Source organism: Pelobates fuscus, chromosome 13 (genome assembly GCF_036172605.1).
Source record: "Pelobates fuscus isolate aPelFus1 chromosome 13, aPelFus1.pri, whole genome shotgun sequence".
Lineage (NCBI taxonomy): Eukaryota > Metazoa > Chordata > Amphibia > Anura > Pelobatidae > Pelobates > Pelobates fuscus.
The window spans coordinates 14,523,084-14,667,262 of record NC_086329.1 but is presented as its reverse complement, the minus strand read 5'-3'; the positions used below and the strand labels follow the sequence as shown (position 1 = coordinate 14,667,262).

The following is a 144,179-nucleotide window of genomic DNA, read 5'->3' as shown; positions in this document are numbered from 1 at the left end:
TTTCAATGTTTTATGTTTTCTAGGCTGCTAACTTGTACAGATTATTGGTAGCTGCTAGTCAATGTGCGACAGACACTGATGAAGTCCTTTTTTTCACATTTTATTGAAGAAAAAAAAAAAAGATTTAAAAAAATAAATCAGCTTTTAATATCTTGGATAGAAAGGCCAACAGTTTAGTGATGCTACAACCATCAGCCTGTCGCTTTAGAAAGGCCCTATCGGTTTGGGTTTGGGTCGTGTCGAAGGCACAGAATTATATTGTTAGGAGTTAGTGTATATTAGACCATAATTAATCTCCAAGTCTATACTTTTCAAAACTTCTTTTACATGTTGTACAGTGAGAGTTTTTTGTAAACCTCATATTTGTAAAAGCACTTTTGGAGAGCTACGCCCTATTGTTATTCTGATTTTATCATTTAGATTGCTCACTGTATTGCCAAAGCACAGCAATTGTGTTGGTGATAAGATTTTTAATGATTTTTGTTTTAGTTTAAAATCTTCTTCGACTCCAGACTCTGGCCACAGTGAAGGTTCCCTGAGTTAATTTATCTGAAATGAAAACCCTGTATGTTGTTATTTTTCCACATTGTTTCTAACTTTGAATCCAGGAGCACAGTAATATCTAGGACCCTAGTGATCAGTAATACGTGAGTGATATTTCTAAGGACATTTTCTGAAGGAACGTTTCAGGATGGAAATCGCCCTCTTACACTTTTGTAAAGTTATGAGGAAAATGCAATAAAAATGTCTACGATTTGACATCGAAAACTTGTAGCATGGGTCTGTAGAAACATGTAATATTCGAAAACAAAGTGTCAGTGCTATATACGAAAGCCTTACATTTGGGCAATCTATAAAGGTGTGGAAAATCAACTACTTTTCTCTGTGGGTAAATGGTGTATATATATATATATATATAAAAAACACCTATATAGCACAATAAGTTGGATCATACACACAAGAGGTATTAAGACTTGCACAAGAGTCCAAAAGTTCTGAGTGGAAATCTTTGGAGGGTTAATCTTATGTTGCAGTAGAAAATGTAGCATCCATGGATACACTGAAGTTCTATGTAGATTGTACCTTAAAAGGATACAGAAAAGCTTTGCATAGTGTAAAACTGCTTTTAATAGTAAAAAAGATTCCCTTCCCCCAAATCTAAACTCTTACATTAGCAAGTGGTGATACTTGTCTCCAAGATATCACAAACAAATTTTTCAGAATCCGAGGCTGAGCAGCCGTTTACCGTCCACTGGTTTTAGTAGTTCAAAACTCCCGCCTGATCTCAGCGCTGATGGGGTGGAGTATAGCATACAAGCTGAACGTGTCTGTGTGTGGTCGGTCGGTTCAAAGCAGGCTGCCGTCATCAATCCTCTGCGTCCTGCTTGAAACATGTAATAGCAGAGTGTTTTTTCAGCTGAATTGAGTAATTTCCTACATTAAAATAAAGCCCCTCTGTGTGTCTTTGTCCCCCCAGCCCCATCTGTGTTTCTTTGTCCCCCCAGCCCCTCTGTGTTTCTTTGTCCCCCCAGCCCCTCTGTGTGTCTTTGTCCCCCCATCCCCTCTGTGTCTTTGTCCCCCCAGCCCCTCTGTGTGTCTTTGTCCCCCCAGCCCCTCTGTGTGTCTTTGTCCCCCCAGCCCCTCTGTGTGTCTTTGTCCCCCCCCAGCCCTTCTGTGTGTCTTTGTCCCCCCCAGCCCTTCTGTGTGTCTTTGTCCCCCCAGCGCCTCTTTGTGTCTTTGTCCCCCAGCCCCTCTGTGTGTCTCTTTGTCCCCTTAGCCCCTCTGTGCCTTTGTCCCCAGCCCCTCTGCATGTCTCTTTGTACCCCACAGCTGTTTTGTGCACATCTTTGCCCCCTCAGCCTTCTGAATGCCTCTTTGTCCCCCAGCCCTTCTGTGCACCTCTTTGCAGTTCAATGCAGTCAAAAGGCCTACTAAGACAAAGTAGGGACTATGTATTTTCTTTATTACTGACAAAAAAGAAAAGGTACTGCCATCAGGTTTTGTTATTTCCCATTGCCGTCACTAGTGATGGCTATGGGGAAAAATTGCATTGTCTAAAGAGCCATCCGCAGTCTTGAGGGATCCTCCATAGACAATAGTGTTGTACTCTCACGCATGCTTAAGTGTACAGCACTGGCTTGGGATTCTAGAAGATGAAGTATTAGGAGCTGAAGAGGGTCCCACGAATAGAGATGGCAGCTGCGAGAGACAGTTTCAGGTAAGTTAAACTTGTCTTCCCCTGCTAGTGGCAAAGCACTATCTGGCATCTTTTCAAAATATGCAAAGACCCCATAAGATGACAGAGCCACTTTAGGGGCGATCCATATGAACAACCAATGAAGAGGCACTTTTCAGCCTCCCATTGTTTGATTGATTGATTTATTTTAAAATTGTATTTAAAATTTTCACTTAAAGTCACCAAACTGAAAGAGGAATGAGCCTATGCAAAATTGTAGTTCCATATAGGATGTATTTACGAAATTATAGTGGTACAAAGTTTGTAATATCAACATTTATTTATTTATTTATTTATTTGATTAAGACATCTTGTTAAATTTAACACTCCATAATTGGGTAACCAGGGCATCTATAGAAGTGATTGAGGTGTCGTTGGAAAAGTCTCGAAGACCTCTTTCACTGTTTCACAAAAAGGCCATGGAGTTATAGGATATATATGATATCCTTCTTGCACAGACTAGGTCGACCACTGGTAGAGTTTTGAATACGTATGACAGAATAAACCCTCGCACAGCCCAGAACCACCAGCACTGTCTGTAACGTGTAGAAACGTTGTATGATAAATAGCCTATCATACTTTCATTAAACTATATAAACTTGCTGATTGTCTAGGAGGTAATTAAGGCATGACTGCATAATGCGATCTTCACTCTTTTAGTCTTTCACGAGTTAATGTTAAAACTACCCGCAAAGTGTGCCGATCTGTTTACCAATAAAGTACATATTTGTTTAGATGAGTATCCGTGGGATTTGTTCAAGTAACTCCTGTGTACACAGTACGTTCAACTTAATTTCTGCTGGGTTTCTATTGTAAGATAGTGAAAAAGAAACACAAATCCGGTGCCAAGGGAGTGATACCCGTGATATAGAATTCATCAGAGGGACTGTTCCTACGGCAAACGCTGTAAACAAACTAACACTGCACATGCCTCTCTTTCTGTGCAGCTGTGATAGTAGTTAAAAGCCCAGGCATATCAGGAACCTTGAATGCTTGAAGACTGTTTCTGAACTATAAATATCTCTGATGCCAGTGACAAGTGGATTAAATGGATCTTCTACTAGTGGCTGTAGTAGAGCATAATTTTATGATGAAATTCAGGTACATAGTTGTCCCATCAGTTCACTGTAGTATGCCTTAATTATACTGGAATGATTTATCCCTAGTCTGCCAAATTAAGACCTTGATTTCATATTTTTGGATAGGCTTTTTTATTTTATTTTATTTTATTTAATAATAATTTAGTATTTTGACAGTTTTGGGATATATTGATATTTTTTTAGATTCTATTTTTTTTTTTTTTTTTTTAATTCTTTATTTTTGTTGTGCATAAGCTTTTAACAATCGGTTGTGAGGTACCCCAACGGCATTCCTCCAATGCATAGTAGACAGTTTAACAGAGAGGTACATGCAATATCTAGCACAAATTTTGTGTTTAAAGGTAGTTGAGTTTGAACATGGTAGGAGGCAAGCTTAGTTAACATTAAACTTTGTGTCGCTATTGTGTTCAGGCATCTGAGTGCATATCTGTGGAGTGTATGAGTAAAGTGAGGTGAGATGCTATGCTGGGATGCACAATGTGTAATTATGCTAGGTCTAGGCGATTTTCTTTAACCCCTTAAGGACACATGACATGTGTGACATGTCATGATTCCCTTTTATTCCAGAAGTTTGATCCTTAAGGGGTTAAGAGTGATTAGATTTAAAAACAACAAAAAACAACTAAGGGTCATCCGGCTAGGTGTCGCTCGGTACAGTGAGTAGGCTCACTGTGCCACTGCCTGAGCTATACATGAGCAGTAGCCTTTCCCTTTCTTTTTTCCCCTTTCAAGAGATTAAACATTTATCGCAATAAAGTAACCTATCAATTAGTATGTGCGGTCGGATGCTGAGTAATACAAAGGTATAATCATGCGAGGCAAACTTCTCAGAACAATATATGCTGGCCATCAGCGATACTGTCTATACATGAGGAGGATTAAGTGTACATATGTAAAGCACAGTGCATATAAAAACAGAAAGAAAAAAGACTAAACAAAAATAGTGTATATGCATCAGGAGTAACTATAACTGAGAATGGCCCCTCGGAGGTCCCTAAGATCCTTCATTTGTGAGTTCAACTCATGCAAGACAAAAAAGAAAAAAAAAAAAAGGACAGAATGCTTCTGGGTCTGTTGCGGGTGCCTTTGGAACAACTTGCCAGGAGTGGGACAGTCCTCAGCTCATCTTTGGGGCTAGCCAATTCCCTGTTGGAGCCAGGCTAAGTATTGCCATGAGAGTCCCGGTGTCAGGCCCAGCAGCTCACAGGAGTGGAAGCAGGTAAGCTCAGAGTAGCATTCAGGCAAGGTGTTCGACATCTGTCTGATATTTGCTAGTGGCAGCCGTGACTTACTTGGTTTGTGGTGCAGCGCAGTCGTGCTGCGCCTTGATGGGTCACCAACCCTTCGCTCAACCTTGGGTCTCCTCCTGCATTGTTGTGCCACTCTAGCTTGATGGGCAACATCTGTAGCTTGGAAAGCTTCTCTGCACTGTTGTCCCGCAGCCGTCAATCTGCTTGGTGCAACGGGTCTCATACGCGCTTGTAACTGCGTCCCCCTCAATGGCTCCTTCTTCCGTGCTGCCTCGCACCGATGCTTAGATGGGGGATGCCACGCGCCTCTCCGCCATTTTGGGGCCTGCTCCACCGTATTTGACTGTCTTGGTATTCCTTCTAGGGGCTCTCTGCCCAGGTGGGCTTGTAGCGTGTGGGTGATTCGTTTGTGGTGTCCGGTGGAAAGAAGACCTGGGTGGCCTCTGGGTTTGTTTCCGCACTGCCCCGCACGTGGATGGGGTTTGCCCCCGAGTGCCCCTGCTGCTTGTGGGGTTACGGGCTTTGGCAGGAAGCGATGTGTTTGTGGCGGTGCCAATGGTCGGAGCCTGTATTCAAGTTGCTGCCAGAAATTATAGAAGTGCCTGTCCAGCCGGGTGAGTATGTCACTGGGGTCGCTGTTTGCAGATGGGAGCCATGCTTCCTCCGCCATCTTGAGTGGGTCGTGTGTCGGTAGGCCCGAGTTTGTGGTTTGTCCACCTTAGCGTGTGCAAATCAGCTCACCGGTGGGGACCGGGATAACCCCCTCCGGTCCTATGGGGGGGGGGGGAGTTGCGGTAAGGTTTCTTGCCAGGTGTGCTCTCCGGATTGGGAGATCGGCCTTCTCCCCCACTTGCCGGGCACGCTAGGCCGCAGGTTTCTGTCGAGGTTAGTGCGTGTCAGACTGTTACGCTCCGGGCCCAGAACGGTACCAGGGGTGAGAGTGTCGGTCTGCAGCTGCAATAAGATTATTTCTGCGTTGCTTTTAGGCTATTTAGCACAGATTTCAGGCCTGAAGGGCCGGAGCTATTTGAAAGTGCGTCCAGCCATGGTAAGTGTCAGGACCCGCCCCCTAGATTCTATTTTAATATTAAAATTATAATTTTTGAAAAATGTCAAATATTATATATTTATTTAGTGCTGTGCTTACTTTCTTACTGGCTTAGCCACACATTTCTCCCACGATCCCTTTGTTAAGTGTTCTACGTTTAGTCCTTGGTGCATTTAATTATGTATCTAATCTCCCTGAGGTCTGTAAAGTGACATGGGGGAAGCAACCCATGAGGATGGATATTATTGACCCCAGGCATGCATGCTGTCTTTATAGAGAAGAACAAAGACATATGCCATCATACCTAATATTCCCATGAGACACCCAACATGACATTTAATCAGCAAAATGGACTTACAATCCAGAGGGTCACAAGTCGTTCTCATTGCTAAATCAGTCTGACTTAAGATATGGGAATATGCTTGGGTCAAGTCACCATGAATTTAAGAAAGACTGCAACGGACTGTCAGTCTACGTGGTCATTCTCCTACCTCGAAAAGTAACTCTATACATACAGTGAATAAAGTGTGTGATTGTGTTTCATAGTTGTCCAGCTCAGCCATAAATTATTGACATTCACTTCGTTTCCGGTGTTAAAAAAATCATTCATATAAGAATAAAATGCTAATGATGGATTTGAGACACACTAGCGCTGTCCTGAATAAATTCAAAATAACATATCGGGACACAGATGTTGCCTCTACAGACGAGCAATGAATTTTGCCTTTAACCCCTTAAGGACCAAACTTCTGGAATAAAATGGAATAATGACGTGTCACACACGTCATGTGTCCTTAAGGGGTTAAGCAACAAATTCATAAACATTCCGTTATCTGCCACATCAGACCGCTGGTAAGTTATACGCAGAGTTCCGTTATAAAATAAATGATGTCCAGGATATATATGTTCCAATAAAGCCTCTTCCCTTATTGAATAATGCACAGGAAAACACAATGTAGTGACACATGATGGGGGAGGGGATGGCCGGCTAGCATGCGTTTGGCTTGGATTGCACTTTCTCACAAGCTGGTATTTTCCCAAGTCTTTGTAAGACACTACAGTCACCTTGTCTTATTGTTTCCTCATTTTTGTAACTGTTTTTTGGTTGTATGTTTCATACTTTCTGATTTCATGAAAGTGTATTGTTTTTAAATATATAATTTTTTAAAAAGGTCTTCTTCTCTAGGAATAGCAGGCTTAGCAAATAGATAATATATTGTGTTTATTACAGGGGCTGGGGCACAGACATTGGACCTCAAATACAGACAAACATCTACTTTTCTCTTCTTGATATATCGGCCAGGTTTGACACATAGACAGGAGTTCCACTTAATACCAGCAGCCCATATGGAGTTATTTCTGAGTCTGGATCACAATCCCGCAGGAAGTAGATAGTTGGGACAAGCATTCCAATGCAGGTTGACCAACATTTTGATGACTTTTCTTTGTTTCTTAGATGGAAACATGGCAGAGAAGTTTATTCAGAAAGGTCAGTGTTTTTGTATTTGTATTTACTTTGTATCACACAGCCTGGTTACAATGCTGCTACCCATCCCATGTGTTCCCTATTAAGGGTTAATAAGTAAAGGGGTGTATATAAAAAATACCCCTTTCTGTCTCATTAGAGATATCTTTGCCAGAAGCTCAAGGAAGCAGGCTGAAGGGTCAGTGTTAGGACCCGCTTAGGGGGTCTGCCTTGACGTTGGCAGGCGGGCATTCCCTCCAATGGCCATTGGAGCAACTAAATGACCTCCATTTGTCTAAATATACATAGGGATTAAGGAAAAAGCGCAAGTAACATTTTCTTTTCTTTGGTTTTTACTATATATTGGGGCTGATGTGTGTTGTAGTCCTTGCTGCTTAAGCGCAGGACTTCTCTTTTTGTATTTGTATTTATCATGCACATTGTGTTGGCAAACTTATGTAGCATTAATTACAGCCTTTCTCTTCAAACTTCTTTTTAAATAAATATCTTGGATGTGAGTTTGTTTTGTGGACAGTCTAGAGCGGGAATTCGTCCCATGAACAGATGGATATCCTTTTAAAAATATATATTTTCAGAGTTCTTTGTTGTTGTTTTTTTGCCTCCTGTCTGATTATTTTGTTAGTTAGTGACAAAAGTGCCCCAAAACAAAAATTGCTAACTCGGTGTGTGTCTTTTTTCCCCAACTCCTTTGTGTGTCTCTTTTTTCCCAACCCCTTTGTGTGTCTCATTTTCCCCCAACCCTTTTGTGTGTCTCATTTTTCCACCAACCCCTTTGTGTGTCTCATTTTCCCCCCAACCCCTTTGTGTGTCTTTTCCCCCAGCCCCTTTGTGTGTCTTTTCCCCCCAAACTCCTTTGTGTGTCTTTTTCCTCCAAACTCCTTTGTGTGCCTTTTTCTCCCAACTCCCTTGTGTGTCTCTTTTTTTCCCCCCTAACTCCTTTGTGTGTCTCTCTTACCCTTCGCCGGCCTCTCAGTGTGTCTCTTCTCTCCCATCCTTTGTGGGTCTCTTGCCCCTAGATGTGTCTTTCTTCTCCTCCATGCTCCTCTATGTGTGTCTCTTCTCCAATCTCCTCTCTCAGTCTCTCTTCTCCTCCAAGCTCCTCTGTGTGTGTCTTTGTCCCCCCAGTATTTCTGTGTGTCTTTGTCCCCCAGTACCTCTGTGTGTCTTTGTCCCCCAGTACCATCTCTTTGTCTTTGTCCCCCCCAGTACCATCTCTGTGTCTTTGTCCCCCCCAGTACCTCTGTGTGTCTCTTTGACCCCTCAGTACCTCCTGTGTGTCTTTGTTCCCTCACTACCTCTGTGTGTATCATGTACTCTCAGTACCTTTGTGTTGTCTCTTTGTCCCCCAACCACTTTTTGTCTTTTTGTTCCCCTTCCCTAGCCCCTCTGCGTATCTCTTTCCTTCAGCATCTTTGTGGGTCTCTTTCTACCCCCCCAGCCAGTTTGTGCATCTTTGTCCCCCTAAACCCCTTTGTGCGTCTTTGTCCCCCTAAGCCCTTCTGTACGTCTCTTTGACCCCGCAGCCTTCTGTGTGCCTCTTCTCCTTCCCCCAGTCCTATGTGTGCCTCTTCCCCTCTACTGTGTCTCTCCACCCTCCAGACCTCTGTGTGCTTCTTTCCTCCCCTCAGCCCTCTGTGTGCTTCCCCCCTCAGCCCTATGTGTACCTCTTACGCCCCCGCCCTATGTGTACCTCGTACCCCCATCTGCCCTATGTGTACCTCTTATTACCCCCGCCTTCTGTTTGCGTCTCCCCCCGCCCTCTGTTTGCATCTCCCCCGCCCTCTGTTTGCATCTCCCCCGCCCTCTGTTTGCATCTCCCCCCTGCCCTCTGTTTGTGTCTACCTCCCCGCCCTCTGTTTGTGTCTACCCCCCCACCTCCTGTGTTTGCATCTCCCCCCGCCCTCTTTGTGCCTCTTTCTCCCTCTTTCTCCCCAGCATACCTCTGTTTTCTTCTCCCCCTGCCCTTTGTGTGTGTCCCCCCCCCCCCCCACCTAGGCAGTTGCGTAGTTTGCCTAGCGGTCGTGCCGCCCTTGCCTCACTTCAATATATCTAAGAAGGAAACCACTGGACCCCAGAGATCATGAATTAAATACAAGTCAAATGAGTGTGTGTGTGTGTGAATGTGAGTGTGTGGATATGAACGTGAGTTTGTGAATGTGTGTGTGTTTGTATTTTCCATAACAAAGCGTGTTAGGAGCAGCGCATGTTTGCCTGGGTGCTAGTCATGGTACATCTCTGACAAGTACCACCCTAATGAAGAACTTGAGCTTAATTACATTTTTTCTCTATTTTGTTCAGTTTCTTTTATGTTATTACCATTATAGAAATATCGTGTTGCATAACTCCTATAAAGTAAAGGTGTCCGTAGCAAGGTCTGTATGTAAAGAGAGGTTTATTTGTCTAATCGGTTTGCTTGAGGGAAATGTTACATGTAATCAGAACAGAGATTTCTAAAACGTCGATTGTTCAACATCATTTTCCTCGCCCCTCCAAATGGTTTTATAGCACACACCCAGATTTCAAACATCTTAATGGAATGAGAGGCATGTTCTAACCAAAACATAACATTGAATTCTGTTGTGCGATAACTTGTTTTATTAAGCAGGAATCTTCTATGTCACAAAGAAAAACATCTGTGTATTAATTTTAAGGAAAACCTGACATTTATGACAAATTTTAACATTTGGACTGTTTCTTTGCTTGCTGTGATTCATGCAAAATCTATGACAAGCCTAATCTCTGTTGTAACCAAAAGGATTCACATTGCTTTGCTTTGAAAGAAAAATGTTACAATAACGAATAAATGATGGATGATATTCTACATTTGTTTGACAAATAGCTATTGCTGAAAATACATAGAAAAATTTCTTTTTTTTTGTTGTTGTTTTATTCTCTTATTTGTAAGCTCTTATGAATGCAAGAAAAATCTATCGTTTATCAATGAACTTTGTCAGGAATAACGTGCTGCTTTGTATTGCAACATAACTTTTGGGCCCCTGTGAATATCACAAATGAGAGTTTGTACAGATGATTCCTGCTCAGAAACACTTAATTTAAAGTAATTGCTTGTCATCTGATGAGTATTCTAGGATACCATGATATCACACACAAACTATTTTTAATACAACGTATCAAGCAATGTAATAGCATGTATAAAACGTAATTTTCTTATAAACGTACTTATGCATACCTTTTTCATGCATATATATTGCCTTTATGGGACCACTTCAGACACGTAAAGCACTGTAGCTTACTGACGTTATTTATGTGTATAGTGTCTCTTCTTTTTTTTCACTTTGCAAAAAGTACAAATTTTAAGCAAAATTGACATATATATATATTTTTTTATATAACTTAATCTTGTTACACCCCACTGGCTGTCAATCAGACAACCGGTGCTGTTACTTCCTGGTAGTTTAGCTCAGAGATTATCATTTATAGTTATTTTATAGTTTAGGAGTGTCCCTTTAATACACAAACATAAAGCATAGGTCAATATATATATATTGAAATTAACATCTAGAAATGGATATTGCAACCTATGTAATTCCCAAATAGAATCTGCAGTTGATATGATATACAGGGTCACAGAGAATTGTGTACAAAACACAAGGGAACTGAAAATGTTAGCAAAAATATCCAGCTTGGATACATCCCCCAACTCTGCTAGGTTTCCAGTTTAGCTGATTTTATCTAAACCTTTAAATTCTCTTGTCCCATTCTCCAGTATAACCTGTATAGTGAATGAACCTCAACGGTTTTTTTTTTTACAATCAGGCTAAACACTCTAAAACCACAGATATACGTTTTAAAACCGTGTCATTGTTAGGATATGTACCGAGCACTGTATTTTATTAACTCCACAATGTATTCTCTGAATTAGTGCTGATAATAAGATCTCTGAATGTTCTATGAACAGAGTGGAACAGGAACAGGATTGATTGGTTCTAAGTTTGGGATTAAGAGCTGTCATGCTTTGTAATTTTTCCCTTCTGCTCTGCCTCCATTGACCATCTGGGACTTATGCAGTGATTTTTCGAGGTAAGGTCTTGCCCTCTGTAAATTAGACTGGCATCATCTACTAAGTCAAATCCCATCTCACAGCAGGTGTCGTACTTTTTGACAAAGTATTCCCCATCACCATCTTTACGAAAACACTTATTTGGCACTCACAGGCCTAAGCGATTCCACTCTCTGCCAACAGGTCCACAGGCTCTGTCGCAATGTTCTGTGAATAATTGAGACATTGCCCTGTTTCAGAGGGCAAACATACACACAATGCTTTATTCAATACAGGCAGTAATCTTTAACAATTGTATTTTCGCATTGCAGTGGCACAGCTAAAACGAAACAAAAAAAGTGAGGGCACAGGATGTATCCCACATCAAAACATCACAACATGGTTTGTGCCTAAGGTAGTCAGAAAATTAGCCTACAGTCCTTATACTTCAGTTTTCAGCAGGGGTCAAGTCCTGGGTAATAAAGTATGGGAACTCACCCAAGATTCCCCCCCCTCCCCACCCCAAAAAATAATAATAATATAAACTTGTGTGTGTGTATATATATATATATATATATATATATATATATATATATATAGATATATACGCGTGCACACACACACTGACACAGACACACACACATATATATACGCATGCACACACACACACACACACACTGACACAGACACACACACATTTATATACAGCTGCAGGCTGTAACGTGTAAATTTATGAAAGGTTGCATGAAAAAGCCGTTTGAACGTGTTCAGCTGAACGAACGTACGAAAGAACAGACAAACGTAGGGTAAGTGTGCATGTACGGTACATAGAATTAAACGAAAGTAAATGAAAGCGTGTGTATTCCGCGTTCGGCTGTTAGCCGCGCAAACGCGGAAGTACACGAACAGCGTAATAGCACGAATAGGTAAGTAATGAAGGGAGCCTATCCCCGCGTTTTTAGGCCCGAACGTGGGAAATAGCCGGACACTATTTATGCTTATGTGGATGTGCCGGTCTCGTGACCGGAAGCCGGGTAGCGAGTAGGGAAGCCGGGTAGAAGCCGGTGGACAGGCACAGAAGACTGAGGTAGGAGCTGCTGGCGACAGACTGTTTGCTGGAGACTGACTTTGGCAGGAACAACGGACCGGAAGTGCTGGTTGCTATGGACAAACAGCTTGCACAACAAAGGTAAGTAGGGGGGTAGGGGTTTATTTAGGATCATAACTCCTCCCACTAATTCAGGCCAAATGGCCTTCCAACATACGCCTGCACATACACACTGACACAGACACACACACACATATATATACGCATGCACACACACACATAGACACACACATTTATATACGCATGCACACACACACTGACACACATACTCAGACACACACACACCTATACGCACGCACACACAAACACACACACATACATTCACAGAAACTCACAGACACATACACACATTTACAGACACACACTCAGACACACACACTCACAGACAGACACACACACACACAGACTCACAGACACACACACATAAACTCACAAATAATTTTTTTTAATTAAAAAATGTCCACCCAGCCTCCCTACCTGGAGAGCTGGCGCGGACCTGTCCCTGGGGTCCAGTGGGGCGGGCGCCTGCCTCCATATCAGACGCGGCGAGGGAGCGGTGCTCTCTCTGCTCCCTCTCACAGCGCGGGCAGTCTACTGATGCTGGGAGCCGGAATACGATGTCATATTCCGGCTCCCAGCATCAGCGCGCGTTTGATATGGAGGCAGCCGCCCGCCCCACTGGACCCCAGGGACAGGTCCACGCCAGCTCTCCGGTAGGGAGACCCGGCAGGGGGAACACAGGGGGCATTCAGGGGCAGCATTTTTTGCCGCCCCCTGAGTGCCTGCAGGAACAGCGGGAACGGCGTTCCTGCTGTAAAAAAAGTGCAGGAACGCCGTTCCCACGCGTTCCTGCAGGACTCAAGTCCTGGTTTTCAGACACAAGTCCACTCACCTGCATTTTTCTTCCTTGAAGCCAAGATGGAGTACCCAGGGATAGACCTTGCATTACTCCATCACCGCTGGTTAGGGGGCCAAAATCACCATCTCTGAGGACCCAATTCTGCCATGACGAATAGGTGCTGACTGCACCATTGCATGGTGCTTCATTCTGAACAGCCTCCCAAGCCCTCTCGTTCCCTTTGGGGAGACAATCCTGAGCCATGATCATTGCCATACATTATGGTTTGTGATGGTAATTCCAGGTCTTTCAGCAAAGCCTAAAGTAAGGTGTCTTAATTTGTATCCCATAAGGATCTTGGCAAGCAAGGCATTTACCATGTCCACTTTCACTTATCTGCTGCCTGTGCCTTATCAAGGTGGACTTTATCTGTGGACCATTTGTGGACAGTTCCCCTGCCTCCTGTAAAACCATTGTGCTCCCTGTCGATTGTAGGGGCTGGACTCACCATCATTTAATCAGTGAGATTGTCCATGGCACTTTTGGTTGCCCTTTTGGGCAGCTTATACAGGATTTATCATATGTAAGGTGGACCCAACCACCTCTCTGGGAGGCAGTAACAGATTAACATCTGTAAACAGGACTGAGGCAGATTTGTAATCTGATCTATTTCTGGTGTGAGACTTTCTATGTGGTGGGACTCTTGCTTATTTTGGGGCAGTCTGTAGCCAGTGGGTGCTTGTTTTGCATGATAGACAGTTACTCTGAATGGGCCCCAGTTGACAGGCATAACAGCACACTCCTACTCTGCAGGCTGACCAAGAAGCAACCTTGACAGGCTAATGTTTCAATGCCAGTAGTAGAAGGTAAATACATTTGCTGAGGCTGTACAGGAGCAAACTGCTTGACTAGCCTGGTGTCTGTGCATTCATCGGCCAGCCGGCCAGCATCCTTTGTAGTATTTAAACTCTGGTGTGATACATTGATAGAATTGCTCCAGCAGGCCCAACTGCAGTGGGCACTTGCCTCCAATTAGAGGCATCACAGTTGATCAGCCCATTCCAAATATGAGTCCTGTTACTTTCTCTGCAAATCTCTAAACTGTGCACACACACACTGACACAGACACACACACATATATATACGCATACACACACACACCCCTGTTGGACACTGCGGTGATGTCATATTCAGTTAATAAAGATGTTAAAAGTATTGTAACCCATGCAGAGATTGTCTAGTATGGTGAAGCCATGTGCTTCCACTTTCTGACCAGACAATGTTTTGGCTACAATGGCAACCAAGTCCTTTTTTCAGTCTATTTTGTTGTCTTTTAAAATCTTGGAGGTATCTTTCAATGTCCCCTTCAGTCAATCATTCCATGATAACTTTATTGTGTTCCTTTAAGCTTTCGTATTTCTTATTCATATTGGCCCAAGAATAATTTAAACTGCATGAGTGTCTAAATACGTCTGATGCAGAAAGCACCTGTGTCCTTTGTAAATAATATAGTTTAGAAGGGTAATCTCACATTAAGAAGGACAGTTAAAATTGGCCAAAACATTGAATGGATCATAGATATGGAAAAATAACAAAAAACATTGACTCACAAAATGTAAGAAAAAAATGAAGTGCAATATGTTTTCAATGCGAGCACGCTGTGTAGATCTTTTCTGGTAAAGCAGCCATCCATGATGTAGGTATCCTTGGCCCATCTTCGAAAATGACAGAGTATCATGAAGTCACTGGAAAAAATGGTATTCTAACAATATAAAAGCATCTTAAAAGAAACGCCATGGCTCATACTGCGATTTATACTAAAAGTGTTACATTCTGTAGGGTAGGGACACGAGTTTGGAGATTCGAAGTAAAACTGAGTATTTAAATATTCTAAAAAAAAAAAAAAAAATACTCAGCCCACGGTTACGAAAACTGAATGAAGACTGCAGTGTTTTGTTTCTAGAAGTAATTAAAGCATTTAAAGCCTGACATTATTAACTGTTGAGCATTCTAAAGGTTACTGTCCTCTGGCTAAAGGAACACGTTTCCCACCTATATAGTTAGTCTAAAAGTGCTCAAGGTGAAGCACTAAACCAGAAAGTTAAAGGTCATGTCATTATAAACTTGAAGGTGTTAAATTATGGTCATGCAACACTAAATCAGCGGTGTAAGGCAATTTGTCCTTACAGCTTTGCTAAAGGGCCTCTCTAATTACCATAACCACTACAGTTCATTATGCTACGGCCCAAGGTGCCTTTTGGTGCTGTGCCCTTGTTTTCAGATATTAAGCTGTTTGACACAAATAGCTTGATATCAGTCCCCAATACCACCCCCTCACCTACTGCGCAATTAATGAAGAAGTTTCACTTTTGCATCATCCATCTCAGTTTGATGATAATGATGGGCTCGCCTGCAGTGGACCGGTTCGGTCAGAGCTCAAATAAAATAGTTTTCATCAAAGGTTGAATGGTTTGAGTTGATAGTGAAAAAGTTAATTTTATGCATTGTCCAAGCCGGGTGCTGAGCTATGGGTCCTAGTAGAGCCCTGTTTGTTTTAATATTTTGTGTTTTGTGGGACCACTCAAATGGTTTGATAGAAAACCGGGAGATGACATCTTTATACTTCCTGCACCTTTACTACTCCTTGTATGTATTTATGGAATAATTGAACAAATATTTAAAAAGTGTTAGGTACACTTCAAAGTACGTTGTTCGTATTACATTCCCAGGACTTGTTGCATCTGCAGAAACTGGCTGAGAGTTTGCTGCCAATCCTGGTGCAGTAATCCATTTCAGTGGAAGAGTGGAAGAGTTGGGCATGTCCCATACAACTCTGAACAACAGTAGACACCAACAGCAATTTGCTCGTACATAAGGATTCGCACTTGCCTTCTTAGAGAGTATAATACAAGTGGAACTAACAAACTTGTTTGTTTTCTTTCATTAATAAAAAAAAAAAAAAAAAAAAAATAGTAGCATTGAAATATAAGCCAGTGTCTGGTTTTTGTTCTCATTCATTTTTTCCCCATGAATAGAGATCTGCATCCCAGTCTATGTGCCCCACTGGTTTTATATTCTGTCTCTCTTTTAAAATAATTGACTAGTGTGAGCATGTATTTTCTATAAGTGTCTGACACCGATGTATTTGATTAACTTTCATTTTTATTTTTTGTGTAGATCTTGACTTCTGTTAAACACAATAGACACTAATACTTAGTTTACTGTAAATCGACATAAAGAGACTGAAGCCTTTCCTTGTATCATATCAGAAATATCTTTAAACCTTTGCACAGATGCATTCCAATCGTATTAAAGATCAATCATGTTTATTATTCATGGTGTATACATCGTTTTCAAGTAATCTGTATGGCGAGGCACACTGTAGCAGCGCTACATTCCATTGCAAGTAAGGACTTAGCCGCTGTTTAATTGTGTATTCAACCCTGTAATTAATAAGCAAATAGAAGGGATGCGTGCATCAGGAGCACAGAAAATCAAGGTAAATTGGCAAAGCTTGTGGCCAAGTTCTCAACAATTTAAATGTCCTATACAAGATGAAATTTGAATCCTGTAACAATGTACCTTTAAATAGGAAGAATAAAAATGTTTAACAAACCACAAGATTTTTTTTTTTTTTTTTCTTTTCACTCACACGTTTTCGAAAGTGATTATTTTCTCCTCTCTATCAATCCGCTGCCGAATAGATCCATATTCAGTTTCCCAATTTTTTTTTTCTCCATTTTTCCAATTTTTTATTTTTTTTTATCTACGTTACACGTTAATGGATTGAAATACGGCACTTGTGATAAATTGATAAAATGGATTAATGCTATTTAACCCTTTAGGGATTAATTATACCCTGGCCGCTAAAGTCCTTATTTCAACATAGATTGCCCTGCGGGTCTTGTATAGGCAGCTCTATTGTAGACTTACTTGTATTGTATTGAATTCTCAATCAGATCATTCAGCTATAATGATGGCATAGACCCCGACTCGTGCTTTAATGGGTTAAACTTCTTATTATTTAGCCATATTGCGACTTGTTAATAATGTCTGTTAATAATTGTCTGTAAACAATGGAAAGTTTGCAACAGTAACATAGCGTGAATCTGAATAAAAAAAGAAAGTCTTATCAACGTCAAGCTGAATAATTTAATACAGTAGATCAAGTTTGAACATATATGTACATTCCATCATGGGGCTTCTGAGAGGCTTCAAACAGAAAATAACACAGTTGACGTAGAATAGGACAGGGATGGGCATCGACAGGGGGCATGATTTTACATGCGCGTCTCCATCAGTGAAAAGGGGACATGTGCTTTACTTTGAAAGATCTGTGATAGAAGCACATTGCTTATGTTGTAGTATCAATAAATAGCTTAATTTATGCTACATTGCTTTAGCACAGAGCATGACAGTAAAGACAACCATTGTATTTGTTTGAATGAGGGCTTTCAGTTCCTTGCCACACACCATCTGTAGATCCCTAAGGTTTTGGCAATGAAACACTCGTGGCATGACGGTTCATTGTTAACGTTAAAGAATGCATATCTGTTAATTTATCATTTTCAGAGGCGGACATACTTAGAAAGGGAACTAGAAAATAGTTTTGATTGATAGCTGGATAAATAGTAACATTTCCTTAAAGGTACATTCCATCGTTATGAATAAATATATTTATTAATAATGTTTGCGTTACTTTTTACTATTCGATTATGCGAGTGCCACTTTGAACACTCGCTTTTAATCCAGGGTCGTCTTGGTCTCGTTGTGGTAGTCGCTCTGTCCGCTGTGAGATCATCACTTGTGTTGTGCATGCGATGGAACCGCCAAGCCAATCAGATCCTGGGTGTGATTTCATTACAATGAAGAGCATGCAGTGGCTGTCAGTTTCTAAGACACTAGGTTAAGGTTAGGCAACCTTCGGTAAACCAGATCTTGTGAACCACTTGAAGCTTTGCCAGCGTTGTGGCTGTAAGAGTATTATAGGAGATGCAGTCCACAATATCTGGAGTGCGAAAGATGCCTATCCATGCACCCCTAGCTGACAAATGTATTCAGTGCACAGAGCTACTGGCAACAGAAGAGGAGGTGACAGGTGCCATGCAGATTCCAGACAAGTTGTTAAACCCACGCACACCTAGAACCATATCCACTAAAGCAGGCTGCAGTTGTTATGGTGCTTGGAGAGTTCCTTTAAGGAAATGTTAACGTCAATTTATCCTGAATAGAGCTAGATCTTGGTCATGAACTTTAAAAAAAAAAAAATGTATTGTACATTTATTGCAAAGGATCCTCAAGACATCCAGGTCCTATATTTTCCTGTACAACTTTACTGGTTGTTTTTCCGCACCATTGACCATTGAGGGTGTTTCACTAAACCAACAATTGGCAAATATGTTGAAACATTTAGCAGAAAAATAGCTGAGTTTTAGAAATTTTTTAATCCCCAGCAATGTTCAATTTAATGAATAAATCAGTTTACCTAATTTATTGCATTATTTGTTTGTGGTAGTTAATTTCCATGTACAGTGAACAGTCACAACATTTTATATGTCTTATATGACACGGATCACTACATGTGCCTGAAACTCCCAATTTTTCGTGCATGTGCGTAAACTTGAAGCATACCAAACCTTTGCCTTATTGAAGGTATATTTCTCCCATCCTTTATTATTGTATAGCGTGATCCCTATACTTAAACCGACACTGTAATCACCCAGACCACTTCATCTCAGGTGTCCCTGTCCCACTTAGTCCTGCAATGTAAATCATTGTGTTTTTTTTTTCAAGAAACTGCAATAATTAAATTGTAGGACTAAGATTGCCTCTAGCGGATGTCAATCAAACAGCCACTAGAAGCACTTCCTGGTTGCTATTCGACTTTTGATGCTGGATGTTGTCACGCTCTGCATTATGACATTAAGTGTCAATGAAATCCCAATAGGAAAGCATTTAAGTAATGCGCTCACAGCGCATGCACATTACCCACCCTCGTTGGATGAAATTGGATGAGGCAGAACGCTGAGTGAAACTGGCGCTGGAATCGGGTAAGTGACTAAAGGGCTTTTCAACCATTAAGCTGCCAATGGGGGGAGAGGAAGAGGGCAGAGGGCTCTATAGTATTAGGAATACAAATTTATATTCCTAGCCCAATAGAATCCCTGTACATTTCCCTAAATTACTTATCCTTGCTCTAGTAAATAACCCTGTCAGGTAATGCACTGTTATTTTATGACAAAACAAAAATCAAATCTTCATAGAGTCCAGTGAAAGCCGATAAAGTAAAAAAAATGCAAAAAATACTGTTATTGGTAGTGTATTACTGACCTTCACTGCAGATTCAATACACACATGCTTCTAAATCGAGCGGCAACCTTGGATTTGCAACAGATCTCCAGCTGCTCTTTTCAACTCCGAGCTCTTGTAGTAAAAAATTATGAAAAGGGTATTGTACATCTCGAAATAACCCCTCTGAGCTCTGAATACAAGCACAGTTTTTTTTTTTTACGCTGAAAGATATGTTATAAAATCCATATGTTTTCATGGGCACATTTTTTTTTTCTTTTTCTTTTTTTGATTTTTTTATTTAACGTTCGTGCAGGGTCAAAATGAGAATCTGTTGCTGAAAAATCTGTTGAGAATGATACTTATCTATATAGTGAACTAGTAAAACCGGGAGCAGTGCTATTCTTTAACCTGCACCCTCTGTGACATTTTTCTAGAATGGGGATACAAATGAATTCTAATCTATTGAAGCAATCCATAACCATATCAAGAGAATTCAGGAATATTACACTAGATTGTATTTTCTTCTTATTTTTTCTATAGATTACTGCTATGCTTTTATTGATTTATTTATTTTAAAGAATGTGTAGGCTAGATAAAGCATCTTGTTACCCACTGTTCTGTTTTTCTTTTATTCCAAATGTTTTTAATGATGTCATACGAATGACACTAAATTGCCCACCATATACCCATATGAATATATATTCTTTGCATCATCAATTTACTGCTTCAGTAGTAAAATGCTGTATTTTTTTCTTCTTGTTCCCCATTTTAGTCCTCGACATTAACGTTTTCAGATGTGGGTTTTGAGTTTACGTCACACTTTTTTCCATAAAGAGACTACCTTCCAAATGTCCGGCAGAACACATAAACTGCACCTAACTCTCTTGATCTTTGCACCTTCTATCAAATGTCTTGTTTCGGTCAACAAGGCATCTTAAATCTCCAACTTTTGCACTCCACGGACCATTGGCCTACGCAAATAATGACGTACAAACTCTTACTACCTAACTGTGCGATTACACATGTACGGAACCACATGGAACAGAAAACACATGGGCAGAAGGAGGGAAACGGTTAACATACCTGATGTTTATTGTAAAAATCTATCATTGCTCCCAGTTTTCTTAGCTCCACCCCCTACTCCAAGAAAGAATGTTGTTTTTATAATTATGGCAAATCCAGATTTTATGTAAAAAAAAAAAAAAAAAACTGAACAAAAAAAACATAGCCTCGAGCAAAGCGCCTTACAATGAATGTGTTTCCCTTACCTTTCAAAGTGTTTATGAATTGAGGATTCCACCATGATTCATATAATGACGTTCCTGCGGAGACAGTGATTGGGGACTTACCTATACCAAACCCATACAAGTCTGTACTGGTGAAAGTATTCCTATTTGCATTGGCTCGAGTCATGGTTGATCTTGTTATTGCTACGCGTGGATATAGTCTAGTTGTTAAGGTTTAAGATTTAATGGCAACTGTTAAAAGACCCACATTTTTCACCACGTAAAATGATATGACTACTTTTGCAGCTGTAACCGACCCTTGCCGTATTGTCTTTCCTATGATCCTATCCAAACATTATTATTGACCCAAATGACGTAAATGTTTCTTAAAATAGTAAACATTACGTTACTTGCATAAATGCATTCTCCTCTTGAATATCTAGCTTGGAATGGAAATTAATGAAGTTCTAGGAAAAGTTCAAAGCGCTAATTACCTTTTGTGGGTTTTTAAAGTGATCTGAATTTGCCTTTCACTCCAGGAGGAATTAAATGTATAAACTACTGGTTTATGCAACAACGGCTGCATGTAGATACCTGTACACAAAGGTTATAATAAAGGCATTTTAATCACAGCATTGCAATGGCTCAGCTATTAAATGGGTATTATAGTGTTTTCAATGCTAAAATCTTCATACAAGATGCAGCACGTCCGCCGGTTACACAATGACTCTTTTTAGAAGTACGGCTGGGAACAATAGCGTAAAGAGTAAAAATCTACTTTTATTTCCTGCGCAAAATAGTAATGTTCTTATTTACCATTACTAATACGATGGCATGTATTTTCCCCAATGACATTGTAATTTGGTTTATGAATATATTGGTCCTTCCAGGATTTATTAGCCATTTTAAAGCACAAGGGAGTGTAGGATGATTTATACAAATAAATATAAATATTTTTTTGCCATATATTATACACCATTCCCCCATCACTTTGACTTTTTGAGAAGGTTTTTTTCCACCACCGTTGGCAGTATATCACACTGCATTTTAATTGGCACCAAGCAAATTCTGCAGTAGATTGCACAGCCACTAAACAGTTTGCATATATGGTATTATCACATCGAGTAAACCCCGCAGCACATTGCACAGCACTTTTTTATAGACGCACAACACACTTCACTTCTGACACTTCTGCTGCAATTTATAGCCCTTTTACCAACATTTACCATAACATTTACCAATAATATTAATTGCAAAGTACTCGTAAAATTATCCATACTTCTAAAACAGAAACTAAAGGGTGACATGTACCTAGCTGTTACAGGTTTATATAGAATGAAATTCATTTGCAATGAGGCATCAATTTGACTGTAGGCCTCGGCTGTTCGTAAAGAAACATAGCATTCAAGCGAGCAGCAGGTGGAAGCAATCTGTACCGATGATGGAGGAGAAAATTAGACCATAATGTGAGATATGTTGGATCACCCCCTGGCTGTCAATCAGATAGCTGGTCCTGTTACTTCCTGGTTTGGTTAGCACAGTGAAGCTAAACTAAAGAGGCAGAAAATGCCCAGAGCACCTGCCTTGCAAAGACTTCTCATTCAGCTGAATTGGGCAGTCTGTGATTGGACAGCCACAGAAAGTCTGGGTGGGGTTAGAAGGGGAGGGCTTGCAAAGGCTGCAGACCCCAATTAAAAAAAAAAACTAAAGGCATAATAAAGCTATGCATGTTTTTATTGGGGGTATATCTATTAATAGTGATTACAATTAATTTGGGCAGTGGAGTTGGGCCTTTAGGGCTCATTTGTAAGTTTTTATGAACATACATGAAAAATCTTACATGTCATTTTTTTTGTTTGGATATTTCAGTGGCAGCATTACTAATGGCTTAAATTCCCCAAGCAAAAGAGTGGGAGAAACTGTAAGCTGCAAATATGTTTTATTTTCCAAATTTCATGAGGAAGAAACAGATAAGCCGACACTGGTCCCAAAATTAGATCCTCTGGACTTGAGGACGTCTAGGCGGAGTCAGATGTCCATGTTGCTGCCTTGTATATATCCATGTCTATTCGCTCTCTTGCAGTGTGCTTTCTAGGGACTGTTCCCTGGTGTCCATAAAAGTGGGACACTAGGGACAAACCGGGAGAGTGCACATTTTTGGGGTCCCATCATGGCGAATTCAGGACCGTAAAAGGCCTGCAGAGAGGGAGTCGAATGTGATTTGATACCCAAATGATTTGACGTTTACATTCCATGTATGACCCCAATGTGAATCAGATACACTTCACATATTTTCATGCTTTAAAACTTACTCTGCAACATTATGAAGCATTAATCAGTAACCGAGTAAGAACTGTTATCTTGCAACACTCTAATCCAAAATCTGCATCTCACATTCTGATACCAGATGGTGCCGTTCTATGATGTGAAAAATGGCATCAATCAGATCAGCCGAATTTCTAAATATATTTTAATGTATAAATGCATCAGTATCCAAGAATTGTTTGTTAAAGGAGAATTGTAGCTTTTTCCCATAGAGAAAGTAAAAAAAAAAACTATTTTACTAATCCCAGAAAGGTGTGTTGGTGCGGTTACTGGGGTGAGATGTGCAGAGGAGGTAAGTACTGATAAATTAACCACGAGGACTTCCAGGTGATCTACCCGAGATGCCCTGTGTGCAGTTCCAAGGTTGTCGTCCTTTCCAGTGATTCTCTGTTCTTGCGTGTGCACTCACAGGCAGAGCACACAGTCATGAGATATTGCATATACAAGGAATGCAGCTTTGTATATTGGATACAATTCCAAATTAGACATGGGATAGTAAAATGCACAACTAATACAACTTCACTTGAGCTATTTTAATATGCACATTACTTCTGAAGGGACACTGCACATGGGACAGAGTGGTAGGTCACCAGGGACATACCAATGGTGCATTTAGTGCCACTGATGGCGCTGTGGAGGGTGGGTAAAACTCAAAAAGGGGACATGGGGCTTGATTTGGGGTATTCCACACCAGACACCAAGAGTAAGACTGCTGTATAGGAACCTGAAACTGTAGGGACATATATGCTGTAGGCATGCAGACACTAAAAAAAGGAAGGGGTAAAAGTTAGTACACTTTCCACCGGCTGCACTAGCTTTTCATACTACAAAACAAAACAAAAAAACTACAACAAATAATAACATAATGACAATAACATAATAAATAACAAATATAACATTTACATAAAAGAGATATACACAACAAAAAAAATACAAAACAAAGAGTCACTTGCACATTATCCCAAATCCCTATGCACATTTAAATAACTGGAGTTTTTTTTAGGGGTGTGTGTAATAATATGGTATTAATAATCAGAAAATAAATTGCCCACATCGGAGAAAGCAACTATCACGGCCTCAGGGACAACCTACCTTCTCACTCCGGTGCCACGTTCCGGTGAAGCACCCCGAGGTCACACTGCTGGGAAAGTGCCCCGCCGCCAGAGAGCTCCAACTCGGCGACGCCTGTCGCTCGCCGCAAATCCCGACAGAGCAACACATAGCCGCAGCTGTCCCCCTACACAGCCCAGTGGACCACTGTTCCTCGACTGCATCCCAACAGCTGGAGGGCCCCAAGACCGAGCCCAGCATGCAGCAAGCCGAGGAACTCGGAAGCCCAGAGCATTAGCCTGTCCTAAAGCCCAATGTGGATGGAGTGCTGAAATTAGGGACTTGGGACTGTGCTGCCATACTCACCAGGTGTCCGGCATAGGCTAAACAACCTGCAACCTGCCTTCCAACTAATCTATTACATACTTAGAGTAAAATGCCTAGCATAGCATTTTATACATTGGTTTTTACTAGATTAACGTCCTTTTCCCCCTGTTATTCTCTCGATCCCCTCAACCCAGTTTTCTACTAGTATATCATATTCTGAAAGCCTTCACTACTACTTTACAAGATGAAACCCCAGACGTGTGCCTAGAGAGACATACTAAATTTTTAGAATGCCTTCAGTAGTCACACCATGTAGTCCCGCATGCCCCCATACTATGACGTATATGTTGGCATAGCTTAAGACTAGAAATCTCACTAATAATTGCACTTCTGTTGCATAGCTTGTGCTTGGTTCTCTCACCACATATCTACCCAAGCCCTTTAACGTGTTCATTGCTAATAACCCTTGTGTGTCACAACCTCTAAGATGCCTATACCTTGCCTGATACTACCTATCAATGTTACTTACCTCAGTCTATACAGTTTATCTGTGTGTAAGAACATGCTATATAATCAACCTAGACGCATGCCCATAGCCTGTTCCTTAGCCTGTGATTTACACGACAACAAATACTCACCATGTTTTCGCCTTTAGCTCAAAATTGTTCCTTAACATGTATGATGCCATGACTGTCATCTCACATATAGTGCATGCTATTATTCTATGTCTTTAACAGTTTGAGTATCGTACATGCACTTTTGTACTTGACACAAAAAAAAAAGGCTACTTTTTGCTGGAAAAAAACCCTAGAAAATAATGCATAAGGAATATTTTTTTTTATAAATATATTACACATAGTTTATTTTCCCATTGGTTTTATGTTATCTTTCCACAAATGTTCCAAAAGGCCTTTCATTCTGCGTCGTTCTCTCTGCGCCCAGGTGGGGATCAAAGCAGTATTTTCTTAACATTTTTTTTTATATAGAGCCATCATATTCAGTGGCCCTGTACAATTGGTAAGAAAAAAGACAAACAATTTTAGCAAAGCACGTTTGACGGGAGCAGTAGTTGAAGAGGGCCCTGCCAAAACAAGCTTACAATGTTGCAGTACTGTTGTTAATTTGGACCCATTTTATGGTCCACTATGGATAGACTGAACCCACGGACCATGTAGGAAGTGAGTGTATGCATGAAAATTGCAATTGTGGCATGTGCAGACATCTTCAAGGATCTACCATTAATAACCGTGAAGAAAGGATGGCGCATGTCCCATACAGATGGCATGCACATCACTTCCCTAATTTATTTTAGCCAGAGGTGGACCTGACAAAGGCTAATGCTTTTTTAAAATATTTATTTTTCTTATAGTAATATTTATATGCTCTATAATAATGTGAATGAGAGTTTGGGGTTTTGATGAAATGTTCTTTTTAACTATTTCATAAAATTTTAAATACTATCTATGATTTGGAACTCTGTACGATAACAAAATTAGCACCTGCTATCCAATCATAGCTCTTTTTCCAAAACATATATATATATATATATATATATATATATATATATATATATATATATATGGCTTCTAGTCCAAGAGAGCATTCCATCAACAGAAGTGTTTTCACTGGGTAAAGAGGGCTACACCTCAGATAGTGTAGTATCCTACATAATCCGTAGTGTTATCTTGTTATGAGAGAAGAAGATGCAGAATCCAAACATAAATGTTCTCCCACGGCTTTTAGTTTATGTTCCACAGCACCTTATAAAAGGTTGAAGGAAAAAAAACAAAACTATTGAAGTTTGAGAATTCCTAAAAACAATAGTTTCCCTGTCAGGTCCAATACTATACTCTTTGGTGAAAATGATTATTGTCTTAAGGTGCGGCCTGTGTGGGCTGCGGATAGGGAAGTTGTTCTGTCATGTCTGCTACACAGAAAGAGCAGAATTTTGGCTAATACAGAAGGGATAAAGTACAACACATTACTTCAAAAACATAAAGACCCCGTGCAAAGACCTTTCACAAACATGTTGCAACATAAAACTGAGCAATGGAATCTTATGAATAAAAGCATATTGTGTTCTAAACCTTCCTTAGCTGATAACAAATTTTGTTTTCATTTTGTGGACATAGCCTATTTATCAAAAGCCAAGTTTATCAAAATGAACCCCATAAATGATCAATCCTGTTCAAGAAGAAGAAGAATTGCTGTGGCCCACCTCAGTTGACTAACAAAGTGAACTGAAATAGGACACCAACATGGCCCAAATATATCCCATTGAGCTGTAAGCGCGGTCACACTCACTTGGTAATTTCCAAGGGTTGAGGTCCAAGGGCAAATCAATACTGAAGATGAACCTGAATTTGATGGTCACTCAGTCTCAGAAGGCCTCAGGACAAATTCATCCTATTTATTTATTATTATTGTAAATCACTCTTCGATCAACAGCAGAACTGAGATGTTCCTAAAATATATATCTAGATCTTTTTCAGACTACTCTTAAATGTTATGAATGAAACTTTCAAAGCAAAAAATTCTATATCAAACCATACCAGGTGCAATGCTATTAGCTACTTACTGGATTGCGTAGGGGTTTCCAGGATATTAAAAAAGTGTTTTCAGGAGTATAACCCACATCAGCTGTAAGAAGACATTCGGTATCACAAATTATAGGAAGTCTTGTCACATATTGTATCCAAACTGGGCATGCAAGGCTCACAACACAAATTTCCTTTACAGTGGAGATCTGCTCTGTGCTCTGCTCCTTGAATGGGGTCTGTATGACCCCAGTATTTAACTGTGGGAGAAAAAAGTCTCCTCACCCACATGTTAAGTCCAGATATATGGGTCTTTCTCCAGTCAATGGCTGGTGTAATTGAGAGTAATAGAATTGAGTTTAGAAACCAGGGAGGACGTACACTGCATGGAGTATTTGCATTCTGCAATAACAGCCTGCAATTCCCTATATAGCATGATATATATGTACTCTCTGTATATGGGCATTATTAATATACATTATAGTGACGTGTTAGGAAGCTGCATTCCTAGAAATGACACCAGGTTCCACAAGCAGCGTACCCAACTATCTTTATCTTTTCTACTTGTTACACTTACTACATCCAACACAATTGGTAAGTTTACTTATAAACTAACAAACTGATATATCTTCTCACACAGTCCGTGCCCACTCCTAAATGGTTCAGGTTAGCTTTTACCTCATTATTCTCTGTAAAATGTAAAATATAATTTCTTGTATCACTAATTCTGTGCAACTCAAACTTAAATTATTAGCGATGTATACACGTGGTGTTTTACTTTTTATTGTTATGGATCTAACGTCACTGGTAAGGATTATGTGTCTAGGGCCGGTGCTACTATCAGGTGCTCTTAGGGCACAACAGCTCGTTGTGCACAATATTAGGATGACCAGTAGGAGGGAGTGCATAAAGTTCCCCTTCCTACCAGACACTATGTAGCATCGTCTTGTGGAACCCAGTCAAGGATCTTCTGTATCCTCTACCTGGTGTGACAGGGAATTGCTTACTGAGACTGGAGGGGGCCGGGAATCCGTATCGAATAGCTTCCTGTCAAACCAGGTGAAGGATAAAGAAGATCCTTTATCATGGTCTGCAAGGCCAAACTACAGAGAGGGATAAGAGACACATAAAAGAGGGTAAGAGAGCAAGAGACGTAAAGGGGGAGATGGCTAGAGACGTAAAGGGGAAGATGGCTAGAGACTTAAAGGGGAAGAGAGCTAGAGACGTAAAGGGGGAGAGAGAGCTAGAGACGTAAAGGGGGAGAGAGAGCTAGAGACGTAAAGGGGGAGAGAGAGCTAGAGACGTAAAGGGGGAGAGAGAGCTAGAGACGTAAAGGGGGAGAGAGAGCTAGAGACGTAAAGGGGGAGAGAGAGCTAGAGACGTAAAGGGGGAGAGCGAGCTAGAGACGTAAAGGGGAAGAGAGCTAGAGACGTAAAGGGGGAGAGAGAGCTAGAGACGTAAAGGGGGAGAGAGAGCTAGAGACGTAAAGGGGGAGAGAGAGCTAGAGACGTAAAGGGAGAGCGAGAGCTAGAGACGTAAAGGGGGAGAGAGAGCAAGAGACATAAAGGGGAAGAGAGCTAGAGGCGTAAAGGGGAAGAGAGAGCTAGAGGCGTAAAGGGGAAAAGAGAGCTAGAGGCGTAAAGGGGAAGAGAGAGCTAGAGACGTAAAGGGGAAGAGAGAGCTAGAGACGTAAAGGGGAATAGCGCTAGAGGCGTAAAGGGGGAGAGAGAGCTAGAGGCGTAAAGGGGGAGAGAGAGCTAGAGACGTAAAGGGGAAGAGACAGCTAGAGACGTAAAGGGGAAGAGAGAGCTAGAGACGTAAAGGGGAAGAGAGAGCTAGAGACGTAAAGGGGAAGAGAGAGCTAGAGACGTAAAGGGGAATAGAGCTAGAGGCGTAAAGGGGGAGATAGCTAGAGGCGTAAAGGGGGAGATAGCTAGAGGCGTAAAGGGGGAGATAGCTAGAGGCGTAAAAGGGGAGGGAGCAAGTGACAAATGGGGGCAGTAATAGACACAATGGGATAATAGATACAATGGAGGGAGTATGAGACAAAATAAGTGTAAGAAACAAGAGGCATAAAAAGGGGTGTTTGATACATTAAAGAGAGTTTAGACATTCAGAAGGAGGATAAGACACAAGAGGGGGTAAGAGACCACAAAAGAAGGATAGAGATTTAAAAGTGTGAATAAGAACAATAACAAGGGGCTAAAATACAAGTGTGTGTGTATGTTTATAAAATCCTTTGCATACAGTTTGTAACTATTTAAGTGACACTACACTATTCTGTTTATATTCTACTGAGAAAATAGTAACATGTAGTGCTCACTGTGATTGCACATTGAAAGGCTGGACCTGTATATATGATCCACTAAGACATCAGTTGTTCGATTTGTTGGAACCAAGACTTCCTTTCTCATAACCTCACCCTCTGTTCTTCTTTAGACGTCGCTATCAATAAGGGATATGTGTTTTGTTGGTTGAGTGTAATAGGACATGTATTCAAAAGCTTCCATCAAACTCTAACCAGATTTAGAACTTGGAAACGTATTTACGAATATCATGCAGAAACCTTCAAACATAAATAACCTTGGAAATCACACCAGTCGACTTCCTTCCTTACATCCGTGCTTCGTAACAAGGTCACTCTAAACATTTGAGCTGTTTTTACCCGTAATATAACTTTTGGATGTTCCTTCTTGAACCGTCATTCAGCTTCTTCACATTCCAAACCTTTTTTTTTATATGGACAATGTTACTGATATTGATTCCTTTGTTTCTCTTTTTTTTCTAACTAGGAATAGCAGGGTTATTGACAAAAGAATTGGAAATAGACCAGCGTAGCTAACTTGGAAACCTCTAAAGCTTGGCTATTCTGATCTACAATTTTCAATTCTTTATCCGTTCTCCATAGTTTCAGGTTAAGTTCTCGAACCCAGTATGCTCCATACTTATCAAATAAATACATTCAAATGCAAGATATACATATATACATTTCTAATACATTTCTCCATTTTCTTTAGAAACATCTTTAGGAGCCTCTTATTAGTATTTACTTTTTCTACTTTTTAGTTACATTTTGTTTAAACTTTAGAGAAAAGCGAATTCTATCTTTTTCTGTTGGAAAAAAAACTGGGAGGATGAATTGGGAACTTCTTAAATTCAAGACAAGATTTTTTAATTATCTCGGGAAGCAGTCACTTCTATTCTTTACTGGGTTTGGGGGGAGAGAGTGTGTGTGTTACATTTACATCTCAGACACTATCTTTGTCTAGCCCTAGGAATGGCATACCTATTTTATTATAGAAACGTTGTCTACAAATAGTAAGAATCAAGGAACACTCAAAGCACCATAACCACTACAGCTTGCTGTTTCCTTGCACCTTCCATTGTAAGCAGTCAAACCATTTTAGAACAGTATGTATCTGGGTTCCTCTGGGCGCCCGCTACTTGCCTCCACCACGAACAACTACTTGGGACAGGTGTAGACAACCTTCAGCACTCCAGATGTTGGGGACTGCATCTCCCCTGATGCTTTCCTAGCATTATGTCTGTAAGAGCATTATGGGAGATGTAGTCCACAGCATCAATAGTGCCGAAGGTTGCCTATCTCTGGCTTAGGAGCTTCTGGCCCTCTGCCATCAGTAATGGAGGCAGGGAGCGGAAGCCAGCGACCACAGATTAAGGCATCAAACTGTCCTGAAAAAGTCTGAAAACTTACAAAGGCTTGGGTGGGTGTGGGGGGGGAGGGGGGTAAGGGTACTACTGGCACCATAAACACTTCAGAGAGCCTTAGGTTTCATGGCGCTTGGAGTTTTCCTCTAAGGTGCAATCCAATCACCATGCAGTTTATTACTAATCTTAGTTCATTTTTTATATTCATTTTGCTCCAAAAAAACAACAACACATTATTTATGATTTTTCCACTCATATTGTACTGATATTGCTCCAAACATTTGCTGTACATGATTTCATGAGTTTGATTTATGGGAGTTGCAGTTCAGTTGTCCAAGTGGCATAAAGCCTGCACTGATATAGCAAGTTAAATGAGAATGATTGCCTGGGCTGGTTCACATCCTTGTTTGGCAAGAGCTCATTTCAGCAAATTCACAAAGTATCTTTTTATTAATATTGATTTATTGGTTTTGTATAAATATCTTTTAATGCATTATCTAAAAATGCATTAAACAAGCATGGGTCAGCTCTATTCTGGTGTAGCCCTTTAATAATAAAATAAAGATATATATATATATATAATCCTCTTTAATACTAATATTAAAATGGAACAAATATAAAAACAAGTCCTACGATGTTATTCAGATCTAAATTTTGCTACGGCTCCAAAAAGCCATGTGTAGAGAATAATCTTCATAGACGTATCTCTCTTCTTTCTCCGACTGTGTTGGCTACAAATCGATAAGTAGCTCAGATTGGAGAGGATAAACAATGCAGCGAATTCTTATCTACACTGGGTTAAAAGGCTAAAAGACAATGCAAGTATTGGCTTCAAATAAGTCTCCAAACTGCAGACTGTTGATTTGCAGATATTTTTTTTCAGTTTGAAAGGATTTTACGATTTTCTGAAGAAAGCGCAGCAAGTCCGTGTATACAATGTAGGGTGGTGTCCCGAGTTAGGGACTCGCCGAAGACTATATTTAGAGGCGTGTGAACATTTTCACTTATGCAGTACATAAGGGGAGCCTTACACGAATGAATATCCTGTTCTCTTCTTAAGAAGTTTAGCCATCAAACTTCACACTGACTTCGTACAAGGGATTCCGAAACACCCAGCACTTTTTAATGCATCTTATTCCATCCATTCTGCCCGGTCTCTAAAGTTAATTGTTAAGCGGCCATAGTCGTGTTTTTAAGGAATGCGAGTTTGAAAGTGTTTTGGAAGATTCTTGAGGAATGTGAAGGAATGGTTGCCAATAACTGTACATGTGTTTCCTGACTATTTGTTTTGCAGGAGGGAAGTGCGTCTGATTGGAGAGATATTAATTAACGAGACAATCCCAAACTGGGTTCTTATTCTCGGACCAGTTGCAGTCCACCCTCAATAATATAACAATACTTTCTTCTATCAGAAAATGTCATCGTGTAGTATTGATAACGCCGATTCGGAAAGTTTAAAGGTCACCCACAGTGCAATAGCTTGATATAAAAACAGTACTCCTTAGGCAGGGGGCAGTTTGAATAAAAAAAGGGTGTAATTCACTAAATAGTGATTAGGGTTACATAGTTACATAGCTGAAAAGAGACTTGCGTCCATCAAGTTCAGCCCTTCCTCACATATGCTTTTGCTGTTGATCCAAAAGAAGGCAAAAAACCCAGTCTGAAGCGCTTCCAATTTTGCAACAAACTAGGAAAAAAATCCTTCTTGACCCCAAAATAGCAGTCAGATGTCTCCTTGGATCAAGCAGCTATTACCCCACTAATTAGACACTATATCCCTGTATGTTATGTTTTTGCAAGTATTTATCCAATTGCAGTTTAAACATCTGTATAGACTCTGACAAAACCACCTCTTCAGGCAGAGAATTCCATATCCTTATTGCTCTTACTGTAAAAAAAACTTTTCTTTGCCTTAGATGAAATCATTCATCATTCTCCAGCTTAGTTAATTTGGCCAAAGTTTTAATGAAGAAAAAAGTGTGTATGAATATATATATATCTCAAAATTTACACTCGAGCGTGAAAATATATCCCTGTCGATTACAATTTTACCGGTGGTGAGTGTGCCATGATGGACCCTCCAGGCTGGCTAGTAGTATAGGACTTGAAATATTGAGTTGTGTGTGAAAAAATATAAATTCACCGCCATTAACCATTGACCCCTTTAGACGGCAGCATGTAGGGTTGGTGTCTGGTTATGTTGGCTAAGTGTGTTTGCCTTTGCTTGATATGACTTGTAGTTTGCAGTAAATTTACTATTTTGCTTTGCAACCATTTTTTTGTTTATTTGGTTGTGGGGGGTTGTTGCATTTATTTATTTATTTTTAGTCATATCCTGACATTTGCTTACAATAGTGTTTGTACACTCCGGTCGATCATGCGTTCCGGAGGTGGAAATGGGACATTAAAAGAGATTTTGTAGGTGACGGCAGAGGAAGATTAGTAAATGCAATAATAATGGACATGTGGGCTACTTCCTGATCTTCTCACTTGTAACCAGAAAATGTAACGAGGACTGAGCAAGTCACAACTGAGGCCAGGACAGTCCTTTCTTTCAAAATTGTACATTGACAAAAAGGGCAAAAAACTCTGTTGTTCAGGTCTGCTGTCCTGTATTCTTTATCCAACTTCATGGTTAATCACCAATTAGGGTTTGAAACATGTCCGCTTACGATACGCTTTCCTTTTTCTGTTTCACTTATACTGCATCCCCTCATCTTTTCTGAAAGACACCGAGGTTCAATATTTGTTATTGATCTGTATCACATTTATTATGTTTAACTGCGGACCATTCTATTAGTTTGTCCTCCTGGTTATATACACATGTATATGAAATAGCCTGGAAATAAACTGTAACGTTTTTAACTATTTTATATACCATTTGATAATTCCATGCCAATTCCAATAACAATACAAATTTATAGTCCATTTAATAAAATCTATATTAACTTGTTAGTTTATTTAGATAAGAATCCCTTTTACAAAACAGCAGGTCTTATTTAGACCTGTTCAGCAAAGCCCATGATACAATCTGTGATACCTACATTTTAGATAACAAATATCTTTACAGCAAACCCTCCACATAAGGTGGCCCGTGAATCAGGAGGTTGATGAGTGCTCTCTGCATGATCCTGGTGCCCTTGCATAGTGCAAGATACCAGGAAAGAAGCCCAGGACAGTGGGACAGGTGTTTATAATCGGGACTGTCCTGAAAAATTGGGATGATTGGGAGGCCACATAGTGGATGTATACTACTTATTGGCCCCATCCCTATGATGTATCACCTTCCGTTTTACATAAGATGTAGAGTAGCATGGCTAACATACATCTTCATAAAATATTTTAGTAAAACCAGCAAACCTAGTTTTATTCTTATTTGATTACCTCTATTGGTCTTCCCACCGGGATAAAGCATACATGCTATGACTGCCTGTCTCTATTATACGGTCAAATTGTACATCTGAAGGCTAAAGCTCCGCCATTTTGTAAGGGGTTATAAATATTCGGTATTGAGTACTAATGGTATAAATAATTTTTGAATTTTTTTATTTATTTTTATTGCCAATATGTAAGCCAAACTTTTTTGTTTTTCTTTTCAGCATTCCTTACCTCGGGATTCTTGATCCACAGGGTGAGGCATCAGTAGAGACCGATATGCTCTTTTATCAGGAGCTGACAAATTGGCAGCGCTACATAGCATATGAATCTAGTTTTAGAGGTCTTGACTTTCTTTGAGACCTAAAACTATATCCATATTCCACATATTTTAATTTGTTTGCAAAGATTCTTTTCAGTTAGATTGTTGTATATAGCAACCTTGCTAATATTTATAAGATATTTTCTATACTACATCTCACTTTCATTTTGTATATAACGTAGGCCATTTATTTCTGGTTCCTTGACTGGTTCTAGTTATTCCTTGCCAACTCCTATATGATGTCCATGGATCCTCAGTCACCCTCTTCTAGCACATAGCTGAGCAAGTGTTTAAACCAACAGCTTGGAACCTATTTAATCCCCCACACAGGGCCACCATCAGGGGGTGACAACCCTGATGGTTGTAGTGGGCCCGACCGCCCGGGCCCCACATGTAGCAGCGGAACTGTCGTCAGTGCAGCTGCACCAGGCCCGCACGCTAATAGTGCCCATCGGGTGGCCCATGCACTTAGGGCCTCCCGATGGGCATATATCTTCAGGGGCCCGGTGCAGCTTCAGCCGTAGAATAGCGTGACTAGGCTAATTTTTAAAAAAATGCAGCCGCAAGTACGGCTAGGTGGAAGTGACAGCCAGTCACTTCCTCCCAGCTTACTCCGTGCGGGAGGGAGGAGAGAGCATGCAGGCTGTGAAAGAGGGAGAGCCAGCCGACTCCCATCAGCCCCAGCCACCATACAGCACCAAAAAGGTAGGAAGCAGGAGGGTGGCTAAAATATTAGCTGTATGTGTGTTTGTCCGTATACTTGCATGTGTATGTCTGTATTTATATATATATATGTGTGTGTGTGTCTGTATGTCAGTATGTGACAGTATGCTTGTATGTGTGTGTGTGTGTGTGTCTGTATGTCAGTATGTGACAGTATGCTTGTATGTGTGTATGCATGTGTGCATGTCTGTATGTCCTTATGCATGAGTGTCTGTTTTAGTATGTGTGTGTCAGGATGTATGTGTCACGTATCCTTCGTATCCATGTGGCAAAAACAGAGAAAATTAAATTTCGAAGATTGAGGGGGGTGCCACTCGGCGGTCTTCTGCCATGATGCCTGGCTTGTGCGGCATGTCGATGCATGCCGGCCGCTGCAGACTCATGCAATTAAATAGCCCCACGTCCGTCCACGTTAAAGACGACATCGACGTGTGGGTGACGTCACACAAAAGATGCACACGCACCTTTTGGGGTCAAGGGCTAGGTACAGGCAATCGGATCCGGAAGAGGGTTATTTAAACTCCCTTTTTCCTTAGCTCATTGCCCTGTCGTGGTTTCCCTTAGATGGTTATTCGAGAGTGTATTCCTGTGTTTTTCCATTTTTTGACTTTGGCTTAGTCTTGACTTCCCTGATTTCTGGTAACCTTGACTTTTGGCTTTTTCTTATCGCTGTGTCTCGTTCTGTGTCCCTGACCCTGGCTAGTTTTCGAACTATTCTCGGGTATCAATATAATCCTGACCGTATGCCTGTATGTGTGTGCATCTCTGTCTGTGTGTGTATTCTGTGTCAATGTTTGTGTGTCAGTGTGGGTATTTGTGTGTCAGTGTATGTGTCTGTGTATCATAGTGTGTGGAAGTGTAAACACTACACTCAAATGCACACCTGCATGCAAGCACCAACATTCACACACATACTCCATTTCTGATGGCAGCCCTGACCCTACATGACAATGATGCTCTTGCCAGGTATAGCTAACATGACATTATCTTCCGGAAATGTACAGTCACCTATCCTCTAAATGTTCAAACATAGCCAGGGCTTTAATATTCAAATGATATCCTAAGCACAATTCAATTATTTTTTTGTGGTACTATTTGGTCTTTACTTCCCCCTTCTCCCCCTAAATATTGTTATTCCTCTCCGCTTTCTTCTAGTCTCTTCGCTGTATCTATACTGATATATTTTTCTCTTTACAGTATCTGTTAATCAGAATGTTTTTCCTTATCTCTGTCTGTGTCCCTTATATTAGCCCATATCAGGCTTACTATTTTCTCTCCATCTGACTGTATATCTATCTATCTATCAGCATTGTAGATCTCTCTGCCTCCATACTAAGATCCAAAATGGTGTGAGGAAGCAGAGATTCAGCAAAATAAGGACAAGTAGTAGAGACGACTGTATAGATATGCTCCTTACCAGACCATGAGGAGTTAGATACCAATACATATTCCAGTCGTCTCAACACTGCCATTGCACTGGAGGTCATCTTTGCACAGGTTCTAATGGAACTTTATCAACCACTGATGATCTTTGATCTCATTGACTCATCTCATTGGCTGTCAACGTCTAAGGAATATGGCTTCAAAATGACCAAGTACTAGTTTTGTACGGCTATTAATACAATTATTTTCTTCTTAATTCACCAAGTAGTTCTTTAGTTCTGTACAATGTTGCTTAGTGTACTTTGCATTCGAAAATATATTATATTTGATTTGCATTGATACATATTAACACCGAAGGCTTTAGAGCAGATAAGTAAGTGAATTGGAAGTTTTTATTAAGATAAATGTTAATAGAGAGTTGAAAACTATGGAATGAGATGGGCATGCAGTTTTGAGATGTCTCCGAATTAAGAGGAGGTGGCAGTTTGGAAGTCCTAGATAGCCAGTCGAATTAGTTTATGGTGGGTTGGCGACGATACTGAAAGGCCTACTAGGATATACTATTGTCTGTTGTATTATAATGAACAAAAACCGTGATATAAACCGTAGACCCATATCATTCATTATCTGTCACAAATAAACAGATAAGTAAACTAATAGAGCTTTTCAAATATGTTGTTGACTTTAAGACTCTGAAACAATGAAGTGCTTGTCCAATGAAAAATAGTACTTTCACCTACAAATACATATCGAGGGATTTTACAGACAATTAACTGGTTGGTGTTTTGGCAGCAGCACGCTTGTCTAAACATATATACTGTGGCTGCTAATGCCCACCTAGGCATCTATTGTCTATTATTTTCTTTAAAAAGTTTATCGTGCACTGAGCTTGTAAACGGGAGACTCGAGCACAAACAACAGAGTAAGTTTGTTCTGTTCTAACTGTGACCTTGTATTGCAAGGAGTTGCAAAGGATGCAGACAGTCCCCTGTGGCCTTTTGCTCCCAGCCACCCAATAACAGAGCTCTGGGAAACCGAATCGGAGTAAAATGCATTATATGAAAGCATTGTTGCAATCTTTAAGTTTCCTGAGCTATGCATTATTCTAATAAAATAGCTGGAGACTCTATGTTCTGTGTGCACGTGCGCCAGATCTAGACATCAATCTGTCTCAGAAGTCTTTGATCCTGTAGTGACCAATGTGGATGTATAAAACTAAACAAAATCCGTAAGATTTAGGGAGCATTTTTTTTATTATTAATATTAATATATTCAGTCCTTTTTGATTTGTAATGCAATTTTATCAAATGAACAGGAGGTATAGTGTGCTGTAAAGTCGGTCGACCTGATCATTATTTATTTTGTTACAAAAGTTTTTAAATACCAATATATATTACTATACTAAGGCTAGGCAACCTTCAGCATTCAAAGCACCCATAATGCTTTGCAAATATTATGGATGTAAAAGCATTATGGTAAATGCAGTTCACAGAATCTGGAGGGTGGAAGGTAGCCGGCGCCTGTACTATACTGTTGGATTCTTTTCCGGAGCAATGCTGCTAATAACTAACTTTACAAACGCATATTGGTGAAACATTGTCATACATTGAATGTTCATCTTCTGCCTGTTGAATCAGACATGCATTAAATAGACACTCCACTGCCAAAATACACACAAACAAATCACTAGTTAGTAGAAATATCCCAATTAAAGTATGCATACATTTAATCATGCATTTTTTCATTGGGGGTATTTCTAACAGCTGCCAAAAGCTGCCGATATCTTATAGCAGCCTTTTAAAGCCCTCCTCTTCTAACCCCGCCCATAATTTATGTGGCTGTCCAATCTCGATTTTCCAATTCAGCTCAATGAGAAGACTTTGCAAGGCAGGTGCTTTGGGCAAATGTCTGTCTCTTGAGTTTATCTCCACTGAGCTAACCAAACCGGGAAGTAAAAGTACCAGTAGAATGAAGAGGATGGCAGCTCTGGAAGTGTGTTCCATAGATTAATCCCTCACCCTTCTCACATAGGATTTGGAAAGTACAGGGATCCATCATCTTGTTTCTGGTTTCTGAGCCTCTGCTCTGCCTATCGATGTCCTACCCTATATAATGTAGAAGCTGGTGTATACATGTGCCTATTATCAGCCTCCAGTACCCAAGGGGTAAGAGTGCTGATAGTATCACTCCTCCTTACTTGCTGGTCTGTGGGACCCATGTGTCAGGAATGGAGATACCCTAACACGCAAACCTAAAGGTAACCGTAAAGGATCACATACTGGTCCTTACAGTAACCCGGCTAGTGCTTGAGACGTTAAATGAAATGTCTGCAAGCAGACAGAGAGTAAACGCGAGACAGGCGGAGGTCTAGGATAACAGATATAAACAGAATCCATAGTCAGACCAAGCAAGGTCAGGATAACAGAGAGCAAGAATGGTCAAAAAAGCCAAGGTCAGAAATCAGTAAATTCAATAAAGAGTATAAACACACTCTTCGTTAACAAGAACGACGACAGGGCAAGGAAACAAAGATACCCAGGGAGTATATATATCCCGTTCTGGGTTGTGATTGGTTGCAAAGGACCATCATGTCAGAAGTGTGTACACATCATCAAAAAATGCCACATAGACTGACATTATGAGAAGGAGACCAATGGAAGGGTTCCATGTCTTATGATGTCATAATGAGGTACCAGGAAGTTATGGATGAGTGGGTATGCATCAGAACACAGAAAATACATCATTTTTGTTATTGTACTGTACTGCGACACCATGTTGTTTTTTTTTTCTGCTGTCTATGTTGGAGTAGCTGCAAAGATACAATTAGGAACCATAATAAGGACTTATCTGGGCATTCTGGACTGTGGTATAGTGAGTGACCTTCAGGTATTTCTTCCAAAATAAAACGACCTGATGGTTAAACGACCGGTCTGTTTGTTCATTCAGTACTTTCCGATGCTTACATTGTATTTCATACTCTGAGAGTGCCCATTCGATCACCTCGGCCTCTCAATGTGATCAGACAAAATGGAGTAGAAATGTATAGTTCGAACCAAATGTAGTGTTATAGTTCTAGGAGCTGTGCCCTTTACAATATCTCTATGTAAAACCTTATTCTTGCTTAGGCAATTGTGATGCTGCTGTGATGTCACAAGGCAAGCCAAGACATGTCAGTATGTCTGTGTGCAATAAAATACAGTGTGGTGAGATTCTTACTTGAAGTAGTATTTCTGGGACAAAGTCTCTTTAAATGAAGTCACTGAGAGCAGTCACTGTGAATTCTGAAAAATGTCAGGCTATATTAATAATCAGCGCATGTTTTAGCTGAAAGATAAATAGTGTCTCAATCCCTCATCTGTTTGCTCTGTGGCATTTCCTTACTTACATCTTCTTAACACGATTCTGTTTCCAGAAGCCCACCTGTCTCTAGCAGGAGGGGGCACCAAGGTTTATGAGACAGCTGCTCAAGAAAGCAGCATAGAATGTGGAGATCCGCTACAGTGTCCCCCCTGCTGTATTAACCTTGCAGTCAGGAATGAATTAACCCGTTATAAAGAGTTGAGGTTAATATTGTACACGAATGGCTTGTGACCTGCTCACCCGCCTAAACCAGCACACAGCAAAGGGTGTTGAACTGTGGCCCCTGTACAGAGGAGGACTGGCAAATTTGACCTGCAGACAAGTACAAAACAAATTGGTCAATTTTTGCAACTCAATCAATTCTTTATATCTTTATATAAATTACAGAAAACGAATGTCATGAAGACGACAAGTAGGATATAATTAATACTGAATAGTAGTAAATTGTATACCAATACAGTTTATATCCAAAATTTGTTAATTATTAATATATGCAAAATATGCATTTACTAACATTTTCCCAATTATGCCCATACTTTTAGTAGCTGCAGAGCTGACTCCAACTAATTAAGATTTGCCCTGTTTTTGCCCAGAAGATATGTTATGTTATGATTCGTTCCTGGGTGTGTCGCTTCTCATAGAAAACGTGTAGCAACCATTCAAACACCAAAGTGCGGTCATTCACAAATGGCGACTTGAGTGACAACTCAGCTCACCATTCCTTCCTGCCTATCTACTTGGTCTAGCAGCATAGGCATGCGCAAGGGATGTACCAGGTGTACCCAGAAACCCCCTAATGCTGGGCCAAATCGCTTTCACTGTTGAGATCTCAGTGGGCATGTTTGCATGAGTTTGGGCTCTCTTGTCACTTTGGCAAGTAATGCATCTGGGTGTCAGAAGTCGCCATAGCCCCCTTTGTAGAACTTGGGTCAGAACTCAGAAAGGTAGGATTGAATGTATAACTGGTCCTTAGAATTGTCCAGGCTTAACACAATGTAAGGAAATTGTAAATCTCCATAAAAGGCATGCTTACATGAATAAAGCCTGCAGGGACTGACTATACACACTAGAATAACTACATTAAGCCGTACACTATACATTTACTGTGTGTTATATATACCCACCCCAGTGAAACGGTGGATCGTTAAGAACTTTATTACTTACCCTTACTATAGAGGTAAGGTATAGTATCCTACAATAACAAAATGCGTATATAGTGTAGTATATCCAGTATTATACAAAAATATATATCTCAATATTGGTGCACTCACATTTAACTGAGCCCCATAGGACAGGCTCAGATCACTTGAGTAGGTGTGTTCTATGGTGACACTTCCCCTTTTCTTCTGTATCTGGATGTACTTTCCCAGAGCCTATTATACTTGGCTCTTAGTTTGTAGACTCTGGGAGATTCACATATATGTGGTAGCAGCTCACTCAATGAATATTATCTTGCTTATTGTTTAAGCGCCTATGATAAAGATTTACCATTTGTATACTATACATTTTGCCATATACCGTACATTAAGCCATATATCATACATTAAGCTGTATACTATACATTTATCCGTATACTGTACATTTAACTGTATACCGTACATTAAGCTGTGTTCTATAATTTAGCCATATACTTTACATTTAGCTGTATACCGTACATTAAGCCGTATGCTGTACATTTAACTGTATATACTGTACATTAAGCTGTGTTCTATAATTTAGCCGTATACCATAGATTAAGTCGTATATTATACATTTAGCTGTATACTATACATTTATATATACATGCGCGCATCCGACCCTACTTAACGCCAGATGCGACTAAGGTGCTGGTCCATTCCACTGTCCTTTCTCGCTTTGAATACTGTAATCCGCTTCTCAGTGGTCTTAAGTGCTCCCAACTTGCGCCGTTACAGTCCATAATGAATGCGGCTGCCCGGCTCGTCTTCCTGTCCGCCCGCAACGCCCCCACCTCACCATTCTGTCAGTCCCTACACTGGCTTCCTGTAAGATATAGGGCTCAATTTAAAATTCTGGTTCTTGCTTTCAAATCTCTACATAATGCTGCTCCCACCTATCTATCCTCCCTAATACACAAGTATGTCCTGTCTAGGCCATTACGCTCTGCTGAAGACTTACGTCTATCTTCTGTCCGTACTCCCACCTCTGATGCTTGCCTTCAAGACTTCTCGAGGGCTGCACCATTCCTGTGGAATTCACTTCCCTCCTCAGTGAGATGCTCACCCAGTCTCCACTCCTTTAAAAAAATCATTAAGAACCCACTTCTTCATAAAGTGTATCAATGAAACTGTTAGTTGCAAGACAGGGATCAGTCGGGAGCTATTGTCACTAGTCTAATACTATCCTTACCTTTTGTGTCACTTTACCCCACTCCCTCTAGCATGTAAGCTCATTGAGCAGGGCCCTCAACCCCTCTGTTCCTGTGTGTCCAACTTGTTACAAATACATGTCTGTTCGTCCACCCACTGTAGAGCCCTGCGGAATTTGTTGGCGCTATATAAATAATAACATAATAATAATAACATAATAATAATTTAGCCGTATACCGCACACTTAGCCGTATACCCTATATTAAGCCGTGTACTATACATTAAGCTGTATACTATACATTTAGCCATATACCATATATTAAGCCGTATACTATACATTTAGCCATATACCATATATTAAGCCGTATACTATACATTTAGCCATATACCATATATTAAGCCGTATACAATACATTTAGCTGTAGTTCTGCTTAATCTCCACTGCCCAAATGGAGGGTTGCTTTAACCCCTTAATGACCAAACTTCTGGAATAAAAGGGAATCATGACATGTCACACATGTCATGTGTCCCTAAGGGGTTAAATTAATATATTTCACAGGTGTTTTTAAAGGAATTATTTTCCTCTTTTTTTCTAAGTTTCAACCGTTTTATTTATTTATTTTATTTGCCACTATTTTCTCCAACATCCTGGCACAGCTGAGTTAAGCGTCTGGAAATACTTCCTGTCTATGTAGAAACACCAAAAGAAAGACTCACATCCTGTGTATTGCAGTTGTGTAGAAGTCACTTCGGCCCAGAGGTAAACACCTACCCACCACCTCGCACAACGTAGTCATCATAGCCCATATTCATTGTAATAAAAGGGCCAACTCAGACACAATGCAAGATCTGAATGTATCACGTCTACAGTAGGAGTAATCCGTAGCTAAACTGCAACTCACATCATGCTTTGGCCGCCAACACCCCCCTCCCAAAAAAAAAACAGGTTCAATTACAAATTCAAGGAGCATGTACTAACCAGCCTAAAAGATGCAATTCAAATTGTAAACCTGAATGGTGTGCGGAAATTTGCAATGATGAATGTTCTTTATGTGAATATCAGTATAGCTGCAATGATACCGGAGAAACTGACGGAAGCCAAGCACAGAGAGATGGACACAGGTTTCTTCAGGAAGGAAGAGATTCTTTATTGGATCACCGATCGGGACTCAGAGGGACTAGCGTCACCAAAATAGCACAAGTTCTGAGCCCCGGACAATAGTGCAGGCTCCTTATATAGGCATATAACTCCTCCCATATTAAGCTCCACCCGCACATTCTCTTAACCAATCAACACAATAAGAATTAACTTCCTGTTTGACCGCATGGCTTGTCCAGCACAATGGAGGAGGGGAATACTACATCCTGTATTCTTGCACATGCTCCGTACACTACTGATCGTATCTTGCCTCGTGCAACCAACTGATCGATACGTCAGCATATGCACGTACACATGCCACGTGGTAATCTCGGCCTACTAAATTTATTTTTACCGAGATTCCACCACATTCCCCCCTTTGATGCCTCTTGATATTTTACAATTACTTGAGGCATCACATAACCTTAGTTTTGCTTACACCGCAAGTTACCTTGAACCAGACCAGACTTATCTTATGATGTGAATCTTTTAACACTCATCTTCCTGTATTGGTTCTCTTTGATCTAGAGCCTTATACTTATATATCGCCATTATCTGTGCAGCAGCCTTCCTCTCTGCTATACTTCCTATCAGGCTTTGCACAGACCTAACTACTAAGGGTATAAGACACGGTAGGAGTAGACACAACAGTAAAATCAGTAGGACTCCACCTACCACTGCCTTAAGCCCTCCAAACCACTCGTACCAGCTACCAAACCAACTACTTGGATTATACCCTTTCCATACCTGAGTAGGCACATGCGCTAGTTTAACCATATGGCTAGTAAGCTCAGCTATTGCTTGCCCTTCGTCATCTATTTGAAGACAGCAATTGCTTAGGTTAAACTTCCCACATACACCTCCCTCTACTGCCAAAAGGTAATCCAAGGCTAATCTATTTTGGTAGACTGCTGTCCTCATCCTGGTGTTATGCTTCGCTAGAAGATTGAGCGCTTGTGATGTCTCATTTGTGATAATCTCAACCACCGCCTGTAATCTTATAATACGGTTGAGCATATAAATAGGGGTTCTATAACCAAAGGTACCATCCTCAGCCCACGTGGCTGGCCCATAATAGTCTATGATACGCTGGGGAGGCCATTCATTATCTTCCCAGGTGCCTATCTCTATGGGTCCCCTTTTCTTCCTATGATTCACATCATACACTTTAACACCTAAAGTCTCACCTGTTTCAATTGGTAACAAGAAGAAAGATGGTTTGAGCATACCCAACACACATGCCCCTTCCCAGTCCTGTGGCAACTCCGAATAGGCTTTCTTACCACAGATCCAGTACAAATTTGCTGGGGCTCTCCAGGTAGATGTGATGGATAAATCAAACCACACGTCCTTTAAATTGGCGTATCTAGCAAACGGGTTAGATGGTTCTGAGACATTTGAAGCCGACCACCAAGTTGTATTTTTAGTATCATCATCATAAGCTTTTTGCCCTAGACAAGTTAATTCTCCTACAGAAGTATTATACATTATTCCTTTCCTTGCTATGCAAACATAACCTATGATGGAGGTCTTTAATCTCCACTCAGATTTACCTCTAACACTCATATGGTAATCGGCTTGTGTAGATATTAGTTGGTCAACTGCCTCAGAACCGGACATTACCTCCTTTGCTTCCCAAGGCCATTGGTCTCCCATGTTAGAACCTCCACACACATAGCAGTTGGTAACATTAAGACTACCGGCAATACTTTCAGCTAGGTCAATGAACAGGTTCTTAGCATTATGGGGGATCTTATTATCTATACTCATCTCTTCATAAAAGGAATGGTATACTTGATGAGTTTGGGAGGATACCGTATCAGTCTCTATTCCTATAAACAATAATGTCCCAGGATCTAAACCCGTCCCGTATATCTGAAACCCAAATAAATTTCCATACTTATCTAAGAACTTGTCGGGGTTATTAATAAGTATATGGACTGGGTTGCATTCCATAGACTTACAATATGGGCTAGTCGGCAACTTAGTCACTATCATGTCTTTATCTACTGTCTGTCCCCAAGTCGCCCACCCCACACAAGACCAATATGGGCAAAAGTTATAGTCTTTATTTGGGCATCTAGGACTTACATATTTATTTTTACTACTGGGACAAATATATTTATCATTAGACCCATACGTCCTCTCCCATCTAAGATCCCCGCATACATTCCACGGCTTTCTACCACTCGATATCGCTTTACACGCATCAAATAGCAGAACACCCGAAGAATGTACGGATTCTAACACCGTCTTATTAATTAGGGTCCCCTGAGGATCTCCATTCCTGAGAGTCAACCAAATTGTACGAGGTTGATACTCTGGACTGAAGCACTTAGGTTCTCCTACTCCTAAATGGCACACACTATAGTCTATATTTAGGTATCTACATCTTGATACCTCTCCTTTACACTCGTATTGTGAATGCCAAATTAGGGTTTGGGAAATATGGTTACCTGTTCTCGTAGTCTTAATGCATACCTCACAGCTAGGAGTGTCGGTACCTCTACCTTCCTGAATATAAAAACACATGTAAATAAACACAATCAAAAGCACATCTTTCGCCGTCATCCTCAGTCTTCGTCCGTGCGATGGAACCTCAGCTTCCAGGATGTGAGGGCTGCAGGGAATGGAGTTCTGCTCGTCTTCACAGGTGTCCCTTCGAGACTTTCCTGGCTTATACACTATGTGTTGGTAAGCGGACAGGCTTTATTATGGCCTTCTCACTCACACCTGTAACAATAAAATTTGTAATCCACAATAATTCCTCGTTACTCCGACTGAGTAGTGCGTTTCAACCGGATCTTGCAGGGATTCTCTGGATCTGCTGTAACTTGCCAAGAATCGACTGCTGCTGGTTTAACCCTGGAGTGATGTATCCACGGAGTCACTTCGGCTACTTTTATCGCTGTAGGGGTAGACAAAAGAACAACATAAGGACCTCTCCACTTGGGCCCTAACGGTACATTATTCCACTCTTTAATCCACACTTGGTCTCCTGGATGATAACTATGAACAGGGGGATAAATATTCACAGGTAATCTATCTTGTACCCATTTCTGTACCTCCTCCATAGTCTTACCCAACTCTACAACCTGCTGCCGGGTAATTCCTTCTCCCAACTGACTCAAATCCCCCCTTAAGTTACCAAGTACGGGAGGTGGTCGCCCATACATAATTTCAAAAGGAGAGAGGCCCATCCTTCTGGTAGGGGTACTGCGGATTCGCAATAGAGCTATAGGTAAGAGAACGTTCCACTTAAGTTGGGTTTCCTGACACATTTTAGCCAACTGGTTCTTTATAGTTCTATTCATTCTCTCTACCTTACCAGAACTCTGGGGTCTATATGCAGTATGAAGCCTCCACTTTATACCAAGCATATGAGTCAGTTGTTGTAGGCACTGATGAACAAAAGCTGGACCATTGTCCGATCCTATAGAACAGGGTAGTCCATATCGGGGTATTATTTCTCGTAGCAGGAATCTCACAACTTCTCCTGCTTTCTCTGTACGAGTAGGACATGCTTCTACCCAGCCTGAATAGGTGCACACAATTACCAGCAGGTAACGATGTCCACCCGATTTAGGCATCACTGTAAAGTCTATTTGTAGATCGGACATGGGGAGTCCCCCCATAAACTGGACTCCTGGTGGCTTTACTGGTCCTTGTCTTGCATTATTCTTAGCACACGTTACACATCTTCGTACAATGGCCTGAGTCAAGTTGGACAATCTTGGTATGTAGAAATGTTTTCTGAGAGATTCTTCAGTACTGTCTCTCCCAGAATGTGTCCCGTTGTGATAATTTTGGACAATTTCTACCGCTAGTGATGCTGGTATGACTATTCTTCCATCTTCTAGCTGATACCACTTGTTCTCCAAATACTTTCCCGGTTCAGTCTTTAACCACTCCTCTTCTTGAGCTGTATAAACTGGAGTCCATTGGGACAGTGGAGTTGGTATAAGAGCAGCTATATGCCCCACATACTCCTGTCTTCCTGATTCAGCAGCACGCTTAGCTGCACTATCTGCCATCCGATTTCCCTTGGTTACATCACCATCTCCTCTCAGATGCGCTCGACAATGTATGATACCGACTTCTTTCGGCTCCCACACTGCTTCCAATAGTTGTAGGATTTCGGCTGCGTATTTGATTTCTTTGCCTTCTGAATTCAGTAGTCCTCTTTCTTTATACAGAGCTCCGTGGGCATGAGTGGTTAAAAACGCATACTTAGAGTCCGTATAGATATTCACTCTTAAACCTTCAGCCAATTGTAACGCTCGTGTTAGTGCTATTAATTCTGCCTTTTGTGCTGATGTTCCTTTCGCCAGTGGCCGAGCTTCTATCACCTTGTCTATTGTTGTTACTGCATATCCTGCATAGCGGATCCCTTCTTTCACATAACTACTGCCGTCGGTGTAATATTGAACATCGGGGTTCTGGATGGGAAAATCACGAAGATCTGGTCTACTTGAAAATACTTCATCCATTACTTCCAAACAATCATGTTGACTTTCAGTAGGTTGCGGCAAAAGGGTAGCTGGATTTAAGGTGTTTACAGTCTCTAAATGCACTCTTGGGTTTTCACACAACATTGCTTGATACTTGGTCATACGGCTGTTACTAAACCAATGATTTCCTTTGTAATCCAACAACGTCTGTACTGCATGTGGGACTCGTACATAAAGTTCTTGACCCAGAGTGAGTTTATCGGCTTCAGCTACTAGCAGGGCGGCTGCAGCTACGGCTCTTAGACAAGGTGGAAGTCCGCTGGCCACTGCATCCAATTGCTTAGACATGTAGGCAACAGGTCTTTGCCATGATCCCAAGTACTGTGTCAATACTCCCACAGCCATTCTTCTTTGCTCGTGTACATATAAGTAGAATGGTCGTGTGTGATCAGGTAGACCTAATGCTGGGGCACTCATCAAAGCCTTCTTCACATCTTCAAATGCCGTTTGCTGTTCTTGGGTCCATAAGAAGGGGTCGTGCTCTGTACCTTTGATGGCTGCGTACAGAGGTTTTGCCAGTATCGCATAGCTGGGAATCCATATCCTACAGAAGCCTGCTGCCCCCAAGAATTCTCGCACTTGTCTTCTATTCTTGGGTATTGGTATTTGGCAGACAGCTTCTTTTCTCTCTGGCCCCATAATCCTTTGACCTTCAGAGATATGGAATCCCAGATACTTGACAGTTGGCAAACACAACTGAGCCTTCTTTCTAGACACCTTGTATCCTGCCTTCCAGAGAATATGTAGTAGATCGTGCGTTGCTTGCTGACAGATTTCTTTTGTAACTGCTGCTATCAACAAGTCATCTACATATTGTAACAAGACACACTCTCCTGGGATGGACTCGAAATCCAATAGATCTTGACTTAGGGCTGAACCAAATAGGGTAGGTGAATTTTTAAACCCTTGGGGCAGTCTTGTCCAAGTCATTTGGCGTTTTGAGCCCGTTACAGCATTCTCCCATTGGAAAGCGAAAATACATTGACTTTCTGTAGCAATTCGGAGGCAAAAGAAGGCATCTTTGAGGTCTAAGACTGTGAAGTAAGTAGCCCCGCCCGGAATTAAAGCAAGCAGGTTATATGGATTGGGTACAACTGGATGTATACTAACAACCGCATCATTGACTGCTCTCAAGTCCTGCACAGGTCGATACTCATCTGTACCGGGCTTTTGAACAGGCAGCAATGGGGTGTTCCAGGGGGAAGTACAGAATTTTAGGATACCATACCGTATGAACTTATCCAGATAGGATTGGATGTTCTTCTTAGCCTTCTGCGGGATGTGGTATTGTCTTAGGCTTACTGGATAAACCCCAAGTTTCAGTTCAATTTTTATAGGTGGAATATTGCGGGCCAGTCCTGGTGGGTTGTTCTCTGCCCAAACTCCTGGTATGTTGAACAATGTCTCATCACTCCTAGGGTTTTGGCTAGTCAACACTGTATAAAGTCGCCACTCTTCTTCCTTTGGTACGGATAAAGTCATAATACCTGAAGGTCCATTAAACTTTAAGGATGTTGTTCCATTTGGTAGGAACGTAATCTGCGCTTGTAATTTTGATAGCATATCACGTCCCAGCAATTGGACTGGACATTCAGGCATATAAAGGAATTGGTGTTTTACTACGTGGCCTCCCAATGTACAGAGTCGACTTTTAAGAACCGTTTTTTCAGCACTTCTTCCAGTTGCTCCTATCACAGTAATAGTCCTTCCAGATGGAGGAGCAACTAGATTAGTCACCACTGAATGTTCAGCACCAGTGTCGATCATGAACGCACTCCTTTTTCCCCCTATTGATACATCGACCATAGGCTCCGCTCGACCAAGGGGGATGGAGCCCGGTCGGTATCAATAGTCCTCCATGACCGTGTCAGCCAATCCTACGAAGTCCCTACCTTCTCTATCGCGGGACCTTTGCGCTGCTGGAATATACCTGTCTTCCCTAACACTTCCTCTGTTCCCATTACTCCCTCTATAACCATTACTCCCTCCGGGGCCTCCTCTACCTCTCGCTCTGCCTCTAAAGTTTCCGTAGCCTGCCCTGGGTTGGTCTCTCTCGTACTGCTCTCTTTGCGGACATTCGTTCCTCCAATGCCCTTCTTCCTTGCAATACGCGCACTGATCCCTACTCAAAGGCTCCCTATTCCATCTATTATTGCCTCTATCTGGGCCCCGTTTATCTACGCCTGCGATCGCTACTGCTAGCATATCAGCCTTTTTACGCATCTTGCGCTCTTCCTCTTTCTTACTTTCTGTATCCCTGTTCATATAGACCTTATTTGCTACCTCCATTAGTTGGGTGATGGAAATACCTGCAAACCCTTCTAACTTTTGTAGCTTGCGCTTAATATCTCCGTATGCTTGGCTGACAAAGGCGTTAACCATTCGGGAATTGTCTGCGTCTTCCGGATTAAAGGGGGTATACAAGCGGTATGCCTCCAATAATCGGTCATAAAAGACACTGGGCGCTTCATCACTTTTCTGAATCACCTCAACTGTCTTCGACATGTTAATGGCTTTCTTTCCTCCTGCTTTCATGCCAGCAATTATAGCGTCTCTATAGGCTCTGAGTTGAACCATATCAGCACCATTTACGTTCCAATCGGGATCAGTGTTGGGATAATGTGTTGCGGCCCATGCTGCTGGATTAGCTTGGTTCAAAGCACGGGCTCTATCCTCTAGTGCTTTTATGGCTGCTTGATTTATTCTTGTCCTTTCCTCATTGTTAAATAAAGTCATTAGTAACTGCTGGCAATCAGCCCATGTCGGATTATGCGTCTGTACTATTGAGGTGAACAGATCAGTCATGGCTTGTGGTTTCTCAGTATACGAGGAATTATGGGTCTTCCAGTTTAAAAGATCGGTTGTGGTAAATGGGACATATACGAAGACTGGGTCAGCGTGTGCCATTTGACCTGCGGCATCGATATAAGCTGACCCGGGATTTAGGCGAAGAGGCATCTGATAGTGCTTTAATTGTTGGGCACCAGTCAACTGTCGGGTTTGGATGGGGCTACGTAGAGAGGCGTCAGTCATGGGTTCCGGTCGGGGAGAGATAGGGTATGGGGATGTGGGAGGTTGGTTTTGGGAAAAGGTCGTAAATAAAACACTTCGAGCCGAGCTAGATGAAGCTTGACCGGAAGTCTGAAGTGGCGCCAAATCAGGATATTCGTTTCTGATGGGGGTGGGTTCTGGTTCCGGAAGGGGAGATTTAGTACGAGGGGGGGTGGATCCTGTACTGGAGGAGGAAGCGGAAGTGGATGAGGGTAATGAGGGGAGGGGTGCAGGGCTTCCTGCGTTTGCGTCACTTCTTCTTAACGGAAAGTAAGGGGGCGGCAAAGGGATCTCGGACTCAGGGGGCGTGTCAAAAATGGGCCTAACACCAGTCCTAGTGGACGAACAAGTCCTAGCTACCATGAGGCGACACTGCTCCTCGTGGCATGTCTGGAGCCATTTTGGCGAGTCATTTACGGCCTGTCTCCAACAGTCAATATAAGGAAACTGGCCGTAAAGTTCAGGCCTACCTGATACAGCCACATGTAAGCGCTGTACCAGAGTTAGATCCAAACTGCCACGTGGCGGCCATGCCGCAACCAAAGTAGGCCACTCCCTAGTGCACAAAGTAACTAAACGCACAGGAGACATCTTAACCCCAAAATCACAAGTTTTGAATCCCTTTTTAAAATTCTTCACCATACAACCTAAGGGATCCGGAATCGTTGACTGCGACGCACCCATACTTAACAATGGAACGTCGTCGACAACGAATACTATACACGCGTACTATTCAACAGTCACACCCGTTTCCTCTGGCAACAGCACCACGTGGTACGGTTACCAAGTGAAACGTACACAATAACACAATAAACACTCAGGGAATTCCCGTACACACACAGCTGTTACACCAGTCACTATATAATCAATATTATGCCCTTTGGCGTAACTATACAGTCACCCACGCTATAATTCTCTATATACGAATTACCCGTCTATAACACACCCCAGTAACATCGTCTTTTACAAATAGCGGTTACAGTACGGTTAGCATAGGTCAAAGCACAAGTTAAGGTCACAATACAATTATTAGTGGTTATGGTGTTAAAACATGCAATGGACGACAATGATTAGTACTTATATACAGTGTCAGTAAATATACAGGGTTATGGTACCGTGCACTATAATACAGCAACACACTATTAGCACTCTCGCTAGACGGCTGAGCTCGCGCTATCTAACAAGATATACAATTTACTAAAACAATCGTTAACACATTTACAATTCCCAACTAAACTATTGGCCAGTACCTTGATGGACTACCTAAAACTATATACACCCGTTTTGGTTAGCCACACTGCCCAATCACCACATATATAGCGAGCTAGAGAACCGAATTTACACAGGCGCCTCTTAGTCGCACTATCAAAAGTCTAGTGGGTTCCAAATTTACACGCCTTCCCACTTAGCCCAGATAGGATGAGAACTAGCGAACCGAATTTACACAGGCGCCGCTTAGTCTCCCGGTCCCTCCGACCTAGCGAACGTAATATACACCCTAGAACGCTAGTCTAGACAAGACACCGGTGTCCGGCTAGGGCTATTTACACCAGGACCCCGCCTGACTAACCAAATCAAACGGTCTGACTAAAGAGCGTTCGATCGAGCGGTGCGCCTTCGCTCCTTCCCTCCGACAGAGGGGGCAGATACACAGATTCAAAAACCCCTTTGGGCCTACCGCACAATCGGTATACCCCTAGTGGGTCCTGCCGTCTAAAACAGCAGTTGTCTTACCTCCTCGTTCCTGAACCTGAGTTCACACTCATCGACGGGGACACCCCAGCACTTCTCACGTAGAGGCCGATGATCTCCTGGACAACAGACCAGTGGCGCCGAGACGAAGGGAGGTCCACGCAGAAGTTCAGGGGTGCAGCCGTAGAGAACGTGGGCAAAGATAGACCGTCTCACGCCTCTGCCTCTCAGCTACCGTTGAACGATGAGCTTCCCGGCCAATGCACCAAATGATACCGGAGAAACTGACGGAAGCCAAGCACAGAGAGATGGACACAGGTTTCTTCAGGAAGGAAGAGATTCTTTATTGGATCACCGATCGGGACTCAGAGGGACTAGCGTCACCAAAATAGCACAAGTTCTGAGCCCCGGACAATAGTGCAGGCTCCTTATATAGGCATATAACTCCTCCCATATTAAGCTCCACCCGCACATTCTCTTAACCAATCAACACAATAAGAATTAACTTCCTGTTTGACCGCATGGCTTGTCCAGCACAATGGAGGAGGGGAATACTACATCCTGTATTCTTGCACATGCTCCGTACACTACTGATCGTATCTTGCCTCGTGCAACCAACTGATCGATACGTCAGCATATGCACGTACACATGCCACGTGGTAATCTCGGCCTACTAAATTTATTTTTACCGAGATTCCACCACAGCAATAGTGTGCTACTGTGATAAATGGCGTTTTTTACTGTCTGGTCACTTTTATTCAACATGTTAACAGAACACGCTGAAATGGTTCCACGGTCGTAAACCTTCAGTGTAATTATGATCTCAATAATACTATGGATGGGTGTTAATACGAATCAGTACCTTGAAACCGTATTTCCATAAATGATTGTCATTATTGATTCAGTATTTATTCACAAAACCCCCAGATATAGTGAATTACAAAAAAAAAACACAAAAAAACAAACTGCTTAAAGCAGATTTGGGATGTAGACGTCATTATAACTTGGCTAATTTAGCCTATATATTTTTTCAAATTGTATTTAGGGAATAAACCCCTAATTTACCACTTACAAAGAATTGTGCAATAAAAAAAAACATTGTGCAAGTTATTTTTTATAAGAACTACATGTTGACTTCATTCTGCTTTTTAAATAAAAATGTTGTGGCACACATTAGGCCAGCAAGGACTGACATTAGAAGCCCAGGTGATTCCCAACTACTCTATATTTCTTTGATTATAGAAAATAAAGAAATATCCGAAATATCTGGGCTGCCAATATATGGCAGCAATGTAACCCAAACAAAGCATCATTTGAGTGCCATTCCTTAGCTAAAATAATGTTACTGAACTTGTTCATCTTTTTATTGTCAGTGTTAATTTTTAAATAAATGTTTTTGAACAGGATAATGGGTGGTGTCACAGTAACTGGATGTCCGTCAAGCAGAATCCTGTTTGGAAGAGGAGGCTCATAGTATGAACATACAGCAGAAAAAAACGACATGAACTTGGTGAAGAAGTTGAGCATGCGGTAACTGAATCCCGAAAGACCGCTCTGACGTAAAACGTAAGTCTTGCTTGGTACTAAATCTGTGTTTTGTGGCCGCTGAGTGTATATACTTTAAGATTGACGTAAGATTCTAGAAGAATGACTTCTGTATTGTGTAACAGTATTGCAAAATGTATTTAATGTCTCTTCCAAAAACACAAGTGAAAACGTGATAGTTTGTGATAGCATCTGTAGTAAGCTGTGATGGCAATCGCATTCTGGGAGACAAGTTACTGGTAGCGGTAAGTCAGTCTCTCCCTTACTGGTCCCTATCGGCATAGCACTGGGTCCCTATTTAAAACTATGAGGGGCAGAGGATGTCTTGGTGGCTTGAAGCATTAGTATCTACCTTACATCTTAAGACCAACAGCAGTGAATAAGTTGAGCGATTTACAAACAGTGCAAGTGGGATTCTCCACAATTATCTTTAAGATCTTCCTTAAAAAAAAGTCACGGTAGAAGGTCCTCCTAAAAAACAGTAAAATAGATACAGATTATAGAGGAGTACATCTTTATAGGCAGTTAGTGATAAATGATCAAATGGAACACTCACAGAACTTGGAGCCTATGGGTTGGCTCTCACTCTGTGTGCCCTGGGCCTGATTCAGCGGCAACTGCCTTCAACAAAACCAGTACAGCTTCACTCCTCTTGACTTTTTTCCTATTGAATTTTGCAAGAGAGTAGGCAATCTACCATGATGTAGTAATGACAATATATACAAAGATATAAAATATAAACCACTGCATTCACTTTAAATAAAGCCGCTCTCCTCGGCTCCAATATAATCACAAAATATGTGTATAATTTAACTGCAACATTTAGGATCTTATCCTTAGTAAATAGAGAGCGGGGACTCATCTATAGGACATTAAAACCTCACAGATACACGTTTCACCTTCTAGTGAGGATTCCTCAGAGTGCTCAATAAAACAACGAAAACCACCCCACCCTTATACCGAATACACACCTTACATCCCACGTAGTTCTCACCTGTGAAGTAAAGCTCTGGTGTTTTCTACTTCCGGCACATGTCACTACCTACCTACGCCTTTCGTCTTTACGTGGCTTAACGCTCCTGACTCCATTATTATCCTACCTTTGGTTTCCAATACGCGATCCATAAAATAAAGAAAGTTATTTCAAATTAAATGCATGAAGAAACGCATTTTGGATCGCAAATGGAGGATATTAATGGAGGAGTCAGGAGCGTTACGCGTCACATGACTGTTCTCAGCTGCCCGTTACTGTTATGACTTGCTTATAGAGTATAATCTCTGCCTTAGCCATACCTCTAGTGGGGGCCAGGCACTCTCATTCAGTATTAAACCATTTAATAACAGATTTAACACGGAATGGAAGGGGTTGGCATTATAACCACGTCCATGAGACAAAATGGTTAAAACGCCTAGATTGTCATATTTAACTGAATCTTATTAAAATTATGACATATTGAATTATATGTTTTATTAAAGGAACAAACCAAGAGCCACGTCCATTACAGCCCACTGTAGTGGTTATAGTGCCATGAATTTTCTGTTACTCTCTCAGGGTAAGTAGTCAAACTATTTTCCAATGTTTTACCTACTTGGGGAGTCTCCGCACGAGATGAGCCCAGGGGGGGGAGCAGTGTTTAGATCATCTGCTCATGTGTTCAGCCAAGGAGCTTACACCTTACCTGAGGTCTGCCAGGTGTAGTCTCCTGTAAAGTTGTGAAATTATTAGTTTTTTCACTTACTTGGGAGGGTGCCGGGGCTATCGTAGGATTTAGAGGGTATGGTGCTTGTAGTTTTTTCTTTTGTTATATTACCATTCACTTCCCAAAGAACAAGTTGTTTCACTGAAATGCTTTAAGTGACACTGAGCCATATAACTTCCAGGCTGAATAGGTGTAGGTTACTAGGTGTCTTGCGGCGCTCCAGTCGTTGTACCCCCTAACAAAAATGGGGGGGCAGTACACATAGAAAATTGACACAGAGAGGTAGTGATTATGGTGCATAGACCACCCCTTTAATAAACGTCTGCCTGATTCAGGCTGTTTTGAAGCAATAAGAACACAGAAAATATACGGCTTTATTCCACTCATCCTTTGTCCAGCATTAATTTAGAACTCGTTTTAAAACCCACAAAGCACACTTAGTCCTGGCCGTCCTGACTGGATGTCAGCAGAGATAATGCATCTTCATCTGACAAATAAAAAAAATCACTTTGCAAACCTTCATTTATATCTCAGTGTATGAAATTCAGAACCTGCAAACAGAATGCGCCTAACAGATCAGATACAAAAAGAGAAGTCCTGCGCTCACTCCCATCACTAATGGACCGGCAGCAAGGACCACAATACACATCAGCCCCAATATATAGTAAAAACCAAAGAAAAGAAAAAGTTACCTGCGCTCTCTCCTTAATCCCTATGTATATTTAAACAAATAGAGGTAATTTAGTTGCTCCAATGGCCACTGGAGGGAATGCCCGCCTGCCAAAGTCAAGGCAGACCCCCTAAGCGGGTCCTAACACTGACCCTTCAGCCTGCTTCCTTGAGCTTCTGGCAAAGATATCTCTAATGAGACAGAGAGGGGTATTTTTTATATACACCCCTATACTTATTAACCCTTAATAGGGAACACATGGGATGGGCGGCAGCATTGTAACCTAACAGATCAGGAAAATGAAACTGCATCATCATGCTGAGCTCTCCAGATAGAACTGTGACTTGTTCATTGTGTTCATTGCTTTTAGGCAATCGAGCTCGATAAAATCCAATAAAGCTTTAAATAGCCTGTCCTCCCACTATACATCTGTAAAAATCCTCTGCTAGTGTAGCGCTGTAATGTGATCCTGATATAATGCTGTATAAAACCTGCACATACAGCTCTCCAATACGTCTACTACAGGGGTTTTTAACAACTGAGACAGGGACTCAAACTGCGTAGAAAGCATTGTCTTGGCAACCAATTCTTCAATTGTATAATTTAATAATGTTCTTCAAAACATTTGTACTTTTTAATATATATATTTGCCATATTAGTGATGTTTCTAATGCTCCGGGGAAGGTAGAATGGCTGCAGTAAGCTATGTATAGTATCACAAATAATACAAAATCCAGGCAATAGTAAACACCAACACACAGTGAGATATATTTATGACCGGAAAACCCTGATGGTTCATCTCTGATTAGTTTGTAAAAACATTTAAAAAGCTCACATAGCATAATACTGTATATATACAGAGGTAATGGGTCGCTCACATTTTCCAGAGCCACATATACAATGTGAGACTTGAAGTATTCCAAAATCAATTTACTTTGAACAAAAGGTGTGTAATACAGGAAATAGCAGCAACAAATAGCATTTTAAAAGTCCAGGATAAATCCTGCTATTTGTTGCTATTTCCTGTATTACACACCTTTTGTTCCAAGTAAATTGATTTTGAAATACTTAAAGGATCAGTAAAACAAAGCGGTTTTCCTGACACTATAGTGCCCTGAGGGTCCCCCTCCCATGGCGCTGAAGGGGTTAAAACCCCTTCAGCAGCTTACCTTAATCCAGCGCCGGGCTCCCTCGGAGCTGGTGACGTCAGCTCCCCCGTCCGACGACACTGGAGCTGAATGCTTTTCTATGGACGCTCTGCGCGATGGAGGCGAAATTTGCCTCCAGCGTTGCAGATGCGCCTCTAGTGGCTGTTTGGAAGACAGCCACTAGAGGCTGGATTAACCCCAAATGTAAACATAGCAGTTTTCTGAACTGTTATGTTTACATGTGAAGGGTTAAAACCTGAGGGACCTGGCACCCAGATCACTTCATTGAGCTGAAGTGGTCTGGGTGACTATAGTGTCCCTATAAAGTCTCACATTGTATATGTGGCTCTGGGAAATGTGAGTGACCCATTACCTCTGTATATATACACAGTATTATGCTATGTGAGCTTTTTAAATATTTTTTACAAACTAATCACAGATGAACCATCAGGGTTTTACTATCATAAGTATTTCTCACTGTGTGTTGGTGTTGACTATTGCGCACCCTAGATTTTGTAGTATTTGCGATATTAGCTGCACTTTCATGTGTGTAACTAGCGCCAATCCACCCATATTCCATAATTGTTTGGGGGTTTGTTATAAGCTATGTATAGTGAGTGTTGCCCAGCTGAAATGGATCAAATTTTGAGTCCAAACCATGGTGTTAAGGCGCCATGACTCAATTACATTTAATTGCCCTTGGGTCCTCCATTTCACCCCTTTTTTTACCTTTAGATTTTATGCCTGGATCTTGGTCCTAGGCCCCGCCATCTTAGTGTGGGCAGATGAAGGGCCTGTGGGACACGTCTTCTGCCCACACTAGATAGCACGGTAAAATTCCAGCGCATGTTCAGTTTAACTTGGGCATTCACTATTGTCTGAAATACGAAAACTGAAAGACTAACGAATAGAAATTACAAAGAATGAACGAATAGAAATTACAAAGAATGAACGAAGATGGTTTGTTCAGTTTACAGAGAGAGCTACCGGCTCGCGGCTCCCTTCTTGTAATATGTAAAAATAGAAGCAGCAGGGAGCTCTGCTCCCCCCTTTTTACTCTGTGGGTACAGTAGGTCCCCCACCCGCGCCCCTCATGGATGGGGTCAGGGTGGAAGATGGTAGGATCGCCTCCCCTTTGTCACTTAGGGCCCCCACTTGCCAATCACGGGTGGGAGCTCAGGGGGGACACTATGTCCAACCTTTAATTACTTTAGTAGATGGCCAACCACTTTTAGATTTGGGGGGTGGGGTGTATTTTTTTTCAACATATGCATTTTTGCAATATTTTTATACCAGTCTGATCACGGTTTAGTGCTCCCTGTATTAATAATGAATTAAATAATTAAACTGAAATATGTGCATTTAGTTCAGTTCGGAATTTCATTCGAATAAATTAAATTTAAATTTGATTAGTGCTTGGTAGATAGCCCCCAATTCTCACAGTATTAGGGAGCTATCTACTAAAGCTGAAAGTCCTAAAGTGGTTTACTGATACCAAGTAAAAAATACTTGGTATTGGTAATTAAAGGAGATTAAAATCTCTCTTCCTACTAGGCCGTAGGGGCTAGTCTATGAAACAGTGTTTAGTGAATCTGTCTGTGTCTAAGCTGCTGGTTGCTATCACTTATCTACATAGGATGATTGAATCTTTATAAACTACTTAACCCTTCACAGCAGGAAGTTAAGGGATGGGATCAGTTCTCAGACCAAATGAAATAGTCCCCACAGGAGTGTTTCACCACAATGTGAGAGTAGCAATAAGCAAAGGCTGCAGGACAGGCCATAGACACCAGAAACACTAGCTTAAAGGGAAACTCCAATGCCAGGAAAACGATCCGTTTTCCTGGCACTGGAGGGTCCCTCTCCCTCCCACCCACCAATCCCCAGTTACTGAAGGGGTGAAAACCCCTTCAGTCACTTACCTGAGGCAGCGGCGATGTCCCTCGCCGCTGTCTCCTCCTCCGCGCCGCTCCTCCTCCTGGCTCAGTCGGCCGGCGGGCGAGACTGATCCCGCCCACCGGCCGAGGAGACCTAATGCGCAAGCGCGGCAATTCCGCGCATGCGCATTAGGTCTCCCCATAGGAAAGCATTGAAAACAAATTTCAATGCTTTCCTATGGGGATTTGAGCGACGCTGGAGGTCCTCACACAGCGTGAGGACGTCCAGCGACGCTCTAGCACAGGTTTCCTGTGCTATGGACCAGGAAGAGACCTCTAGTGGCTGTCTAGTAGACAGCCACTAGAGGTGGAGTTAACCCTGCAAGGTAATTATTGCAGTTTATAAAAAAACTGCAATAATTACACTCACAGGGTTAGGAGTAGTGGGAGTTGGCACCCAGACCACTCCAATGAGCAGAAGTGGTCTGGGTGCCTACAGTGTCCCTTTAAGCGGTCGTAGCTCTGATACTACAGTGTCCCTTTAATGTTTAAAACCAGCAGAACATATCCCCACCCCCCAATAATCAACTTTATACAGGTCATGCATGAAACCATACTATGTGTAATTAAAGGGACACTATAGTCACAAGAACAACTACAGCTTATTGAATTTGTTCTGGTGAGTAGAATCATTACCTTCAGGCTTTTTGCTGTAAACACTGTCTTTTCAGAGAAAATGCAGTGTTTACATTACAGTCTAGTGATAACTTCACTGGCCACTCCTCAGATAGCTGTTAGAGATCCTTCCTGGGTCATGGCTACCTAAAATGCATCCAAACATTCAGTATCTCCTCCCTCTGCAGACACTGAACTTTCCTCATAGAGATTCATTAATTCAATGTATCTGTATGAGGAGATGCTGATTGGCCAGGGCTGTGTTTGAATCAGTCTGGCTCTGCCCCTGATCTGCCTCCTTTTCAGTCTCAGCCAATCATATGGAGAAGCACTGTGATTGGATCAGGCTACCACTTCTGATGATGTCAGCAGACAGCTTGTTTTTCTGGGGCAAACAGCATGCAGAATGACAGCTTCAGGCTTTAATAAGTAAGATTTTGCTATATTTATGGAGGCATGAGGGGCCGAGGGGGGCTAGATGGTAGTTTTAACCCTATAGGGTCAGGAATACATGTGTGTGTTCCTGACCCTATAGTGTTCCTTTAAAGAAAATATTTATGTATACATTATTAAAACTGACCTTAGGTGGGTATAGGCCATCAATGCATTAATAGTATTTCCAAAAGTGAGTTTTAATAATTTGAATGGGGAAAACAATTACTATAATTCTCACCACGAGACACTTTAATTGTAAACCTCTTGATTTAAACTACGTGTCAGTTCTCCCCATATAGACTGTACAGTAATACCAGTTTGCCATATTACATTCCATGTGTCAGATTCCTCTCTTGCCTTTTCAGATTACCTGTCATCACATGCGCTGGGGGACTGGGAGTCTGAGAGGACCTCAGACGCTAACCTTATCCACTGGTCGGTAGACTATGGTCCCCGGTCCTGCAGTGGCATGTAGAGCGGTTCCCTTTAGTCTTGGTACAAGCCTGAATGCTGTAGTTTACAATTATGACATCATAGTATAGCATAGTGTGATGTCATAGTATGAGGTCATATGTGCAAACTCCATCAAAAATAAGACCAAACTCTTAAAGTGAGGATGTGTGCAACAGATAACTGCAATTATCTACAATTACCCCATACCGTTTTAAAAGAGCGAGGGGTGGGCATTAGCACACTTAGGAGACCTATCATAAGGGTCTTCCTTTCTGTCTATTATCTTTTTTAAATGTATTTAACTTTTTTAAGAAAAGTCTAAAAGTTGGAAATTTATGAAGAAAAATTTCCGGAAGACAGACAAGTGTTGGGGTGGGGGATTAAGTCTGAAATCTATTTTTGAAAAAAAGGACAGAAAAACTGACTAAAATACAATCTGTGACATTACATGCAAAACGCAATCTCCTGCAATGTCATTAAACAAAGAGGGGTGAATTGGTGTACAGCTCGGCAGATCTGCTCATCCCACCCTTAAGTATTGGCATTTTGAATGCCTTCCGCCACAGTGTTTAAATTGCATTATATTTTTATTCCTGCACAGGTAGGACATTGTGTCACAAAACTAAAGTAAAATGCCCTTAATGGGATTCAGGAGTTTATAGATTATAAAAAGAAAAGAGAAAAAAAATTAAATAAAAAGCCTTAAGCAATGGAAAATTCCCCTGATATTTGTAATGAAAGAAGACGAACACGAATGTGGAAAATTCAAATCCATGTGAGATTATCTGTCTGGATTTGGGAAATCCAAATCCGTTTGACCTCTGTGTTGTAAGGGGATGACCTTGTAGGTCTCAGACATGAATAACTTTGGGTAAAGTGATTATTGGTTTGAAATTATTTCAAGGTCAATATCTCCTACAATTTAGCCCAGGTGCACATACACCAAAGTGCAGAAAGGAAAAAAAATAAATCAACAAAACAGTCCCTAGGCTAATGAAAACAATGTCTTAGAACGTCTTGAAATGTTTTGTGAATTGTGGACTATCATCAAGGGGTTTACATTTATATAAAGAGCTCTCATTTAATGCCTTGTGTCTGTAATCTATTTATACGCAAACAAGAAAAAGTGACAGCCCCCTACATAGGGAATACGATCCACTAAATTGATCCCAACAGAATCCTAGCGATCATGATATAAATAGATACACATGGGAATTGATCATTTTCAAACAAAAATAGCTGAATTGCAAATCTTCTCCAGCCCCGATATTCGCCATCAGCTGACTAACAGTTCCTTTGTCCATTCTACACGATTGCTCGTTTAGGAAATGACTCCTATAGAAAAGCACAAGAAACCAATAGGTTTCTATGAACCTTAAAAAGACACTATAGACACAAGAATAACTACAGCTTATTGTAGTTGGTATCCCGTCAGTGCAGGGTTTTTGCTGTAAACACCGCCTTTGTAGAGAAAAGGCAGTGTTTACCTCTAGCGTCCACTTCTCAGGGCCACTAGAGATGCTTCCTGGGTGAGTGGTGCACACTGCAGCACAGACGTTCAATGAATCTCTGAAGAGATGCAGATTGGCCAGGCTGGTATTGGGGCCACCACCCCTTTGACAATCTAGCGAATACAATGCCTTTCCTATGGGATTGGCTGAGATAATTAATTCTGATGTCAGCCAAGGAGGCAGATTGGGGCGGGACCATCTTTGGCAGACCTGCACAGCGCTGGAACTAAGGCAAGTTTGATACCTTTTAAGGAGGGTGGCAAGTCACTTAAAATGGCATTTTTAACAGTCAGGAATACATGTTTGTGTTCCTGACCCTATAGGGTTCCTTTAAAAGTATATTCTATTCTTTCTATAGGTCAACCTCCCCCCCCCCCCCCCTTTTCATGGCAAACTTATTTGATAAATAAATGTGATGAACAAAATTGATATTTAAATTCTCAATTTTTCTTTTTTTTAAAGAGATGCAGGTAAACAAAAGTATAAATATACAGTGATATGGTTAGAAGCTTTCAGAACGCGTTAAATAAAGAGAGAGGGAGTTAACATTGTTATAAAATGCTTTAATAAATAGTTTTTTTTCTGAAACATTAAGAACATGTCAAACAAAATGCACTAAACAGAATATCCTGCCAAGCAATTCTTGCATTCATGTATAAAATAATTTCAAGCATTCATATGTTCATGTTCATTGGCCGAAGGTTATACTTTCATTTGTATTGTTAATTTAATTTCCCCACTGATATACTATGGGGTGTTAAATTTTTTGTGTTTTTTTTTTCCCCCTCGCACGTATGCTATGTGGGAAAAGAAATAGCTTGCCAACTGAAAGTATTAAAGCCTTTAAAAAAAAAAAAAAAAAAAATAATAATAAAAAAAATACTCAAGCCATAATTATGAATAACCATTTTCAGAGAGGTAATTCATACTTTAGTTGCAGAAATTTATTTTCTTAGTTGTCCAAAAAATAAAAGAAAAGAAATAATAAAAGCCACTAAACAGAGAAAAGGAGAGGAAAATATTGTTCCCTTCATTAGGCCTGTAGTTTAAGCAAAAATTAAATAAAAAAAAAAAAAAAAAAAAAAACACAACATGTAATTAACATGTTCACAAAAAAGGAAAAAAGATTTGCCTCCCTATGACGTTCGGCTTTTCACACACTGTGAATGTAACTACTTTTTGCTCTTATGAACCAGAACAAAAAGGAGCTGATAGACATCTCTATATACTATTTACATATAACTGTTCAATGTCACAATGCAAGTACAACTGACGAACAGACTAACATTGATTATATTAACATCCCTTACTAAATGTGGACATCAACAAATAGACTTTAAAAAAAAAAAAAAAAATACAAAAAACTATATATAGTTTGAGATTTTTTTCAGTCCTAAAACCTCTTTTCTGCAACATAAATTAAAAAGGAATGGCATATCAAGAACAAACAGTTTCAAATGGTGTACGTTTATAAATCAAATATACATAGCGATTCATTTAATATTTACATATTTACAAAATGTACGTTCACACTTAGAAAATAAACAATGTTTACTTTGAAGAGGCCCTTAAAGCTCTGCTTGTATATTAAAGCAGAAGGGTAAGTCTTTGACAGTTGCTATAGAAAAGTTTAATCTCAAGGCACTTGTCACATACATCAATACTGCAGTCCTAACATAAAAAAAAAAAAAAAACAACAACCCACAAACAATAAAAAGGCCACATTTTAAGCCACAGTTCAGAGATCTGGTTATACTTCGTCATTTTAAGATTTGTAAGGCAAATTTGCAAATACACGAATGAATGAATGAAAATGCAAGTGAAGGGCGATTTGCGTGCACATTATCTACCGAGATGCCAAATACATTTTTTGTTCAAATGGGCAAAAAGGAGGAGTGTTTGTCACAGGGGGGAGGGGAGAAATAAAAATTAAATATTTTCCTCAACCAGGACACTTTAGACACACTACTTAAATTATAAGCCGATTGTAAAAATGAAAATACATTTATGTAAACAAATGTACAGTCTTATGCATTAAACTTTACATTATATAATGAAAATACAGATCAACCTATTATGTCCTCTTGGCTTTTTCTTTTTTTTTTTTTAAAAAAGGAGAGAGAGAGTTTTTTTCTAAGCAAACTATAAAAATAGCAACTATCAAAGACGTTTGTCGTTCACAAATAATTTATAGAAAGACTATGCAAACAAATAGAAAATTATAACATTTCTTACACAATATAAAGACATTAACAGACTCCAGATTTTTAGTCCTAAACCATTCTGCTGCTGGAAGGGGGTCTTGCTAGCTTCTCTACGCAACCACCACCATCGGACCCTCCACCGGCAGAAGGGCGAATGCATCAGAGATGAATTCTGTCTCTCTCTCGATTCTCACAGGCACAATGTCCTCTCTCTGCACAGAGATTAGGGTGCGCTTCCTTCAGTGGGATGTATTCACATTTTTAACACATCTGTTATCCACTTTGTCATGACTTGTCCGATGTGGTTTCTTTACAGGGGAACATTTTGAGTAGTCAACATCCCCTTTCATTGTGAAAGTTTTTGAGCATGATTGGGAGGTGTATTTGTCTTCCAGCACCTCGCCCTCCAGTTCATCCTCTTTCTCCTCCTCTTCACTAGAAGTTCTTTTACTGTAAAGAAAACTTTTACATTCATACTGAATGTCTCTGTTATTGTTTGGAACTTCAAAGTTCCTGATGGGATTTAAAGGCTCCCGTTGGTTATTGGCTTCTACTTCTTGAGCTCTTCTTTCTCTCTCTTTTCTCCTTTTCCTCATCCACCAAACACAGATGATGATACAGGTAATCCACACGATACTAAACACTGCACAGAGAACTGGAACAAGATATTCTGTAAAATAAAGAAATAAAATATTATTATTATATATACACAAATGTACATCCTGGAAACAGAAAGCTTAATGAATTAAATGGACTTTACCCTTTCTTTGTTTTGTAGATGGCAGAGTCATTATCTATACACATGCAAGAACTAAAAGATTTATTTAAATATACTGAGCTGGGTGTGCCTTAAAAATGAAGCCAGTGGCTATGTGCGTAGCTGCCCACCTTTAAATATTACGCAATGCATGGCACAGCTCTCCTCAATTCCTAAAAAATTAAACTTCAGGTTTTCTAGTGAGGAGGTGCTCCAGTCTGCAGCTACACTAGGTTAATTAACGGCTTGCCAGCACAAGGTATAGATCACAGTTTTCCATAAGAGTCTGTTAAAGGAACACTATTGCATTTCATTATTTTGTATACACATAACCTGCATCCTTCAGGAGAAATCACATTTTTCAGTGACCACACAAATTGTTGAAAAGAATTGAAAGCGCAGCGTGTTTGGTGCTGGTAAATCATGGTAGTGGGAACGTGTGGTTCCAAATGCAGAGAACCTAGTTTTCTTATACCGTGTCTCCTGCAGGAAGACTGGCATTTTAAATGAGAAGCCTCTCAGTACTACAGGGGTGGATGTAGTTGGTTCCTTTTATTATGTGTATGCGTACAGAGATTGCTCGGAGTGGAGTGATCAGTGTTTAATCCTGGCCTTGTATTAGAAGGTATGACTGGTGTCATGTGAAAAGCACGATGGGCTGAGTGTGACATGAGTTTTGCAAGCAGTGCACTGGAATAGTTAACGGTTTGGTTCCATTTAAACCCTGCATAAAAGAACTAAGTATCACTTACATCTGGAGAACACTTCTTCCACTTGACATGAGATGGGGCAAGGCATTTATGTAGAGTGACCTACAAGTCTCCTCTGTTAACACAATATTATTGCATGTCCTATTGTGTGGGTTCTGTGAGCAATTCAAGAAAGCAATGCAGCGATTCAGACTTTAAAGCCCAGCTCTTAAAAAGCAAACTTTCTCCAGATAAAACACAGGAAGATACACAATACTATTTATGCAGGGGTTATATATGGGCACCAAACTGAACTATTCCAGTGTGCTGCCTGTAACACACACTTAGTGGCTAGTGACCGTTTAAAGACATGGATATAGAAAGATAGAACAAATGCAGGTCAACATATATTACACAGACAGCAATAATAAAAATGTATATTAAATAAAAAAAACCAAATACCTGAATTGGAGCTTCCTACAACAAGAGTTTCAACCTTCATCTCTCTGATGGCCAACATGAGCGTGCTGTTCTGTCGTTTACTAATGGCATTTACAATGGTGTTGGCAGCATTTTGAATAAGACTATGATCTTGATTATCCGTTTGGGAGATAAATGCCTAAAAAAAATAATTAGGATGTATCAGTGTTATTTCATGTATTGCTTGCCTACGGTAATATTCAGTAGACTAAAGGCTTCAGCAGAAGGATATGACACTTGTACGAACATGTGAATTTAGTTTGCAGTATGTTCCCTGGAGTCTGTTTGTCAGTTACTAGTCTGAACGGCAGAGGATACATTAATTTGCGAAAGGGAGTTAGGATTTGGTTCTGCTCGACCCATGCTAAGTTTCACATTTAGAGACGGTCCCTCACGGAAACTAAAAATATAGATTTGTTAGAAAATCAACCGATCTGTCTAAAACATTTGGGGCAGGATGTAGAACTGCTGGCATTTCACCGCAGATACTCAGTGTTCCTATTCACCGAGCTTGCTTTACAAACCATTGTATTTTCATGGATGAGCTGTTTCTGTCATTTTCCTCTTTCCAGAAATGTCTGCAAACTAACTTCAGAGGGACCTTTACAAATGATATCCACTTAATGTTTGCTAGTTAATTTAAAGTACACCAAGAAGAAAAAAAAAGCCACTTACTATAGCAACATCAATTGCTTTTTCTGCTGAGTAAGAAGTGTCACACAAAACTACAAGCTGTCTCTCTCTGGATATGGTCTTGACTGATGGCAAATATCGAATTTCTGAGCAGATATTTTCAACTGTAGTTCCCTGAAAAATGGAAAATGCAAGTCAGCAAAAAAGTGGAATGATGCCAAGGGGTGTTCATTAAAACGGATCATATAACAGAACGTCCAAACTATTCCTTTTCTGTAATCACTCTTAGTTTGAGACATTGCTAGACTACGTGATACCGGTTTGCCCCTTATTAATGGGCACGCCATAGCGTGACAAAATCTCAAGGCAGATCTATCAAGGAAATCCATAATTTAATGTAACATACAATGCGTGTATAAAGCTCCAAGCTTCTCAGTCTGGTTATCTAACAAATCTATTTTACTGCACTGAGATGGGAAGTGAAAGGATCCACAAAAACACCAGGATATTAGAATTCAACAGGAATATATATATATTTATTTTATCCACTGCTTTGTATTATGTGCACCTATAACAGTAAAAGACAGAAAAGTTTCAGGTAAACCCCTACCCATTTTAACAACAAAAAGGGGCACTTAAAATTAGTATTAAAGGGACACTATAGTCACCAGAACAACTACAGCTTATTGAATTTGTTCTGGTGAGTAGAATCATTACCTTCAGGCTTTTTGCTGTAAACACGGTCTTTTCAGAGAAAATGCAGTGTTTACATTACAGCCTAGTGATAACTTCACTGGCCACTCCTCAGATGGCTGTTAGAGATCCTTCCTGGGTCATGGCTGCCTAAAATGCATCCAAACATTCAGTATCTCCTCCCTCTGCATGCAGACACTGAACTTTCCTCATAGAGATTCATTGATTCAATTCATCTCTATGAGGAGATGCTGATTGGCCAGGGCTGTGTTTGAATCAGGCTGGCTCTTCCCCTGATCTGCCTCCTCGTCAGTCTCAGCCAATCCTATGGGGAAGCACTGTGATTGGATCAGGCTACCACTTCTGATGTCAGCAGACTGCTTTTTGTTTTCTGAGGCAAACAGCATGCAGATCTACAGCTTCAGGCTTCAATACAGTAAAATTGCTATATTTTTGGAGGTATGAGGGGCCCAGGGGGGCTAGATGGTGGTTTTAACACTATAGGGTCAGGAATACATGTTTGTGTTCCTGACCCTATAGTGATCCTTTAAAAAAAAAAAAAGGTTCACTTTACTTCCCCCAAGCTATTTCCTTGAAGAAACACTTTTCAGTTGGTTATACAAACATCTGAAAAATGGAACACAGAACAAGGGAGCGAAGTAAAGTTACCATCTCTTCCAAAGAGCAGAATGTAAACAGAATCCAGTGAAGTCTTACCTGGGGAACCTTGTCATTATTGAAGATTAAGGTTAAGCGAGCGCAGTTGTTGTCCAGGTACCCAGAGTTTGGCAGGCATGAGAGCGCAGGTGGAGGTTTGTCAGGCGTACTGCACTCTCCCCACTCACTGCACGGCGGCTGAAAGCATTTAACTCCTGATAGAGTTGGTTCACATTCTTGACCGTGAGCACACTGACCGTCATGGCCGTTTCCGAGCAAACATGGCTTCTGGCCACACCAAGTCTGAAAGGAATTAGAAGGTTTAATTGTTAAACATGCAAATCATTTATTTAAATGTGGAAAACAAACAGCGCGCCGGTTGAAGTTTGTTACTGCATGTTTTCTCATTGAGTGAGCAACACACAACATACCATAAAGAGCAAGGGGAAAAAATAGACAAAGGTTGGAAAAATACTGCTAGAGCCTGGCTAAGCACTAATGGAGTTCACGTTTGTGCTGCCTTAAGCTACAATATGTAAATTAGAGACCTGTAAACTAAGGACCATTAGAAGCACCATAACCACTGCAGCCAATGTAGTAGTTAAGGTGCAAGGAGGGCCCTGACTTCTTTCCAGGGTATGTAGTCAAACCATTCACAGACGCGTTGCCCTAGCATTCAATGCACCATAACCACAGGCTGTACAGAATGGACTCTAGTTGCACATTTCCATAGTTTATTTAGGTAGCCAGGTTTGTGGAGTTATGAGAAATGTAATAACGGGCGATGTGTTGACATAATAAAGAGGCACCTGGCCTTACCCCATCTTTCATAGGATATAAAAAATTTACAATAGACGTGGGCTAGGATTTACAATGATGCAATGTCAGCTTGACTACTTCTCCAGTGATATTTCACATGTGGACATTGCTGAAACACACAGTCCTCAACAACTTTAGTAGCCAAGGCTAGCCATCATTTCATTTAGTAAGGGGACCCAAGGCTAGCCATCATTTCATTTAGTAAGGGGACCCTGCAATGATGAACCAGGAATTAAAATCCAAGGCTGGCTTTGTTTAATGTTCTGTGCTGATGGAAACCTTCACCATGTCTAGCTCACACAAACCGTATTCTTAGTTTTAAAAAAGCCTTTTTGAATGGAGCACATAAATACACGTAATATACCATACCTTGGTGCAATCTGCAAAACCATCCAAACAATTACAGCTATTACACTCTTCATCCCATTTGCTTCCATGTGGAAACAGCATTCCTTTCAGCCAGCAGGACCTTCCAAAGCCAATCACTGAAAGCAGAGGGGACAATGTAAGGGCAACGGATTCAGATCTACAGAAGTAACAAAGCATTCTCCATCTGCTAATCTAAAGAGAGGTGTGATTTAACAACCAGTGAGTTGCATATTGTCTACTCCTTATACCTAAAGGAATAGAGAGCAGTCAGCAGGAACACACTGGTTGCACCACTTCATGAACTTTGACCAAGAATTGCAATGTATGAATACTCCCCACATACAAAGTTCTGTTGATCTAGACAAATTACCTTCCTGACACCTTGGACCAGCTCTTCCTGAAGGACACGTACACCTATAGCCATTGATTTCATCAATACATGTTGCACCATATGCACAAGGGGAAGACTGACATTCATCGATGTCTAAACAAAAACAAATAAAATTAAATTTAGACTTTAATCTCCTTTGCTTTATTCTCAGCATTTAAACCTGGCAGCAGTTTCTCGACTTCAAACACATGGACAGATGTGTTGTTTCTAAACAGCCGTTTAAAAACTTTTAAACTATTACAATGCGTCTGCTGTGCCCTCATAAATTTAAAATAAAATACACATCTCACAAACGCATACGTACAGAGTTTAAGATAATAAACAGTTATCGGGGTGAGCACTGGCTATACATAAATGCAGTTCAGAGTTACCGTATTCTAATCCAGGATTACAAGATCCATTGGATTCATTCTAGATGAGGATGTTACGCTTACAGACATGGCTTTCAAAACCTACTGTCTTATTGTAGACCTTACACACATTAATATATTCAGAGAGTATTAGATCTGCTCAGATGTCGAAGACTAGTTAACTTATTAAAAATGGGTCTTAACGTGTGTCTGAATGAAAGAAGACGTCTTCAGTGAGACATGTATTGTAATATGAAGGTTATTTCACAAGTTGGAAGACCAGTATGGTGAGAACGATTACACAGCTAGTAATGGGAAATAGTGATCAAATTGTGGCGTGCAAACACTGAACGCAGTTTTTATTAATGGAAGGTCAGGGCAAGTTTCAGAAGCCATGATGTCACATATAAAGATTGATTCTATTGCAACATTCTAAATGTGGAACAGTCAGCAAAAGCATCACATTAGTTTTTATGGCATATTGTCCCATGATAGCGCTTTTTACATAACCCCAATATGGCCAGGTAGACAGATACTGCTTACATGGATTTACGGCTATTATAGCTAAAGGGTGAAAAATTACATTGAGTAAAAAAATGGAGGGACCAAGTGTCTGAGAAGTGTGCGAAGTGATGTGGGTGAGTTTTCAATCTGGAGTGTTCTAATCATAATACTTTTTTTTTTTTTTTAAAGTGCCCCTGTAGAAATTGCCCCCAAAAAAGAAAATGAGAAGAAAAAAAAATTAATAATAAACATATGCATTGCAAAATAGGACTAGCTGTATCCTCTGGGATCAATTATTAGGTACATCTCCTCATTAATGCAAATAAGCAGCCGGTCATGAGTCTTTAATTACAAAAAGACATCAAACATAGTGAAAAAATTTCAGTTGTTCAAAGCAAACATCAGAATGGGGAAAAAATGTGAACGAAAAATTTGGCCGTGAAAGGATGGTTAGTGCCAGCCCCGGGTCTGGGTATCACAAATTGCTGAACTCTTGGGATTTCCTTACACAATCTCTAGAGTTTACAGAGAATCGTGCAAAAAAAAAAAGATTCAAATCCTTGGAGAAGCGCGTCTCAGTCTCAGACACGTTGAATCCATGCTATAAAGAATTTTGTCTGTTCTGGGAGAAATAAATCAGTGTCCCTTCCTATTGTTAGGAGATGTACATGATTAAGTGCCACTGATCCTCACCTCTTTGCAATTAATATATATTTTTTTCACAATTCTTAAAATCTCTCATTATGGACTACAGGCCTGAGCGTCATGTTATCTATCCCTTAGCCCATGTGCGTTAATCTGTGGTTTAGCGATTTCATTAAGAGAGATCGTTCCGTTGTGGGCTGTATGAAGGACCTTAGAACAGGTAACGCCACAAACAAAATCCATCCTCCCACAAGAAATTTTGATAAGTACTCACTAATTCTGCAGTCAGGCCCAGCAAATCCCGGTGCACATTCACAGCGAAACCAATTCACTCCATCGACACAAATGCCACCATTGTAGCTGTTAAAACACAAAGATCATAGAGTTTAAATATAGCTGGAGCAGGAGAGGGAGACATTAACGTTCTTGCTGGACTCTACAGACTATTTTGGCAATACCCACACACAAGTCCAGTTTTACACACCGAGACACTGTAGATCACTAAACATGTAATACACATTTATACAAATACTCTAAGCCCCATAACCATAACCGTTTCCCCAAGATTGTTTTTAAAACACTTACCAAGGATAAGGATTGCAGTCATTTGTATCTATAAAATAAGCGAAAAAAAGAATTAGTGTATGAGAATATCAATACTTCATGCAAAACGTTAAATAGTATTAAATCCTTCCACCCAATAAAGTCTATAGAAACACTTATTTTTACAATTATTAGTTTATACGGTTCCTAATTTCGTATATTTCACTATTTTATGGCAAATTAAAAATGTAAGATTTGATAAGCTTTAGCAAGGTCCAGTGTATTTCAGGGGCCAATGGCTGGTATCTTTAACCATCTCAGGTTATCATATACCCAAACACGCCTGCTTTTACTGTATTATAACCCTAAAAAAGACTAAACCATGAAGTTAAATGATGCGATGACAGGACATTCTATCACACTCGCTCAAAACAGAACTGAGCAACGATCAGAGACATGGTCCCACACGTCTTTTCCTGGGGCAGCGCTAGAGGCAGCTTTATCAGGAGGAGTAATTATAAGTGCAGAATTGGTCACAGAATTAAGTTTATAATTCTGGAATGAGTCACAAAGCTAACAGCATGAACATTACTTGAACCCATGGGAAAAGATATGCGTTACAATAATGGTGCAGTGTTATGGGAACAGATTCAATGTCTTGAAACTACTAGATTTAGAGATTTCATTGTTCACAAAGGGGACAATCTGTGCACATGGAATCCCCAAAAATGACTAAAATGCATTCAAAGGGGAACCAGAAACAAAGATGGTAATATTGCAGGGTCTGCAATTTCCACTCACTCACTAACCACTGGTGAATGAACATTAGACCCTGGGAAGAAGAAATCACCCCTAATGTGTGCCATGGAACCTCCAGGTACGCTGTGGCTAGTAACTTTTAGGCCTGGCTAGTAGTTTAGAACTATTACATTTGGAGCCCTGATTATGTGGGAGATTATAACAGATTGTCTATTTGGAAGAAATATAAATAGATATATCTCTCTATCAGTGTGTTTAGACATTCACATTCATGCGTGATTTTTAATTGTACACATGGCGCGCACCGCCAGCACAGGAACAGTTAAAGAAAGAATACAAAGAAGAAGCTCCTGTTTGTGCAGCAAAGCCTTAGGCACACACAAACATCTATAAATGTAATTTAAATTCATTAAACACAGGCTTTTCTGTGCCCTTCAGCTACCTCCCATCCCTAATGAGTCAAATATGTTGGCAAATAAATTAAAGGATAGAACATGCTATGGGCCACACCCAATATCCTAAAGGAATAAAAAAAATATATATAGAAATAAAATGAGTGAAGGCTTACTCTGTGTGCAGGTCCGGCCCTCCCAACCTTCTTTACACATGCAGGAAAAGGAATCCGCAGTGCCTACACAAGTCCCGCCGTTCGCACAGGGGTTGGGAAGACAGCTGCTGTTTTTTGCTGTTCACAAGAAATCAAAATGGATTTTAAGTAAGGTTAGAAATGAGATTTAAAGTCAGGTAATATTTTCTATGAAAAATACTATAATTTGGCTCAAAATAAACAAAAACATTTTGTGCTGCCAAGGTTTGGCAAGAACCACAGAGGGAGAAAATATTTTATTTGTCATGCTAATAGTACAACTACCCAAACACCTGAAAACACATAAGGCAGCCAGAAGGGGGATGGGGTAGGACAGACGGATTCAGGGTTTTTTACCCAAGTGATTATTCGAAGTGAATACAAAGTGAATTTCAAATTTAAGGCCAGATTAGTCAAACTTGAAAGTTGACTTAAAGTTATTCCAGTTCGACTATTTTTCCCTTAAATTTGAAGAATCACTCAGAATTCCTGTGAATAACCTGGATTGCATTTAAAACTAGGGGCTCTTCTCTACACCCATGGCTTGCCCCATCGATCTAAGTCACATGGACATTGATAATTACACATTCTCAATTTAATCCAGCCTAAACGGCGCTGGAGTATTGAGGTCAAGTTAGCCAAACACTCTCAGTCAATGTGATTCCAGGTTGGATGGAATGGACACTCATCATCATGTTGAAGTGTTAATTCAGTATTATCAATGCAGTTGAGGTGGGGATGGTCCCAGTTTGCTGAGAAGACTTCCAATTTATTTCAAACTATTCCTTAAACATGTTTTATGTTAAATTGATGGCATTGCACTGAGCACGCTAGGCAAAATAGCCACGAGACTTGTGCAAAAACTAGTTTCAGATGGTTCGTCCAAATAAATTCCTTTTATCCAAAACAGGTCGATCATCAGGGATTTACCTGTGAAGTCTCATTCCGTGAATAAGACCCCACAGGTAAATCATGGGCGATCGATTAGTTTAAATGTGGATTTAAAAAAGTCTATTCGTAATTTCAGCAAGTGGCAGTGGCAGAGTACTATGTTAAGAATAGTAATTATTCTGCTGTAGAACAGCAAGCGGTTAGAATGAAAACATGGACTCACCAAGATTACACGTGGCACCTTCCCACCCAGATGGACAAAGACATTGGAACGTGTCCCCGGCATCTTGACACGTTCCTCCATTACTGCAGGTGTTCGAATCACACTGGTATTCACCTGTTCAGAATATAAGAACCATTAGGATTCCTAACAGATGCAATCAATATAGTATTTTAATTCTACCGTGGGAAACAAACACAACATGATCTGCTTACGTGAATGACAAGTTTTGCCTTTCCACCCATTTCGACATTCGCAGACGAAATCATTTACTAGATCGATGCACCTTCCATCATTCTGACATGGGTTAGGATTACAGTCATTGTAATCTAGAGAAAATATTAAGTATATTAACAAAGAAACAAAATCTAGGTAGAATGTCAAATATCTGCTTTGTTAATCTCCACCAGCCCTCCTCCATGGAACTTTAAAAATAGGATTTGTGATCCAACCTACTTATGTCACAGAGTTCTCCTCCAAAACCATTTGGACAAAAGCACTTGAAAGAATCAATTTCGTCGGTACACGTCCCGCCATTTTTACAAGGATTACCGAGACAGTCATTTATGTCTAGGAGAGAAGACAAAAATTTTTGATTTTTTTTTTTTTTAAATTAGTTTTTACCCAAAAGGAGACAATATGCAGCCATTTGTAAGGCAGAAACTGTTCCCAATTTTTTTTTGTTGGGGGTGCGTAATACAAGCATTTTAAAAGATCTTTACTTACTCTCATGGCAATATGCGCCAGTGAAACCTCTGTCGCAAGAACAGGTGAAATTCCCCCCTGGTAAACTAATGCACCGTCCGTGAGGCCCGCAAACATTAGAGGAGATGTAACGGATACCTTCCTGGGTGGCATTAGAAGAAATCGCTATTGTACAGCTGTCTATAACTAAAAATAAAAGAGGACACATTAGTGACACTGAGACGCTCACGATCAGCTGCATAAAGAGTTCACTGACAAAACTCAGGACTACGGGCTCCACATCAACCTGAAATAGCAACCAACTACAAGCACACGTAAGAGAGTGTCTGCACAGTAATGCAGGGCATAGTTTTTCCCAGTGTGTAGATTAAAGCTATGAATTCTTAGACACTGGACAAGGCGTCATATTAAAATAAAATCCAACAGATATAAACCATAAAACTTACACCTAATTAAGTATTTTACCTTTGCAAGAGCTGTCTTTACAATGATCCTTAAGATGTGAGCAGTTCTTCCCATCGTAGTCATCAGCGCATGCGCAGTAGTAATCGCCCCCAATATTATAACATTGGGCCTTGTTCTGACATGGGTTAGGATCACAAAAATCAATATCAACCTGTAGGAAAATGGAAGACAAAAACGAGAGCTTAACACAAACATGAATTATTTTTTTTATTTTCTATATGGGGTTTTTATATAGTACTTTAAATATTCTCAGCACCATCTAATAAATGGTTACTTTTTCACAACCCCACTGTACTCCTTTTATTGACTTTCGTCTGAAGTGACCCAGCAGCTCTGAGGATTGTAGTTTTTCTATTAAATTCTTGACTCTTAAATAAAACCTGTTCAAAAGCAGACTCGTGTGAACTAAATTCGCACCGACTAATCCGAAAATCCAATAAGAACACATAATACAGGTAAAAAGTAGGACATTTTCACTCTGGAAAATACACAGAATCTAGAAGCAGCGGCGTGTATGATGTGAACTGTACGTAGATAAAGCTATTGACAAACTTAAAATACATTGGTGTGCAGAAACTTTAATATAATCAATACGCAGCATGTCCAGGCTTCATCTACGTGCAAATACAGAGGCCGGGATAGGGCCAAGCATTAACACACCAAAATGTATTAAAGCATTGATGGGAGCATTTACATTTATTTATTTTAAGAGTTTTGTCGTCTTGTACTGTACCGTTGGTCTTAAAATTAAACAGCACTTGTAACAAATATATTAAACTTCTATAAACATGTGTTTTTATTCTAATTGCACAAAAAAAAAAAAAAAAAAAAAGCATAATCTCCTAAACAAAACACAGATAAAACACTACAAATGAATCACAGTTGGTCTATGATTATATGGAAGTCCTACAGCTCTGCACACTGCGAAGTTCAAACATCTGAGGCATATTTGGTTGCTGACAGCAAAGTCACTACATATTGACTGCATAGGTTTCTATTAAAAAAAACAAAACAAAAAAAAAACGAGCATTTTCCAAAAATCTAACAGTAGTTTTTAAATCAAAATAAGAGGAAAAAAAAAAACCCACTAACAATCTGAAAATGCCATACATTTGCTTTACATTATTTATGCAATTTTACACTTTAAATTCAGCATTTCTTTGCAATTTACAAATGTTGCAGCCTCAGGTTGAATGTCTGTCTGCAGCCATTAGGACAAAAATGCCCAACTTAAACAAATGTTAGACCCATGTAAACTTGTATGCAGTGATATCCTTTTATGGCAGTCAATCTTAATAGATGGGCTTCAACTTGTCTTCCTTGCATTTATTGAAACCAGACACAACCAAGTCATAAACTTTGATACATCTCCCCCAACAAAATAAATAAATATAAAAATCTAAAAAAATTATTTTTTTTAACATAAAAAAAAAAAAAAAAACACAAAACACATAAGAAAAACAGCAAAGCCGTGTGGGACTTAATCAAGTTTTAATTCTACGAGTTATTAGTTCGCATAACGCCTTTACACATTGTAGGTGCATTCTAACTGAACAGAAGACCAGGGCCATAGGCCTATATTCAATATATTTTAAGCTTTCCAAATTATTAAACATTGTGAAATGTTTTACATTTTGGAATATTTTGATACATTTTTATTTTATTTTATTTTATTAATTTAGGACTTTTCAAAAGAAAGTTTTTTTTAGAAGTTTATCCACAAATATTAAATAATTTGTAAAGCTGAAACCGATACACCATTAAAGTGAGGCCATAGTTTGGCAAAGCCAAGTAGGATTATGCAAATTCCACAATAACCAAACTAATAAAAATAAATAAAATACCCAGTAGAGGCAGATGGCTGATAATTTAATTTTATGAGCTGTGCAATATCAGTCTTTCCCTTATACAAATAAAACCTTTTCTTCCAGGACGGACACACACACACAAAACGTCTGTCGTGGTCAGGGTGACTGCTACCAAATCAATTTTAAAAAGATTAAAATGCAAACGTGTTGGCAAGACACGGCTACCAATCAGCTGGTTGCTAGAACATCAAAAGAATTCAAAATTGAGCAGCTCAAATACACCGTTAAGGGCTCTGTTTGGCACCTCTCTGATGTAAAACAGCCCAACTGCCAACACTGTTAATAATAAACTGGAGTCTTCTAAAAACAAGTTTTGGCAGTCCACCTGCACGGATGTCCTCTACTGTGCGGAAATTTAACCTGGCCCTTAAGAAGCTACAATAGTATGGCTGAAATATTCATTGTAAAAAGGGACACAAAACTGGACTGTGTACCATTAGATGCCATGACACACAGGGAACAAAAAAACTCTTTAACAAAATAAATTTAGCTGCCAGACGAGCCATGGCAAAGACATGGTTGCACACCGACCTACCCCCAATGGACAGAGTGATTAGTAACATAAAAGAAGCCCACCTCATGGACAAACTCACAGCTCAACTCAGAGACACCTATCCCTTATTTCTCAAAACCTGGGAACCCTGGGAAGACTACTCTAACCACTAAACGACAAACTTACACACACATAAACTGAGGAGCTTTACATGCATACAGAGACAGATAGCAGTAACTCCAACTGCCAACAGCAGACCCACCCCTCCTCCTCCTATCGTACCTCCCCCCACCCCTCCCCTCTCACCCCCCTATATTTCTCTTCATGTAATAAAAATAAAATTTGTGCCTCAACTTCAGCACCTTCGACCGAGGCATAGGTACAGAACGCCAAAATACGGATAAGCAGCAACCCTAAGTCACCATACTACGATACTATAACTATGTACTAGCGACAGCACTACCAAAGCTAACCTGAAGAACCGAATGTACATATCTTGTAATGTAACTCTAACAGTTATCTATGAATATCCATCTTGATATCGGTGTATAACCATCTTGATATGCCTCCCTGTATGCTTGACGTGATCAGTACAATGCTTTCTTCTGTACCAAATATGTGCATGACTTGACAAATAAAGAATTGAAAAAAAACTGGACTGTGTGTAATATATATATATATTTTTTTTTTTTTAATAACCTCCCCCCAGCGCCCCCCGCCCGCGAGTTCCTGTGTTTGTTGTAATACTTAGAATATACAAAGATCTATCTCCAGTCTTGAAACTGGTTGAATCCTATTCAATCCCGACAACGTTTTGCACTCTTGATCCAACATAGGACAAAGGGTCAGAGGGCTGGGTGTAAACTTGCGCACAGCAAGTAAAGACATTTGGAACTATATAAAATAAACAGAGCGTGAATCCTGTCCAGGCAGTAAAGCACATCACTCATTTTTTACATTATAATTATGTACATTCCTGTAATTAGAAAAATGACATCATGCAGCCAAGAAATGTCAAAACACAGAGCAAAAATAATTTAAACGACACCAATTTTCGTGTTTTTTCGTGTTGAGAGTCCTTTATTCCCAAAGATACTAGCTTTGTTTGCAATGATATCCTGTACGTGTAAATCTTTGTGAAACAAGGAAACGACAAGAGCTTCCTTGTCCCCTGTCTGACATAAGTTTCCTTTTGGTGTGGCTACCTCACACTATTTGGTGGTCGTGTAAACAACTCAAATATCACGCATCCCTGGAACGCCAAATGAAAAGATCGAAAATAAATAAAAGCTTATCTATTTGACAAAGCATTTTACAAACTGTTAAATGGCTCAAAGCATTGTTCCGCAACCTTCCACCCCCCAAAAAACCTTAATAAATCCAAAACTGGGACTTTTGTGACCCATTCCTTTGTTTCATTATTTAAACAGGTGAATATATTTAAATAAGCTCCTGTTTTGGGGATAAGTACATTTCAAGATGGCTGCCAGAGTGTTAAAGTCTTAACCCTCACTAATTATTCTTTAGCCCAGAACAGCCTTAAGGGTAAATACATGCTGCTTTGCAACGCTAGAGGCTAGAGGATGTGAGCACCTCTGACAGTGACAGACCAGCTTTAAAAATATTGTGGCCCAACCCGGATAAATACAGTAACTAATCAATGAACACGTTAGTTGAGCAGGTTTTCCCTTTAAGAGCTCGGCACGTTGATGTCAATGTTTTTAGGATTTCCGACTGTGGCAGGTTATTCAATCTACCATCAATCATAAAGCAACTACACCCATTACTTAATTGTATATGTAACAATGTATTTTATACAAAACAAGAAAACTATGTATCCTTCCAGGTCAAATATTTTATACAAAATAAATAAATACACAGAGACTCCCACAAGAGTAACTCACATATAACAATGACCAGCATGTAGACTACCACCATTAGATCATCCTAATGCACCAGTTTAAGCTGCAAATCAATAATAACTAAACCTTTTTTAAAAAAATGACAGCACCATGTCCCAGACCACGTGCACTTAGGAACTCAATAGTGTTCTATAGGTATCAAAAATAAGAAAATGTAAGCGCTCACTTGGAGAACCCAGAGGGAAAAAAACAAAAGAAAAAAAAAAAACAAAGACATAAACTTGGCCTGCACATACATTGTTACTGATGAGCTCTGCCTCCATAAAGATACTTTTTGTAAGTTTTTTTTTTTTTGGGGGGGGGGGGGGGGGGGAGGGCGGTGTGTCTTTATGCATTCAAGTGTAAAGCTTTTTTGAGAGATATATATATATTAAAAAGGTGCAGAACAATGTTTAACAGGGAGCTAGAGTTGAGGCACACTCTGGATAGAGATAAATGCAATGCTGTGCATTTCTGAATTTATTTAATTTATACACCTCAAAACTCTTCTTAAATATAGGGACGGAATAACATCAGGAATCCAATGAAGTGCCCTTTACTTTTCAACCATCAAGATTAACTTTCGGTTTTTGCCATCGATCAAAGAAGGACAACATGAAGTGATTTCCAATCGTACCAAAAAAATTGGGGTGGGGGGGGGGGAATTTCTGAACTCCAAAGTAATAATCAGATTTCACCATGTCAGAATCCACACATTCGCTGTTATAGTTTATCATATCATGCTTTGCCAAAAAAGCAACCAGACCGTTTTTGTAAAGATATTTGCTGAATCTGATAAAGGAACCTCTCAAGGCAGAGCATTTTTCGTATTGTAAGGAACCCTTATCTCTCCTTCCTTCAAGCCTCATTGAATGTTCTCTTCATTTTAGCCGGAGAGCAGTTTATAGCCATTTGTATAAATGTATAGTCACTCGGAAACATTGTCCAAAGTACAAAACACTGGCAACTTTTCTAGCCTTTTCATTACTGTGATCTTTCATTCCACTTACTTAAGGACAACTGTCAACTCCATGCCCAAAACTGTGATGGTTGGCTAAACGTTTTGCATAGTGCTTTTTATAGTGATACGATATACACCGGACAGCGTAATTGGGAAACGCTCTACAAAATATCAAGAAGGGCTCATAGTGTCTATGGAAGTACTGGACTCCTAATCAAGACATATTTTGTATGCAAGTAAATCGAAATGGGATTATACTCTTATTTTATATTTAAGTGTGCATATTATCTCGATATAAAAATATATTTCATAGACAACTGTGGCTTTGCGAGTCTCCGTTGGATAAATAAAAAAGGAATAATAGTCCAGCATTCACATGGGAAAAACTCCTAGCGTTAAAAATAAAAATAATAATTTAAAAAAATCTCCCCCTAAATTTTTTTTATTAAACGTAATGTTATAGAGTAACAAATATTTAGTGTACAGCAAGAAGCTTAGCAACAGCTCTGTCTGTCTTAAAGAATTCTAGAATGGAATTTATCATTTGTAGAAGCATGTATACTTTCTGATTGAAGTTAAAGAAACATGTTGCTCTGGGTTAGGGGAGAAAAATTAAATTGACTGCAGTGTCAGACGACTCAAGGACAGGATCAGCTAAGATTTAATTTCAATGAAGCATGTTAAGACTGAAGTCTAACAAAGGTGGTGAGAAAAGCTGTATTTTCCTTAGATGTCTCCTATCAGTTGCACTCATTTGTTTCCTTTTGTAGCAAAGTTTCCCGTCCCAGTTCAAGTTTAATGGTTAGTTGTAAGGATATAGACAAAGTGGTCTAAACTTCCTTCAATTCATATGGATTTTCGGCAAACTCCTTGATCTTCGACAACAAAATAAAATACTTTAAAGCGGTAGAGGAGCTGCTACAGACAAAGTGACAATGAATTACATATCCCCCCCCCTTGTTATGAATCTCTGAAGGGGTGTTCACATCTCAAGATCTCCGAGGGTGGTAGATTATTCAAAATTAATCAATCGCGGTCATGATCTGAAATGATAACCATAACTCCAGTTCAGGTGCATGGCATCAAGTGACATAACTTTAAAATACTTTTTCTAAGACTGGAAAACTGGACACAGAGATGTCCAAAACGATCAATAAAAATGCCCTCTGTATTCACATCAAAAAGTGTGATCTAATAAACACTGTTTGGCTGGGATCCTACTGATGGAACAGGAACGGACTTTGGAATGTCTCTTGTTTTCATTGTGCTATGGTCAGGTCCCAATATCAAATGAAAGATGAAGAAATGATACAGGTCCTCACAACACTACAGTTAATGTTTGAATTAGCAAGTTATGTCTTTGGAATATTCCAATATAGACCAGCAAACAAGCAATGCTGGTAAAACCCATTCAATCTTCTGCAGCGATATGGCCACTTCTAACAGATCACAGAGGGGATTAAAACCAAGACCCCCAAAGCACAGATCCTACAAACACACAAACAAAACCAGACTTTACACAAGATACACATGACTGGAAGCAAGATCTGCAGAGGCAGCACTCACCTCACACGTGGCCCCGGCATATCCAGAGGGACAACTGCAATGGAACCTATTGATTTCGTCAATGCAGACCCCTCCGTTTAGACAGGGATTGCTGGAACACTCGTTCACTTCTCTCTCACAGTTCTTGCCAACAAAACCACGAGGGCAGAAGCAGCGATATCCATTCTGTTTTACCTAAGGGAGGCAGATTTTTATAAAGCTTTACATTTACAAGATTGGACAAGTCCTTTTCATGCATACACTCCATCACGGCTTTATTAGTTCCAGCTATACAGCATCAGCTAGAACCCACTCCCCCGTTTAACTCCAGAACATCCTTTTAAAAATGTAAGATGTGATCTGGGGACAGTGGAGCTTTTTAAAATATATGGCAGTCATTCATGTCTATATGAAATGTCCCAGGTTCAAAAAGCATGATTTTTTTTTTTTTTAAATAGGTCAGCATCCATATAGGAGTGCATTGAGCATAATGCAATGCTTTGGTAAGCCATAACCTTTAACCCCTTAAGGACCAAACTTCTGGAATAAAAGGGAATCATGACGTGTCACACACGTCATGTGTCCTTAAGGGGTTAAACTATGCCCATCTCGTATTAAGGGACATTAGGTCTGCTACACAAAAAAAAAAAGTTTACATTGTGCATGTCAATTAAAAGTGAATGCAAAGATGCTACATCCCTGTTTCAATCAAGATCAAATATTTCCAGTAACATTTACAAATGATTTAGATCACCGATTAGTAAAAGGTAGAATTTTTATTTTCACGTCAGAGAGACATACATTTTATAAACTGCTATAATTCTGGAAGATTGTTATATCACCAGTGATGGCAATATAGATGGGGGGCTTTAAATGTCTTTATATGTAATATAAAGTGACAGATACACAGTACACCCAGAAGATACAGATAAGAGCAGGCAACACGACCCACCTTGCATATGCCCTTATTTTGACATTGCCCGTGGCACTCATTGACATCTGCAATAAAACAAACATTCTTAGAGAACACATCTATATAGAAACAATTCTAATAAAATAATTACAGCAAGTTAAAAACAAAAGTTTATAAAAAAAAAACAAAAAAGTGGAAATTCACTTCAGAGAACACAGAGCAGCTTCTGTAAAGAGCATTAAAAAGGAGGCATTCTCCAACAGAGCCACTGAATCAATGTGCAGTTCTAGTTCTGATAGAGTGCTGGAATCTTTTTTATAAACCATTAAATACTAACTGATATGACAATTTAGTCCCGCCCATCCTGGAATGCAGTCACAGTAATATCCACCAATCAGATTTCTGCAAGAATAAGCATTAAGACAGGGTTTCCCCTCACACTCATTAGCATCTGTGAAACAAGACAAAAGAAGACTTATGAAGGACAAACAAAAACAAGCAAAACAAAAACAAGCAAAAACACAAATTAAGATTTCCCCAGCACCAAATAAAAACACCAACAGATCATATGGCAGCGCCCCCATCACCATTAGAGTCCCATGCAAGCTGTACACACCCGCATGCCCGTGATGAAACATACTGGCCGCTTGCAGTTTCATGCTAGGTTAATGGTAGTACCGTAACTCACAAACTGAACAAGACCTTCATTTAAAATGCATTAGTTCACAGATTGTATTCCTTCAAACCAGGACAATGTTCCCACCACCGATTTAAATTTATAGCGGTTAAAGCAGACCTATCACCAGAGAAAGGAATGGACACTAAAATAAGAAAACCGTATAGTATAGGCATAGATGCTCAGCAGTCATTAAAGAGACACGATGTATTGGACCCCCGTTTATTTAATGCATCCCATTAATGCCAAAAGAAAAGAGATTATAGATTGTGCACACTCCTTTTATGTTACTGTGTTTTATGCATTCTCCAGGATTTGCAGCACCCATTGTGAGCTTTCGCTAAATTAGTATCTGAAACCCTCTTTCTGACCCCGGTGCTCCCATAGCGGTCTATATGAGCACTACTTCCAGCTGTCAATCATACGGTCTGTCCTCAGCAGTCACCTGGTAATCCGTTCCATCCATAAAACAAAATAATAGCGAAGATATTTGTGCGGCTTCATTTAACCCCTTAAGGACCAAACTTCTGGAATAAAAGGGAATCATGACATGTCACATATGTCATGTGTCCTTAAGGGGTTAAAGAGACCCGATAGGTACCCAGATTACTTTAGCTCATTGAAGTTGTCTGGGTGCAGGGTCCCTATTGCACTTGGTGCTGGGTTCCAGAGAAAGTGCAAGGTTTACATTGCAGCACTAAGTCTGCCTCCAGTGGCGGTCTACCAGACTGCCACTAGAGGAGCTTTCTGGATGTTATCTGACTTTTGGTCCAATAACTGACACAGGACATCCTCATGCTCTGTATGAGAACATCCAGCATTAGCCATTTCCGGGTAGGAAAGCATTGATTAAATGCTTTCCTATGGGGAGGCCCAATGCGTGCACGGCACTCACTGTGCATGCCCATTAGCGCCCGCTCATTGAGGGACATCAGCAATGTTCCTCAGCGCTGAGAACAGGTAAGTGTTTTTACCCCTTTACTCACCGTGGCGGGGGGAGGCAGAGGGAACTATAGTGCCAGGAATACAATTTTGTTTTCCTGGCACTATAGTATGCCATTACGCTTCTTGATTGAATGAAGTAATTGCTTCAATACAGCCCATTCAGTCTCTCTGCATAGAGCAGGTATGTACAATGATGATGCAATGCACTGTGCCCTCCCTACCCCCTACCCCACACTGCAGTTGTGCAGCTGTAAAATTTGCAAGGGACTGATGAAGAGACAAGAACCTATTGGGCAAAACAAGTTATTTACCTAGTTGAATTAGAATAAATCATTTTAAAGCATATAATGCCCCTCTAACGGACAGTCAATGCATTCAAACAGTTGACTAGAACATATAGAAGTTACATGAGATCAATATATTTGCTGGTAAAACAGTCTTCGAAATAAATACAATATTTTACTCTGTAGTGACAAAGTGTTATTTTCTGGTGATAGGCCAGCTTTAACATCAACGAACAAAAAAACAAACAACCAGACAAGTATGGATTATGAGGGGGAGGGTAAAAAATCAAAACCATTAAGATATACATAACTGCATCTAGGACTGGACTAGACTAGACTCTTGTAGGTTTAAAAGAATTAAGTCATAGGAGTTTCCCCTCGGGTGATCACCTGACTTATCTCAGCTAACATTTCAAATACCTTGTGTGTTCACAGTTATGAAATGCATTAACCAATTTGTAATACAGAGTGGCTGGATTGGGTTTGTGTCTTACCAAGCTGACATGTAGTTCCTACCCACTGTGGGGGGCAAATGCACTCAAAGCCATTGATAAGATCTTTACATATCCCACCACGTGCACAAGGGTTAGATGCGCATTCATCAATGTCTGCAGAACAAGAAAGGAAAACACAAAAAAGCGTGTTAAAACTCCATCATGAAAATAATCATACAGAAGTCAAACTATAAACAAAATACAAATAAATACAAAAATAACCTACCAATTGCGCAAGTTGGTCCAGTCCAACCTGGTGGACAATGACACTCAAAGCCAGAGGAGACTTCATGGCAGACACCATCGTTAGCACAAGGATTGGAAGCACATGCATGCTCGGCTTAAATAAAGTAAATAAAAACAAGATGAATTTTGCATTTAATATTAAAATTTTATTTTTTTGATTTGCAACGAGTAAAACATCAACAGGGAAATCAGCATCAGTTATTCAGGTCTGGATTGTCCCTTTAATGTGGTACATCAACATATATCCAACCCTAATATTTTTAAATAACCATTCTACAGAGACATGAATATATGATTTAATATCAGTTTTAGATTTAAAAAAAATAAATAAATAAAAAACACATTGTAGTAAAACAAATTTTAAAAAAATGAATTGTGATAATCGGGTCATCACACCCAAAAAGTGTTCTCTTGCACAGCGTACTGAGCTGCAGGAAAAGGTCAATCAAATTGTGTAAATATTGAAGGCAAGAAACAGTGGGAATCTCACCATTATTTATTAGAACAGGTTATTAAAATTGTGTGCAAAGTATGCAAAAAATTCAATAAAACAATTACGGAAGAAATAAAAAAAATAGGTATAGCAATAGACAGGAACCTACCAATTTCACAGTTCTTTCCCAAGTAGCCTTCTGGACAAATGCAATGATATTTGTCTGGCTCGGCATTCATGCATGTTCCACCATTTAAACATGGACGATGTGTTCCGCAGAAGTTTAGATCTTTGAAATAAACACAAAAGGATATAAAATTTGGAAAAAATAAATAAAAATTACAAGGCAAAGAGTTCATCCTACAAGGACATACATCATTCCTGTGATCCACAGTTCATCAGGGATCGGCACTTTGAGATGTACCACTTAATGTGGACACTGGAAAGAACCAACCATAACTCCCATCACTCTTACCCAGGGGAAAGCAGAATATCGGTTTAGTCAACAATATTACGAGCGTTGGTACACCCCAATTAAAATGGAGATTAAAAAAACGCTTCTATTATTAAAAGTATTGTGACGCATCTGAATCATGGGGTGGCTCAAGTGACACTTTACGCGTTTCTTATACTGTGTTTTAACGGTGGCATTTTTGAAGGATACCACACATGACATAGATCTATTAAGGCGTCCATGGAAAACTGGTAACTTTCCAGCTAGCTCAGACTGATGCTACCCAGTAGAACCAGGAGCGTAGACAAAATCAGCTTCACTATAAATATGTTGCATACCCCTCTGCTGCTCTAAACAATTTCTGAGCAGATATGACGGCAGTTAAACAGGTTTAAAAACCATTTAAATATGTTCAACAGAAATGTGAATCCATCCACAAATAGCTTTCAACTGTCAGCCTTGCACTAGTTTCCTGCTTTTAAAATTGCTCTGGTTACACCATGCTGACCTCAAGTTATCATCACGGGTTGGTCTGGCACCTTGTTCTTTTTCATGTGTGCACAAAAAGCAACAGCGAATGATAATAGTCGAGTGAGGAAAGGTTGACAAATGCTTCACATTGTCGTACGCGAGCTGCTGGGGGCTTGCCTTTGCAATGTGTTTCACGCCACTTGTGTAGAAAGAGGTTAAAGCAACAGGCCTTTAAAGATGCCGATAGCATGAGATCCAATTTGCTAGACTAAATTAAAACTGCCCTCTAAAAGAGCACCAAACTCACAGGGGATTCCCTAAAAATAGCCTGTTTGACCTGCCTAGCCTGCAGTCTTTAACACAATGCATTTTCTGCAAGTGGATATTGGTAACTTTTACGTGACCTGGCCTCTGAAGCAAAGGGAATTGGGCCACACTTCTAAATCAAAGCATTCCACCACTTGCTGAATGTGAAGGCCATTGGGGATGTGCAAGAGGAAAGCTACTCTCTGCAGAAACACAAATTGAAAAGGCAAGATGTGGACGATATACCTTTGTTGCAGAGCAGACCACCCCAGTTGGTCTCACAGTTACACTGCCAAGGCCCACGACAGCTGCCATGTATACAGCCAGGATACGGAACGCACTCGGTGCAGTATTGTCCTTGCCAGCCATAATGACACCTAGGAAGAGAAAGAATACATGTCAGTTAAACATAGAATAAGTAACCTGCAGAGTGCTACGAAGGTATAAAACATTCCTTTGTAAAGTTTAAACTTTCTGTCATAGATACGGAGAACCTAGTTTATTAAAATAAGATTGGAGATAGAATCAGTCAGATGAGATCATCACACAAACCGCAATAGTTTGTAGAGATAACATGTTGCAAGATATCACCCTATCCAGGTCTGCCTTCACACAATTGAATTTTTAACAAATAACAAAACACCCCGATGGCAATATGGCAACAAACACATCAGGGTGTGTGCAGAGCACGTCCCCCATCTCCTTTAACGGACTCGTTCACATTGGTCCATGGACACAGTTGCTGAATCTATAGCTCGGTTCCTGAAGAAACATGAAAATCACTACAACAAAATGACAAGCTACAACTGCAATCACAGAGTGCAACTGCTTCCATGATAACATTGAGAATTCAAAGTGGATTTTAAATAGAAGTTCAGAGTTGTCGAACAGAGAGCACTATAGGTTATATAGAATTATGGAGACCTGTAGTTCTAGAGTCGCAAATCATTTTTGTCATCTTCAGTCTGTAATTGACAAATGAAGCACTGTAGGACACCAGAGACTAACACAGACAATATCCAGCCCATTCCCAGATAGACACACCATGAGGTGTTAAAGAACCAACATGACCTATTTATGAAAACGTGCGCCCCATCGGCAATTGCAAGTAACGGAAAAGGACAAAAAAAAAAAAAAGTAACGTGCGCAATTTGCATAGATTTTTGAACATGCTTTTGGGCAAACGGCTGATGAGAGGTTAGCCAATTTGTTGTTCTAGAGCATAGAAGTGTTATTTCAAGACCTGGGGGTGGGTGCAGATACAGCTGTCTTGTCAATTTTCACAGGGTTATTTTAGGAAGCTTTTCCATACAATGAGCGTTATGCATTTATGCCGTGATTTTAAAAACTGGATTCCCAGCTTCGAGAGTCAAACAGTACAGGGTCTATCCTTCTATTTTAAAGAGAAAGTACAGAGATGTTTCAAATGCAGAACACAACAGTAATTTAATAAAGCAAGAAATGAAATCTGGAACTGAAATAATTGCAAGAAAAAATAAATAAAATAAAAACGACAATGCTTTTATAATTATTTTTTTTATTTAAGGGATTAAAAGTTAACTTCTGGTGAGTGAATCTCAAAAACCCTTTTCAATTCTAGTAATAAAGCCATTATTTTAGATTTCTTTTCTACCCGGTTTCACATGCTGGTTAGATATGAAATGCCGTTTTGGAGAGAGACACAGTGTTTATGTATCCCAGAATCACTACGCTTTATATCCGGTTTCACGAACATTATCTAGGAAGAACAAATCAAGACTTCCTGTATCACAGGAAGTCTGTTCAATCCTAATTTTACAGGTGATGCAGCAGCTTGAACTTCTATTTCCGTATGGGAAATGTAAAAAATAAAATTAACTATTTACACAAATTCTATGGCAAACTGTATCAGATGTCAGGGAAGGACAGCTTAAACGATTAACAAATAAGGCAATAGTATTTGAGTGCTTACAGATCTCCTCTCGGTATTTTCCAAATCATTAAAATTACAACTAGATTCTTGTAGAAATATATACAAAATGTAGAGGAATTGACCTGGAATTCCCTTTGACCTGCTCACTGTGTGAATGGGAAGGGGAAATGTGCGGAGTACGTTAGCAAACCTGGAAATGTCAGAGATCTTGGTTTCCAGGTCGAGGTCAATACAAATATAATTTGGTTTCATTTCTCAAATTATTCACTGTATTCCAATTATGTACCACCACAGGGGAGGCTACCTGCAATACTCCAGCTGTCAAGTGTGATACGGCCCATGTGACATACTTTCTGCCTACAATTTAAACAATGGGCACCCATTTTAGTTAGGATTTTTCATTTTGTGGGGTGAGGGAGAAGGAGAGAAATAAACATTTTATATAGGTTAATTTTTTTCTTTTCTCTACACACACGCATACGTTTTCCATCGGACTAACAATACAAACAAATTATTAATATTATTGGTATTTATATAACGCCAACTAATTCCGCAGCACTTTACAATATTATGAAAGGGGGTAAAGTTACAATACATGAGACAATTACACAGTGGCACAGGAACAATAGGTAGATGAGGGCTCTGCTCAAACAAGCGTACAGTCTAGAGGAGGTGGGGTACAAATTACACAACAGGGCAGCAAGGGTGACAGCCACCAAATAAGGTGGGAAAGTAGCATAGCTGGAGGAGAGAGTGGAGTATGGTTCTTTAGGAGAGCAAGAGACAGATTTTATAGATAAGTTACTCTAGAAGTCCATAATCATTTCTGAACAGATGTGTTTTGAGGGACTTCTTAAACAATTGAAGACTAGGGGAGAGTCTGATGGGGGTAGGCAGGCTGTTCCAAAAGAAGGGCCGCCCACGAGAAATACTGGAAGCGAGAGTTAGCAGTAAGGGTGCAAGCAGCGGACAGGAGAAGGGGGCATATCTATGAATCAGGAGAGAAATGTAAGAGGTGCTAGAGTTGCTTAGAGCTTTAAATAAACACAAGATTTTGAAAGTTTCTGAACGAACACACACTGTACTTGTTAAACATGGTTAAGTTTAACTCCATAAAACTGCAAAACAGGGAATGAAACAGGGAACAGATTCAATTAGAACATTAAATATCTTTGGGGAAAGACCTAAACTGACTTCTTGATCAGAGCACTGTGAACAAAAGTCTTTTGACTAAGTACATTAAATGTCAGAATACAGTCAATGTGGCATGGAAATCTAAACAAATAGCATGTGGGTCGCCAAGGAAACCTTATCAGGCTCCGAAATTCTATGTCTGCACCAAAGCAATTGTTATGTGTAGGATACGGTGACCTTGCAAAACAGAGGATGAGGCTCAAAGACAGACAATCTCATTGCTGCACAAGGTAATTCTTTAAATCGCATCCAAGAACAGCTGGCCCACCAACACAGGAAAAACACACACTGAATGAAACATGGGAAGGAAGCACTGGACGAAAGAGGCAGACAAAACGCCACTGATCTTTTTTAGTTTCACACAAACCTAGATATAGCACCCACACCTCCCAACAATTTCAATGGACAAAGAGGAGCACTTTATTTTAGGGGGGTGTGGCTGGCCAGTGGTGGGGTTCTTCTGATAAATGTAACTGGCCCACTAATAACAATTTATACAACTGAAATGTAATTTATAACAAATGTATCTTATTTACACAGATTTCTTGTAATTAAGAAAAATGTAGTTTTGCTTAATGAAGCAATTTTAGTTCCATTCTCTGCCATTAACCGGATTTAAATCCCTTTTGATTCTGTTTATGCAGCCCTAGCAATGACACACACAGCCTCTGTGAAAAAGAATGGTTTCATTTGCAATCAGATGTGACAGCACCATGTGTTTACTTTAGAAGTTCTTGTATACGGTTTTGTAAATAAACTTTAATCAGACATATAGAATGATCCGATTGGTCAATACACCAGAACCAGAATTTAAACAAAGGTTGTTTTGGTGTTTATAGTGTCCTCCCTAAAGACATATTGCGTTGGAGCTCTTTTATACACTCAGACACACCAATATGGAGAATCAAGAAAAGGACATTAGGGCCCAAATCCCTCTCTTATTCACAAACTAAATGTGTATCACTGAGCTTCATAGCCACACCAAACTCCTGAGCTTTAAGAAAAGGGGAGACTAAGATATAGGGTTGGGATGACCAACACTGACCAGAGTCCAGAAGAGGGTGTGGTGGCAGAAGAAAAACAAACAAAAATATATATTGATCTACAACAAAATTGCCATGCCCATATAAATCAAATTGAAAATATTATAAATGCAAATTTGAATTGACGAAAACCAAACCACATAAAATAAACCCAACACAATGTGTGAAATGACAATATTAATAAATGTGAGAGACACTATAAATAGAGAATCAATTCTGGGCATTAGCCACCAATTGCATGTTACAGTTTGCACCTAGGTTGAGTTTTTCACACAGTCGCCTATGGTTGCACCACGTTCCTGGCACCAACCTAGAAAGCCAGGTTGGTTGCCAAGTGCTACAAACAGAAGTGAAATCATAAAATAATGCAATATTTCCCATGAATTCGCTCCCATGCAGCATTCCATACAGATATTACAATTACCCAAGAAAGAATCATGGGAAACTGGCATAGGGTTTCCAATAAAAAGGGGTAATATTGAGAGAACATGAGAAAGCCATAGAACAAATAAATAATGATAGAACAACAAAAAACACGGTTAAGGATTGTAGCCATTGTCACAGCGAATGTTTATTGAATCACATATATTACAATGTTTCTTCAGATTGAATCATTAGTAACTTTTAATTGGTTTGGAGCTAAAGCTTTGCACGAGGGTGGAGAGCTTCGAGAACTCTACTGGTGCACGTTTCATCAATACCATGCCACTATACACAATATCCAGTCAAAGAGAGTGCTCACACAATGTCTAAAACACAGCTCAACAGAACTTGTAACAATAAGCATATGAATGGCTGAAGTTCATAGACAGACTTGCAAACAAGATTACCAAGTTAGATGCTTGTATCTGGTTAAATGCCAGATGAATGGTAGAATGCAACATCTACAAATTCTTACTGAGAAGTTAATTGGCCAAGACAGGTTATTGTGTCAGTGGAGGTGGAGGAGCGACACGAAGATGCAAACAGTTTAAAAGGGACATTTCAGGCTTATAGGTGCACAAAACACAAACAAAATCCTTACAAACCAGTAGAGCTGTATTTTAAGTTCTCTGGGGTTTGTTTTGCTAGGCTGTAGATGAATGACAGATCTAGAGATGGATAACTTCAGTCACAATATAAATGCACCTACAAATATCAGTTAATATGATCTGTCTGGGAGTTAAGATCTACCTGACCAAATATCTCCATTTATGGGTTTTCATTAACAAAGCTACTATTGCTGAATCTACCCTGTGCAGCACAGCATTACAGTAATTGGAAATAATCGCGATAGTCGGAAAAGTGGATATGCTCTGGTCCCTCTTGAAGCCAGCAAATCTGGACATTGCAAGTAAGAGAAGGGCCTTTTATTTCAGCATCTATTTATTGCAATTTTAGCACATTACCTCTCTAAAGTATAAAATGTGGAGAACCAACTCTACATGCAGTGCCAATTCTTTCCACAATTAAATTAGTCTATAAAAATAAATTTAAAAAATAAAAAAAGCCATTGTATTCGAACTCTGCAAAAACATGCACATACTAAACACAAATATATATCCCATTATTTACCATTTAAGACCTCAATAAATGGCTTTCTTGGCAGGCACAGCCTTCACTTATAAATAAATATTTAAAACTAAATAAGATATAAATTCCAGAGTTTCCTACACATGCACACATATCAATTATTCATGAAAACCATTATACAACGATAACATGCAGCAGAGTTCTCAACAGAACAAATTTGCTGAAAATTGGTTTATGTAAAATGCTTTCCTAATGCGGGTAAATACGATTTAAAAAATAAAATAAAAAAATAAAAATAATAATAGTTACACTGGAAACATGATTAAGCAAAAAACACCCATATAACTTATTTCTATCAACTCTTATCCCAGGACTGGCAATACCCAATGAATCCATTACTAGAGGTCCCGATGTTTTAGAAAAAGAACTTCGAGTTAGGGGGGTGCCATGTGCTAGGTCAGACTGTCCTTTGATTTTCTGTTGAAAACATGGACCGGGTTTTAATCACTAAAGTGAGAATTGTTTGGAATGAAGTCAAAAACAGGCAAACAGGAGATCATCACAAAGTTGACTTTAAATTTCCCCTAAAAATATGTCACTTTGTAAATAACTAAAATTCTATGATAAACTATAGATATACAAGTACCATTACATTTCAGCTTGACATGGTTTAGGTTACAGGAACACACAAAAATAAAATTAAATAAATAAAATACACATCACCAAGCCTTGAATTAGTGAAAGAACCCCTGGTAAGTCAGATAATACTGGGCTCAGGAACCAGAATTTTTATATCAAAAGGTTAACTCTGGACTCAGAATCGCTGTGCTAGTCGAGTACCAACTATATTCTTCGCATGAAACGTATGTGGCGTACAGTTGCCAAGCAACTTAGTCCTATTTAGAACCAGAGTTTAACAAGTTTAGGTAAATCATCAATGGTCACATGCATGTTTAAATGCAGAGTCGAAGAGTTAAAAAAAAAAAAAAAAAAAAAAAAAAACACATTTTCACAATGTTAACATTCTCAGTTTGAGCCAGACTAGTGACCTGTGGGTTTAATGAATGGATGTTTCTCTTGAATGAAGATGTATGGTGAAATGGAGGCATGATTCTTAAGAAAGAAATTAAATAACTACCACATGTACAAGTGTGTACAAACACTTAAAAACAACTACTTAAAGAATTCTAATCCAAAAGAATGAGGGCATGGGGGAAAAAAAAATATAGAGTTGGTATCGGTAATAAACATGCCTGATAAAGGCCAGAAGGTTAACTACAAACACTGATTTCACTATAAAATTAATTCACGTTTGTAAATCGTAAATATTTAAGAGTTCACTCGCCATTTCGTCTAGGATAACATACAAAAATACGCATTTTATTTGAAAATTATCTTCATTCTGTACTGTCTCAGGAAGGGGTCTCCCACTCAGAGTGCGGATTCAGAGGAAGCCCAATACTGTACAGTCATTATCCCCTATGGGTTTGTGAACCTAGACCAGGCAGAGCTGGTTTGTGTTTGGCAATTTCAATTATGTGCAAAGTAAACGTGAGATGCACAGGTTATAGCATAGCAACCATAAACAATAGTCCATTCCTTTTTAAGCAGTTTGAACTTCGACCATACTTTTACTCTATCTCCTACCAACCAAGCACACATTACAGAGAGCCACTCTACTGATTGAGCAAGAAACCGGAGCCACGCCATTGTGAGGGACGTTGATAACATGGTACAAAGGACATCTCACGTGAGCCAAGAACCTTCGCTAAAATACACCATAAATTGTAAATGTGTACATGATTTGAGTAAGGAAGCTCAAACTTCGTTGTTCTTTATCCCTTGACATAAACACAGATCACGTACATGGTATTAGTTTGGCTGACTCTTCAATTCAATATCGCCAGTACCCATTCTATAAAAAGTCAGATAAATTATAGCAGAATTAACTTTGCAATACAGTTTTATTAGACACGTTTTAATACGGCCTCCACTGAGCTTTTACAATAATCTATTGTTGAAATTGCCTGAAGCAAGACAAGTACTATGTTCCTGTCTCAATTAATAAAGAATTCTAGATAGTTTTGACCTATGGGTTAGGAACTACTGATTTAAGTGAACCACGGGTAGGATAACCTGTGCTATCAGTGGAGAATGATTGATGTAGAATACATAGCTATCTGGTAACCACTCCTATTCTCCCGGTATAACAGACACCAACGATTTACTCCCTGTATAACAGACACCAACGATTTACTCCCTTACAACAACCAACTGGCAATCTGCTGACAGAGTTGAACACTGAAAAGAATTGGCAACTTTATTTAGAACATTTTACAAGTCAGCTACAGTAACGTATACATATATCCACCAGATACAAGTAAGCTACTGCAACACTTCTAGACTTTATGCCAGCAGAGCCATTCGCATATAAATTCATACGTATCCACACATCTCCCACACACTTTGCAGAGATAAACAGTCAATATCTCCACGTTAGGCCGGCGACTGTCAGATGTTAATCAGGTATTTACAACAATGAAAAGGAAGAACTCGGCACCATCTCGGAGATGAAAGGGCCGTTGCTGAAATTTGCTGTCAAAGCAGTAGCTTTTCAAACATGATAGGACTCTAGGAAGGATAAGGACTCTTTGATCATTGATGGTGTTCTGGAACTCCAGGTTCAGAAAGAGTTAAACCGAAAAAGCTATCCGGACAAAAACATTTTTAAACAAGAAATTGGATCTTTAAACTACTGACGGAGGTCAAAAATGTTGATGGCTCTTAAAAGCATAAACGATTATTACTACAGACACACAAACAGTCCTCTAAAATGGGCCTAAACGGTTTCCCCGAGTAAACTATATATCATTTCTAAAATAAAGCTAGATTAATTCAAGTTAGTGACATTGTTCGGGGCAAGATATTTCACTATAAATAAATCCCATAGATTTTAAGATGCAATAAAACTCTTACTTGTGGTTAATCTAATTTACAGACATTCGCTGAATAGATAGAACACAAAAATATGCAAATCAGCATAGTGTGTGGTACATGCAGTTCAGGGTACATGCAGAGCCCAGACAGGTTTTTCATTTTTCTTTTTTACTCTACAGTTTAAACATTTCTGTGTCCGGAGTGTTTAATAGGAGGGAAGTGTCAAATAAAATCCTGGACGGAACAGAAAGACCAAGAAGCACAATATTCAGCATGGAGGGTTCCAAAACAAGGTTATATTCTGGCTTTCTAGTACAACACAGAACAGTTTATTCACCATGTCCAGGATTAATGGGAGTTGCCAGGTAACTAAGCTGTGTCTTGGTAAGTGGTTAGGTATTAGGATAAGTAATGCCATGGTTATGCATTAGGAAGAAGCTATGGACTATGGAGTGCACAGCGTGGAACACCGTTTCCAATGTTTATGCTAAAATACCACTGATAATGGTATCACTGAAGACAAATGCAGAATTCAGAGCCAGCTCTTAATAAAGCGGTTTGCAGGAAAGAAAAATGGACGGTGTCTATATTGAAAAAATAAAATAAAAAACACAAACATAAAAATAAGAATTCCAAACACAGTGAAGAAAACCATGAACTTAACCATGTAAAAAATATAAAACAACACTAGAAGAGGTCCATTATTTCCTATGTTTTAACGGTCTGAACAGAATACTTGCATTAGGTGCTCATTGGATTCAGGATTTAACCTGCTTGGAATTCCATGGGAAGAGACAGACAGAACTAATGAGCATGCAGAACAGCTAACTCCTTCTCATACGGAACCAATGATGCCAACCACAAAACTGGATAACAAACAGGCAAAAAAAACAACAACCCACAAATCTCACAAATAACCGTATTCAATGTAAGCAGATTAATTTAATAAAATAGATTTATACAATATTGTAAGAGACATTCGCTGCATTCACAAGAGAAAGGACTTGGAATTTCTAAGACCACCATGAATTAAACTGGAGCTGGAGTTTACAGTGCAAGTCAGATAATTGGCACCAAGATCTGGACTCACACCTATCCCTCTTCCTTTTATTTTCCCCCATTGAATTCAAAGCAGCCTTTGTTTTTACCTAGTAAGTGAAACATGGCAGATTTCCAAGAATCCCAGTTAGAAAGCTCGGAATATGTCTTCATGACACAAAAATAATAAAATACAAAGCCTGAGCAGATAGCATCCCACTTTAAAGAGTCTTTACTGGGCACAATATATGGGACTAAAGGTTTTTTTTTTTTTAGCAGCATTCATTGTTTGCAAAGGAAAGGATCGTATAAATACAATCAAGCCGTTCTCACAATCGCAATAAAGGCAGCGCTTACTTGCATTCTCCTGGCACGGTGCATCCCCCATGCAGTAAATCACATCCTTGCTTGCAAACAGCTAAGAAAAAAAAAAGAAGAAGAAAGTGATGTAAGCGACAATACAAAAATTAAAGGATTTACTAAACTATATCCTCGTATAAAATGAAAGTTGTTACATAAGCATATTAACAGTTCTGCTTTAAAGAGATGCTGCATTATATCATCTATAAAATGTTAACTAAGTAGACATTGTGCTAGATGTAGGGGTAAGCAACCTTCGGCACTGCAGGTTAAGGACTACATCTCCCATAATGCTATTACACTATGGCAATGCCTCAGGGAAGACTTGGTCTACAACATTTGAGGCGCTAAAGGTTGCCTATCCCTTACTCGTACAGCATCAGTCACCCCGGGTTGCTTATCGCTGGATTTTTCTCAGGGGTCCACAGAATTGAATATATTTGTGCTGCACAAAAGGAAACCAGGGCATTCATGCTATACATGAAAGCTGCACATGGGGTGACATCACCCGTAACGCCCATTACTGGGACACTTATTTATAAGCAGTGCACATAAAGGTTTTTTGGGAGTCGTACTTCCATTCTCCGCTTAACAGCTAAACTACAACTCCCAGAAACCATAGAAGATTATTATTAGTGGAGGAAAAGGCTTGTGTAACAAAAATTCTAAATATCAGACATGGCATGTTTTTTCACAAATGAAAGCACTTGGGTCAGGCGTACAGTTTCTGTATTCCGAGCCAAGAGATTCCTGAAAGTCTTTTAGGAATTCTGTGCAATGCATATACCCTGGACAAAATGATGTATAGGTCTGGGGAAGCCAGTTTTCCTTTGGCGTTTGTTACATAGCTGCTGTACTGTAACAGGATGAAGGGAAACCAGAATATGGAGCATAAGGATTTCCAGAGAGAGAGGTTGGGCAGTTAGTCTTTTGGTCATACTACAGCTTTCAGCAAAAACAATCCAACATCGGATGCTGTCCAAGTTACATATTAATCAGCAGAGCAACCCCCTAAAGACAGCAGGAGAGCAATTTGAAAACCTGTCTTGTAACAGAAGGAAACCAAAAACAATTTTACAAATGGAGAGAGAGAGAGAGAGAGCGCGAGCCTTTGTAATGGAGTCTTATAAAGCATTGAATATGGATTTAAAAAAAATGAAAATGTTTCTGATGTTATTATGTGAATTGCAATGGTTTCTGGGCTCCAGTTCTTCCGTTCCTCCATCTGGTCGATACTTGGGTCCATCTCCCTACACAGTCCAAGTCACCCACACAATGTATCAGATCTAATAGAAAGTTATAATTGACCAGTTCCAAAGCCACCGTCTACTGGAAACAAAGGTCAGTGTTCCTTTGACAGATAAAGGGCCCATTTAATAAATTAAAGAATAAAAAAAAAAAAAAAAGTTTTAGACACTGTACCTTGCTTACACTCTTCCCCCATCCATCCTTCCATGCAGGCCTTGTTTCCATTATGATCACAAGTGTAATGTCCAACAAAGTCATCCCTCGGTCTACATAATTTGTTACACATAGAGCCATAATAGTTCTCATCGCATCGGACTCTAATCTTCAGGTCAAAGTGGGCTACGTGTCCGTTTAAAGGTAGGGGTGTCCACTGGTCATCCGGGTTGATCACTCCAGCATGAGTCACTCGATCAATCAAGAGTTCATCACCTAAAATACATTTCAATCAAAACATTATTACAAAAGATAACGTATTGCAAGAAGGTATTTATTAAAAAAAAAAAAAAATGTATCCACTTTCAGTTGGAGAAGTAGAAGGTGACCAATCTAACCTGTACTCTTGTGTAGCAACTCAGACCATGGATTCTCCAAATGTTCATGTAGCAACTTTTATTTATTACATTTAAATACATATATTATGCTTTGTTTAACCCCTTAAGGACCAAACTTCTGGAATAAAATGGAATCATGACGTGTCACACACGTCATGTGTCCTTAAGGGGTTAAACATTAGACAAACTACAATATATTGGGGTGATTTAGCAGAAAGTGTTCTGCTCTAATACAGACACTTTCCCTTGGTGCAAAAAAAAAAAAAAAAAAAAAAAAAAAAACAGATTAAAAGAAAAATCAGATTTTTTTAAACATTTATTTATAAATGCACTTTTCAAAGTTTTAGTTGTATGCATATAAAGTGTTTTTTTTTATGTTTATATATAATTTGATAGATACCATCATTTATATTGTATGAGTATATTAATATATGACATTATCTATTGTTATAAGTATGATGCACTTGGAGCGATGAGGCTATATGGGATAAACAAATGTGATTTTATGTATTTGTTGAAACTTTTTGAATAAATATGATAAATACAAAAAAATAAATAAAGTATGTGTGTTTAACCTGGGTTATTAATTTATATGATAAACTGTTATAAAATCAATGCTAATACATAATGGCATCATTATGGGAACCTGTGTTAAACACTATAGAGAATTGGAAAACGCATCATGGGGATGGAAGATTTTTTTTTTTTATTATTTTTTTTAAAGAAAGTTTAGAATATGTTAACAGGTTAAAAAAATTACAAAAAATTAAACCCAATTCCCTCCCAAAAAACTAGCATCTACGGGGTATAATAAAATGATAACCTGCTTGTTAACAGGACACTACAAAGTACAAGACATCTCCCATTCAGAACAGAGATGTTGCCTACACCAGTAAAGTTTTCTTTACAGTGACAATATAGGATTATCTTTTTTGCTTCAAGTGGTTTTGTTAGAGTCTGTACTAGTTTGTCAATGTGTGGATTTTTTTCGTTCACAGTAGAATAAACAAGGATAGCATTGTTTATATATGGGGTATCAGCTTGTTGAATCACCGTCTGATTGCCATCTACTCTCCAATACTGATTCAAACTGGTTTCTTTTTGCCTTCATTTTTTTTATTAAACAGCACAAAAAGAGTATAGTGATTTCCTGAAGTTGGAATACTCGAGCATGGTTTCATCCTACATTACTAGGTAGATCTCGTTTATATAAGCATATGTTAAAGGACCACTATAGCCACCCAGACCACTTCAGCTCAATGAAGTGTTCTGGGTGCCAGGTCCCCCAGGTTTTAACCCTTCAGATATAAACATAGCAGTTTCAGAGAAACTGCTATGTTTACATGGCAGGGTTAATCCAGCCTCTAGTGGCAGTCTTCCTAACAGCCGCTAGAGGCGCTTCCGCGACGCTCAATGCGAAATTCGCATTGAGCACGCAGAATGTCCATAGGAAAGCAATGGGAAATGCTTTCCTATAAGCGTTTATAATGTACGCGCGGCTCTTGTTTTAACCCCTTCAGCACAGCGGGAGGGGGGCCTAAGGATTATATAGTGCCAGGAAAAAGTTTGTTTTCCTGACACTATAGTGGTCCTTTAACAATAGTTCTAGTTTTATCTAAGCAATAGTGCAACAAGGTTGCAAAAACATTTCTATGGGTACAACCATCATAGGCTGTGAGTGTTGAGTGTAGCAATCCAGAAAGAACGGTTCAAATAGGTCATGTGGCACTGTATGTGTGATATATTGACAATAGGGGCTAAATGGCCAGCGCTCTAACAAGCAGCATGTGCGTTTGCTTGATAACGCATCTTTCCCAATGAAACAATCAATTAAGGCTTCAGTTTTTAGGCCACAAATTATTATTATTATTTATTTTTTTTTTTTAAATAAAGCCTTACATTTTGACAAGTGGTGTTGACAGAGTGCGCATGCGCGCGCTCTCACACACGGCAGAGTATTTCATATAGATCTGTAAAATGAGCACGCCCCATTTAATCTATTTTTAGATTAAAGAAAAAATGAGATAAGTCTAATTAGATTGATTTCCAGCTTCAATAGTCATAGTGATGGCTCCTATACAGACATAATCTTAGCACGCTGATAAGCACCTTAATTCTGGTAATTCCCATCTGTAAGCCGAGCCAGTAACCGTGCAGCAGACAAGTGTGCATATTATAAAGCTGCTATCAGCTTTATAAACAAACCGCTCTAAACAAAATATAAAAGGTGGAAAGAAAGTCACGTTGAAATGTTTTGGGGCCATTTGTGGTATCAATAAAATAAAATTGGAAATTGTGGCTAAATTACCGTTTAATGAACTAAGCTACAGCCAGTAAAGGAACTCTTTACCAACAGGGTTATATTTTCTACTGTGAGAATGCGGTAAATTGAGAGCGAATTACAAATTTAAGGTCACAATAGCCGACAAACAAGTTTTCTAGTTTAGAGATTTTAACTTTAAATTCTCACTTTAGTAACCATGCAGGTTTTACACAATACCGGCTAGTGGTTAATAAAATACACAATATATACCTTACCGAATGACATCTTGCAACAGCAATTTGTGTTATCAATTGCAAATTCATCTACCCCACCCTTTCAACAAAAACACATAAAGAATGTAACTTTAAAATCCAGAGACAAGTATGCACCGACAAATTCATAATAGACGCCTGCTGTCTACGATAATCATTAAAATGCTTTGAGCCATAAGCAACTAATTTGCCCCCAAAATAAATAAAGCTAAGGAATAACCACACCCAGAGTTTGACAGCAGCAAATCTTTAGCCAGAGGGTTCATAACTACTTAGCGTCTACAATTCATATAAAAAATAAAAAAAAAGTAACAGGACGACATGACGTTTCCTAGTCAACAATGTGAACAGGATACAGACAGCACATCTCATTCCTGAACACTCAGACATCAATTTGCAGAGAAGGAGGGGAAAAAAAAAAAAAAAGAAAAAGAAACACAAAAAAAAAAGACACACACACAAAATCACAACGAATGTACAAACACGAAGTTTCGTGGAGACTTCAGGACGTGCAGCATATCTGTCCACATAATTAATGCTACAAGAACATTTTCTATTCCTATCTAGATTAGACTTCAAGACATCTATTGGCATCAGACAGGCAGGCAGGAAGTCACCCCGGAGCACAGAATCCCGATTTGCTCCTACGGTTAGACACGTCTACTTGATCAGATAGCTGAATGACATTGTGCAACGTGCTTTCTGGCCAAGATATTTCAGCGTCTGTTGCTGTCATACCACAAACTATATCTAGTCAGAAAGCCTCTCCTCACCTCACCTTGCTTTGGAAGGTCTTAGAATGTTGTCATTTATAAAACTGACATTTTTAAAATGGCAGTAAGAAGTCTAGAGAGGCCATGTATATTTAATTTATTGTTTCAATGACTTCTCTCGAGAAGAGAAGTTAGAAAAATATTAAATATACATGGCCTATCGGGGTTTCTGTAATTGTGCCCTTGTGATCTAGTAATAAAAAATAAAAAAATAAAAAAGTATATTTCTGATAGCACTTGACTCCTGCAGTACAAACCACACAGAACATCCAACAGATTATATGTCCCACTATACCATACAGTGATATTTCTACAAGATCTTGCATAACGTCAGTGTCGTTTCACAGTGTTCAACCCTGTGAAAAGGCAGGAAACACCTCTAGTGGTTGTCTGGTAGACAGCCACTAGAGGCAGTATTCACCCTGCACTGTTAACATTGCAGTTTCTCTAAAACCTCAATGTTTTCAGCTGCAGGGTTAAGAGGAATGAGATGGCGTGGTCTGGGTGCCTATAGTGTCCCTTTAAAGTAAATGTGAAAACATTTCATGCCACTCATTTAGTAAATGCATTCAAAATAATGAAAAACAGTGTTTTATAAAGAAAAATGCCATTCCAGCTAAATGCTCTATTGATATACACGTTCAAACTCCTATATGCGGAGATTCTCCTCTGTAATACTATGAATTAGCAAATTGTAATTGTCCCTCATCTTAATGAGGCTCTTAGCCATTACTGGTCAATCTGCCAGTCATGATGCTTTAACAAAATTGAATGAGAAAACATTTAAGAAGAGTGAAAATTAAATTAGAGAAACAGGTGACATTCTGATGTGCAAATTGAAGATACTACATTTTCCAGACGCCTTACTGAACGTCAGCATTTTTTGGAGAGAAAATAAAATTCTCACCAATAAAATAAGCGCACTCTAAATTAAGCTGAAATGTACGAGAGTAAATTTTGACACTGGTTATCAGTCAGATCAAAATAGGGAGCCATGAGGGGTCTTTTCAATGTCCAACAAGCACCATAACCACTACACCTTGCTGGTTTGCCAAGTTGTCTGGGGTCTGCAAGACACTTACCCTGCGCTGTTGGGTTTACCTCCTTGAAGTGAGTTTCTACAAGGAGGGAAATGGCAACCAATGGACCCCAGGTAAATTGTCAAACAGTTTGCAAAGTTTTTACTATTTACTCCAAAAGAGCAATCCCAGCACAGCACACTTGAAGTGTTCATTTAACAACGTAGGACCATAGAAACAACTTCAATTTAACAACAAATAAATAGAACCAATAAACTTTGATAGATTTTACACAAGAACTAAGAAATAAAGGGGGGGGGGGGGGGCGACGACACAAATTGAAACAGAGTAAGAAGAAAAAAATAAAAAAGCATGGATTTCAGGATGACGGATCAAACGGCAGGTGAGGGATTTCCCACAGAACGCAACAAGCTGCATCACAAGTGGAGCCGAAATGGTGCGCTTTCAACATCCACATAGTAATCTCTTCTACTGTGTACATACAAGCAAGATGGATAAGAAAGAACATAGTCCAGTTATATGAAGATGGCTTTCTGGAACTAACTGGCACACGGACAATGTGTCACAGGAAAGCAGAACAGTACGTTTGTTCTCGTGGTCTTCAAGAGAGTTAAAGTTTAAAGCATTTATCCTCCCTCCCCCTTCTTTCAGTTTACCTTTCCTTATGCCTGGTGCAACTTACGGATTGTACTCCTCTGTTTACCACTTGTCTTTGTTTGTATTTAGCATCCTTTATTCGTTGCCGTGGATCTAAATACCTGGGTGCCTCAGTTTTGTTCACCTGTGTCCATGAAGAATACGGTTTGCCTTCTAAAGATTTATTTAAAAGCAAAAAGCTGGAAATTGAGAGAGGCGCTTTGAACCATAGACTGCTCTCAGATAGCAGTAAACTCCACTCATGTTAAACAGAGATCTCAGGAAAAGTGCACCACTATTGCAAATGGTCTCAATTTCAATATGAGTCTTTGAAATGCATTTAGAGTTACGATAGTCATATTTGACATGTTTGGTTTGAATACCAAGTATTACAATCCATCGATCACTATCAAACGATCATGGGACAAAAGGAGGAATGGTTGGTGCCACGTACGGCCACATATGTCAAGGTAATCTGTTTGACCCAAGTAAGATGCAATGAAATCTCCAGTTTTGAGAATCACTAAATCCGAGAGAGCTTATGGTTCATGTTCTTCACTTTACACGTCCGATGCAAAATGCTATTGTGTAAATATTTCCAACAAACTTAGAATTGTATCAATGTCCCATAAACAATAGCTAAATTTAAAGTTATGTGATAACATGCAGTATGTCTAGAGAGAATTACGATACATCTTCAAATTGGATGCCACATTGCAGGATTCGGTTACATGTTGCTTTAGTCAGTTAAGTTTAGTTCTACTAACCGGTCAGAGGAACACTGGATAAATCAAGCTTCTAAACAGATAACCCATAACAAAAAATAAAATAGACACGGTAATCCTTAAAGGATCAGCTTAATGTAGTAGTTCTGGTGTCAATAGCATGTCCCTGCAGTCTTTACATTGCTGGCTAATTTCACCTCTAGGGGCAGTCATTCAGACAGCCACTAGAGGTGCTTCCTACTACAGTGCTGCACTAATGTTCATAGTCTCCACGCTCTGCATGGAGACACTTAATGCTCCCCATAGAGATGCATTGATTTAATGCCTTTCTATGAGTAGATGCTGAATATTGCAGTGTTTTCCCACGCATGCACTATAGCCTCCCCCCACTGCTTCCCCATAGGAAAGCATTGGATTGGATGAGCTCATCAAGACTGATAATCTCAGCCATGGAAGAGAGGCAAGCCTCAGACATAGAGAAGGCAGATTTTAAACCTTGTTTCTACACTAAGGGTGGGGTGGTCAAGTAGTTCAAAAGCACATCAAATAGAGCCGGAATTAATTTTTTTGCCAGAAGTCATGCTACAAGCAGAAAACACCAACAAAAATATATTCCGCTGCTATAGCAAAAAACGTTAAAACATGTTTATACAGTTTAACCTATTTAGGAAGGCCAATATGAATGACATCTCACAGATTCAGGCTATTTATTCCTTAACATAATGATGTACTCAGACCTGCACTCTATAGGCAGAATCTATATTTAATCACGTATCCTTCAATTAAAAAAAAAAAAAAAAAAATGATGTTTGCTAAATATACTCACAAATACTGTATGTGAAAACATGGAATTTTGACAGACCTTGGTAATACGTGTTAATCACTGTTCAGAGCTACCAACTTATCCAACTTTAACAAGTTTACAGCACATGCTACAAAATCACGTAATAAAAACAATCACTTGTACATTGCTGCCTTAAAGGATCCAGGAAAGCCGCTATATTAGTGGGATTTCAGAGCAGTCTTTGATCAATGGTTTACAAAAAAGTGAGAGACAGTTTAGTGATAATGTAAGTAGAAAGTGTGGAACTCGCTACTATGGGTACCACTGGTTTAGCACATGAGAATGTTACAGAGGTTTAGTGATCAGAGCTGACTAAAAGATCTGTCAAATGATGAACTGCAAATGTGACAACCTAAACTCCGAGCCCTTCAAGAAACGGTCCAGTATTTATTTTTTTTAATTTTCCAGGAGGGCATGATGACCCAATGATAACCTGTTTTGATATACTCGCTAACTTGTACTAACAGCACTTCCTCCATTACTAATGGTGCCAAAACAATCTACAATATCCGTAACGAGAGCAAAGCAATGCATAGGATCCAAAAGGAACACAACACACCGTAACATCTCAAATGGTTGACTTACCAGGTTTGGTCTCATTATCCCAGTCCCAAGCTTCCAATATCAGTGTAAATGATCTCTGAAAAATAAGGAAATAAAAAGGGATTTTAATAAAAGTAGTTTAGGGGAGAACATGCAATGTACAAAAGGCAAAAAATGTTTACTATGAATTTTACACCACGGCCGTATATGAACCTGAAAAAGTAGAGAACAGAAGTGCTAAATCAAGATCAACAACACGGCAATTAGTCAGGACCTGTTTGGAGAGAGAGCTATGTAAACGTCACCTTATTAAAAGTAACGCTAAAGGCACCCAGACCGCTAGATCTCAATGAAGTAGTCCGGGTGCAGCAGCCGTTTCAACCCTAGAATGTAAAACGTTTAGTAGATATGGCAATGTTCACATTGAAGGGCTAAATACACCTCCTGACAGCCAGTATAGGCGCTTCCTCTTTCAGAACACAGTGAAATTCTGTTCTGCAGCTAAATGTGGCTTAAAGCAGTATTTGGAGGAGACAGTTTGCCCACACATGCGGATTTCCAATCCAATGCTTCTTTACGAGTAGCGATGGAATGGAGCAGGTATCGAAAGATATCAGCAGGCATTCAGAGTTAAATGCAAGGGGAGTGAATTTTAATTAAACTTTAATTTTCAGTATCAATGAGGGATAGATAGTGCTCATAGTGATAAAAGAACTATTGTCTGCAGGGGGGGGGGGGGGGGGGGGGAATAAAATAAAATAAACTCATTGATAAAGCTACAGTGCTGATCTAGGGGATCTTATTTTTTACTGCTGGAGGTAAAGAAGCCGCCAGTTCTTATTTGCATAGGATCGGTTTGTAAATGAGATTAATAAATTAACTAGTGTGACCTAGTTAATACTTCCAGCTAAAGGTACCTTGATATGGGTAGTAAATATCTGCACTATGACCAATACAATAACAGGCCAGCTAGAATCATACTAAAAAATCATATCTGGTAACAGTGAGCAGGACAATAAGATGCCAGTAATGGGTAGAATAGAAATTCTAGGCTAGGGAAGAAAGGGAGAGCTTGTAGAGGCTGCAGAATAGAGATCTGCAGCTTTGCAAGCAGTTTTAGAAAAAATTACAATATTTAAAATTGTATATTCAAATGCATGTATATTTTCACACACACACACACACACACACACACCACAATACAGATTGTTTTGAAAATTATATATATTTTTAAATTTGGATAATGGAGCACATTTTTAAATGAATTGAGTGTCAGCTGACGCAGGCAACCAATAAATTCTATCCAAATAGGGACACAATTGACATAACGTGGAAAGAAAGCTTCCTTTTAAAAAGTATCAGAAGAGGGGAGATATTTGGGTTCCAAGGTAACTAAACAAAGTAGTCAGTTTTTTTTTTTAAAAGCCATCACAGTTGTAAATACTAGCCCATTCACTAAGCTGTTCAACAAGTCCATGGCAAATGACTAAAGAACAGTACACACACACACACACACACAAGAGTCACGTCAACCAACGTAGTTTCTATTAAAAAAAACGAACACAGTGGAAAACAGTTGCCAAAACTGGGACCCCTGAATATTTAGTAAATTGGTTATATCAGAATTTCTAGAGGAATAAATGTAACCCATTTTAAAAAATCTCCACAGTAGGCTGGAAAGGACACTTTTCCTTATTTGAAGGACCACTATAGTCACCCAGACCACTTCAGCTCAATGAAGTTGTCTGGTTGCCAGGTCCACCAGGTTTTAACCCTTCAGATGTAAACTTAGCAGTTTCAGAGAAACCGCTAGAGGCACTTCTCCGACGCTTAATGCAAAAATTGCATTGAGCACGCAGAATGTCCATAGGAAAGCATTGAGAAATGCTTTTCTATGGGCATTTTTAATGCACGCGCAGCTCTGGCCGCGCAAGTGCAATCAGCTCCACTCGGAAACTGATGTGGTTGGGTGGGAGGAGAGGTCATAAACGCCAAGGGAGCCCAGCGCTGGATAAAGGTAAGTGGCTGAAGGGGTTTTAACCTCTTTAACCCAACGGGCAGGGGGGGACCTATGGATTATATAGTGTCACTATAGTGATCCTTTAACTTACAATTTGATAAAGAAAAATATTAGGTTTACTGTCCCTCAAAACATTGCAGTTCATTTTAAAAACAAATTGTACAGTCAACATTCTCAAAACATGTTTTGCCACAACATGTAAAAAGCCAGAGTTATTTATATACTGGGCAGAAACAGAAACTATAGCTCTAACTAATGAGGGTAGGACCAATACACTCACAAAATAAATCATTTAATAATCGCTGATCATTTCAGGTGTACAGAAGTCTCTATAGTAAACAATTATTGAGCTGATATTTAAGAATGGTGCATCCCTTTCAATGGTTGCAAAATATTTGAATTGCGGTTTCTTTTTAATTTGTCCCTCTTAATTACAAGTGTTTGAATCGTGAATTGTCAAAATTTTGGGCAATAGGCAACTTGCACACATATCCTTATAAACATGTAGACGAATCGCAAAGCTAATGAAAAACCGACAACGATCAAGTGGACAGAGATTTCCAGTTAGCGGACCGCCACTAAATTTCGATTTTAGTCACAGATTATTATAATATTTATATAGCGCCATCACTTTCCGTAGCGCTATACAATGGGTGGACTAACAGACGTAATTTTAACCAGACAACTGGACGTACAGGAACAGAGAGGTGGAGGGCCCTGCTCAATGAGCTTGCATTCTAGAGGATGTACCCTTGTCAGATCAGATCAGGTGAGAAGGGATTGCCTCAGTTTTTCCCCCTCTGTGGATTATTTTTATCGATTGATCGGAGAACAAAATGGTGCGAAAATGTAGCAATTAGTATTCTGCAAAATATATACATAATATTTAAATCAAACACTATATATTTTTTTGCAGTACACAGATAGGCATGCGTCCGCACCCTTTTGGTTTGTCCTAATAGTTTTTTCTGAAACTACTGCATGAACGGAATTAGTTCAAACCCCCACAAAGACAAAACTCACATTGCCTAAAAAAAATTAAAAAATAAGTCACAGTGTACAAATATACATTCACAGAATGGAGTAATAGATTCCTGTATTATTCTTCCAGCTGAGTTAGCCACCAAAGGCCATCAGAAGAAAAACCATAACTTCATTCAAAACAAAAGCTTTTTAATTAATGTACCAATGTGTCTGATAATCTGACCTCCAGACATGTTTTCACTGTAAGACTGTTAATGCGTATATTGGGGGGGGGGGGGGGGGGGGGGAGAGAGAGAAAGCCCCAATACAATACATATCCGGGGTATGGTAAAGGCCACGGACAATAACTGGCTAATTTTAGATCAGAGACATTGGGTCCCAAGGGAAGCACGTATAAAACATTCACAAAGCAGTAACATAGCCGTGCTATTTAAACAAGGGGAAAACAAAAAAACTGAAAAGAATAGAAAACTAATAATAAAAATGAAAGGGAAGAGAAGAGACCAATTGCAAAATGCATTGACTGCTCAGCCAAGGTTACAGGATGAAGCAAAGCTACAGGATGTCCGGTCAAATTGTGCCGTACATGGAGACACCAGTCTCACTATTGTACGATGACAGAATGCTGGTCACACATAGGAAGCCGTAGAAACTTCCCTGGCAATTATTGTAATAGCCCAGCACATGGTGTATACAGCAAGACGATTAAAAATTAACAAGGGGACATTATCGTCGCAATCATTTAAAAGAATCATTTGCAGAATGCGGTTTTATATAAAAAAAAATATATATATATATATATAAAAAAAATTTTTTTATAAAAAAATAAACACCCAAGAGAAAAGCAAAACAGGATAATAGAAAATATAAAATAAATAAAGCCCTATGATAGAGTACGGTCTCAAGGTTAATTTGTCATTTCTTTCGGTATGTGGTTTCCTTGCTCTAGTTACGAACAGCTTGCAGTCTCCAGTGTAGCTGGATCCCACCGGTATCAGATAACATTGCTTATTCCTGGCAACCTTTAGAAGTAAATGATGCTTTCATGTCATAGATTCGGAGTCCTTTTGAATTGTCTCACTTCAATATTAAGCCATGTACACATATACCTGCTGACAATCCTATTATGCAAAAACTGATTTTAACAATATCCGGGCCCAGAAAAGAGCACTACTGAACATACTCCGTAATACGTCGGACAAATCTGCCACTCTACAAAGATCAGGCCAACGTATTTTTAGAGCAGTCTTCTTAAAGCTGGATTATAAATTAAACCGGTGCAATCTATATGTAACTAAATCTCTTACATTTAAATACAGCTCAAGAAATAACCGATGCCGGTTATGCAACGGAAAATAATGCACCTTATTCCTCATACGACATGTCATGATTCCCTTTTATTCCAGAAGTTTGGTCCTTAAGGGGTTAAACAAATGGAGGTCATTTAGTTACTCCAATGGCCATTGGATTTAGGAGAGAGGTAACTTTTTCTTTGTTTTTTTAATGAAGGTAATAATGTCAAGTCCATTTCAAACCATTAAAATTGCAATATATTCCTTGATTGGGTGCTCCCAGCAATACAGGTCTTTTATCGCAGTAATATTTGTATTATGCGATTGATAATGGACTCCATGCTGAGATGTCACCCACTTTGCTACAAGTATCCAGTAAAAAAAAAAAAAAAAAAAAAATGTGTTGTCCATCAGTGTGGGCTTTGACTTTTTTACAGAACTGAACTAGCCGAATTCTGAAAATGGGATTTGCACAGTTGGTCCCATTATTAAGTCTATGCAACTCTTGCGCATGTATCTTAACAGGTCAGGTTTTTTGTTTGCAATTTCCCCAAACACTATTGACATTAAGAACATTTTGTTCTTAACTCGGATGCCTTTTGCAGTTATGCCACATTTGACCCAATTTCTATTTTCACTGGGTCTGATTAATTGTAGCCTGTAATCATGTGACAATCGTTTGGGAAATATTTCCCACACAAGAAAGAACGCAAGCTTGTGTATGGTCTTAAATAAAAGCGATGAGATAATGTAACTGTTTACCTAGTTTCCTTTTCAGACCACGCTACAACAGTGGATTCCATTTTTCCCCTCAGAGAAATAATAAAACGTTGTACACATAGTACATACAGAACCAGGTTGTGTCAAATCCATCACAGGGTCAATCACTAAACTAGGGGAATTGGGAATCGGAGCGTAGGACAAACCAAAATATACAAAAGAAATAAACATAATTTCAGTGTCCTTGTTAATTCTCTACGAATAACTGCCACCCCTCAAGCGCTTCAAACTCTAGCAAAAAAAAAAAAAAAAAAAATTTTTAAAAAGTGAGTAATCAGTCTTTTTTGTCCAAAAGCACTTCAAGAACAATATAAAAAAAAATACATATTTCATATTTCAATTACCTTTTTAAAATACACAATAACTTCACTCTGTACATTTTTTGTTTGTAAACAAAAGAGGGGCAAAAGATTGCACAAAGAGGGCAATCAGAGCAGTTAGAGTAAAATAGAGACAGCAAATGGCAATCTTGCGTCCCTTGTTATATATTATATTTATTCCACACTTACAATCAATGGTCCCTTTTTAGAACCACAGTTTTTATTAAAAGAGGACAGCGACAAGGCTTGTGAGTGAGAACACTCTGTGCATTTCACATAACATGGCGTTTATTCACTAAAACAGAATGAATACCTATTTTTAGAATCAGAGATAGATATTTATATCTTGAGTTTGTTATAATAAATACGTTTTGAGAAAACAAAAAAAGGTTTCTGAATGCCAAAAATCACTGGAAAACTTTATTAGAACACCCGATTTAACAATAAAATCTTGAGAACATGTGTTAATTTGCTTGAAGAAGAAGAAAAAAAAAACGAAAAAAAAAAAGTATACTTACCTGTAATCCAATGTAGAAACATAGAATGTGACGGCAGATGAGCACCACTCGGCCCATCTAATCGGCAAAGTTTCCTAGATACTCTCATTAGTCATAGGCCTTTGCTAAAGTCTAGAATAACCTTCTGGCTATCCCATTCATGCTTGAACTCTGTGCTAACCTCTATCACTTCAAATGGAAGGCTATTCCATGCGTCCACTACCCTCTCTGTAGGAACAGACTGCTCAGTGCAGACCTACCCTCCTACCAAAGCTTTAATGCTGATACTTCCAAAGGAGACACACACACACACACACACACTCTTTTTCTTTCTCTCTCTAAACCATGGGTCGTCAACCTGGTCCCTACCACCCACTAGTGGGCGTTTCAGGATTCCAGGTGGGCGGTAGGGATTTTCAATTTTTTTTTTTACAGATTGGGTGAGATGACATCATCTCTGATGGGAGGAAGGGATTCCCCGGTCACTCCTCCCAGCATACAGAGAGCCCGCACGGGTGGAAGGAGGAGGGAGTCAGAGTGGGAACTCTGACTCCCATCCACCTAAGCCACCACTGGACCCAAGGGAAAGTCACCCTCCTGCACTTTAAAGGTAGGAAACAGGAGGGTGACTTAAATATAATGTGTGCTTGTTTGTGCATGTGTCTTATGTATGTATGTCTTATGTATGTGTCTGTGTGCGTCTTATGTATGTATGTCTTATGTATGTGTCTGTGTCTTTATATGTATGTTTTCTTGTGTCTGTCTGTATGTGTGTATGTGTCTTTGTATGTATGTTTCTTGTGTCTGTCTGTATGTGTTTGTATGTATGTGTGTGCCTGTCTGTCATGTGTGTCTGTATGTATGTATGTATGTGTGCCAGTCTGTTATAGTGGGATACCTAGCTCAGCCTTCCTACTTGGCATTGCTATAAGGAAGGTTAATAAAAAAGGGGAAAAAAGGTGGGGAGGGGAATTGAGGAGGGAGAAGAGGGGAGCTGACGCACAGATGAGAAATCATATTATGCGCAAACAGAGAAGTAGTCTGAATATCACCGAAAGAGACCTTCGTTTGTTCCTTACGAAAATCTAACCAGATATCAAGTATTTAGTCTTGCAGCATCAACCTCAAGGATCTCATTAATCACTGGTAAAGGTAATTTCAGTTTACTTTATTGTTTTCTCATTAAACTTTATAAAGTTAAAAACATTATAAACATGCATTAATTGGAAATAAAAAGATAAATGTACATACATTTATTATTTTTAAAACACCCTATCGAAAAAAATATTCCTCACTTGCGCGAAAACTGGTGGGCGGTAAGGAAATTTTTGTCAACCAAAAAGATGCATTAGTGGGCGGTAGTTAGAAAAAGGTTGACTACCACTGATCTAAACCTCAAACAGACACAATAATGAAATCTAGCGGACAAGAAAACACTAGCAATTGTCTAACAGGGACTGCAAAATGCAAACAGACCATTTCTCGGTTAGGCTGCAGGAGCAGCATCTATGCTTCAAAATCATTTCATTAAGACAATTGTGTCCCTTTAAACCCTTCTGGTGGCATGTACACATACAGCACCAGGACAGGAATGCTTGAATGGCTGTTCACAGACGCCGATGCGTTCATCAATATTAGGATGCCATGACACTGTACTGCAGAGACAGGCATGTCGTATTCTTGCCCCCACTGCTGAACTAGCATTTACTGGGTGTGAGAACGAGCTACTGTCACTTCCAGAGAACCGAGAGTTCGGCTTTAAAGTAAAGCCAAATGAATGACTGCGATAAATATCAGCAATACATAGTTTGTGACTAAGCCTTTACCTCATTAACCAGCGAGGGTTCAGAGACACAGCAGAGGTGTAAATTAAAATTAAAATTGGCAAATGGAAATTTAGATTTAAAATAAATAAAATCAGAACACACATTTGTAGTTCTAACGTTTTGGCTTTTAAAAATCGGCAATCCCCATCTACATTACAGGTAACAAGGTTAGATCAGCTGTTAGAACAGACTGCAACTATGCCATGTGAATGCACCATTTTCTCTGCAAAGGTTTTCGTAACCCTGTGTGTAGACTGGATATGAAGATATAGTAAAAACCCCTTTATTTAAAAAAAAAAAATAAAACCTGCCATGCAACCTTATTGCCTCCGTATCACATATTATAATCATCTCTAGACTTAAGGTCCACGTTCTCAGCTAGTCGCTTAAGGACTTAAAGCGTTACCCCAACTACCATGGCTACTTCAGTGATTTGAAGTGGTCATGGTGGTAGGGGTAACTAAGTGCAGTATTTCAGCTCAAAACACTGAACATACAGAGTTATTTTCAAATGTGTTGCTGAGGGCTAGTTGCACCCCCAGCACACATGACTTGGGCAGCCCAGAACTCTGCTCCTGACTTCCTAATGTCAATTTTGTGCTTATTTTAAATCTGTTGTCAACGCACACAGAACGCAGCCGACAGACGTATAAATATTTTCTTTGCCAGCCAAACGTCTGCAGGGGGATGATTCCTCTCTCTCCTCCCTCACTCCCACCAGCCTCCCTCCTTTTAAGAGGAAGTCAGCAATACTGTCCAATCGCAGGCTGCTGTATGAGAACCCTGTGATTGGACTGCAGGAGTGCCGGCATGATAGGACGTGGAAGATCAGTGCCGGGAGCTTTGCTCAGACCTGGATTAAGTTAAAGGACCACTCTAGTGCCAGAAAAACACTAGTTTTCCTGCACTATAGTGCCCTGAGGGTGCCCCCACCCGGCTCTAGAAAGGGGTGAAACTTACCTTTTTCCAGCGCTGGGCGGGGAGCTCTCTGCCTCCGATCCTCCTCCGTTCCGCCCCATTGGGTGAATGCGCACGCGCGGCAAGAGCTGCGCGCGCACACACACACAGCCGGTCGCATAGGAAAGCATTTACAATGCTTTCCTATGGACGCTTGCGTGCTCTCACTGTGATTTTCACAGTGAGAATCACGCAAGCGCCTCTAGCGGTTGTCAATGAGACAGCCACTAGAGGATTTGGGGGAAGGCTTAACCCATTGATAAACATAGCAGTTTCTCTGAAACTGCTATGTTTAAAAAAAAAAAAAATGGGTTAACCCTTGCTGGACCTGGCACCCAGACCACTTAATTAAGCTGAAGTGGTCTGGGTGCCTAGAGTGGTCCTTTAAGTTTAAAAGATTATTTTTGCAGGTTTTAATAAGGCCAGAACCCATAGTTACACCCCATAGGGCAATTTAATTTATTTATTTTTGTTTTACAGGCTTTTTTGGATCATCAGGCATTTATAATGTAAATGTATTTGTTACCAAGGTTATGGGTTATCCTTTTATCTATTCCTTGTAGTCATTAACCTGCAATGGTGTTTGGGTACAAGCATGGTTGTCTGGCACAGGTGTTTAATGCCACAGCCTGCTAGGAGTTTTAAGTGCCATTGGGAATTTCACCACACTGCCCAATGACTGCAGTACCTTCCATTGATGATATGACACACCCAATACCTATATAAACAAAGAAAAGAAAAGGAGTGGCGCTAATTGAAGAATGTGCTAATATTGTAGCATGCAGCAAAAAACACCTTAGTGTATAGTCACTCAATACACTTACATATACAAATGAGAGAACAAGAACAGGTGATTGCGCAGATAGGATATAGCTCCACAAATTTGTAGGACCTCCCTAAGTTCTGTAAAAATAGAACGCCATCAAAGAAGACGTTTTAGGAGTCTGTGGCGACGGCTGACATTTTGGAGGTGGCGGGAATACACAGTTTAGGACCGGAAATATCCCTTATATGGAAATAAGGGGAGGGATTGATTAATACACACCTGTAATTAATTTTTAATTGTTTACTTTATAAAAATGTGAATGTTTTCAGTTTAAACTTGTATCTGCACCTGAGGAAGACCCTCTTTATTGGGTAGAAACGCGTTGTGCTTTTTAGTGTATTTTATAGAGAATAAATTTATTTTTCACCTGTACCTGGCTATCTGTTTCCTGATCTACCTGACTGAGGACTGCAAACACCTCTTGGGGGACCTAGCTCTGATCTATGTACATCTGAATGATTTACTCTGCCTGAGCAGTTTAGAGCAAACTTATAAATGCTCATCAAATTGTGAGTTTGACCAAGCTTTACAAATGTAATATTATGTTTTAAACATATTACCCTATGTTGGCGTTCTATTTTTACAGAACTTAGGGAGGTCCTACAAATTTGTGGAGCTATATCCTATCTGCGCAATCACCTGTTCTTGTTCTCTCACACCCAATACCTGATGGGAAAAGACAGAAAGTGGCTGCAAAGCTCAGTCCACAGACGGTCATTTAAATGATACATGTTGCCTTGTGTATCGTTTCACTGCACTGGAATTTTAAAATTTGTTTCCTAGAGTCAAAAATGGCTCTTCCAGAGCCAAGAGTGAGCCATTCTAGCACAGCAATGTTCTGTTCTCTCCACTAAAAGACCCCTCGTCACATTTAAAAAGTATTCAAGAAAAGGGCACATACACATACATACTCTCACACACACACACACACACACACACACACACACACACAGAAAAAAAATTAATAAAATGCCCCATCGTTGAATTCTATGGTTTTACATATCAGGATATAATCATCTGTTCCTTAGCAGGCCTTAAAATTATGTAAACACAACCTCAGATGAACAACACACGGCATATTACACCGTGTCATGATTTAACTAAAATAAAGGCAAAATGGAGAAGCCATGTGTGAAAAGCCAAGTACACCTTGCGGAATCACCTTTAGCAGCAATAACTTGAAGTAATAGTTTGCGGTAGAACCATCAGTCTCTCACATGGTTGGAGGAATTTTGGACCACTTTTTTAAAACGTTGCTTCAGTTCATTGAGGTTTCCTGGAGTTTGTTGCACAGTGCTCTTAAGGTCCATACACAACATTTTAATCGGGTCTGGTCTTTGACTGGGCCATAGCAACACCTTAAAAATTTTCTTCTTTTTCAACCATTGCTGTAGATTTGCTGGTGTGCTTGGGATCATTGTCCTGTTGCATGACCCAATTTTCAGCAAGCTTTAGCTGTCAGAGATATGGCATCACATTTGACTAAAATACTTTGGTACACTGAGGAATTCATGGTCAACTCAATGACTGCAAGGTTCCCACATCTTGTGACTGCAAAACTAGCCCAATTCATTACCTCTCCACCACTGTGCTGGACAGTTTGTATGCAGTGTTTTTTGTGCAGATATGCGGTGTTTGGTTTTTGCCAAATGTGGCGCTTTGCATTATGGCCAAACTTCTCCACTTTGGTCTAATCTGTCCAAAGAACATTGTTCCAGAAGTCTTTGTTCAGATGTAAATTTGCAACCCCAAGCCGTGCTGCCATGTTTATTTTAGAGAGACAAGACAAGAGAGACAATGGAAACCATTCCAAACAAACCATACTTGTTTAGTCTTTTTCTGATTGCACTGCCATAAAATAGAACATGCTAACTGAGGTAGAGTGAGATGTAACTTGGGTTTTTTTTGCAATTTCTATGGGCATTGCAGGGAATTTGTTGAGACATCCAATCCTGGGAAGATTGGCAAAGGTCTTTAATGTTTTCCTCTTTTAACCCCTTAAGGACACATGACATGTGTGACATGTCATGATTCCCTTTTATTCCAGAAGTTTGGTCCTTAAGGGGTTAAAAAAAAAAATCTTTATTAATAACTATTATTGTGCCGACAAGATTATTTACCACAAAAAAAAAAAAAAAAAAAAAATGAAACAAATAATAAATTTAAATAAAAAAGACAAAAACACACAATCGCTGCGCCCCCTCAGATTTGACAGTGAGGTGGCCAGAATGCTCCATCCAGGTTGCCTAATGTCAGTTTAAAATATGTGTGTTGTGTAGACAGAACCAATATATGATGACAATCACTAATATATATATAAAAAAAATAAAACACACCACAGGTGTCCATTAAATTTAAGATGGCAATGCCTGTACAGGAAACTATTTATTACATGTTTAGATTATCTGCCTTTTGCAACCATTGACTTGCAATGGTTATATAGCGCCAACAGATTCCGCAGCGCTTTACAGTGGGTGGACAAACAAACTTGTAGTTTTAACCAGACAAGTTGGACACACAGGAACAGAGGGGTTGAGGGACCTGCTCAATGAGCTTACATGCTAGAGGGAGTGGGGTAAAGTGACACGGGAGCAGACGGGTTGAGGGCCCTGCTTAATGAGCTTCCATGCTAGAGGGAGTGGGGTAAGGTGACACAAAAGTTAAGGGTAGTACTAGACTAATGACAGTTGCAAGAGAGGAATCAGTCGGGAGCTATTAACAGTTTAATTGATACGCTTTTATGAAGAAGTGGGTTTTTAATGATTTTTTGAAGGAGTGGAGACTGGGTGAGCTTTAACATGGGAACCAGAGTTTGGACCCTGAACCAGTGACTAGACACCAATGATTAAAGGAATACATTGCTAATAAGATTTTGAGTTTGTTTAGGAATATAGAAGAGATTCGGGGGAGGGAGAGAAAAAATTCACACATTCAAGTTTTTCTAAATCTTTGAAACTTAATATACAAAAATAGCCTGAAAACAAATTTTTTTCTTAACTGTGTCTCTAAACGTTTCGTTGCTCAAGGCTCCACAGTGTTCTGAACTCTGTTTACACCAAGGCAGTTCAAAGAATGTAATGCAATAAAACAAAAAGTCACACTCGCGGCACCAAAAGTGTAAAGATCTCATTACAGAGAACACAAAATATATAAATAAATCAACACAATTCCCTTAAGCCTCTGCAGAACTCCTCAATCGAAGTTAATGCATATGCAATCAAGTCGTCTGAAGCTTCACACTTTTACAATGACAGATGAGGAATGTCTACTTTCTCTTTCAAATGAATGGAAAAGAGCTCCCAGTATGTGTTTGCACAGTGCTACATGTATATGTTGTACCATAGAAGGCTAGGAGGGGAATCTAGAATGGCCGCTATGGACCAAAGCCAAAAAACGTGCTGTAAAGGCATCATTTTTCGGGGGTAAGTATAAATTTTACGTCCAATCTGTTCAGATGGAATGATCAGAAATACTTAAAGAAGGATCGATGAAACAAACATTAGCTGGCAAGATTTGATGGAGAAAACACGATTTCCGCTATTGTGGAGTTCATAAAGTTGCATTTATAGCAGTATTGGATTTTCTTTTTAATGTATGAAGCTCCTTAATAACTAAAAATTGAAAAAGCAACATGGGCGAGGTCAGATCTGTGGCAGCCATTTTGAGGCTTTAAAAAAAATAAAAAAAAATATAAAAAAAGTCTATTTACATCTTTTAAATATCAACATTAACGCATGGGAGGGAAAAAAATCAGAAGGAAAAGAAAATTTAAGAAGTTAAGAGCAAGCACAAAAAAAAAAAAAAAACAACGTCTAGGCATTTCAAGCTTTCTGACTCGGCAGTCTACAAAACTCAGAGATTCTAGCAATTGGATAAAAGGTGGAAGAGGAAATGGGATGCTGTAACTGTCTGGAGTACCACATGTGGCATATTGTCTTGTCCTGAGTCATCAGCTGACCAAAGTAAGGAGTGCTTTAAACTAGACGGGAGAATGAGGAATCAGCTGTGTACCGGGCTGGGAGACAAGCCAGCACACGAGTGGATTATATTTGCAAGAGTACAATGTAAATTATGGGACTGAAAGCACTGCTGCCGTTGCTCTGTTTACCATCAATGTACCATGCACAGTCTCATTTATAATATCCCATCTCACATTACAGATCAGAGTTATAGGTCTGGAAACACAAAAAGAGGGACTGGGTGTTGGCTCTGTCTACGCTTCTATGCCAGTTTAAGATTACATTTTTAGACAAAATGATATTTGAATACCGTAGTCATCCCCTCTAAGCAATACATTTGGCACTTCCTAAAAATAAATAAATAGGTTTCCAAACATTTATTAGAAGGATTCTCAGTTTTTTTGTTTTTTTTTGAAGGATGGCCAATTTAGAGAGAGAGAGAGAGAGAAATAGAAATATAACCTCAATATTTTATGAGTAGGTGCATTTGCTGAAATGGTTTTGATTATTTTTTAATGTAACCATAGAATTGTCTAACATAACTACCATTATGGATATAAACATATTCCATGGTTACAATTAAGCATGCACATTCCACAACCACCTGCTGGAATGATATGACTTTACTGCTATTTAAATCCATGAATGACGATAGTATGAGAGGAGCACTCACTTTTATTTTTCTTAAGAGTGCAAGGATTCCATCTCCACCTTCCCAGAGGCTGGAAAAACAGTAACGTCTCAACTGTCTTTAGGCATCACATTGCTCGATAAAGACAAAGTCGAAACGTTGTTTTGATAAATAAAGGGGTATCCTCTCTTCACAATAAGGATTGCTGGGCATTTATTTATTTATTTGGCTATATAAAACCAGTTAGAATGTAAACCTACTTAATATTCGTTAAAATTCTTTTCATAATAAATAACAGCTACATGAATATAATTTTATCTCTGAAAACAGACACTTTGAGATCCGTCACAGTAGCATGACAACAGATTCATTTATGAACTTCTATTCATCAAACTAAACCGTAATGTTGTACAAGAACAAACAAAAACAAAACCAAAACAGAATTACAAAAGTCCTCTTTTAATTTTATAATTTAATGAGACAACCAAACAATGGGGTATTAATACAGATCCATTAAAAGCGATCATATTTGAAAGCAACAGACTCCACTGATCTTTTAGGAGTGAGAAAGAAAACACAAAGAGGGGCAGGCTAGTAAGATCTCTGACAATAGTCCCAAAAGACAGGTGTATACACACACACACACACACACACACACACAAAAAAACAAACAAAAAAAAACACAAACAAGCACACCAACACAGCACTCCTGTGTTTTATTCAACACAGGAGTGCTCCAGGCACCTACATAGAAAATGTTGTATGGCAATGTGGGTGTTGCATAAAATGTACTTGTCAGGCTCTGTCTGAGCCAGAACAGCTACACGTGAATATATATATATATATATATATATATATATATTCACTGTGACTACTCAGCACTGCAAGAATTACATTTCAGATTGGGGAACAGCTGTTTAAGTAATTTTGCAGTTATGAAAGTCTCTGTTTTACATATTGAATAACTTATACGTGTTGGGGCTCACCCATAGTTATCAAACCTCTCTGCACAGATCAGTTCAGCTCAGGGCTGTCTAGAACATTCAGAAATATAAGGCGAGCTGAACTACAACCCCCAAAAGGCCTGTGCTTTACTTATTTATGGCATACCCCACTAATATTGGATTAGCACAGGGGCAGAAATGATGGGCTTAACCTCTATTCAGGAAACAGCAAGCTATAGAACTTAACCATGAGAGAAAATAAAATACTCCTTTTATATAGAGGCCAAAAGCTACAAGGTGCATCAAAATCGTGTGTTGAAGCGGGGATTTAAAGTGGCCTTTAAAAATAAAAAAATAGAAAAGGTGGTATATGGTACACGTCACAAATTTGGGAAGGAAAAAAAGTTTTTACAAAATAAAAAACACTTTTGTTGTAACCAAATTCTTTAAGGATTCACAAAACACGTAATCAATAAGTCTGATATCAGATGAGGGAGGAATGGACACACTGACCTGTTCACGTCATGATTAGGAACAGATAACATGCCACTACATTGGAAGGCACAATGAGATCTGCCTAACACTCCATGGCTGAAACACTCAGGTTTGGGATTAAATGGTCTGCCTTTCAAAGCATGTTCTGATCAGACAAATTTAAACACACACTCCCACTGTAATAGTCCTGCCGACATCAGATGACAGAGCCGGCCTATTGGGGACAGGAGGATAGGTTGAAAATAGTGTCACATGAGTACATGGTGTGATTTCACATGTCTGTTAACACTCCCGTTTCATTAAACACAAATAATGTCAGAACATATTAATAGGGAGAGAGGGTTAAGGACATCAAGAGGTGACATGAAAAAGGGTAAACACCAGAGGATAGAGGGAAAATCTAAAATAATAAGGTATAAGCGCAGCATTCATACAAGCACCCAAAAACACCCAATTGTGCATCTGGGCTGACACTAGAACCAATGTAGCTTTATGTAGAGGTTCTGAGGCATACAGCAGCATTGAAAAACGCAGCGACGACCACTTGAGTACTTCCTGAATTCTGTCCAGCAAAGATTGCTCTGAGTGGGCTCTAAAATAGAAATCAGATTTCTCCCTGGACCAGCAAGCTGGATAACAAACAAAACCAAAAACGACCACACATTAAAACAAGAATGGCTATCCATCTGATGAGACTTAAATATTCAAATTCAATAAAATAAGCAAGTCCCTTGGGTACAAATCTACTAATATTCTCAGGAATAATAATGTGCCAACAACAACCTGTCTCCAAGTGCCGACAGGCATCCTATGGTACAGAGAGCGTTAGCCACTCTATATTAATGGATAACCGTGTGAGCAGTGGATTTGCCTGCTGGTAGCCACTGATGCCATAAACCAGTGCAATTGCTGAACATTAGCTGCAGATCATTTTTTGAATGGCAGCTCCCAGCACTTGCAAGGGAGATTTAAAAGGGACAGTATAGGTACCATAACAACGCAATGTCAATTATGTTTTGGTGCATGGAGGCGTGCACGCTAACCTCAAGATAAACAATTCTCAAAATCAACACTGGAGGCAACTTTGGGTTTAAACATTTCCATAATGATTGAACCCATTGAGGTAAGAGTGTACCCAGGAGCCTCTTGGTATCATAACTACTTAATCTAGATAATGTTATGGTGCCCAGAGTGTTCCTTTGATTACCTTACTTCGTGAGAATTAGTTGACTCAGATGAATAATCTTCTGTTTGCCACAAGTAAAATTCCTATGAGGCCATCATTTGGGGTGAATTGCCAGTAAGCTCAGCGGTAAAGCATTGCACGAATAGTACACCAAAGCTGAAATTTGTTGAACTTTACATTTGTTAATTAACAAGTTACGGTTCTGTTGCAGCATGAGCAGTTTAAGATCTGTGTTCACATTGCTGCAGCTGTCAAACCTAGCAGTCAGGTAGTAAAGAAGGGTTTAAATTTTATAACAAGCAGAGAGCACGTCAATAAAGTCCGTCCAATTTATCAACTACAGAAACCAAGACCCTGCCAGGAATTGAATGCTGCAACCCTGAGGTTTAAACACGTAGTACCGCAACACAGCATTCTTTAACCCCTTAAGGACCAAACTTCTGGAATAAAAGGGAATCATGACATGTCACACATGTCATGTGTCCTTAAGGGGTTAAAAAAGAAGAAAAAAAAAAAAAAGGTTCTTTTTTTTAATACAGAGGAGTCTATGGTTTTAGATCTTTTTTCCCCCTTACACAGGGTTCCATCATTCGTGACAACGAGTTGACGGATATGTCAAAAATATTTCAACTAGTGTTAAGGGGGCGAATTGCTCGGTTACATTCACCCTATCTGGTGATAACACAACTCAGATGCTTTGTACTGTATACACTAAACTGCTACTGTTATTGCAATTTCAAGGTATATTTTTACAAAATGGATATATGTAAAAATAAACTTTGATAGAAACTTCAACATGCATTTATGGTATTTGCATGCATGTTATTGCTTGTCCAGATAAAAAGAAAAAAAATTGAATGGAAGCAGGCCAAATATCAAGCTGCTTGAATCTACAGTAATTTATTAAGGGAGTTACTCATCATTCGCAGAACACCAGAGGAACTATGGCGGACAGGTCGGAGAACTAAACAAGTTTACCATGTGTGAAACGGTTTCATGTTCGTTCAGACTCTGGTGTCCTTTAATCTGGTTACATACACTGCCGTGATGGGCCTTTAAAAGGAAGACAGTCAGATATGAATTACAAGAATGGAAAACTGAACATCCATTAACCATCCAGGTTACACCTTATCCACAGGGCAAATATTAAATGCACACATAAGTGAGTTAGAACCTATTGCTGGAATGAATGGGTATGGTTCGAAGTTGGAGAGTAATCTCGGCTTTAGCCATACGACCTTGTATTCCAAGCAAGCTTCTCAAAATTCTGGCCCTTTAGATGTTGCTGAACTGCAACTTCAAAGAATTATGAGAGTTGTAGTTCAGCAACATTTTGAGGGTCAGAGTCTGGATAACCTTCTTCTAATGCAATAGCTATGAATCTGGATAGCATGGTTTATACATAGACGTTTGTGTTTTATAAAAAGCAACCATGTGGCAAGTGGATTAAGCAAAGCTATGAATAAACTCTAAAAGAAACACCCCACAAAGTCACAGGATGGCTGGCACGTTCTACAGAAAAAAAAAAAAAAAAAGTATATATATAGTAAAAAACAAAGAAATAATATAAATAAAATACAAACGATACACAATAATATTACCAGCATTGTCATGGAGGTGAATTTCTGTGCAAAAAATATCACTAACTCCCTCTGCCACCTTGTATTTTCACACTTTCGTGATGCTAATCTTGCCGTGTCGTGCTCTCGTGCCGCCATCTGCTTTAATGTTTTAGACCGGGAAGATTAAAGCCCTTTTAGTCACTTGAATCCTGCCATTTAAACAAGAATTGCCCACGTCACTGTAAAGACATTCCGTGGATGTATATTTGGAAAGATTCAGTTCAAGAGGACCTCAAAAATAACTTCACCCGACATATTAGCTAAAGTTCAACCATCACGAAATAAAGAAACTGATAACAAAACAAGTAAATACCATGTCACCCAGTGAGAGAAAATATTATAAATATACACACGCAAAGTTTTAGTTCAAAGAGAAAAAAAAAACAAAAAAAACAGAAGAATAGATTAAATGACAAAATGCTTGGAGGTTTCTCTGTAGACCAGTTCTAGCAGAGGGTAATACCATGGTTTCAGAGAGCTTATGTAAATGATAATTACTACAAGTCAAGTTATCTAGGCTCAGGCCGTAATTAATACTGGCAAGAACATGAAACGTGCATGTGGCACAAATATTGACACATCCATAGGGGGCCCTTAATTTCACCCATGAGTCAAAAAAATAAAAAAAGAGGGGGGCAGACAGAATAAAAACACAAGGCTTGCGCAGTGTTAAAGTTGGTATTTATCTAGCTGAATTCTAAAAGATACTTAAAAAAAAATAATGGCCAACTCTCTCGCTCAGATCTGCCATTTTAGTCGTCCTTTGGCAGAAGTGCATGCTTAGCTGCCAAAAGATCAACCTGCTTGATAACAAGGTGAGTGTGCTGCTGGGAAAACCAGGAGTTCTTGAGTCGGGTTTGCACATGCTCCAAATCAAGCATCACTTACATGGCAGCTGTCAGAGATGGAAACCCTCTCGAACGTTAAAGGACCACTAGAGGCACCCAGACCACATCAGTTTAATGAAGTGGTCTGGGTGCCAGGTCCCCCTAGTGTTAACCCTGCAGCTGTATATATAGCAGTTTCAGAGAAACTCCAATGTTTACATTGAGGGTCAATCCAGCCTCTAGTGGCTGTCTCCCTGACGTTCATAGGAAAGCATTGAGTCATGCTTTCCTATGGCAAGTTTGAATGCGCGTGTGGCTCTAGACACTCATGTGCATTCTGAGCCGAACGTCTGGTTTTAACCCCTTTAGCCCAGTGGGAGGGGGGCCCTGAACCCAAGTATTACATAGTGCCAGGAAAACAAGATTGTTTACCTGGCACTATAGTGCTCCTTTAACATTTGTTCTTAATTATGTGCATTAGGTCTTTAAAGTTAACATACCATCCAGGTTATGGACCTTTCATTATTTAAAATGCTGGGAAAAATAGAATATATATATATATATATATATATACACACATATATATATATATATATACATATACACACACACACACACACACACACACACACACACACACACACATATATATATATACATATACACACACACACGTCAGTAATTTCAAGTCTCACAGATTGTAATAGTTTTATTTAAAAACTCCTCACCAAGGCATAAAAATAATGGGGGTTTAGTTACATTATATGATCATACATTGCATAAGCCTGCCACAACGTCAATGTACCCCATTCTTGGCAGGTCCTACTCTATAGACAGATTTTGCTTTTCCTTCAAATTTTAGATTATCATTTGGTGCCACTGATACAGAGGTGAAAAGTGTTCAGCAGGGTTAGAATACATGGTGTTATAAGAGAATAAACTAGAAGTACACTCTTTCAACAGTGGATTTATACAGGGTATAAAAACAATGGTTTGACAAATGTGGACAAAAACTAGATGCAGAATAGGAGATGCTATAAAGCAAAGTTTAACCTTCAGTGAATGCAATGCACATTACAAATTCAAACAAGCTACACTTTAGCATTTTAATGTTCTTTTATTATGGTAAAGGAGATCAAAGTAGTTTCAATTCTTAAAATGGATATTATAGTCACCAAAACACATTTAGCTTAATAGAGCAGTTTTGGTGTATAGATCATGCCCCTGCAGTCCCACTGCTTAATTCTTTGTCATATAGTTAAATCACTTTGTTTATACAGCCAGATCACACCTCCCTGCATGTGACTTGCTCAGCTTTCCTAAACACTTCCTGTAAAGAGTGATCTAATGCTTCATTTAGCCAACCTGTTTTGGTGACTATAGTGTCCCTTTAACCCCTTAAGGACACATGACATGTGTGACATGTCATGATTCTCTTTTATTCCAGAAGTTTGGTCCTTAAGGGGTTAAAGATTACTTTGGGGACATTTATTCAACTCATTAACAAGAAGTATGCTTTATGTTCCACAAACCAGCAGTTCACGTGCACTCAATTTTTGTTCCCACTGAATGGCATATAGTTAGACGGTCTACACAAAGGATCCTACTCTTGCATATATATATATATGGCAGACGTTCTCACCGTGGTATAAATAGATACAGAGATAAAAAAAAAATTATATATATATATATATATATATATATATATATATATATATAATATCACAGTACAGTAACAATAAAAAGTAAATGCACTCACTGTTGTAGAGCAACAGTAGTTTTGCTCAATCCATATTGCCTAGGCAATACATTCCCCACCAAGGAAATGAATGACCAAGCGTCAAGATAAAAGCAGAAAGGTCAAAGATGATAATCACCAATTTAATTGGAAACAGTGTATAAAAGCAAGCAACAAAAGGCACCAATGCATTTCACAGCCTCTTTCAACGTGTTACTTCACTGTTTAAACAGCAGACTACACTTCCAAATATAGCGGTCACATGACAGTCGTGTAACCGTCCGGTTATCAACATAAGAATGGCACATAAAAAAAAAAAAAAAAAAAAAAAAGATAATAAAGGGCCAACAAAATTCAATATAGCAATATAACTTGAAATAAAATAAGCTAGGAGCGAAAGAGGAGTGTAAACAAAATGGCGCAGACAATGAATGTCACATGATCGGCGCAGCCACAGCAAACTAGTAAAAGTAATGAAGACAGCATAGGGATCACATTAAGAAATAGGAGTCTTAAAAACTTTCAAAGTATTATAAAAAAAACAAAGATTAGGGGAGAGAGAACAGTCTCAACGAGATGGTAGTAATATGGTGCCAGTTCATGTGCAAAGCAATAAAATAGTAGCATGGTTCAAACCTCCAACCCTATTGTCCGGTTCCATTTAAAATGTACCAAATATCCCTCTTATCCCTGCCCCATTCATTGCAAACGTTTCTTCTAAGAATACGTCTAGGGTCATTACATTTTATATAAAATGAGGTTTTAAAAAAAAAAAAAAATGTAAAAAAAAAAAATATGAAAAAAAAAAAATATATATATATATATATATATATATATATATATATATTATTTTTATTTTTTTTAATTTAAGTCGGCTTTCTCTTTCATATCCTCTATATGTGGGAGAGGGGGAGAGAGAGACACACACACTTTGACATTCCCCTCAAGCTTCTAAATTCCTTTCATAATTTAATTCACATCCACTAAAGTGGTTATTCCCTATAGCCTTGCTCAGAGATTATAAAATGATTAGGTCATCTGCAAACTGTGCACATTTTTAAGGGGAGGATATTGGTTAAATAAATAAAGTCTCTCGTGGCAATAATGGTACATCAATACACTAGAATCATCAAAACTCACTCTCACATATAAAAGGTGTGCATTGGTACATTAATTAAAATGGACTCTATAGTCCTAACAACTTTAGCTTAATGAAGCAGTTTTGGAATAGAACATGCCTCTGCAGTCTCACTGCTCAATTCTCCGCCATTTTGGAGTGAAATCTATTTTGTTTGTTTATACAGCCTTGGTTACACCTCCCTGAATGTGATTTGCACAGCCTTCCTAAAACACTTCCTGTAAATAGGAGATCTAATGTTTGATCTTCATTTGTTACACATTCTGTTTAATTTAGAATTTATCCCCTGCTCAGTTAATAGCCAAGGCTTCAAGAAACCTCCGGTGTGTGATTAAAGTTCAATTTACAGAGCAGGAGAGAAACACTTTAGAGCACATCTGATTGAAAATGTTTCCAGGCAGTCCGTCACAGCTAGGGGAGGTAGGACTAAAGTTGCATAAGCAGAAACAAAAGTGATTTAACTACAAAATGGCAGAGAATTGAGCGGGGAGCCTGCGGGACATAATCTATATACCATAACTGCTTCATTAAACTAAAGTCGTTTTGCCAACTATGGGAGGGTGAGAAGTAGAGAGAGAGATGGATATTTCTACTGGAGAGCTTCTTGCTTGTTTTGAGGCATAGTGCACCATGTAGAGGAGAGGTAGCAGATATCCCTCCATATAGAATTGCAGCTGCTGGCTGGAGGTCCCTACCCTTGAACCAGTGGGGTGATCATAGTCGACACCCTGGAGGCCTCCTTGTTGCAACGGGAACTCACAGTGCTGCTGTACATATTCAGCAGAATATACAATAACCCCCACTTAACATGACGGATGCCGCTAGACAGAATCTTGAAAAAGGCACTGTCCACATGCAACAAGCTACTCAACCATGCCAAGCAACACCTCAACTCAAGACCCAGCGTTATGCATCTAGCTGCAAACTACGCTCTAGGACGGGCTCAAATAGAGCACTATAAGGTTGAGTACAGTCCGTTGCTGGTTCTTGGTTCGATCTGGCCAACCCAATGGGAAAACAAAACTTTTTACAACTGGTAAAACTGGGCTATTGTGCTTGAAGCACCTATCACCATTGTTGTACTTTCCTCTGCCTGTGAAGGGCATAGGTTAACCTGGGTTCTGGAACTGGGACTTGTGCAATATACTATTTGTCTCGACTCCCTCCAATGAGACCTGTAGAGTAATTACCTTCTGTGTTTTATCTTTATGGTTTGTAAGTGGTACTCAAGGTCTTTGTTACTTCTAACCTCACCATTTGAGGAGCCTCCTGGGTGGCTATACGATTGAAAACTCGACTTCTCACATCGCAACCTCATAAGCATACCATGTTCTATGTTTACACCATGACCTTAGCGGTACTATTTTGTGCACTCTGTACCGGTCTTTGTCCGATGTGAGACAATTCATAATAAATTAAAAATAGAATATTGTAACTATTGAACAAAAATCCATGGCAAGCTATATGGTTTGAATGTGTTGCATTTAGCTTTTATTTGGCTCATTATTCAACAATTGGCTTTAAGGTTTCTTTAAAATACAAGTTTAACACCCTCTCAGTGTTACAACAGCTCAAAATAATAATAGGAAACCCAATGTTGTTTACATCCAAGGAGAGCTCCCAACTGAGCTTGTGTGTGTGTTTATAGCAGCATTAATTGATTTAGTCCAAAAAGCTGAATTATATACAAGAGTTTGAAGATAAAGAGAATGCTTAGTGTGTCCCTTTAATGTTAACGGTCTGCATATGGTGTATATGCATTGTACCATATCACCTGTGGTATTAAAAAGGAACTTCCATTCTTTGAAGACATTCGATAATACATTTTAAAAAGTTGAGTGTAGAGGGATTTTTTTTACCAAATATCAAAGTCTGGATGAACACACTGGTGCAAACTTTAACTACTGGCCACATCATCATCACAATTTATAAAGTGCCAACAGATTCCGTGGCGCTTTACAATATTAGGAGGGGGGGGGGGGGGGGGGGGATTTAACTATAAATAGGACAATTACAAGAAAACTTACAGGAACGATAGGTTGAAGAGGGCCCTGCTCAAACGAGCTTACAGTGTATAGGAGTTGGGGTATAAAACACATTAGGACAGGAATTAGCAATCAAATAAGGTGGGAGTAAAGCAGAGCTGGAGGAGAGAGTAAAGTGCTGCCCTTTAGGAGAGAGTATAGAGACAGGTATGTAAGGTAGAGGTTACTCTGGGAGGCTTTCCTAGAGATGGGTTTTAAGGCAATTCTTAAAAGATGCAAGACTAGAGGAGAGTCTGATGGCGGTAGGCAAGCTATTCCATTAGAAGGGAGCTGTCTGCGAGAAGTCCTGCAAGCGTGAGTTGGCCGGACGGGTGAGAGCAGTGGACAGGAGAAGGTCATTGGCAGAGTGGAGAGATCAAGAAGGGGCATTCCTATGGGAGATAGAAGACGGGCTAGAATTGTTCAGTGATTTATAGGTATGGGTTAGCACTTTGAATGGACTTGTGCAATATACTATAGGATACAGGAAGCCAATGCAAGGACTGACAGAGGGGTGAGGGGGAAAAAAAAAAAACAAAAAAAAAAAATCAGTCTGGCGGCAGCATTCATTACAGACTGTAGCGGGGCAATACGGCTTTGGGAAGACCAATTAGGAGAGGGTTACAAGAATCTATGCAGGAAATAGAGCATGGACAAGCTCCTTGGTAGCATCTTGCTTAAGAAAAGGGGCGGACGTGGGCTGTTTTTTTTTAGATGGAACCTACAGGATTTGGCAACATACGGGATGTGAAGCTCGAAGGTGAGGCCAGAATCAAGTATGACGCCAAGACAGCGCACTTGCAAGGATGGACTTAAGTGGATACCACTAACGTAAAGGGCAAAAGAGGAGGATCCGTATTAGGAGGAGGAAATTCAAGGAGCTCAGTTTTAGAGAGACTGAGTGTCAGAGAGCAGGAGGACATCCCGTCAAGGATGGAAGAAAGGAAAGCAGTGACATGTTGCAGGACGGCAGGGAAGAGGTCTGGGGAGGAGAGATATATCTGGGTGTTATCAGTGTATAGGTGGTAAAGGAATCTGTATGAAAAAAATATGAATCTATAATGGAGATAGTCTGTCTGGGTGCGAGACTTCCTTCAGGAGCGTTCAGCACAATGGGAGCATCTTTGCAGGTATATTAAGAACCCAGTACTGCAGGTTCCAAAAACACTGGTTCAATTCATGGACAGTTTTTATTAAGGTCTCCGAAATAGTGTCTGAAACATGTTGGCACTTTGTTTTTTATTAAATAAATTGTATTATTTACTAATACCAGTGTTTGGTCTCATTTTGTAAGCCAGCAGATGCAGATTTGATGTAACGCCTATGACGCATAATATTTCTTTACCTTGTGCAAAATAAAAAAAAAAAAATTGTCATAATGTAGCATAAAATAATTTTCACTTGTGTAGTCTCAGAGGAGAGACTTAATGAAGGACTTTGTAGAATCACTGCTATCAAATATGTATTTTTCACAGCTTAAGAAAAGAAACAATTTTTTATTTTTTAAATCTCCAAGTTTAAATGAAGGTGGGCAGGGGGACTAGTTTTGCTTTATGTATATGGCAATTTCTTGCACAAGGGAGAGTTTCAGACAACATTGGCATTTTCACAATGAACGGTCACTTCCAGAGAGGTTCCTGGTTTATCTTCCAGGCATTGAAAACAGGAGGGTGGCATTACTAGGTGAGTGTTTTAAGTCTGTATATTTTCCTTCTCACGTTCTCCTGGTACCTCCATCCAAATGGACAAATTACTCATGGGGGCCGGGGGTCCTCTTAACGGCTAAAAGTGGCATTGCTGCTTTAAGAATGGAACAGTGAAAGAAACCTACCAATAAAAGCACTTTCCAATAAAGTCTATAAATATCTGACCGCATTATCTCCAATCTAAGTGAATGAGAAAAGTGGATATATTGTCCCTTTAAACACTACAGTCACTCTCAGTCTATCATTGCCATTGAGGTTGGATGCAATCGATAATGTAGATTCCACAATACCAACGGAGCTGCATATGGGGCCCACTCACAAATTATTCAGCTCACAACTTCGGAATAGCCCCTCTTAGCACAGTAGCCGCTATTCGTAGCATTACCTATGGTGGCCCTTTAAATGTATTTGAATCCAACACAGTTAACCAAACGTAATTATTGTTTCCTATGTTTGAAAACAAATTGGCACGCATGGCTCGGCTCACAGTTATGCAGTTATGTTTCTAGGAGAATAAACATTGAAAATATTTGATTTAAAATAGCTTGCAAGGTACAGTATTTATACACAGATGGCAGCTTCATGAAAGCAAGAAAAAGAAAAAAAAAAAAAAAAATGTAAAAAATTAAAATAAAAAAAAAGCCAAAACACACATTTAGGTTTTCCCAGAAAAAAAAAAAAAAAAACGTAGGGAAGACATGTTGCATCATGTTGATTGTACTGACATTAACGATAGTAAAAGGTCAGGGGTCACTGGACTATATTCAAGCAAGGGAGGGAAAGATGAAAAAAATAAAAATCTTATCCCAGGTGAAACTCGAACAGGTGTTTAGTTTCTGAAGCTTCTGTCCACAGGGCACATAATTGGTTACTTAGACTATTATACGGTTCCTTAGCAACAGACTATAAGCTTCTGAATCAACGGTGACAGTGAGTGCCATTTAGCCTTGAATTTCTGCACCCCCACCACATAATAGAATTTTGGAAGATGCTTAAAGACACAAGCAGTTTAAATCGTGGATAAAAAGCAAATCCTAAATTACTTATAGTGGAGAAAAGGGGGATGGGGAGAGAGAGCACAAATTAAAATACTAATGTGCTCTACAAGACATTTTAAAATCTCCATTTCATTTTGGCTTTGATGTTGCACAAGGAGAGCGCAACATACTGCAGGGGAGAGGGGGGGGGGGGGGGGGCTGCCAATGCAATTAGTGTCCAGTTATGTACAAGCCTGTAATTCCATTTTAGATTTGCATTGACAAACATGCAAAATGGAGGCAGTACATAAAGTCCTTTTTTGCACATTACCAGGAGCAGAGAAATTAAGTGTTCATTTCATGAACTGTACTATGTAGGGGGGTGGTTCCAGCTCCAACCTTAATGACTAGCCACGGGGTCTCCTACAAGAAATAGCGCAGTTTACGAAAAGCAAGTGGAACACGTTCAAGGCCTTCAGTGTAAGTGAATACGCTTCCTGAGCATGGAATGCAACTTCCAATAATTCCCAGCATTCCATGTGTCAGTAAGCAAATGGACAGGAGGACTGGCTAAAAAGCACCAGCCACTTCCTGGGTGAGGTTTACTTTACAGATCAGAGCCTCTATTCCAAGTCCCAGGATTTACAGTAGGGAAGACAGACTTATTAACCCCTTAAGGACCAAACTTCTGGAATAAAAGGGAATCATGACATGTCACACACGTCATGTGTCCTTAAGGGGTTAAGGGCACTGTAGGCATTAGAACCACTGCATCTCATTGAATTGGCAATAGTGCCTGCAGTCCCCTGGCACTGTCCTTACATCTTACACCTATTTTAAAGCAGTTTAGCTCTGAAAGCGGCTCCTTGGTCTCCTACAGCCCCGGCCAAGGCAGAGATTACGCACTTCCTTCTCGCTGTACGGAGGAATATCAGCAAGGGGCGCTGTGAAAGGCTGAAAGCGGTCAACTGACACTCTACGCCACCCATTGCGGTTCACGCTAATGCCCCAATGACGCTGCTGGAGATGGGAGTTGAGCCTCCAGCAGTGAATGGGGTTAAACTGCAATCACACACTCCAGACACCATGACCACTTCAGGGATTTGATGCAACCCTTTAATTACAAGATTGTGTTTAAAAAGGACTACGATGTACATTAAAACAGAACACTCCAAGCACCATAAACAATACAGAACACTATAGTAGTTATGGTTCCAGGTGTGCCCTGGGGCCCATTATAAAAGGAGTCAGTTTTATGGTTTTAGTAATTGCAGTGGTTATGGTACATGCACAAATCATGAAATGAACAAGGCAGCATGCTAATAGGAAAGCCATCATTTTTATTTAGAAGTGCTGGTGTGAATATGGCAGTAATGACTATACCTTGGTAGTGCAAATGTAAACTCCAGGTCAGCGGTTTTTAGTGTCAAGGCAAAGCATAATTGATTCTTAACTTTAGTTTAGGGACTTGTTTAAATTAAAGAGTAAACTCATGAGCCATTCTTACAACGTAAAGTGGTACAAAAGATAAATTCTGCAAAAGACCATCAATTAAACTCTTCTCATAAGAATAGTAGTCTATTTCATACATATAGCTCCTAACTGCCCTGTGTTTGAGGCTGTTCCAATTTTGGACTCCTACTAAGCAGTCCCAAAAACCTGTCCCCAGATAGCACTGAATAAGCACCTCCAACAGATTTGAGCTATGCTGCAAACCCCCATAACGAAGCTCAGCCGAAGACAAAAAGTTTTAAAAGCAATCTGTGCATATGATGCCCTGTGTGTGGTGGGCCAGTTAGGCTGTCACCAGTCTAGTGTGCACTTATACAGGCTGTCAACTCGTTTGGGCCGTCTGCCTCCATTCTAATCTGGATCACTCCTTTTAAGCGCAGGTAACACAAGTGGTGTCACAGTCTTGCACCCGGCTTCTGATCTCACACTTCCCAATGTTGAATGGTAGTGCACCTGTAGAATGGTTGAGGACAGTTACCGGATAACAGATTACTAGGAGGTCTCTTCCCAGTTATTGGAAGCATTAAAATGGTATGGATAACTAGTTTTGGGCCCCAATCCAGTGGTTAAAAAGTTGAGCTTTTATAGAGGTCATTTTTATCACAAACCGCAGAAACCCCACAAATTCCACTAATTACTGTCCTCGACAAACTATAGAAAAATGATAAAGACGTCGCAACTAATTTTCACATTTGCATCGCCCTCCTCCCCCCCCAAACCCTCCCCTCATAGTGAAATATAGAGAGGGCGCACACACACAAGATATTCCAAGCATTCAACTCGGTCACAATACAGATATAGTATTCTGAAGAAAACCTTTGCTCTCCTGCACTCATGGAACGTCAGCCTATAAATCAATCTGTTACCTAGGGGCAGAACACATGCTTCTGAAGCTTCCCCTATGGCTCTCACCCTACAGTAAAATCATCCATACCGCCCTGCACTTTCACGCTTTTAAAATGTAACCGTTTTGCAGCAAGAAGTACACAGATATGAGGGGGGGTGTTCTGACATCCCCCCCCCTTATTTTCCAAGATGTAGTGCTCATGTTTAGTATAATTGCATTGAAGCATAGTTCATTCAAGTCTCTGATCACCAATATCCAAACCATTTTATTAGATTGGTCAATTAAAACCTGCAGCCCCTTTCCAGTGTGCTTACTGAACAGAAACACAATATTGAAAGTGTCCAATTAACTAACAAAACAAAACAAAAAAAACACACACAACCGACAATCATATTCTGTACAGTCATTGTTGTGCAAGGGGTTAAACAAAATGAGAAACTCACAATGAAGATATAATGCTTAGACAGTGTTATTACAGTCCATACTTAAAACCTTTCTTAGACACACACACACACACACGAGAACAGAAAGCTTGCGTTTAGTGTTTTGATAAGCAATTATCAGGAAAAGGCTGTACTATATTTAAAGAATAGGGATCAGTTATAAGTGCTACATCTCATTTATTGATTTTTGGTAACGTAGGCATAGTGCCGTCTTCCAAAATATGACAATGTTCCAATAGGGACGTTATTATCCACTGGGTCCCAAGGACTATAATCCAAAACACCTTCACGACTCACGATCTATAATGAGAATACCGAATTCTCTGCACACTTCACACTGTTCTTAAAAATAAACGTCTATAAATATTGCAATACATTCGAGAAATAGTCTGCACAAAATTAAAACAGGCCCAGTAGCAGCAGACACATAGTGGCCATGCTTTTCTCACAAAATTAGGTTTTTAGAATAAAAAGTTTCAGCCAATGTGAATCCGTATGTGAAGCATAAGATTAAACGTTACACAAAATGAAGGCATTTCATCAACACTTGAGGGGTAAATTTAGATGACTGGATTTTTGTAATGCAGGGGGAGATCAATGATACTTGCTGCATGTGATCTGAAGTACAGTACACCTGTCTCAGTCAAAGAGGAAGGGGTGTGTGCCGGGCCATAAGAGAGATTGGGGGAAGGGAGAAGATTTGTTACATGAGCCATTGGTGAAACCTCATGTTTAATACACTTTAATCTCACACAGAGCCAGTACTACTGACATGCCTCAGACTCACACTAGGATAGGGTTTCTAACAGTCAGAGGAGAACAGGAGACCCGCCGATTCTACGTACGGTAATGGGGAAAATGACCACATGGAATGGAATGGCATGTACAGTTTTCTGCTACATACATTTATGAATAGTAAATAAAATGCTGTAAATGTCCTATAGACTATTTTAAGAGCGGCATAGGATATGCATACATATACCGAAGGGAAACCGTACAAAATGCAAAGAATTTGATTAAAAATTAGATAGTAAACCAGCCAAGTTATGGTTCATACAACAATCAACAAAAGGCAAAGAGTATCATGGAACTACATGCTAAAATGACGTGTGTACAAAGATTATAGTGTTCCTTTAAATTAGGAACACTGAACACACATAAAAATAAAGCTTACAGTTCCAGAATGATATAGAGGGATTTATTGGAACACCAAAATACAGCAAATTTAAAAATATAGTTAATAGCAGGACATTTGTACATTATCCAACACGTATAGCTCAGTTTAGCTAGTTATTTTAGAATTTGTAATTCGGTTTTCTATGCACTGCAATTTAGCATTTGGGGAATAAACAGATTCTGATACACAAAATTCATCATATTGTAGAAAACCCCAATTTATCAATGTGAGCTAATTATTCGGCAGCTTTGCTTAGTGCAGAACTTCAGAATTTCTTATATAAAATCGGGTAGCCTCGGTATCTATTATAGCAAACTGCATAAAATCAACAAAAATTTGACTTCTTGATTTCCACAATAGAAAGTTAGAAGCACAACTTAAACTGAAAAGTGTGCCCAGAATTTAACCATATTGGGGATATGCTCACTGAGACACAGACAATTAATAGAGTCCCACCCATGCAGTAGACTTTACTGCCAACCAGAGTCATTCGACCACAGCGTTCACATATGCACTAGTAAGTTTGTGGGCAGAAGCCCCCCCCAAAAAAATACAATTATTAAAGCAACACACACACACACACACACACACACACACACACACACACCTTGGCTCAAAGCCAACTGTGCAACACACCCTCAATGTGTCAAGGCAGTCCCCAGAGGAGACAAACACTGAGCCAGCCCCCATTCCCAAAGCACTGCCTGTCTACCACCTGTACTCAAACAGACATCATGGTCCCCAGGTAATTCCAGACGCCACATTTAAAACGTCATCTGAACCTCCTCTCTAAATATCAGTCTATTAGATCTACTACACAAACATGGCCTTGCATCTGTGTACATATTGCCAACATGAAAAAAAGGATACATCGTTTTGCAAAAAAAAAAAAAAAAACATAAAACTTGTTATATAACACAAATTCCTTAAAAATCATTTTGCAGCAAAAAAATAAAAAATAAACAGCATCCTCAAAAAAAAAAATATAATAAAAATTGTTAGACATACTATTAAAATATTTTTTTTCAAGTGCCTTAAGAACTTTGCAAATGTTCCACCAAATCGCTTACATCAGCAAACATTTTATTTTTAAAATACAGAATTTAATTTTATTTTTATTTGAAGAAAAAAAAATAATAATAATAATAATTGAGTGTAAGAGGCAAGGCAGGTGTCACAGGGTAGTAATCTTAGGCAGTGTCACTATAACCATTCAGAGCTGCACCCTTTACAATTTGTAATCTGCAAACCACAGTTACTGTGAGACGCTCAGGTGCTGGTAACCACGCAAAGTCAGGTAAATAACATACACCTTCCTAAGCAAGACAATGCTGGCTCCAAGGCAGTTTAACCCAACTGCTAATTTATAATCTATACACAGCAAGAAAACCAAACTGGAAAACCCACTTAATAATTCAAACAAGGAGATTGCAAAACACAGGCTGCATGATATTGTACCAAACAAAGCTCCATTAATTATCATTTTTTTTTTTAACATACATTATCAAACTTGGCTTTCAAGCAAACCTCTGTCATTAAAGTGACAATTCGACAAAATACAGCAAGTGGTAGCGCAGTCTTAATTAACCCTTGGGGTGCTTAACCCCCATGCATGTAGTATCTCTCTGGCAATGAAATAACAGGAGGGGTTAAATCATAAGTCAGCAGCTCAGGGACTAATACAGGAGGGAATATTAAATCCCCATCCCAGGGGCTCCCAATAACACAGAATGTAAAGATGATGGGAGATCAGAAAAGGTGTGACTGTATAAAACACAGGCGTTCTAATAAATATACTAAAAATGAAATAATGTGACTTTATAATAGAGCGAGACCTACCGGCCAGGCAAACTGGAAAGGGATGATGATCCGGCCACTGTCGCCAGGGCTGTTTTTTCCCGGGTAATTATTGTTATATTTGTTGTTCAAATAAAAAGTATTCCCACCGAGCACCGAGGTAGATCCGGAACCGTAGTTGCAGGGCCCCGTTTGGGTGATCTTGGCCTGGAACTCCTTGAGGCAGACCCTCAGGTAGGTGTCACACTGGTCCTTGCTGCAATCCTGGTTGTAGGCGCTCTTCAGGTCGTCGCAGCAATCCCCACTCGCCAGCTCGCCGTTCACATTCTTCAGCGACTTGAGCTGCAGCTCGAAATAACCCGTAGAATGGGATACCTAAAAATAGCACATCAAACGGTAGGCATGACTAAGGGGGAACGGGGTACAGAAAAAACAAACATCCCCCATACCCAGAGATTGGGAGGCCTGGGGGACAGGTAAACCAACACCCCTTATGCCTATTCATTGCTGCCTACAGACAGGACTCCCGGCCAATGCATTTCTGCCCCCCATACCCAGCCCATGCATTGCTGCACCCTATACTCAGAGAAAGGACCCAAAGCCCGTACATTGCTGCCCCCATACCCATAGAGACAAACTCCATCCATGCATTGCTGCCCCCGCATACCAAGGACCCCCAGTGAATGCATTGATGACCCCCCCCCCCCCACTCCCCAGAGATAGGAGCCCCAAGCCCATGCATTGCTGACCTCCATACCAAGTATCCCCAGCCTATGCATCGCTGACTCCCCAATTCACAGAGACAGCCTCCCCCCAAGCACATACATTGCTGCACCCCCATACCCAAGACTCCCCAGCCCATGCATTGCTTCCCCCCCAATCATTGCTGCCTCCATTCCCAGAGAAAGGACCACCCAGCCCATGCATTGCTGCCCCCCATTGCCAGAGAAAGGACCACCCAGCACATGCATTGCTGCCCCCCATTTAACAAACAAGACCCCCATTCCCAGCTATTGGGTGCAGCTCCCATCCCCTGCCTCCCAAGGCTGGGGGGCCGCTATAGAGAGGCACGCACAATATGCAGACAATGCACCATGCAGAGATATAGAGGTGGAATGGCTCTACAGATTATTATTAGTATAATTCCCATTTAATATATATATGTACATATTATGGGGGGATAAAGCCAGAATGAGAGCTCAGGTTATATAATCAGTAATACTCGGTAAGTCGGTCTGCTTTGGGGGAGCCCGGGGACCCCCATATTGTTAGGGGTGCTGCATGCACAGCTCGGGGGAGGCAGCCTGAGGGTGCTGGGTGCAGGGTGCAGGCTGAGGTGAGAGAGATATGGGTGAGGTGTGCAGGCTGAGGGTGAAAAGGGTGCTGGGTGCAGGCTGAGGTGAGAGTGATATGGGTGAGGTGTGCAGGCTGAGGGTGAAAAGGGTGCTGGGTGCAGGCTGAGGTGAGAGTGATGATGAGGTGAGGTTTGCAGGTTGGGAGTGATCATACGGTGAGGGGTGCAGGCTGAGGGTGATGATATGGCTAAGGGCAGGCTGGGAGTGATGGTGAGGGGATGCAGACTGAGGGTGATATGGCTGGGAGGCTGAGGTTTACAGGATAGGAGTGATGTGGGTGAGGTTTGCAGGCTGGGAGTGATGATGAGGTGAGGGGGTGTAGGCTGAGAGTGATATGGCTGAGGTTTGCAGGCGGTGATTGATGATGAGGTGAGGGGTGCAGGCTGAGGGTGATGGTATGCCTGAGAGTTATGGTTTGGCTGAGAGTGATGTGGCTGAGGGTTGCAGACGGTGAGTGATAATTGGGTGATGGTGTGGCTGAGGGTTGCAGGCTGAGGGTGATGGTATGGCTGAGGGTTGCATGCAGGCGGTGAGTGCGGGGTGTCAGATCCCGGGGTGTCTTACCTGCACCCAGAAAGTTACGATGAGCCAGCCCAGCGCGGGGAGCCGGGCGGCGGACATGGCGGGCGGTGTGACGGTAGCCCGGGCCGGGGGCTGGTAGCCATGCACTGAGGAAGGCATCGAGCGGAGCGAGCGGGGCTAGCTGGGTCCGGAGCCGCCGCGATCAGACATGGGATGTCAGGACAGCTCCCAGCAACTACTCACAGCGCTGCCCTCAGCAGGCAGGCAACATGTACGGCGACAGACTGACAGCCGCCACAGCCAATCACCGCCCGCCCTGCCTCATTCATATTCATGAGAGGCCGGCCCGGGGGCGGGGCCAGCTCTGCAACACTGGGAGGGAGGGGAGGCAGAGAGACGGCACAGCCAGAGCGGAGGGAGGGAGGCAGGGAGGATGGATAGATACAGGGGCTCACTGATTGACATTATTATTATTATTACATATACGGTATATATATATAATATGTACATTATTATTATCATCAAATTGCAATATAGGCAATATTATTATTATTATATATAATATGAACACTATTATCAAATTACAATATATACAATATTATTATTATTATTTTATATAATATGTACATTATTATCATCATAGTATAGTCGGGCGAACATATGCGCTGGTCGGTCCGCCCCCTATTCGTCATCATTGAGTAAACTTTGACCCTGTACCTCACAGTCAGCAGACACATTTCAGCCAATCAGCAGCAGACCCTCCCTCCCAGACCCTTCCACCTCCATGACGAAAAGGGGGCGGACCGACCATCACATATATTCGCCCGCCGCGTTCGCCACGAACAAGCTATGTTCGCCGGCGAACGGTTCCTGGCGAACAGTTCGGGACATCGCTAATTATAACACATACATTATCATATATATATATATATATATATACATATATTATTACTATCAAAATTTTATAACATGTACATTATTATTATTACATCATATGATAATATATACAGTATTATCATCATATTATAATATCTACATTATTATCATCATATACTACATACATTATACTATATACATTATTATGATCATCATCAAATTACAATATATACATTATCATCACATTATGATATATAATATATACATAGTGATTATTCTGATATGTACCACATCACCAAGCTCTGTGATAGGTATTGTGTGTGTAATAACACCAAACTCTCTGATAACATTATTAAAGTGATATACACAACATCACCAAGCTCTGTGATAGGTATCATGTGTGTCTGTGTGTATATATCTCTACTGGAATAATATGGCTAATCCTGTCTACACTATTTACATATACACATATATTTATAATATAATATACAGTAGCATACTGACATACACCTTATCTAGGCACCATACCCACTGTATGCTGATGTGGTGGTTATGGTGCCATTAGTCTGCAGGTGCCATCCACTGGTTGTTGGTAAAATCGTTATTAGGCAGGGGGTGTCAATAGCCCACTCACTGGAAAAGATAATGTGGAAACTGTATTTCCCCGAACTGGATAGTCAGTTTTAGTTATCAACATGTAGCTCATGGTGCATATACTGTTCCTTGAAATTAATATATGAATGTATGATATAATATTATTTATAATATATTTAATAAACTGTGAATTGTGGTGAATTGAAAACCAAAATTCAAGATTAGAATTTTTCGAAACCTAGTAATATATGTTTATTTATTTTTTTCTAAATCTGTTTATTTTCAGTTTCTCTACAATTCATTGGGAACTATTTGCAACTATCACAATTGCTATCGCAAAATTCAGTTGAGCTCCTGTCACACTCTTTGTTTACTGAATTGAAATGACATTGAACCAAATGGGGATTTGGGGTCAACTTATAATTACAGAGTAAGTGTATGAGGGTCATTACGGTAACTTAGATTTAGGGGGCATAACGTTATGGGTGCTTGATGGGTCAAATGTTATGGGTTTTATGGGTGCATGATCCACCCGTCAGTGTGAAGAGGGAGACATGATCCAATTTCATAGTTCTGGAGATATTTATATTATGAATTATTATGATGTCTCCAGAACCCTTTGATCATATAATTCTAACATAATACATGGTTTACAGTCTTCTTTCATATATCATGTTCTAAAATCCTACAAGACACATTGTGTTCTCACACAGTGCAATAAAACTACACTGCATTGTGTGTCTTAAATCACTGCATCTGCATCCCATTCATTGTAGGGCAGCACAGGGGCATACATGTGTCTGGGACTGATGAGAGTGGCTCTTCAAGGCAGCATACACTGTTAACAGTGATCATCGCCAATTCTGTTGTCTCTCTAACGTCAGTTAATGTACATCATTATGAAACATCGCCATCCCATGACGCAGAGTACTAAATGACAATTCTAGAGGTTCTGCAGCAGTTCAGTCTCTTAGTTGCCTTTTCTGCAGTAGGCAAGGGACCTCTTAACCTCACTGTAAATGCAAAAATTCCATCACAGCAACAAAAAACACGTAAAAAATATAAAATATGCAACATCATGCAATCTATTTAAATGCTTGCGAGTGTATTTTCTTTATAGCGTACCTATTTGCATTGGACTTGGTGATAATAGCTGATTCTTTAAACTCTCGAGTGACTTAGAAACGTTTGGTTGAAACTTGGCAGAGAAGAGTTAATTTTTATGAATTTTCTACATAAGAGATGAAATTTGGCAAATATGTTTTGCATTTTCAATCCATTGAGCTCCCCCTTCTGCTTAAACAATGCAGAACATTGAAGGGAGCAGAATATACCACTCATTCCATTTCATATCATACACTTTACCGTTGGCTGACACAATGTATACCTGCCTAGACAGAATTCAAAGGTCAAATAATAAGGGGATCCCTAACCAAACATCGTACTTGATTTAAGTGCAGATATACAGAAAAAATGTACCCGAGTACTATGTAATAAAGCAAAGTGTAATTAATCATTAAGGTCCCCATCAAATTTACATTTAATTACAGGGAATGTAGTACTAAGGACCATCTGTGGTTTAAAGCTACAGATTATCAGGTTTAATTAGTTTTGATTTTGTGTCTCGGATAACATTTAGAATTCAGTTTCATGTTTGATAGCTCGGCCTCCTCAGATGA

The 144,179-nt window shown here is 39.7% G+C and overlaps 1 protein-coding gene across 3 annotated transcripts; it reads right to left on the bottom strand.

Moving 5' to 3' along the window:
* Positions 1–64,488: 64,488 nt before the first annotated feature.
* JAG2 (jagged canonical Notch ligand 2) lies at positions 64,489–141,309 on the bottom strand. Of its 3 annotated transcripts, none has more exons than XM_063440171.1 (26): positions 141,073–141,309; positions 139,196–139,528; positions 106,671–106,725; positions 99,156–99,410; positions 97,731–97,791; positions 87,984–88,114; positions 86,676–86,795; positions 86,054–86,167; positions 85,828–85,941; positions 83,766–83,879; positions 83,468–83,514; positions 82,537–82,710; positions 75,748–75,898; positions 75,304–75,468; positions 75,034–75,147; positions 74,793–74,906; positions 74,581–74,694; positions 73,449–73,565; positions 72,164–72,191; positions 71,853–71,938; positions 70,059–70,172; positions 69,689–69,804; positions 68,561–68,803; positions 67,193–67,324; positions 66,500–66,656; positions 64,489–65,261 (listed from the first exon to the last, which is right to left on the bottom strand). In XM_063440171.1, exons 1-26 carry the CDS (start codon positions 141,187–141,189, stop codon positions 64,831–64,833), a joined length of 3,717 nt encoding a protein of 1,238 aa, XP_063296241.1. In that variant the 5' UTR covers positions 141,190–141,309; the 3' UTR covers positions 64,489–64,830. The 3 variants fall into 3 exon arrangements, with proteins under 3 accessions (XP_063296241.1, XP_063296242.1, XP_063296243.1); XM_063440172.1 differs by lacking the exon at positions 141,073–141,309 and adding an exon at positions 139,903–139,988; XM_063440173.1 differs by lacking the exon at positions 83,766–83,879.
* Between the last annotated feature and the right edge of the window lie 2,870 nt (positions 141,310–144,179).

Bases quoted from the DNA above. Each gene is read 5' to 3' on its own strand.
- JAG2 (XM_063440171.1), bottom strand. From the start codon at position 141,189: ATGCCTTCCTCAGTGCATGGCTACCAGCCCCCGGCCCGGGCTACCGTC. The intron at 83,515-83,765 runs GTTAGTATTTAA...GTTTTATTGCAG, and splicing joins GGGACTAAATTGTCATATCA to ATGTCAATGAGTGCCACGGG. The intron at 75,469-75,747 runs GTAAAATACTTA...TTTTATTTTTAG, and splicing joins TAAAGACAGCTCTTGCAAAG to TTATAGACAGCTGTACAATA.